At 41.0% G+C, this 144,179-nt stretch overlaps 3 protein-coding genes across 7 annotated transcripts; all 3 read left to right on the top strand.

Annotated features, from left to right (window-relative positions):
• The first annotated feature begins 27,246 nt into the window (after positions 1-27,246).
• LOC149321363 (protein SSUH2 homolog) lies at positions 27,247-66,963 on the top strand. 3 transcript variants are annotated; one of them, XM_089520300.1, is made up of 13 exons: positions 27,247-27,548; positions 36,078-36,135; positions 38,907-39,014; positions 43,776-43,854; positions 44,375-44,468; positions 47,877-47,937; positions 50,252-50,376; positions 51,630-51,692; positions 57,158-57,243; positions 61,057-61,149; positions 62,094-62,199; positions 63,490-63,597; positions 64,669-66,963. In XM_089520300.1, the coding sequence occupies exons 1-13, from the start codon at positions 27,546-27,548 to the stop codon at positions 64,819-64,821; spliced, it is 1,137 nt and encodes a 378-aa protein (XP_089376426.1). In that variant the 5' UTR covers positions 27,247-27,545; the 3' UTR covers positions 64,822-66,963. The 3 variants fall into 3 exon arrangements, with proteins under 3 accessions (XP_089376426.1, XP_089376416.1, XP_089376437.1); XM_089520290.1 differs by having other exon boundaries at positions 44,375-44,504; XM_089520311.1 differs by having other exon boundaries at positions 36,078-36,219; positions 44,375-44,504.
• A 6,874-nt stretch (positions 66,964-73,837) lies between these two features.
• LOC149321362 (protein SSUH2 homolog) lies at positions 73,838-112,013 on the top strand. 3 transcript variants are annotated; one of them, XM_089496929.1, is made up of 12 exons: positions 73,838-73,891; positions 81,151-81,229; positions 84,124-84,253; positions 85,649-85,709; positions 90,385-90,509; positions 93,307-93,369; positions 99,973-100,007; positions 100,800-100,895; positions 101,962-102,067; positions 103,709-103,810; positions 110,010-110,099; positions 110,731-112,013. In XM_089496929.1, the coding sequence occupies exons 1-12, from the start codon at positions 73,882-73,884 to the stop codon at positions 110,869-110,871; spliced, it is 1,038 nt and encodes a 345-aa protein (XP_089353055.1). In that variant the 5' UTR covers positions 73,838-73,881; the 3' UTR covers positions 110,872-112,013. The 3 variants fall into 3 exon arrangements, with proteins under 3 accessions (XP_089353055.1, XP_089353182.1, XP_089353117.1); XM_089496991.1 differs by lacking the exon at positions 73,838-73,891 and adding an exon at positions 75,761-75,991; XM_089497056.1 differs by lacking the exons at positions 110,010-110,099; positions 110,731-112,013 and adding an exon at positions 107,641-107,895.
• A 6,709-nt stretch (positions 112,014-118,722) lies between these two features.
• On the top strand, positions 118,723-121,445 carry LOC149321361 (uncharacterized). The gene is made up of 5 exons (XM_089512176.1): positions 118,723-118,759; positions 119,777-119,857; positions 119,973-120,038; positions 120,160-120,924; positions 121,441-121,445. The coding sequence occupies exons 1-5, from the start codon at positions 118,723-118,725 to the stop codon at positions 121,443-121,445; spliced, it is 954 nt and encodes a 317-aa protein (XP_089368302.1).
• The last annotated feature ends 22,734 nt before the right edge of the window (positions 121,446-144,179 follow it).

The raw sequence follows: 144,179 nt of genomic DNA, 5'->3' as shown, positions 1-144,179 counted from the left end.
GGGTGGCACATATTCAGGGGTAGCCTGTGTTGGCCATATTTGCTGTTGTGTCATCAAGTTGTTTCTGATTTATGGAAACCCTAAGGTGAACCTATCATGGGGTTTTCTTGGCAAGCTTCTTCAGAGGGGGGTTGCTATTGATGTTTTAAGGCTAAGAGTGTGTAAGTTGCACAACGTTACCCAGTGGGTTTCATGGCCAAGAAGAAATTCAAACCCTGGTCTCCAGAGGTGTAGTTCAGTGCTCAAACCCCATGCTGGCCACATAGCCAAGGACACTAACATCCCAAATCCACAGAGGGCACCTGCTGGAAAAGGCTGATCCGGTCTCAGGTGCCATACCTCACATGAACTCAGATCCACAACCAACCTAAAACCACCCACAAGCTTTCCAAGCATTTTGGTTGGCCCATTAGAGATGCCACTCTGAGCTGTTACTGTCCTTTGGGGTGGCACAGGTGACCTCAGACAGACCTTTTTGGTTGGGAAAATGATGGTGAAAAATCTCTTGTTATGAAAATAACAAAGAGGGATAATGGGGTTAGGGAAGATAAGGAAGTAAAAGGAAAGAAATGTGAAGCAAGATGTTACAAACCAAACAGGAGAAAGAGAAAGAGAGAGAGAGAGAGAGAGAGAGAGAGAGAGAGAAACCAAATGGAGATGTTAGTCAGATGCTGGAATGGAGGCCTATTGGATTGCAAAAGAGGGGTCCCTGTTGAGATGCAAATGGACTGTATATTTCCTGGACCTGGAAAATAATAATCTCCCTCTTGCCCAAGGGCCAGAAGGAGGAGGAGCCTGCCTGCCTGCCTGCCTGCAAAAGATACCCGATGCCATCTTTACTAAGGACTGACACAACATACAGGCATCTGCTGACTAACATCTCCAGTTGTGTTTTAATTCTTCTCCTCTTTGGTTTGTAACATCTTGCCTGATGAAGAAACCCATGGAGCCTCGAAAGCCTGCAACAGGCATAGTGTGCATTTCGGTTGGCCAAGAAAAGCGTCACTGATGCATTTGTGTGCAATAAAGAGTTATTTAAAAAGAGAGGGGCAAAATCTCTTGTTTAAAAAACATCCCAGCTCCAGAAAGATGGAGTTGTTGTGTTTTTTTTCTGGGGAAAGAGGAACGAGAGCAAAGCTGTGCTGCTGAGGCTCAGAACTTGGGCTCTGCCAAGCTTTTGCAAAATGGGGAAGTCCTGCTGAGGGCGGTGAGGAGGAGGAGGAGGAGGAGGAGGGAGCAGAAACGAAAGAGAAAGTATTGGGAAGAAGGAAAGAAAGTATTGCAAGCAGCACGAGGGAGCTGGCCTTTTCCCCCTTGGCAGCCGCTTTGCCTGGGCAAAGGCCTCCCCAGCAGCCATGGCTGAAGGCTGGCAGGCATTCGGGTGAGAGAGAGAGAGAGAGAGAGGCCCCTTCCTTCCTTCCTTCCTGTGTCCTCCTCCTCCTCCTCCCAAGGCCCTCTGCAACAGTTTCTTCTTTTAAAGTAGGCCTGGTAGTCTCTTGCATCGTAAAAAGGAGGGGGGGGGGGAAGGAATGTGGAAGTTCCTTGAACACTAACTGGGTTGGTTTATTTTTTTAAATCTATTTTTAAATTTTTATTTGTATTCATTAACTTCCTTTGTATGCCGCCTTTCGCCCAGAAAGGGCCCCAAGGCGGCTCACAGGTCCTACCCGCCTGGCCTTTGGTGGCTATCTAGACCCAAGTCTTGGGAGGCAGTGGGAAAGTTTCCCCCCAGCCTTTCCTCCCTTGATCTTGGAGCTGCTTTTGGTGGCTAAAGGTGGGGAAGGGAGCGGGGGGGAGAAGCTGTGGGATCCTGGCCCCTGGAGGAGAGCCTGGTGCAGCACCTCTGGGCACAGCTGGAGAAGATGGCTTTTGGGAGGGACTGCAACTCCCAGAATCTTTGGACATCTATCACTGGGGTTATAGTCCCCACCAAACCCTGGCTCTGGAGGTAAACAGGAGGACATCTTTTGGGAAACAAGGCTATTCCAGTGGCCATGTTAGAGACATAGGTGCATACTTTATGGGAACTCAAGCAAAAACTCACCTAAACCCAATATTGCCTATGCTAGAATGGTTTGAGCATTGGACTGCAACTCTGAAGACGAAGGTTTAATTCCCTACTCAGCCCCAAAACCCACTGGGTGAGCTTGGGCAAGTCACACTCTCTCAGCCTCAGGGGAAGGCTCTCCACGATCACATGGTTTATATGGGTGGGGCTTTTGCTGAGTCTCTGACTTCCCTGGGGGCACAGCTAGTAGCCAGTTGCTCTATATAATTGTTGCCCCAGTCTTTTGAGCTCAGCCTCTGTTGGCCATCAGTGTGCACTTTGTGGCATGTACAGCCATATCATAAGAATTGAATAGGAGCACTGCTAACAGACAAGGCAATAGGCAGTTTGTGTGGGTGTTTAGCAAGGGAGTTTGAAAGAGGAGACCAGATTCTGTTTCAGTGCCTACTTCAGACGACTAAGCATGAACAGCGGGAGAGCTGCTGCTGTCATCTGCAACATCTTGGTATGTTTCTCTTTTTGCCAGAGGATTGGGTAGTACCTGTACCAAGTACGAGTTGGTTGCCCCATTGGAAAGGAAGGACTAGCAACTTGAAGCCCGTTGATCCACTCTTCATTGTATTTAAGGATCATGAGGTTTCCTTGGAGAGAGTGGAGAGACTGTCCTGGATAAGCATCACACTGGAGCTGCCACTGAAGAAGAAGGTTCTCATACCGAGGATGTAGACATATGGAGGAATGTGATGCGTAGAAGTAGAAGGGCCAGTTTGGCACTACAGAATTGATCTGATATTGTCTCCCATATCAGAGATGATAAGGAATAGCAAGGAAGAGCAGCCGTGTCAGTCCTCAGAGAATGTGCATGAAATTTTGGAAGCCAATTCTTAGAGGAGGCATGTGGTGTTGGTAGGGAACTCTGTGCTGAGGGGAATCGAAGCAGTGGTTTGCAGGCTTGACAAGATGTCTTGTCAGGTGCCTCCCTGGGGCAAAAATCTGTGATGTAACAGAGAGTCTGACAAGACTTGTCAAGCCCACTATTTGTTACCTCTTCCTTTTGGTCCAGATGGGAACCAATGATTCTACAAGGCATAGCCTTCAAAATGTCTGAAGGGGTTATGAGGCTTCAGTAGGAATCTGAAGGACCTAGATCAATGGTTCCCAAACTTTGACCCTCCAGATGTTTTGGACTTTAGTTCCCAGAAGTCTTGGCTGTTGGCCAAGCTGGCTCGGACTTCTAGGAGTCTCAAACATCTGGAGCACCATAGTTTGGGAATCAATGACTTAGATGCACAGGTTGTCATCTTGCCATCCTATCAGTGGAAGGGAGCGAAGAATAGTGGAGGTGAACAACTGGCTCTGCAGATGGTGCCATTGGGAAAGGATATAAAAGGTTTCTTTGTGCTTGTTATGGCTTAATTTGTTTTGAAATTGGCAATATCACATCTAGTAAAATGGTATACGGTATTTGGACGCTGTGATGTGGGGAGGACATCAAGGCCTCCCCCTCCAACTAGGTTGACTGGGCTGAGCTTCTCATGAAATGATGAGACAAAGGAGCTTACGGCACAGGCCCTGGGGAACAGGCCCGGCGTGGAACGGAAGGAGGCGGGAAGGGAACAGAACAGGGATATCACCCATTTTACCACATGGGGGAAACGCTGTGAGAACACCGCCGATGCTGCCAGAATTTCCCAATCCATTCCCCAACTGTCCCACAGGAGGCGATTTTCAAGAACTGTTCAGAATCGTTCTTGAAAATCACCTCCTGTGGGACGGTTGGGGAACGGATTGGGGACTTCCGGCAGCATCGGTGGCGTTCTCTTGTGTGTTAAAATGGGTGATATTCCCATTCCGTTCCCTTCCTGCCCCCTTTCGTTCTGCGCCAGGCTCATTCCCCAGGGCCCATGCGATAAGCTCCTAAATTGGATCAAGACTCTTGCGCAGTTGAGTCTCCTGCACCAAAATGATCAGTCAGAAGTCTTCTGAAATAATCAAGCCCATACAGGTGTAACTAATGCTGTAATCAGTCTTGTGTTCCTTAGTTCATTTGAATTCAAGATTGGATGTATTTATATTGCTAAAGGGCTGTTTCAGAAATCTTCTTCAGTCCATATGGAGTTTTTTAATATAACAGTCTTGTTCACAGCTGTGGTTGTTGAAGGCCAACAAGTCATTTCCAACCTATGCTCATCCTAAGGCAGCCCTACTGGGTTTTCTTGGCAAGAGTTGTTTAGATGGGATTTGCTATTGCCTTCCTCTGAGGCTGAGAGAGTGTGATTTGCCCAGTGTCACCCAGTGGGTTTCTATGCCCAAGCATTTTGAATCCTGGTCTCCCAGAGTCCTAGTCCAACATTCAAACCACTACACCACAATGCCCATATTAGTCCTTTCCTGTTACTGATTCTTAACCAGACAGCTCATTAATTTATATCTCTTATTGGAAAGCATTATTTCTATTTTTTATCTTTCTTACTAGTGGATCAGCTTACCAGAATTTCGGAACTATTGACCAGATGCCTGCTCAGGGGATGTTTGGTATGCAGCCACCATTCAAAATATTTATCTTAAACATTGCAAGTGATCAGTCTTTACCTGATGTCTGCTCAGATTAAGCTTTGTAACAGTGCAGTCCTATACACACTTATTGTGAATAATCCAAAGAAACACATTTTTGTTTTTATGCTACTCCCAACCTATGCTATATCTAAGATAGCAAACACCTGTTTCCATGATATATTTAAGATCTGGCTTTTGAATTCTAGGTTAATTAGTCTGGAATAATTATTTCCCTCACCCAGTTTTTTTATGACTTTATATAACATTATATTTATGACTTGTTTATTTAAAATATTCAAGTTGTTGTGAGAGTTTCCTGAAAAACTATTGGATGAAGACATACTTAGTAATTTTAGAGAGGGACTTTCTCCTTGGTAAGTGTACAGGATTGCAGCCTCAGCAAATGTTTTAATTTGTGTACTTTTCTGATCATGTCTTCCTTTATGCCAGCAGATTTCAGACTGTAACCTTTCCCAGTGCTTCATGAAGCTGCAAATTGCAGAATTTCATAGGATGCAGCCTTGGCAGTAAAAGTGGAATCATAGTTCTGTAACTGTGTAGTGTGAATGGGCTCCAAAAATTGATAAAACGTGTGTGACTGATAGTGACAGCATAAATAGTTTCATTTGGAGAATTGTGTCTTATCAAGCTGTATAGTATTTGAATGGAGATGAGAGAAAGCTAATGCAGCAGTTAAAATGTTCTGGTGGTATTTGGCAAAGACTGTGTTAAAACTTAATGCCAAACCATTGTTTGGCATTATAAAAATGAGCCCCAGTAAGCCTCAAGTTTGTGCCTTTTCCCTGATACTGTCAAGATAATGAGTCCAGAAGCTGTTGATAATGCTTCAGAGTTACCACAGTTCAGTGTTTTATAAGGATCTTAAATTGTGGTTACTCTTAACTAGAGTTCCAGCAAATGTATGATGGCTTCATTGATTCTTGTTTGAAATTGAGTGAAGAGTATGGTGTATTTGCTCCAAAGTATGTTTCTTCAAAAACAGAAGTGGAAGCTTCTGAACATCTCATAGCCATATTGGAGAAGGAGAAGTGTGAAGACCTGAGTCTCATGCGCATGACACTTAACCAAATACCTGAAAGAGAATTTTGTGTTTGGTGGCATTTATGTTCAGTCTCACCTGCTGTCTTTGTGCTTTGTTTAAAATTTCTCCTGCTGTTCTGTTAAACAAAATGGGTAAGCAAACTGATATTATTGTATGGATTCTGATTTCCTTTAACACCAAGATAAAATTAAAGAACTCCTCACACTACAGAGCATCCACAACCATATATTCTAAGAACAGCTTTTCCCCTCAACCCATTTTTGTTTTACAGGTGGGAAACATTTCCCTCCCCCACCTGATTTGGTTCCTGTTCATGGAAATCAACCATATCCACCACAGATAAACTGGAAGTAAGTGTTGCAAATAATTGACCCTTTTCACCAGTATTTATAAGCTCTCTTAGGTTTGCCCATTTAGTATCTCCATCCAGCAGCAGAGAAGACCTCGGGGGGGGGGGGGTGTTGTTGTTGTTGTTGTTGTTGTTGTTGTTGTTGTTGTCTGTCATGATCCCATCTTCCTGACCAGATACCTTATTTCGCAGTCTGCAGGATCTGAGTGTATGTATTTGAAGGTGGATGCTTAGGACAGAATAAGAGTTCTGTTGGTGCACCTTTTATCCTATTGTTCAATAGCTAGCTGGAGTGGTCTCAGGATTGTTTTTGGAGTCCTCTTGGGTTGTAGTGCTGGGGAATTTCAACATCTACACCAGGGGTAGGCAACCTTTTTGACCCGGGGGCCGGCTTGCTGTTCCTCAGACAACTGGGGGGCCGAAGCCAAAAAAATAAAATAAAATAAATAAATAAATAATATAGGACAACATTTTCAAATGTAGGACACATTTTTTTAAATGGAGGACATGCAAAAAAATTGATGCTTTTTAAAAAATGTTAATATAAATGCATGTTTCTTAGCCATGATCAAAATAGAGGACATTTGGGCATTATTCCTAGACAGATGACAGAAATGTACTTTCCTTTTGGTCAACCCCCCTCCCCCATTCCAAACAGCACATTTGGGCATTGAACATGGCTTTACTTAACATGGCCTCTTGCATATTTCAGAGGCTTACTGCATAACCAAACTCTTTGGGTTTCACACTGAACATGAGTTCACATGGCTATGCATATTTGACATCTAAAGCTGGTTTAACAAGAAGTGATTTGCCCTCGGTTTCATGTGTCTTGCACCAACTATACTTCTCAGAAGTGTGTACTTGGTCAAGGGACTTTGGTTTTTCTTCACTGCGCATGAGTTTGTAAAAATCAGAGCAACTTGCATTGGCCGTGCCTCAGAAGCTGGCTGATATCAATATCACCATCATCACCACCACCATCATTGTCACAACAAGGCAGCATTATAAGGACAAAAAACACACAGAAAGACAATTTGGAAAGTCACACTCTCTCGGCTTCAGAAAGTGTGGGCCCATATCACAAAAGCTGACTGATATCAATAAATAAGGGGTAAATATATAAATAAGGGGAAAATGTACATGGGAATACAGTTGCATCCAGGGGGGAAATGGGCATGGGAATACAGTTGCATCCAGGGGGAAAATGGGCATGGGAATACAGTTGCATCCAGGGGGAAAATGGGCATGGGAATACAGTTGCATCCAGGGGGAAAATGGGCATGGGAATACAGTTGCATCCAGGGGGGAAATGGGCATGGGAATACAGTTGCATCCAGGGGGGAAATGGGCATGGGAATACAGTTGCATCCAGGGGGGAAATGGGCATGGGAATACAGTTGCATCCAGGGGGAAAATGGGCATGGGAATACAGTTGCATCCAGGGGGGAAATGGGCATGGGAATACAGTTGCACCCAGGGGGGAAATGGGCAAGGGAATACAGTTGCACCCAGGGGGAAAATGGGCATGGGAATACAGTTGCACCCAGGGGGGAAATGGGCATGGGAATACAGTTGCACCCAGGGGGGAAATGGGCATGGGAATACAGTTGCACCCAGGGGGGAAATGGGCATGGGAATACAGTTGCACCCAGGGGGGAAATGGGCATGGGAATACAGTTGCACCCAGGGGGGAAATGGGCATGGGAATACAGTTGCACCCAGGGGGGAAATGGGCATGGGAATACAGTTGCACCCAGGGGGAAAATGGGCATGGGAATATAATTAATTACATCCAGGGGAAAATGCATATTAGAAACGGCACCATTTTCCTCCTCCTCCTCCTCTTGTTGATCATTTTTGGAGCCAAAGGGAAACAGCCCTTCCTTTCCCTTCCCTCTGGGCCAGAGGTCCTCCTCCTCCTCCGCATCCTCCTGCTCTTCCCAAGTTTCACTTTCTCATTGAGGCTGGCCAATGGCAGAGTGGTGCTAGAAACAGCCCCGCCCCCGCCATTTTTCTATTGGCCAGCCCCTGCCAGGCTCCCTGAAGAGAAGGAGCTGCTCTTTGCAAGGCGTGCGCGCGCGCAAACAAGGACTTGCAGGAGGTGCCTCCGGCCGGGGGAAGGAGAACACAGAGGCAGAGGAGGAGGAGGCAGAGGAGGCTGCCGACTGGCCCAAAGGCCTTGGCGGCGGCGGCGCCTGCGGCAGGACCGTGCGGGGGCCGGATCTGGCTCCTCCCCGGGCCGGATCCGGCCCGCGGGCCGTAGGTTGCCGATGCATGATCTACACTGATACTACACTTTTGGGAGTGGGTCAGGATTTCATGTTTGCCATGATAACCATAGGTCTGTCCCAAGTCATATCTGATCCCACTCATGCTTCCAGGCACATTGGATTTTGTTTCCTGTGCTGGAGTGGAGGAACTTTCTACAGTTTCATTGTCATGAACAGATCACTACTTTAATCCAAATAAGACAGGTGCTCTTGGTCAGTCGAAAGACAGATCCTGGATCCAGCCCTGATGCTCAGGTTTCTGTGGTGGGCAGGAGTGCATTTGCACCATTGGGTATCAGCTGTGCCCATGCCTTAGTACCCCTATCTGAGCCATGGTGTTACATCTCAGTTGGCTTACGGTAATGTTCTATATGTGGAGCTGCTTTTGAAGACAGACTTTTGAAGTCTGTTCCAAAAATTCCAACCAGTTGTGGGTGCAGATAGAAGGCACCCAACTCCCTTGTTGCAGCAGCTTAACTGGCTGCCAGTTTGTTGATTTTGACCTATAATATCCTGCATATCTCAGGTTATCTGAAGGACCGCATCTTCCCATATGAGTCTGTCTGAGCTCTTAAGATCTTCAGGGGAAGCATCTCTCCACCTCCACATTTGATTGGAATGCAAGAGGGCTTTCTCCATGGCTTCCAGATTTTAGAACTCCTTCCCTAGGGGGTTAGGATGGCTCCTTCTTTGTTGTCGTTTTGATGGCAGGTGAAGACCTGTGACTGTTAATATGGGAAGGGCTTTTTGTAGTGCTGTACTGCTTTTAATCTTTGCTTTAAATGGTTTTATTTTTTTAAATTTTAATTCTATTTGTTTTCATCTCACTTTTTGTATTTTTTTTTTTAAATCTGCTTTTTGTAAGCTGCCTTGAGTCCTGGTCTGGGGAAAAGGTGGCTTATAAATAAAGGGATCGATGGATGGTTGGCCCAGAGTTACTTAATGATTTTCCTGACTCAGTAGGGACTCTGCTTTCAAATGGGCTGGCTATTCTCTATCTTGTTTTACATTTGCTTCAAATTTAGCTCTAATAAGCTGCTCACATCTGGGAGCATGAACATATTGGTAAATAGATGGAGAAAACATATAAATGCTACTTTTTTCTCTTTTAAAAAAGTACATGCTGTTGTTAACTGCCCTTGAGTCGACCTTCACTCATGGCGATCCTGTGGATGAGCTCTCTCTAAGACACCTTGTACTCCACTGTTCAGTTCCTGCAGGCTCAAATCCATGGCTAACTAGTACATATGCTCCTTATAAAATATAATTTCCTAAAGACAAGCCCCTGAAACCAAAGAAGAGTATGAAAAGCTTGCACTGTGATTTCTGCTTTATTCTGCTGTTGTTTTCTGCAGTATTCCTGCTATTTCAGAAGATGAAGCCAAAGAAGCTTTTGTTGAATATGCTGCAAGCAAGTGGTGCTACAGCGAAGCCCCAGCAAAAGAGATGTGCTTTCAGGATCTGCAGACATTCAATACCTATAGAGTAAGCAGTATATATTGTGGCAGTATATTTTGTTGTAATCCCATACAGGTATGCTTATCACACTGTGGTCTGCTGGACAGGCCCTGTGTCTCCTTCTACTGCATGAGAACATGGAAGAAGGCCTTCTCTGATGTGGCACCCCAGGTGTGGAATGTCCTCTCCTTGGTTGGTGCTAACACTGGCCTCACGAAATTAAAATATTTCATTAAAGCCTTTCGGATCTAATGATTCTGCCCAAATTTGCTTCATTTGTGCAACTACAGTGTGCAACTACTCAGTTGTTCAACTACAATGATATTGGCTTGTCATTCACAGAGTTTTATCATTAATGAGAAGTTGTGGGACATTTATGGTTTCCATATTCAAAAAATAGCATCATGTGATAATCCTTTCACAATTACGATGTTATGATGGCATTGTTACACTCTCGTTCCTTTTTTACCCCCATGATAATCTCCCAAGTCTATGTATGTATATTGCTTTAAACTATTTTAATTGGTTTTAGATTCTTAGGTTATTTAAAATGTTAAAGATATTATCTTTTTGATTATGGTTTATTATTTTTAAACCTTAGATTGTTTTAAATTGATTTTATTTGCATGCCACCCTGAGGTATTTTTTTTAGCACAGGTTATCAGCATATATTAGCAAAATATAAATAAAGTAAGAATAAAACATATATATAAATTAATGAATAAATCTTTCTTGTTTATTTCTTAAAAATGATTTCTTAGTATCGCTTGGAAACCTTCACTGAATCAAGGTCCTCTGTATGGAAAGCAGAACCTTATGATGGTAAGTGGGACACTATCAAATAACTTGTACTTTCCTCACAACTTGCTTAGCGTATGCTTGTCTCAAAAGAAGACAGTTCCTTCTCAGATATCAACCTGCCATTAGAAATTCAGTGAACAATGTAGTGCACCAATAGTAAAGGTGGTTGAGGAGAAGCAAGTGCAAAATTCAGGAAGTGGGGGAAGGAACTTGAAACATTCTAGTTACAATGTTTGCTTTATCACTGCAGAATATCATAGATGAAATATGTCACCTCACCCTTTAGCATCTCCTGAACTTTGGCACAGGAGAAAGTGGGCCTAAGCTCTTTTACCATCCTTATTCCTATTTTACCCTCCTCTGTACTACTGTTTCCACTTCAAGAGAAGTTGAATTTTTGCTAATGGGTTAAAAAAACAAGGTAGGAGGAGGGCCACTCTATACAGGATTACAGAGGCGTCAAAGATTAAAGGCCATTTTCCCAAAGCATAGTCCAGCTCATCTCCTTGCTACTTTTTTTAAAAAAAAAACTATTCTGGAGTGAACTACAATACTAATGCAAGACTAGGTTCTGGAAAACCATTATTTTAAAAATGGAAGCCACTACACCCGTTCTAAATATACTTTGTGTTGGTATCCTGATGGACACTAGGCGTACACTAGGCTTGACTGGGAACATCTCAAGAGTAGAAGAAAGTGGAGAAGGTTCTCACAGTTATGTCACTGGCTCCTAGTTGCAGACTGTGCTTTTGTGGGAATCACCTTTATTGTGCACTGGGTCACAGATTTTAATCTGCCTGTTTTAAAATAGTGTTACATTTTTAAATAAGGATTTTTTTTAGAAAATATGTTAGTAAATATTCAGTATTAAGTAGTCCAAAACAAATTATGGACAATCTGCATCTGAACTGTGATGACACATTGAATTACAGATATATGTTTGCATTTGTAAAGTATAATTGGGTTCAATCATGTTCACTGTATATGAAATCAAAAGGAAGAAATTGGAAACCGGAAAAGAAGACAGAAATTAACCTCATTATATGTCTTGATGATTTCTAATTACTTTTTCTAGGATAGTCCTACATAATGACATAATCTAATGCCAGAAAATTGTGCATCTTTCTTCTGCCTCAGGTGGACCGGTGGATTCCTTTCTACGTGGTATAGCACCTTTACCTTGGGATGTGAGAGTACAAATTCCAGCAATGTTCAAAGACAAGATTGAAAGAATTAAAGTGCCTCACACATCATCAGTAAAGGTGATGTATGAATAAATATGATGATTCACAGAGGTTCACAGGTTTTGGTTTGCCTTGGTAACCAAGTCAAAATGTGTGACTCCAAGACTCCACCTTTTTAGGGCTAACTTCGAATGGAAGGGCTGAGCTTGTTTTGATGGTAGGCTTTAGTAGCCAACTGCCAAAATGGCCAGCCCAATTTTGACACTTGCAAATAAATGTTGGTTTTCCCTATCACAATACTAAGTCTTCTGGCACAGCTGCACCTTTTTCTTTTCAGAAAAGGAAGACTGGGCTTCTTTTGCCACCACCATAACAGGCTGATGGGGCTATTGGCATAACAAGATGGCAAACTGGGTAGTAGTGTAGGATTCATGATTGTATTGTTTAGTTATAAGCCATGACCAAGCAGTGGGATTCAAAGTTCATGAAGAAATTTATCTATCAATTTCTTATTCACCAATACAAATAACATAACACAGAAACTTACATATTATTCATTGTCAAACAGTGGAAATAATACAGATTCACTAAGCATAGCAAAATGCTTTATCGAAAATTCAGATTTGTTTTCACCTAGATTCATATAAAGAATCCACCAAATAGCATAACAGTATAGATAACAACACCTTAGATATAGTTTTACAAAACACATGTCGATGCTGGGAATTCTTCTAAGAAAAGAAGGGCTAACATTGCATTTTAGTTCAGCAAATGGTATTCCTGCATCAAGCTGAGGTAATAACCTCCAAATAACTGGCTTTCTGTTTATCTGACTTGATCTATTGGTATCATCTATTGGAAAAGGGAATAAGTAGCATATCAGTGCAAATGTTGAAAGATGGTAAATGAAAATGTTGAACTCTGCTGGTATATGCAACTGAACAGCAGCAATACCAATTGCACAAACAAGGATTAATTTTATAAGGAGAATTGTACTTGGAAAGGAGCCAGTGTCCTCTTGTGTATATAACAGGGCATAATTATAGGCAATTCTGCTCCACTTAACACTCTAACATCTCCAATTCTTCAACATGACAATGAAGAGACCACCCCAGCAGGCCTTGGTAATCAGAGATGATTTCAAATATGATATTCAAAAACAAACACATTGGATGAGAAGTGTATCAAATGTTACAAATTTATCTAAATGTAACTGTATAGGGAACACCAAAACCTTTTCAGATATGTCCTTTATTAATTTTATAGTGCTTTACATGTACATAGTTAGTGCTGTTATTAGTATTACAATAATCACAAAATCTTGGTTGCTCACAGTGCTTTCCTTGAGTACAAAGCAAATACTGTTCTTTATTACTTCTTTGGCTCTGAGAGAGATTTGTAATATTCTGGGAGAAGCTTGGCCAGTCATGTACAAGGGACAGAGGCCTTTCAAACTAATCATGGTCGTAGAATTTGAGGAGTAAAGCTCGTGGACAGGGCTACAACAGGATTGAAAAGCAAAAGACAAAACATAAGAGGAAATAAACAATGTTGTTGTAGGTTAATGCTTAGGACAAGAAGTTTGCGTTCAATAGACAGAATATGGCTAAGGCAAAGGAAATGAAAACTCTGTACTCTTAAAAGCAGTAACTTGTTCTGGTGCTACTTAATGTCATATATCCAGTAAAATTACACTGGAATGAATGCAGAGAACTCTATTTTAATGTTATTCTTCCTTTTATTGAAAGGGCTGCCCAACATGTGGATCTTCAGGTAGAAGTTCTTGCCAGAAATGCCACGGCCTTGCTAGGGTAAGTAATTGTGCGCAAAGCAAAGGTCTTGCATAGTGTAGAGTTTATTGTGAGGAAAGGTCATAAAATGAGAAGATAAAGGGCAGGTCCTCTTAGAGTGGTGTGGAAAGGCAGTGCTATTTCTTATGACATTTCAGTTCTGAACTGAGGTCAATCCCTGTATTATTTCAGCAACTGTTGACTTTGATTAGAAGGACTGATGGAGAACCCCAGGGATAAAAACCAGATGCTCAAGTAAAATTTGTTGCAGTCAGTGTATGAGCCATGGGGGTGGGTTTCTATATTTTGTACCTTGACATATGTGTTCTGTTGTTCTGTCCATTCCAGAAAAAAACCACACACAAATTACAGCTATAATTGTTATACAGTTGACACATGACATGATTTTTACACTGGCATAGTGTCCTAACAGGATTCTGGCCATAAATGATAAACAAAATAAAAATTATAATGCAAACAAGCTTGTAAAATGTGGGCTAGACAAGGCAACTGTCACATGGATTTGTAATTGGTTGACTGGCCGAAGCCAAAGGGTGCTCAACAATGGCTCCTTTTCATCCTGGAGAGAAGTGACCAGTGGGGTTCCACAGGGCTCTGTCCTGGGCCCAGTGCTATTCAACATCTTTATCAATGACTTGGAGGACAAAATTGGGGGCATACTTATCAAATTTGCAGATGACACCAAATTAGGGGGAGTAGCTAATACCCCAGAGGACAGGATCAAGATTCAAAATGACCTGAACAGACTAGAAAACTGGGCCATAGCTAACAAAATGAAATCCAACACGGAGAAATATAAGGTACTGCACTTAGGGCGGAAAAACGAAAAGCACAGATATAGGATGGAGGACACCTGGCTGAATGAAACTACGTGTGAAAGGGATCTAGGAGTCCAAGTAGACCATAATGTGAACATGAGTCAACAATGCGATGCGGCAGCTAACAAGGCCAATGCAATTTTAGGCTGCATCAATAGAAGTATAGTGTCTAGATCAAGGAAAGTCGTAGTGCCACTATATTTTGCTCTGGTCAGGCCCCACCTGGAATATTGTGTCTAGCTCTGGGCACCACAATTAAAAAAGGACATTGAGAAACTGGAGCGTGTCCAAAGGAGAGTAACTAAAATGGTGAAAGGTCTGGAAGCCATGCCCTACAAGGAACGACTTAGGGAGCTGGGGATGTTTAGCCTGGAGAAGAGAAGGGTAACAGGTGATATGATAGCCCTGTTTAAATATTTGAAGGGATGTCATATTGAGGAGGGAGCAAGCTTGTTTTCTGCTGCTCCAGAGACTAGGACCCAGAGCAATGGATGCAAACTGCAGGAAAAGAGATTCCACCTCAACATTAGGAGGAACTTCCTGACTGTAAGGGCTGTTCGACAGTGGAACAAACTCCCTCGGAGTGTAGTGGAGTCTCCTTCCTTGGAGGTCTTCAAGCAGAGGCTGGATGGCCATCTGTCGGGGATGCTTTGATATGGATTTCCTGCATGGCAGGGGGTTGGACTGGATGGCCCTTGTGGTCTCTTCCAACTCTATGATTCTATAAGATTTGCTGGCTAATTTTTTAAAAAAATCATTTTTAAATTTGTAGTATGTCAGTTTTAAAAATACAGTCATCCCTTCTGATTCACGGGGATCCATTCTAGACGCCCCCCTCACAAATTAGAAAAATCACAGACATTGGGGGCCCATTGATTTCATTGGCTGTGCACTCCTGTGTGCACACCATTTTGTTCCATTGCCACTTGCCGTCCGTGAGTAATTAAGACCGCAGATCCCAAATCCATAAACAAGGAGGACAACTGTATATTTCCTTAAATATTTCAATATTGCTTGCTTTCTAGAAACGATAGGGAATGTGTCCTGGTGGAATCACGTGCGAGCAAGCTGGTTGATGCCACCATAGATTTGAGTCTCCAGGTTTATAGAACTGAATATTGCCAGCTAATGCTGAGATGCAGGAAACTCCTAGCTGCTTATGTTTAGTGGTAAAGAAGCAGTAGAAAAATGTTAACTTCTTCCAGCTCAGAGGGCATGTCCCAACAAGTGTTTATTTCTGATGATATTTGCAACTAACCCAGGCTTTTTGTCTGGGTCAAAGAACAGCTTACAGACATGCCTGGCCCCAGATATGAAAATATAGAGACCCCAAATATTGCATGGGAATGCAGAGTGTACTAACAAGCAGCGAAGAGGAGGGATGAGTGCATGAACATGAGGATCAGTGTGGGTCATGTACCTCACATTTAACTATGTTTGGCACGCTCTATGGATTGTAGCCAAAGAGTCATCCTTTGTTTACTATAAATAGGGGGCTTGACACCTGGATGCCCTGAGATCACCTGTTAACCAAGAAGAACAGAACATTATGGGTTTAGCCAACCTGTCTTTCAGACCTAGATTTTTACTGATACCATAGCTCACTGGTTCAGAGGCACATTTGCTTCTGAATCCCTTCATACTACTGCCCCTAATCAAAGACAATGCACAAAGTGGCATTTACAGTTACCATCACATGCACTTATTTTCTCTATTCTTGATCTTGATTTTTAGTGAGCAATAACTATACTTCCATGAATTTTAAGGAGGTGAATAATGGATCCCCTTCTTTGTCTTATCCTATTACTGTCTAGAAAGAAAAGTTGATCTTCATGTAATCTAATTGAATAATTGAATAATTTAATTTATTTTATTTATATACCACTATTCCAGAGATCATAGCAGTGAACAGCAGTAAGCTAATTTGCAAGTAAGCTAATAGTGGTCATATGGCAAGATAGAGAGTGGAGAAAACTATAGTAACCTTGGAATATTGCTTCATTGATCTTTTAGAGCTCCCAGCACTCAAAACTATTTCCTAGACAGTTCTAGTTAATTTCTTTTCTTTTCTTATTTAATAGCTCCTGTTTTCTCCTTAGGGTTGGGGAAAAAACCCATGAAACAGACACTAAGAAGTGAGAGGACAATCTTTTCCAGTCATAATAATATAAGTTGGGCTTGCCCTGTCTTTTGAATCAGAGGAAAGTTTAGTCCTTCCTTTCTGCTTTCTTTCCAGACTTTGAAGAAGACCCTTCCTTGAATGATAGATAGAGTGTTTACTTCATTGCTGTCAGAAACTCACATGTTCTAGAAGGTTAAAGAGAGCCAGTGTGCTGTAATGATTTGAGTATTGGAAGAGTGGTTCAACAATGCTCAAACTGGAAGACCAGGCTTTAAATCCCAATTCGGCCATGGAAATCCTCTGGGTGACCTTGAACAGGTCATACTCTCAGTCTCAGGAAGGAACTGACAAACCTGCTCTGAAAAGATCTTGCCAAAAAACAAAAAAACAAAAAACAAAAAAAAACCCTTTCTTAGGTTGGAAACGACATGAGACACACAATAAATACACACGTTACAGACACTAAGGATTGAAAAAGTGGAACCTTTTTCAATATGATCCTGAAGATTTGCTTTTACCCAATGAAAGTTTTGTTTGAAGAAATGATATTAATTTCTGGTTCTTCTGTTTAAAATTAAATCTCAACAGCAACAGTGCTGGGTATGCAGTGGAAAAGGAAACCGACTGAGTAATGATATATGCACCAGCTGTATGGGAACTGGAACTACCATGTGCGTGAGTTACTTTTGGGTTTGAATGTTGCACGGTGAGAGAATTGCCCTCACTTTGCAGTCTTACAGTGTTGGTGGTAATTTCAGAGAGTGGCTTTTCTTATTACACTTTACACTACCATACAGATACCAGAACACAATCAACACATTGTAGTCATGCATAAATTCTTCTTTTATGTAGTTACCTTATCATAGCGGCTTGGAGAGTAAGTCATAAACAAGGAAATGTATGGTTCTAATACTGCTTCAGTTTGAATTCACTGGGTTTCTGTAGGCTACAGTATATCAGAACTTTATTTACAGTCAACAAATAACAACTGACCTTCCATTACAGAATGACTTGTGACTTTTTTGAAACAAAACAAACAAAAATGTATGTTAAGGACTTTGAATGCTGTAACACAAATGAAAAATATGTTATTTTTTATTAGCATAAGTAATATCCTGCTTCTTTCTTTGCTAGTACTGAAAATTATTTTATGCATTTTAATGTTTGTTCTGTCTTTAGCATGAGGAAATTTGTGCCCAATCCACAATAATTGTTCATGTCTTATTAGGGATAGTGGTATAACTAGCTCCTTAAAATATATGTAGAACTCTCTTCAACATTTTTTGCATTTCAAAGAAATGTTTAGTTTAGTCTGCAGACTTTTTCATTGATATGCAAAGTAGATATCTCATCCCAATCAAGACAAGATTTTTGATTGAAAGATAATCCTTACAAATCCATCCATCATGGGGCATGCAGTGGAGAAACTTTCCCCATGTTAAATCTGGCCATTGCCTGTTTGACCAATCACCTATTGGTAGATTCATCTGTGTCCCTATATTCCTATATATTGTACACGCAGGGTTACTTCATAGTATCCAAGAGAGCCAGTGTAGTGGTTTCTTTAAGTATTGGACTATGACTCTGGGGACCAGGGTTCAAATTCCCTCCTGGCCATGGAAACCCACTGGGTGACCTTCAGCAAGTTGTACTCTTTCCCCTGTGATAGGATCCCCATAAATCAGGAATGACTTGAAGGCACACAGTAACAACATCTAATCCAAACGTTGGAAGGATATCTATGAAATATACCAGGATATATCTTAAAATGGGGAAGGGGATACAGAAATGTGGTAGCCCTTAGCCCAATTGTTTGTTACATTATATGTATGCATGGGAGTGATTGTGTGTCATGATATTCACCAGCAAATGACAAAAGTAGCTTTATCATGTCAGCTACTGAGCATAGTAGGAAAGACTCGTAATGGAAAGAAAGCTTCTACTTGCTTTCTGTCCCTAAATCCATGCAGTTCAGAAACCTTTCCTGTGTTAGGTCTGATCATTGCCTATTTGACCAAATACCTACAGTAGGTTTGTCTTTGTTCCTACAGGCTGCTTTCATGGAATCCAAGAGACCCAGTGTTGTGTAGTGATTTGAGCATTGAACTGTGACTCTTGAGAACAGGATCTGAATTCCCACTTGGCCATGGGACCTTTGGCAAGTCACAGTCTCCCAGCTTCAGAAGACAAACCCACTGTCAACAAATCTTGTCAAGAAAACCCCATGACAAGCTCACTTTAGGGTCATCATAAGTTGGAAATGACTCGAAGGCATATAACAACAACATAGAATCGAAGTGTTGGAGGATCATCTATGAAATATACCAGGCTATATCTTAAAATAGGGATGGGGAGAGAGAAATGTGATAGCCCAATGGCTGATATTTTATATGTATGTATGGGATTGATTGCTTGTCATGTTATCAACCAGCAGGTGGCAGAAATAGCTTGATCATCTGATACTGAGCATGGTAGGAAAGATTGGCAACTGAAAGATTCTACTTGCTATCTGTCTCTATGTCCAGCAGGTGGTACCATTACCCAACCGAAAAACTGAACAAGAAGGTAGCTTCCAAGCTAAAATCCCTCTGCGTTCTGTTTTCCCACAGCAGAAGGGTTGAGGAAGTGGAAATTTCTATCTTTCTTATATCTAAGAAACCAGAAGAAAGAGGAGATATTATTAGGCAATTATACCTCAGGCACTTGAACATGGTCTTTTTAAAAAGTCTGCTTCCTTTTCAAAGACTCTGAAATGAGAGAGGGTATCAAAGCAACAAACAATTTCCTTTTTTTTTTTTTTTGGATAGGGATGTCAGTCTCTGTCCATCTTTCCTCTGCACAGGGGCTTGCACAAAGAACTGGAGCCCAGCTTTCTTGCTTCAAAGTGAAGATAGGTTATTTATTAGTTCACGGTACTTAACTTTGCAACAGAGGGGCTCAACAGACTGCCCCAAAAGAGCAGTCTGATGCTGTCCATTTTTGCTCCTGAGGGATGCTGCAGCAGCCAAACCGTGCGGCATCCCTACACACCAAAAAAGAACCTGGAAAAAACAGGTTCTTTTAGGTGCATGCGGCCAACGCAACCAATGCGCCATTGGCGCACTGTCATGCATTGATGTGAGAGTGGTGCCACAACATCCCCACATCCCGTGGGGATGCTGTGCAGCACTTGCATCATCATGGTGGCCCCCGTGGGGACGGGAGGCCGCCATGATGGTAGCGTCCATATGGACTACAGTTTGGTAGCATGTGGTTGCTGCACGCCCCTGAAACCTAGAATTGGTGCAAGGATTTTTTTTTAATTATATACCGCTATTCCAAAGATCATAGCAGTGAACAGCAAGTAAGCTAATTAGCAAGTAAGCTAATTTGCCCCAGCAGTCTGGGTACTCATTTTAGCGACCTCGGAAGGATGCAAGCCTGAGGATGGCACTTCCCGCTCATTTGTACCAGGTCAGAGATTGGATGTGGTGAATTTTGCTTTCTTGGGTTGAAGGGTGAATGAGATGGGGTATAGCGTACTCATAGCTGAATCTGGAAGTGGACTTGGGATACAAAAAAAAAATCATGGAAGTTTAAGTCCAAAATTCCTCATTTGCTTACCCTTTAAAACTTTTTTTAATTGTTGTGTGCCTTCAAGTCATTATGTGACCCTCAGGTGAACCTATCATGGGATTTTCTTGGCAAATTGCTTCAGAAGAGGTTTACCATTGCCATCCTGTGAGGCTGAGAGAGTGTGCCTTGCCCAGAGTCACCCAGTGGGTTTACATGACTGAGCTGGGATTTGAACCCTGGTCTCCAGAGTCATGGTATAACGCTCAAGCCGCTACACCATGCTGGCTTTCCTTTAAGATATGCAGTGCAATAAAAATTAAACTAGGAAACATTTAAGAACACTACCATGCTTAGTCTTGATACTTCTGTGCCTACACCTGTTGATAAAGGTCTTTGCACACTTTCTTGTTTAATGTGTGTGTGTAAATTCAAACATACAGCCATGTTAGTGTGTAGAATTAGTATGTACAGAGATCTTGTAGTGCCTTTGAGAATAACCAAACAAAAGAAGTTGGCAGCATGAGCTTTCATAGACTTAAGTCCTCCAAATGCACCTGAGAAAGTAGACGAGTCTATGAAAGCTCATGCTGCCAACTTCTTTGTTTCAGTCTGTCTCAAATTCTCTGTAATTTCTTCAAGGAAACAATGCAGGATAGCAGGCTGTAAACTATATAAAAACACTTTGTAGATTTATTCTACTTAAATACCAGTATCCTGGTAGACATATGCAGAGACATAACATTTCCGGAAATGTTTGGAAAAATGGGGGGAAAGCAGTATGGATACTTTACAAATTGAAAGTCACTTTTGTTACTTTAGAAATATAAATATAACTCAATTTTAAACAAAATTATAAAGTTTGATATTTTAAAAGTGTGTTTTCTTCAGAAAATAATTACAAACTGACTTTACTTTTTGAAAATGTTATTATTCATTACAAATGGAACTGCAAAATCTTAAAGAGTGAAGGACTTCAGAATTATAAGGAACATATCTGGCTTTGTCAGTTTATGGGGTGTAAGCCACTAAAAACAGAAGGAATTATTAACATTAGTAAAGCAAAGAAAATTATTGTGTCTTAGTCCTCCATAATGCCAGACTGATATAAAGCATTCATTCTCATAAATAGAACTTGAGAAAAGGAAACCAGAGCCAGGAATTGCAGTGATGTGAGATGGAATACATCAGACCTGCACAACATGGTAGTAGGTAGGGGCCAAAGTTAAAAATAGGCTAAACTTCTTTGGGCCACAGATGAATTTTAATAAAATATTAATTAATTAGCAGTTAATTATTATCAACTAATAATAAATATTATTAATATTAATTTCATCTTTCTCCTCCTCCTCAGGAGAAAGCCAAGTGGTGGAGGAGCCTTGCCTGTCATCCTCTTCCTCTGCCCAAACCTTTCCTTGGGTGTAAGCCAAGTGATGAAATAGACTTGAAGGCAAGTGTTTGGCCTTCTTCCGCCTCCATCACATGGCCTTCTCAGGAAAAAGCTGTAATAAAACAACATTTTGCCTTAAATGTTTTATTGTATCATTATAGAGGAAAATATCCTATAATACATTTTTTTTTCTAGAAAAAAAGTCTCGGCAAAAAAAGTGGGGGAAAAGCCTTCAAATATTTCTACCTCCCGCCACCTGTGCTTACATATGTTTAGGGCATCATGTTGATGTTTGCTTTCCATGAAAACGTGTTCTGCTTTTTTCACAGGTGCAATGATTGTTCTGGTGTGGGAACTATAGCATGCTCTGACTGTAAAGGAAGAGGACAGGTGTTGGTGTACATTGAGTTGCAAGTTGAATGGCAAGTCTTCTTAAAATACAGTTTGATGGAAAGGAGAGACCATTTCTGAATTATGAAACAATGGTTTTGTTATGTGCAAGTATATGTGCCTGGGTCTAACATTCAACTTCTCAAGTCAGAGGATCTCCAATATCAAAAAGTAGGTTAGGGTGCATCTACACTGTAGAAATAAGGACTTTGACACCATTTTAACTGTCATGACTTGATCCTCTAGTATCCTGGGATTCACATTTTTGTGAGCATTAACACTCCTTGGTAGAGAAGGTTAAAGACATTGTTAAACTGCAAATTCAAGGATTCCATAGGATGGAGCTACAGCACTTAAAGTGGCATCTAACTGCATTATTTCTAAAGTGTAGGTGCACTCATAGTTGATCTTCAAAAACCTAGGGTTATTATTTCCTCTTGACGCTGAATATCCAAAGAGAAGTGAAGGTCTGACTGTCAGTAGCACCACAGATAGTTATGTCCCGGGCTTTTAATTTACGACAGCTCCCAAAGTGGTTTCTGTCAGTTCATGTAACATTACTAATGTTGATATCTAATATTGGTTGCAGCAGGGTGTTTCACTCAACACTGAACAGCATAAGTCTTTTGAAAATGCTTTGTTTTGATATAGTTGCTGATTTTTCATGAGAATAAGACAAGAAGTGCTCATTGCAATACATGCCTTTGTCTTCTTAGGAAGAATAACATTTTTGAATATGTGGCGGATCAGAGAACTGGGTTTCCTACTGAACTTTTCAAAGAAGTAAATGGAAAGAATTTATTTTGTGATGAACAACTGATGGTAATAAAACCCTTCCAATAAAAACAAGATAGTCAGAGGGGGAGACTGAAAAGAGCCACCCCCAATATCAATAAATATATAAATATATCTCCCTTCTCTAGATTACCAATATACTACAATGTCCCCTCCCTGCAATGCATCATAATATCTTACCTGAGCAGCCGAGGAAATTGTAGGAAATTCAAAGCACTTGTTCAGCCTAGTGCCAAAGTAGCACTACCCCAGCCTTCTCCTGTGGCTTGAGGACTTTCCACATGACTAGTGCAGTGATCTTATTTTTAGATTGCTGATAATCTTGATCTTATCTCTCTTCCTAATAATTTTAAATTTTGCTTTAAAAAGGCAGTGGACTAGGTAATCCACATAGGCAATGCTCCATATTTATGCCCCTAATTTCTATTTTATTTGTTCAGCTGTGGTGCATAGAAATGGCTGAGTTGTAAAGAACAATTCAGGGGTTGGTCATTGATTGGGCCTAACATCCTACCTCCACATTCTTGGGTTTATTTTTTATTTATATTTATTTTCAAGGATTTATATTGTGCCTTTCTTACACGATGGGATTCGCAATGGGCTTGACATTTGCAGGTTTGACTATTCAGAGTTGTATCTGCTTAGCTAGCTTGACCTCTCTCTTTCCTCCTACTCTTCTCAGTCTCTCATCCTTCCAAAAGAGCTTCAGCCAGAATTTAAACAACTTTCCAGCCCACTGATCTCCTCACCTCAGTCCAGTTCATTCCAGTCCACCTCACCTCAAATCTCTCATCCTTCCAAAAGAACCAGCCAGCTTTTACAATCCTTTCCAGCCTATAGATGTCCTCATGCCACTCCTTTTCTTCCCAAGCCACCTCCTCTCAATCTCCCATCCTTCCAAAAGAGCCAGCCAGGAGGTCAGTGGGCTGGAAGGAAGTTTAAAACCTGGCTGGCTCTTTTGGAAGGATCAGAGATTGAGAGGTGGTGGATTGGGATGAACAGGAATGGGTCAAGGAGATCTGTGGCCTGGAAAGGAGTTTTAAATGTGGCTGAGGCATCCTAGTGGTCAGGTGGGAAATGGAGTGAAGGGGTGGCGCTGTTGACAGGAGTCCGTAGCATGCATGCTTGGGCATCTAGAGGTATTGTGGGTTTTCCACTTTCACCGAGGGATCCTGTGCTCAACCCTTGCGAATGTGAAGGGGTGACTAGTGTAATTAAAAAATTGCCATTCCACTGTTATTAATTGGTCTGGGCTTCCATCTCTTTTTCTGTTTTCTAAAACCATGTATTTTCATAGGTATATCCAGTTTTAGGTTTTCCTGACAATGCCATTTGTCAAGCTTCCAAGAATGCAGTTGAGCAGCATAGAGCTCGGTTTGGATCCACAAGCCAGATACTGAGACAGGTAAGTGCAGGGGAGGTTGACTAAACTTTTGATATAAAGACTGGGTTCTGCCACAGTGCAGGGCATCCTGGGATTCATATTTTGTTCTGTGAGAAATAATAAATAAAACATAGTTAAAACATGGACATGGAGGGAATTTTCCATTGCATGCATACAACACCGGCTTTTTACAGAAAGTCATACTAGACTTTCTTCACATTCTGGTTTCTCTAGACCCTCATGCACTACATCCTCTCTGCAGTCACTAAATGCAGGGTGGAAAGAATGTATAGTGCTTACAAAGACAAGAAAACGCTTTTGAGTTACTGCCACAGCTCTGTGAAAATTGAATTTATTTCATTCTGTGTGTAAATGTTATTGAAAAGGCAAGCTTTAATTGTAACCTCTCCAAGCCTTAAAATCCAAACAGGAATTGGAGTAGTTTTGCCCTGCATACTGCAGATCAGAGTGTAAGCAAGGTTAGAATCCAGCCACATCTAAATGCTGGTGATCAAAAATAGAATATAGAGAGAGATCTAGAGGTTTATTATTTTAATTTTTTTTGTAAAGGAGAAGTAAAAGGATCAATGGATGAAAGATGCAACCACAGCTACTGAATATGTATAGCTGAAACATCTTAGGGGTGCCAGGATGACCTGAAGGCAAGCACAAGAAATGGGAGAAAGCATCCCAATCCTAGAGCCCAGAATTTCTGCCTCATGTTGCAGCATTCAGATTGGTTTGCTTTATTTGGGAATACAGGCCTGAATCATTTATTTTGTAGTCCACTAGAGTGAAAAAGGATGGTAGGTTTAAGAAACTCTGCAGTTGAACCTTACTTCATGCCGACATTAGGATTTTGTTTGCCACAGCTCCTGAGAGTAGCAGGCTAATTTAGCTGATGCAGGAGATGCTATGTGGCACCCCCAGAAATGTTTCCTAAGAGAACAGAATGACTGGTGTGTGTGTGTGTCGAGCAGCACTAGTTCCAATCATTTGTCGAATAATGCAGATGCCTCACTCTTCCTAAGAAAAGGGCCAATCTAGTCCAATGAGGGGGACATGGGATGATGCCACTGTTTTGCAGAGTGGGATTGCTGTCCCCAGCAAATAGCCTTTCCACTTCACTGTCTCTTCTCTGGACTAAGACAAAGACATTGAAATGCTCTGTATTTATTATACCTGCAAGGTGTTGTGTTGGAGCATCTTCTACTAGAACTCTGTCATCATGAGACATTCAAAGCATGGGATGCTTGCAGGATTAGAAGTCAAGCACATTGTGGGATGGAGCCGCCCGGATTCACAGTGTTTGGGCAGCATATAAATAAATCCTGTTGTTGTTGTTGTTGTTGTTGTTGTTCCAGTCCATAAAATGTTGGTCTGAAACAAAAATTAATCCAGCTTTCAATGTTTCTATAAATCAAGCTTCTCTTTTGGCACTAAGATTATCTTATTTTTGATTTTTTACAGAGGCAAACGATTGAGCTGATATTTCTCACTCGAGTAGAATATGCGTGGCGTGGGAAATCCCATTCCTACTATGTTTATGGAAATGAACACAAGGTGTATGCAGAGGATTATCCTGCAAAGTGCTGCTGTACTATCATATGATTTACACATTATTCCAAGCACAACGGAGCAAGTGTGGTTGATTATTCTGGATTCTTTCCTGCCTTCCTTTTGTAAACTTTGGCCTGGGAACACATTGGTGGCGAAACGCCGCCCCTCTTTGCTGCGTACCATTGCCGCAGCAAGCAACCAACGTGGCAACAATACACAGGCAGGAAGAAGCTGTCCAGAGCAGTTTCTTCCTTATGACACCCCTTCCTGGCACAGATGTTTGGGCACTCAGATGCCCATACGTCATGGACATCCCCCCCCCCCCCCCCGTGTGGATGGTGCTGCTCAATAATGGCGCCGCCCGCACATACTAGGGCTCAGGAGTGTGCGGTTGCTGCGCTCTCCCAAGCCCTAGTTTTGGCCACATGACGGCACTTCCCGCCTGTCTGTACTGGGCCTTTGTTTCTTTTATTTTTTAAAATTTTATTGAGTTAAAATACACAGTGAATGTACAGAAAACACTTATCTAGCAAATGTAGTAATTGATCAATTTTTTTATATAAGAAGCTTCAGGAATTTTTATTAAAAAGGAAAAAGAAAAAAAGGAAAAGGAAAAAAAGAGGGGGGAAAAACCAAAGCATACAAAACATCCACAAACAATATCTTCTATAAATTCATCTTCTTAATACCATATAGTCAACCTTCTTCAAGCTATATTCTCTTGATTTTCTTCTTCTGTTGCTTAGTCTAAAACCTCTAAGCGAATGGGCTCAAATCATTTTCTCTTACTTTAATATGTATATTTTGTTACTATTTTTATCCTATATTATATATAAAAATATAAGTAGCATTCCATACATTATCTTAAGGGAAAAGATTAGATATCTACTTATCAAAAGCTTATGCCTATTTTATACATTTTAAGCTTAATCATTAATTCCCATATAAACTTTCACTTGTCTCCACTCGTTTTCTACTTTTTCTCTTGATTTTCCATTTATAGAAGCAGTTAACATGTCCATATCCATTATTTCCCTAAATTTTAAAATCCAACCATCAATCAGTGCTATATTACTTTTTTCCCAATTTTTAGCAAAGAGGACTCTTGTAGTTGTTATTAGATAAAGTATAATCTGATTTTGTTTTTTCTCCTTGACATCGTGGATCATATTCAGCAGAAAGAATTGTAGAGTAAAAGGCAAGGTGATTTGGAGTATTTCTGTCATCTTATTGTGAATTTGAGTCCAATATTTCTGTGCTATTTTGCATGTTCACCAAACATGGAAAAGCTCTGCTTGGGGGTCTGTGCATTTCCAACATTTTGTACAGCCAAATTTATATATAGCATTTAGCTTCACAGAGGAGAGATACCAATGATAAAACATCTTTTAAAAAATGTCTTTGTAGTTTTGGCACAACATGAGCTTATTTCATTTTTTCCATGTTTGTTCCTAATGTTCCATCTGTATAGTTTGTCCAATTGCCTGCGACCGTCTTATCATGGTGTGTTTTATGAGATCCTGCTCCATGTTTCTCTCTATTAATATTTTATAATATCTTGCTATGGCCTGTTACAGATTGCCAAAATAAAGCTGCTTCGGGTCTCTTTGGAGGTATGCTGTTTAAATGATGCATGAATCCTAAGAATCTGGAAGCTGCACCAAAGCTGCACTCCAGTGCTTAGGAATGGAGTGTGGCTTTGGTGCGACCTCCGGACTCTTAGGACCCAGGCATCATTTAAATAGCATGCCTCCAAAGAGACCCAAAGCAGCTTTATTTTGGCAGTCTGTAACAGGCCTATAATTATTTTCTCTTCCTCTGAAAATCCCATGTTACCTTCATCACATTTAAATCTTTCTGTTAATTGAAAATACAGAAACCAATTGCTGTTTATATATTTTTTTCCCCAGTTCTTTTCTTTTCATACAATACTTGCTTTCTTTTTCTTTGGTCAAAATACCTCTCTATATCTAACCCAGGGTTCTTTTTCTCTAGATCTACTAAAGAATGCTTCCTGTGTAGGAACCCAGAATGGTAATGCTCTGTAGAGTTTGTTCTTAACTCTAAACCAATTTTTAGTAACACTCTTCTGATTATATCAACATTAGGAGGAGCTTCCTGACAGTAAGGGCTGTTCAACAGTGGAACACACTCCCTCGGAGTGTAGTGGAGTCTCCTTCCTTAGAGTTCTTTAAACAGGCTGGATGGCCATCTGTCGGGGATGCTTTGATTGAGAGTTCCTGCATGGCAGGGGATTGGACTAGATGGCCCTTGTGGTCCTTTCCAACTCTTATTATTATATGATTCTATGATTCTATATATGGTGGTCAAAGTCTTTATTGTCTTTTAACTTGTTGAACCATATGAATGCGTGCCATCCAAATCTAATATCACTTTCTAGATTTAATATCCTTTCATTTTTCAAGTTGATCTAGTCTTCTATCCCTTTCAGACCACAAGCTTAAGGTTAAAAGAAATTAATTGGAATGAATTATAGGAATGATGGGGGAAAAACATTAGGAAAATTTTGAAAGGACATAGACTATGATGCAGCTTGTGAAAAAGACGATGAAACTCCAGAATTACAAAGTGAAAATGTGCTGTGGCATTTTCTGCAGATATCTAGGAAAGGTTTGCTTAGTAAGTTCTTCACCTTTAACATGTCAAGCATCAACTACAGCCTGTATACAGTATTCCACTGAATATTCAACAGGTTAGGGGCCAGAGAACACTGTGAAAAAGTAGAATTCTTTAAAATTCAGAACCCACTGTTGTTGAAGTCATTTCCAACTTTATAGCAATCCCAAGCTGAAGCTATCATGGAGATTTCTGAGGCTGAGAGTGTGTGACTCGCCCAAAATCACCAGTGAATTTCATGGCTGAGCTATGGAAATCAGGCCCAAAATCAGGAATCAAATCCAGGTCTCTAAAATCATAATCCAATGCTCAAACCACTAAGCCATGTGGGCTCTGAATGTGGAGGAACCCATGTATTATATTATACTATATTATAGTTTGAATCTTCCTTAGGTGAAATGCTTGGGAGCAGAAGTGTTTTGGATTTTGAATTTTTAAATGTTTTTTGGAGTACCTGTATTTGCATATACATACATATTAATGTTTCACACACACACACACACACACACCTAGACAGAAAGTAATTTTATACAATATTTTTAATAATGTTATGCATGAAACAAAGTTTGTGTACATTGAACAAACAAAAAGCAAATGTACCATAGTCTCAGCTATCCATTGAAAGAATTTTGGGATTTGGAGTGTTTTGGATTTTTGAATTCTGGATAAGGGATACTCAACCTGTACTGTATAAGCACAAATATATGAATATGGTGCTGTATTATAAGTACACAACACCACCATAAGTGACTTCTACAGTATACAGTACACAAACTGAATGAAACCGGAGACTACAGTCAAGAAATCAGAAGACAACTAGGATTGGGAAGGGCAGCTATGAAAGAACTTGGCAAGGTCCTAAAGTGTAAAGACATAACAGAATACTAAAGTTAGCATTGTCCAAACCATTGTATTCCCCATCACCACATACGGATGTGAGATCTGGATGGTGAAAAGCGCTGATAGAAAGAAAATCAACTCATTTGTGATGTGGTGCTGGAGAAGAGTGCTGAGGACACCGTGGAAGGCCAAAAAGACAAATAAATAGATCCATAAACAGATCAAGCCCAAACTCCGTGGAATCCAGGATGACTAAATTATCATACTTTGTTTTTTTGTGGGTTTTTCGGGCCAAAATTGGCCATTGTAAAACCACTGATCAAAAAGCCCTCCCTTGACCCCCTGATACATAACAATTATCAGCCTGTCTCGCTATTGCCTTTTCTGGGGAAGGTGATCGAGAGGGCAGTTGCAATCCAGCTTCAATCGATCTTGGATGATACTGATTATCTGAACCCATTTCAAACTGGGTTTCGGGCGGGCTATGGAGTTGAGGCTGCCATGGTCGCCTTGGTCGATGATCTTCGTCTGGGCATCGACAGGGGTAGCGTGTCCCTGTTGGTGCTCTTGGACATCTCAGCGGCTTTTGATACCATTGAGCATGGTATCCTTCTGGAACGCCTGAGGGAGTTGGGAATCGGGGGCACTGCACTCCAGTGGTTCCGTTCCTACCTCTCGGGTAGATTCCAGATGGTGCAGCTGGGAGACGTGTGCTCTGATAAGAGGGCCCTGATATCTGGTGTCCCTCAAGGAGCCATTCTGTCTCCCATGCTATTTAACATTTACATGAAACCGCTGGGAGAGATCATCCGGAGACACGGGGCGCAGTGTTATCAGTACGCTGATGACACTCAAATATGTTTCTCTGTGTCTCCGACTGATGCAGTGACCAGGGATAGCCTCTCTCCTCTAGATGCCTGTCTGGACTCGGTAATGGGCTGGATGAGGGAAAACAGACTCAGTTTGAATCCAGAGAAAACGGAAGTACTTGTGATAGGCTCCCCCAGCCCGGGACTGGATGTTTGTCCACCTGTCCTGAACGGGGTCACGCTCCCCTTGAAGGACACTGTTCGCACTTTGGGGGTGCTTCTGGACTCGTCGCTCCACCTTACATCTCAGGTGGATGCGACGGTCAGGAGCACCTGTTATCAACTTCGGTTGATACGCCAGCTGCAACCCTTCCTGGGCAGGGGGGACCTTGAAACAGTGGTACATGCTCTGATAACCTCTCGTTTGGATTTCTGTAATGCACTCTACATGGGGCAATCCTTGTACCAAACTCGGAAGCTGCAATTGGTCCAGAATATGGCAGCTAGACTGGTCACTGGAGCTTCCAGGGCCAGCCATATAACACCAGTACTTAAAGATCTTCATTGGCTGCCTATCCGCTTCCGGGCCCAATACAAGGTGTTGGTTATTACCTATAAAGCCCTAAATGGCTTGGGCCCAGCGTACTTGGAGGACCGTCTCTCTCCATATAATCCATCCTGCGCTCTCAGATCGGCCGGGAAGCAACTCTTGAGAGTTCCAGACTCAAAATATGCCATAACAATGCAGAGGGCCTTCTCTATCTCGGCCCCAAAGCTCTGGAACTCGCTTCCCGGTGAGCTCTGCTCGTCCACCTCTCTTGACCAGTTCAAGAAGGAGTTAAAAACTTACCTGTTTCAACAGGCTTTTCCCCAGCCTTCCCTGATGTAGCCTCCCCTCTCTTACTGTATGTGTTGAAGTATCTCGAGCTAGCTAGATTTTGTAATTTGTAATTGCTATTGCAATTTTTAATGTAATGTATTTGTTGTTTTTATTGTGTTTTATATTGTATTGCTATGCTGTATTGGCACGTGTATGTAACCTGCCTTGATCACAGGAAAGGCGGGCTAGAAATAAATAAATAAATATATTATTATTATTATTATTATTATTATGTTCTAGAAGATTTTCTTCCTGATGTTTCGCCAGCATCTGTGGCTGGCATCTTCAGAGAATGCTTGCCTGAAAAAAGTGGGTATATACAGTGTGAGCCTGGGAATGCAGGACTGATTTGCATGTGTATTGTTCTGTGCTGATGGCAGGCCTCAGGCTGGGAGGCTAATGCAAAAGAGGATTAGTGTCTGCTAATTGGTGATCATTAGCTGCTGGGAAAGCCCCTGACTCTGAATGAAGAGCCCGGTCCAGGTCCTTCAGTTCATCTGCCAAGATACGGGGTTCACAGATGCATTTTGCCCGGTCTACCAGTGTTTTGATTGTGCTTTTTTTTTTTTTTTCCCTGGGTGATAGTTGGAGTTCTTGTGCAGTATCGGTCTGTATGTTTGGGTTTTCAGTATACGTTGGTTTGGTTTGCAGATGACTAGGACATCAAAAAATGGCAGTGTTCCTTCCTTTTTTCCATAGTGAATTGGGTGTTGTGGTGAATGTTGTTCAGATGGTTCAGGAATACAGCCAGGCCTCCTTCTCCATGGCTCCAGATGGTGAAAGTGTCATCCACATATCAGAACCAAGTTGTGGGCTTTTTCAGTGCTGTTTCCAGGGCATGCTTTTGCTAAATTTGCTTCATCTCACCAAGAAAAGGTAAAATGGTATAAGTGCATAGCATAAAACTATGGGGCTGAACAGACCACCTCTAAGGGGTGGCCTGCAGCCACTCTTTTCAGCACCGAATTGGGGCCATGACAACTACATGCTGCGGCCCTGATCTGGCCTTTCCGTGGTGCAAAAAGGAGTGGCACAGCTTTTTGGCATTCCTTTGGCGCTGCATCATGATACCACCTGCCATGTGGTGGGGAGTGTGGTGTTATGCCAGCATGGGGGTGGAATTGGGGCGTGCGTCAGGTCAGCCACGCCCCCTCTCCACCCCAATGCTGGTCTTTAGAGCTGTTCTGTCAAAACTATGTTCTCTCCACAGAAACATAGGAAAGGTCATGCTGGCTCTGACCAAAAGTCATTCTAGTCCAGCACTGTTATCACAGTGACCAGCTAGTTGCCCATATTAAGCCATACACAGGACATGAGTTCAACCACACTCTTTTCCCATGCTCTCCAATAAATAATAATAATAATAATAATAATAATAATAATAATAAATTTTTTATTTATATACCACTGTTCCTGTGCAGATCACAGCGGTTCCCAACATGAAAAGATATAACAAAAACAGTTAAACAATAACAGTTAAACAATAATAATAATATATCCCCGGCAATGTGCAAACCAACCACCCATCCCATACATCATCTAAAACCAGTTATCTTACAAAACAATTAAAAACATTAAAAACCATAACAAATAGCTGGACTGAACAGTATGCATCATCAAGGGGAGATAAAGATAACATTAATGCTCATGGGGAAAAGCCTGGCGGAATAGGAAGGTCTTCTAATTCCTCTTGAATACATCTAGGGAGGTGACAGCGCGGAGCTCATCGGGCAAGGAGTTCCAAAGCTGAGGGGCTGAGATGGAAAATGCCTTCCGAGATGAAGTGTATCTTGCTTTAGGAACTCTTAGCAAATGTTTTCTGCCCGATCTGAGAGTGTGGGGCGGACTATATGGGGAGAGGCGGTCCTCCAAGTACCCTGGGCCCAAGCCATTTAGGGCTTGGTATATTGATATACAGAGGCATATTTCCTCCATACTGGAGAGAATATATGTTGATCTTGATTAGGAGGGACTGATAGCCATCCATCTTCTTTTAAAGCAATCCAAGTTGTCTCTTGTAGAAGCAAATTCTATAGTTTAAACAAGAACGGTGTGAAGAATTACTTCCTTCCAGGTGTAGTGCATGTCCAGTAGTAGTTAATCTTCAAGAAAAAACCTTTGAAATCTGTCCGATTCCAAAGACTATGTAGAATAATTTGTCATAGCTCTAAATCCAGTAAAGACTGCTCATTCCTGTCCTTCAAATCCAATGACAATGGCACAGAGGACAAGTGTTGACTTGCCTATCTGTTACCTAGCTCTTACAAATCAGACTTCAGTACAAAGTTCTCAGTGTAGTAAAATCCTTCTAGATGTGTGCATTTTCAAAGATCACAAAGTTCAGGCCCCAGCGTAGAAAGAGAAAATCCTGTGCAACAGGAAAGTGTTTTTATCAACATGAGCAGTTGCCATAAACCTAGCATTGCAACATGCACTAATAGGGACAGAAATTCTGTCCCACACTGACAACTACACAATATAATGCAGAATCTATAATGAAAAGTTAATGAAAAAATTAACCAGTTGAAGTTAAAAGGGTAACTGTTGCTTTCCCTTTTACATATAACTGGACAGAATTAAGTTATGTAGTTTACGCTACTCTAGAAAATCTGTTTTACTACTCTGTGGGGTGGGGGGGGGGCATTCCATATTGTCTTACATGGTCTTATAACATTAAGTTTTAAAATTAATTCAGAAACATTCAACTGTTAGAGACTGGAAAATTAATATACTAACACAGATGATGGGATTTGTTTAATTTGAGGAGTTATTGTTCATCAGATTGTTGACTGAACATCAGTGTTGGGCCAGATCATGGGATTTACAGACAATAGCATGAAGGTGGTCTGATTTTTGTTACCAGTGCCTTCAAAGAGTCTCTTTCATCCTTTTAAAGTTGTCTTCCAGCCCACTTTACTCATAATTCACATATACACTTCTGGCTAAAGGATGAAGTATAAATGCTCTAATTTGTTGTATTGCATTTCTTCTAGTGTCTACCAGAGGTAGCTTATAGTATAAATTAAAAGAGAGTGCAGCTAAAATCAATCACAATGTAATTTTTAAAAAAAATAATACTACCAAAATCATCTCTGTGGATGAGACATCTACAAGACTCCCTATCTACTAGTTTTGTCAGGGTCCTGCAGGCTTAAGCCTGTGACTTAAAGAAATAGACAAGCACCTTGATTGAGTCTATCCATCTGGCATGTGGCCTTCCTCTTTCCTCTGCCTTCCCCTTTTCCTAGCATCATTGCTTTCTCACGTTGAAGTCAAAATATGATAGCCAAAGCTGCGGACAAGACTAGATAGGGACCACCAAACGCAGCGTGCAAACAAGAATCAAGGAACACGAGAGGCACTGCAGTCTGGGCCAGCCAGAAAAATCAGCAGTAGCAGAACATGCCACAAACCATCCTGGGCATAAAATACTGTTTGAAAAAACTGAAATTCTGCACCATGCCAGTCACTACCATGTCAGGATGCACAGGGAAGCCATTGAAATCCTCAAACATCTGGATAATTTCAACCGGAAAGAAGAAACCCTTAACGTGAACAAAATTTGGCTACCAGTCCTGAGCAAAATAAGGACTCAGCAAATGCAAATGGGAAACCATTCAGAGTCAGAGGCTTTCCCAGCAGATAATGATCACCAGTTAGCAGACATTAATCCTCTTTTGCATTAGCCTCCCAGCCTGAGGCCAGCCATCAACACAGAACAACACACATGCAAATCACTCCTGCATTCCCAGGTTCACACAGTATATATACACCCAATTTTTCCAGGCAAGCATTCTCTGAAGATGCCAGCCACAGTTGCTGATGAAACGTCAGAAAGAAACTCTGCTTGAACATGGCCACATAGCCTGAAAAACCCACAAAAAAACTATTAGCTTCTGTCATTCATTACTGTTGATTACATTTAAATCTAATTTGGGAACATATAAACATCTATGTGGGATATTATGTCATGACAAAGAAATAATAAAGAATGCTACTTATTCCATAGTTCTGTACATTTATCTTCTGTGAGAAGCAACAAAATAAGATACTCCTCAAAAGAGACTTAAAAAGCCACACATTTTATCAGATAATAGTATTTCTTTAAAATGTGACAAATCCCATAATGCTTGAATAACATTCTTCAAGGACAGTGGAGTACTTCCATTAAAGTCTGATTATCAAAGCAAAATCTCATAAACCTCTGCAATCTTTGCTTCCTTTGGTTTGAAGCTGATGCTAAGTGTGTACTGGGATGCATTTCTCCTAGTTTCTTCTTCATAATTGTTAACTGGAGTCGTCATACATTAATGAATAATATGTAAAAAGAGCGGTTTGGACTTGAGAGAATTATTATAGATCTTGATGTGGATTTTACCCTAGTGATAAAGACATGATATGGGACAGTTCAAAGTTTATTTTGGGTGTAGAGCATAGAATTCTGCATTGAGTTTAGCAGCATGCTGTGTTTCAAACTTTCATGTAACCAAGGAAGTACACTTGGAATGAGTAACAAACTTCAGCATTATCTGCTTTGTCAATATTGTTGCAAAGGTCAATACTAAATATGGTTATAAAACCATGTGTGTTTATTATGGAGCCTTAGAAAAGCTATTTTTTGGACCACAGTTCCCAGAATCCTTAAGCCAGCATGGCCACGTGGTACACTAGTTGATGGTACTCTGGAAGCTGTAGTCCAAAAACAACTTAAAGCTCTGGTTTATTATGTTGGGTGTGCCTGATCAGTTGGCTGAAGTTGCACAAATTACTGAACTCTCTTGATTCCAAATCACAGAGCTGGGAAATGAATTTCAGAAAGGAATGAGAGTAGTGTTGGCAAGCTATTTCAAGTGGATTTTTCAAACAGTCATGATGGAATGGAGTTAAGCAATCTGGTAACTTTCTGCTTGTATTGACATTGTTTTCTTTCTCACTGGAAATACAATAAGATTTTCTGTGGTGCTACATGAAGGGAGAAGGTAACAGCACACAACTGCTGTTAGGTTGTATGCCAGATTTGCAGCACATATATGGGTCTTTGATATCCTATGTCTTTCTTGGATTTGTGCTGTGGCTGCAGCACATCGCACCCATACCAAGATGCTTTAGCATATTTCTTTTCATCTCCAAAATTGTTGAGGAGGAGTCGTGGAAGTGCTGAGTCCTACCAAGACAAAAAGTTTATTTCGGTTTTAGAAGCAAACAGAACAACATAAGCTGGTGAGCCTGTTCCAATGTCTTTGTGAGAACATATAAAACTATGTTTTACTAAAAAGAAAATCAGACCTCCAGGCTTTAAGATTGATGGACAACTGAAATTTTCATTTATGTATGTCTGCTGTTCACTTCTGCACCTGCTGTGTATATCTGTCTCTCTCTTTCTGTTTCTCTTACCAGAATACCACCTCTCCTGAATTAATGAACTTTCATCAGACACCTGCTCAAGGGACATTTGGTATGCAAATAGATTCATAATTGGCAATGATTACCCCATCATTTTATCCCTAAGATTGTAAATGAGAAAGCTGCTTTATACACGGTAGGTGTACTCAGAGAAGTTTACCATAGCTGCATCCGTTTATACAGCTTGAAGTTTATTATGTTAATTATGCATATTTACTCAAAAGTAAATCCTACTGTGATTACTGTGGTTTATTCCTCATAGAATGGAAGGTTTACATCTAAGGGGTTTTGTGGCTGTTTAAATATCAAGCAGCTTTACTAATGAGAAACAATTTGTTTTGGTACTTAATACTTGGGAATTAATTCACTACTATTTTCACATAACTGCCCTATGAGAGTGAATTAATTCACAGAAACCCAGCACAGCTTGCAGCTTACATAAAAACCACAAATGTAAAATTACAAATAATAGCTAAAATAGCTAAAACTATCTAGGGCCTAAATACTCTAAAGGCACCAGATCTTGTCTGATTTTGGAAGCTCAGCAGGGTCAGGATTTTGGAAGCTAAGCAGAGTTAGTACTTGGATGGGAGACCAACAACAAATACCAGGTGCTGTAGGCAATATTTCAGAGGAAGGAACTGGCAAAACTGTAGGGCCACTGTAGGTCTACAGGTGACTCAAAGGCACATACACACACGCTTGCACTGTTCCCCCCTCCCCCAGCGTGGTATGGTTGAGTATGGTGTGGTTGAGCATTGGACTATGCTCTGGAGACCAGGGTTTGAATTCCTGCTCAGCCATGGAAACACATTGGGTGACTTTTAGGCAAACCACACTCTCTCAGCCTCAGAGGAAGGCAATGGGAAACTGCTTTGGAACAACTCTTGTGAAGAAAACCCAGTATGGGTTTGCCTTAGAATCACCACAAATCAGAAATGACTTGAAGGCACACAACAACAAAACAATAAATTACAATAAAATACAATAAAATTCCTTATACAAACAAGCAGCACAAAACAAAACAAAAAATACCCACAGAACAAAAAACTAGATATATGGCATGGTACAGACCGCCATAAAGCGGTGTACTTGTACCGATACTAGGGTTAGGGAGCACGCACTAACCACACACTCTTTATCCCTAAGTATGTGTGGATGGCGCTGTTATGTGGTGCCATCCACATGGGGCACGTGACCATGACATCATGCACATGCTGCATCCAAACAACGGTGTGTGTGTGTGACATCTCCGCGCTGCCCCAGGCCGCTTAAGGGGGCCTGGCTGCGGCGAGGGAAGGAGCTCCAAAACTGAGCTCCTTTTTGCCATGCGCATCGTTCCTGCAGCAATCAAACGGCCGTGGGAACATTGCCAAGGAGAATGAGGCTGGGCTGCCCCTTTCTCCCATGGCTGTGGCTCCTGGGGTATCTGGGGGCATGCAGCCCCAAGGACACCCCTTTTCTGGACCACAGAGAAGCGGCATTTTGCCGCTTCTCTGTGACCCAGAAAAACTCTGGATTGGGGTTGCAGGTGAGGCTGCTCTGGCCCCAATCCAGCAAAAAAAGGGACGGGTCCAGGATGCCCCTTTGGGGCAGTCTGTACTGCACCTATATAACCCTTTATATATCTAGTTTAATTGTTGTAAGCCACTTTGATTGTTTTAACAAAATGTGGGATATAAATAAAAGTTTTATTTTATTATTATTTTATTTAGTTCCATTTGTAAAGAAAGAAGAAACAGCCACAGGAGACTTATAAGAGTCTCATATCTAATGCATTTATAAGTTCTCTATTGAAATAAAATACAGAGATTTCCATTGTTTGATGAGATTTCCTTGTGAAACAATTGGCACATAAAATATTAAATATACAAATGTAGAATTATACCATTTTCTGAAACCAACATGGTCTTCCTTTTTGTCAATAGCATGCACATGGATAGGCTAGACTGAAGGTGGCAGGGTTCTGGACCACCAGCAGCCAGGGCTTCCAGAAGCCATCTGCCTAACCCCTGGTCCCTGTCATGGCAGGAGGAAGAGGAGAAAACAAGGAATAAGGAAGCAGCATGAAAGAGAAGGACTGCACAACTGCTGCCTTCCCCTCTGTCTCCTCCATCCATGGCAGAGATGCTGCGACATGTGTATGTCTGTGCATGTGCAAATGCATGCATATACGCACAAACATATGTTCAAGGAGTGGGGCCTACCAGAGGTGGCTGTAATGGCAGCTTTTTTAAAATAAGAAGCAGCAGCAGTGATAGCACATGGAGGAACAGGTGGAGGTGGAGGTTTCATTTTTCCCTTGGGTTATGAGCTCCTAAGGTCTGTTGGTCATCAACAGCAGGAGGCCAGTCTACATCTGGGGTGCTTTCATAATATTGTATTATAGTGCTATGATTCCACTATAATTGTCATGACAGCATCCAAAGGAATCCTGGAATTAGAATTCTAGAGAAGAGTGCTAGACATTTCAGCCAGTGATTTTCTCTAGTCCCTCAGTTAAAGACAAGATGCTGCATTGCATAAGAGGGTGTAAAGATGGAATCATACTGCTATACTTTTGTACTGTAAAGGGGTCCCTGGTTTCCCTTTGTTGCATATGATTGGATGAATATGAATCTACATTGGATTTAATGCACAACTACATTGGGTGCATAAAATGATTGTCCCTGTTAGATAGTGAAATAAATCAAATTCTTGGCTTCCAATTTATATCATTTAGATTCTAAAGAGAATTATTCCTATGTAGGTTTTGATGCTCCATATCATTTATATGATGCCTAAGTTACAACATTATTTATTTAATAATCTCTTATGTCATAGGTGTCATCGCTCCTAAGGACATGGCTGAAATCTTAGACCCTTCTCATCCATCAGTATATGAAGTAGACTATGTTGCTGGCTATGAAGGCATAACGTTTCTAGATGTAGGCAAGTAGTATAGTATACAAGAGATTCATCTGATGGATTGGACTTCATTCATAAAATCTTATGCCATAGTAAAACAAGATCCTTAGAAGTGTTAGGAAGACAACTTGCTCTCTCGATCCCTGTCCCTCGTGGCTAGCGGCTCAGGGAGGAGCGGTTGTAACAGCCATGTTACACCGAATAATTAATACATCACTCAGGGATGGGCAATTTCCATCCAGCTTAAAGTTGGCCATTGTAAAACCGCTGATCAAAAAGCTCTCCCTTGACCCCCTGATGCACAACAATTATCGGCCTGTCTCGCTATTGCCTTTTCTGGGGAAGGTGATCGAGAGGGCAGTTGCAATCCAGCTTCAATCAATCTTGGATGATACTGATTAACTGGACCCATTTCAAACTGGGTTTCGGGCGGACTATGGAGTTGAGACTGCCATGGTCGCCTTGGTCAATGATCTTCGTCTGGGCATCGACGGGTAGCGTGTCCCTGTTGGTGCTCTTGGACATCTCAGCGGCTTTCGATACCATTGAGCATGGTATCCTTTTGGAACGCCTGAGGGAGTTGGGAATCGGGGGCACTGCACTCCAGTGGTTCCGTTCCTACCTCTCGGGTAGATTCCAGATGGTGCAGCTGGGAGACGTGTGCTCCGATAAGAGGGCCTTGACATCCAGTGTCCCTCAAGGAGCCATTCTGTCTCCCATGCTATTTAACATTTACATGAAACCGCTGGGAGAGATCATCCGGAGACACAGGGCGTGGTGTTATCAGTATGCTGATGACACTCAAATATGTTTCTCTGTGTCTCCGACTGATGCAGTGACCAGGGATGGCATCTCTCCTCTAGATGCCTGTCTGGACTCGGTAATGGGCTGGATGAGGGAAAACAGACTCAGTTTGAATCCAGAGAAAACGGAAGTACTTGTGATAGGCTCCCCCGGCCCAGGACTGGATGTTTATCCACCTGTCCTGAACGGGGTCACGCTCCCCTTGAAGGACACTGTTCGCACTTTGGGGGTGCTTCTGGACTCGTCGCTCCACCTTACATCTCAGGTGGATGCGACGGTCAGGAGCACCTGTTATCAACTTCGGTTTATATGCCAGCTGCGACCCTTCCTGGGCAGGGGGGACCTTGAAACAGTGGTACATGCTCTGGTAACCTCTCGTTTGGATTTCTGTAATGCGCTCTACATGGGGCAATCCTTGTACCAAACTCGGAAGCTGCAATTGGTCCAGAATATGGCAGCTAGACTGGTCACTGGAGCTTCCAGGGCCAGCCATATAACACCAGTACTTAAAGATCTTCATTGACTGCCTATCCGCTTCTGGGCCCAATACAAGGTGTTGGTTATTACCTATAAAGCCCTAAATGGCTTGGGCCCAGCGTACTTGGAGAACCGTCTCTCTCCATATAATCCACCCTGCACTCTCAGATTGGCCAGGAAGCAACTCTTGAGAGTTCCAGACTCAAAATATGCCATAACAATGCAGAGGGCCTTCTCTATCTTGGCCCCAAAGCTCTGGAACTCGCTTCCCGGTGAGCTCTGCTCGGCCACCTCTCTTGACCAGTTCAAGAAGGAGTTAAAAACTTACCTGTTTCAACAGGCTTTTCCCCAGCCTTCCCCGATGTAGCCCTCCCCTCTCTTACTGTATGTGTTGAAGTATCTTGAGCTAGCTAGATTTTGTAATTTGTAATTGCTATTGCAATTTTTAATGTAATGTATTTGTTGTTTTTATTGTGTTTTATATTGTATTGCTATGCTGTATTGGCACGTGTATGTAACCCGCCTTGATCACAGGAAAGGTGGGCTAGAAATAAATATTTTATTATTATTATTATTTTATAAAACTGGTAGCCTGGTATCCTCCATCAGTTACGTAGCTATGCTGTCGTAACTATGCTCTGTCTCCCAATCTGATTCCTGAGGCCCACCTTAAAATTCAGCCAGGTATACCAAGGGACTGAGTTCTGTGGTCCTAGTGAATGAGGTGCACATCCAGCCCCCTCCTATCAGTTATCTATAGTGCCAGGAGCAGAAGCAAGGGCCCTGTCATAACTCCTCTATGCATTGTGGTTCAGTAGCAGAAAGGGGGCAGATATGGCACCCCACTAGGAAACATTTGCAAGGTCATACATCTAAACTTATGACATTGTAACTGACTAACCGGATGCCAGCCATAGTTTTTAACAAGTTATGACAGCTTGTTTGCTTTGCAGAAAAAAGTCAAAGAAATCCATCCCATCCCCACTCCACCTCAAAATATTTCAACGTTATTTCTTCTGAAGAGAGCCAGTGTGGTGTAGTGGTTTGAATGTTGAACTACAACTCTGGAGATCAGGGTTTCAGCTGTGGTGGTGCAGTGGTTAAATGCTGGTACTGTAGTTATTCACAGCCACAAGGGTGTGAGTTCGATCCCAGGTAGAGCTCCAGGGTCACTCAGCCTTGCGTCCTTCCGTAGGTCGCTAAAACGAACTCATACCTTGTTGGGGTCAATTGGCTAACACATTGTAAACTGCTTAGGGGATGCTTAAGTGCACTGATAAGTGGTATAGAAATGTACTTGCTATTGCTGTTGATTTCCTACTCAGCCATGGAAACTCACTGGGCGGCCTTGGGTGAGTCACACACTCTCAACCCCAGAAAACCTTGTGATAGGTTCATCTTAGGGTTGTCGTAAGTGAAAAACAATTTGAAAGTACACAACAACAAAGAACAGTTTCTTACGAACCAAACCAGGGGTCTATAAAAGACACTTACAAAGAATTCTCTCACTGCTTTTGCAAAAAAAAAAGGTGTGTGTGTGTGTGTGTGTGTGTGTGTGTGTGTGTGTGTGTGATATTGTGGCATGTACATTATCAAGCCATGCAGTATTTGAATAATGATGGGGCGTAGTTATAAAATAGGTAAGGTTTTGAATTAGGAAGGGTTTAGAGTTTTGAAAACAAGCCTCAGAGTCTATGGACTTGTTTGTGTTCCCTGCCCTTTTCTCATCTGGTGTGATCTGAAGGAGATTGGAATCTTCCACTACTATAGTAGCTTAACTCAGGGCTCGGAGCCACTGTTCATGCTAAATGATGGAATCTGAGAATGATAGTCTGAAAAACTAACATTTCCAAGTTGTTGAGTAACTGTACCCTAAATGCTGTCATCCAGATGTTAAAATGCAGTTATTTTTAACTATAGTTAATTGAAACAAACCAGCTTCATAACTGCTGTCTGAGGTTTGTTTCCGCAGAGCATCATGAAGAATTGTGAAGATTAACCACAGTTTCCAGAGAACACGGCGAGTTGTAGTGAATCTTAAAACCGAAGCAAAGGCTTCTGAGCTTTTTACAACTCTGCTGGGGGAAAAGAGGCACAAGGTTCATTGTGACATAATCCTTATAACTGGGATGGCCCAATACATCTTCCTGCCTGGGGCAAAAAGGGAGAAAAGGCAGTGCCCTCCATTCCATGTAGAGGTGTTGACTGGCTTGCCTCAATATTGCTTCAATATGGCAACAGATCCCTGAACCTTGCTTCAGTATTGCCGATACAATAGGGTTCTTCATCACATACAAAGGCACCAGGGGCTGCAAGACAGACAGCATGACATACATATCTATCCCCAATATAGGAGAATAAGCAGTGGGCTTGGGAGGACCAGTAGTGGTTGCTGCTGCTACTCCAAACATCTGCTGTCTGAGGAAGGAATTTGACTCTACAAATGGTAGCACTGGTTCTTATAAACCATTTATTGTTGTCGTTATTGTGTGCCTTCAAGTTGTTGCCAGTGTATGGTGACCGTAAGGCAAACCTATCAGTTTTTTCTTGGCAAAATTTGTTCAGAGGAGTGTTGCCGCTGCCTTCCCCAGAGGTTGAGAGCATGTGAATTGCCCAAGGTGACCAGTGGGTTTCATGGCTGAGTTGGGAATCTCCAGAGTTGTAGGCCAATACTCTAACCATTTAGCCTTATGTCTGAAAAAGATGGCTGTGGTCCAAAACACACTGCAGAAATAATCCAGTTTGATATGGTATTGATATTTGATAGCTGTCCCGGCTAGGGGATCTTGTGGATTGTAGATTATTGTAGCACCAGAGCTCTCTAACAGAGAATGCTAAATGTCTTACAGAACTACAGTTCCCAGGATTCCCTAGCACTGAACCAGGGCAGTAAAGCAGTCTCAAACTGGATTACTTCTGCAGTGTGTTTTGGACCTGTGTTTATTGTCCCCTGCTTTGCTCTTTGTCTAGCTCAGTGGTTCTCAGACTTTTTACCCTTGTGGTCTCCTTTCTATCTACATCCAGACCCCCCTCATTGTAATATATCAGTAAACATATTTTCTTTGTTTAGTGTGTGTATTTTTGTTCACACATTCATGTTTACTCATATTTTAACATCTTATATGAAAATAGCTTTCCTTCTCCTCCCCCTGCATGTAGAAGCTTCAGATGCTATCCTTGCCCTTCCCTTCTCTTCTCTTCCAGGACAAAAAAAGATTGGGAAGAGAACGAGGAGGAGGAGGGGATCAGGGCCTCCAAGTCTCCCCCATCCTTCAGCAAGTCTTATACACCTCTGGGGTTCCTGCACCAAAGTTTGAAACCCACTGGTCTAAATTAAAGTAGTCCTTATGCTATTCAATAAAATGAACAATGCAAGTTGATTCCCTTGATGCCAAGATACAAATGAAGTGGAACTTTTAAGTTTCATGCTTCTTATGCCACAGATCCTTCACAACCATTTAGCCTAACAATTATTTTCCTTACTGTCATCTCTTTTCTTCACAGAAAGAAAATGTTTCCTTCCTCCGCCTGATTTGTTTCTTGACTGTGGAAGCGAACCACATCCAACTCAGATGAATTGGAAGTAAAAGGGATAGTGTTATTTCAAATGCACATTCACGGTTCATTTTAGCTTTGCATTTGCTACAAACTAACTGTAGATTTATTGCTCATCTCTGGGTAGATGTAAATGAAGAGGTATTGTTAAAGAGATGAGGGTGGCAAAACAGGTACTGCTTGATATTATAATGAATATATATTCCCTGTGAGAGCCAGTGTAGAGTAGTGGTTTGAGCACTGGACAATGAATCTAGAGACTAGGGTTTCTATCATCCCTTGGCCATGGAAACCCTATGGGTAACCTTACAGAAGTAACACTTTCTCAGCCTCAGAAGGCGGCAATGGCAAACCCTCTGTGAATAAATCTTGCCAAGGAAACCCCATTACCTTAGGATCAATCTGGAAATTAATTGAAGGCTTACAACAGCAACAACAAATCTTAATACAGCATAGTTTTCTGAGGTGCCTGAGGCATTAAAGGAGTTTGAAAAGTCTGAACTGTTTCTCCACTTATTCCCACCCATGTAATTTCTTCTTTTCTGCAGTATTCCAACCATTGCAGAGGATGATGCCAAAGAAGCATTTATCCAGTACGTGGCAAGGAAACGTTGCTACAACAAAACCCCTGCCAGAGAAATGGTGATTACTGACCTACAACCATTGAATACCTATAGAGTAAGCAGTTGTGCATATTTTGTTAGTATAAAGTAGTGTTTCATATTCTGATTGTTATTCGCTTCAAGTGCCATGGGCAGTAATCTGATAGACAAATTTAAACAATACACAAATAAACAATTGTTGTTGCTATTCCTTGCCTTCAAGTTGACCCCAAATAATGGTGACCCATATACTACTGTTTATTGGCATGATTGGTTCAGAGGAGCCTTGCCACTGCTTTCCTCTGAGGCTGAGAGAATGTGACTTGCCCAAGGCTACCTGGGGATTTCCAAGGTTGAGCAAGGATTCAAATGCTGGTTGTCCTAAGCCAGTGATGGTGAACCTTTTAGAGGCCGAGTGCCCAAACTGCAACCCAAAACCCACTTATTTATTGCAAAGTGTCATGCCCCTCTGGCTTTCTAGTAACAAACTCTGGAAAACTCTATGCTGGGGCGACGGCACATGTGCCCACAGAGAGGGCTCTGAGTCCCACCTCCGGCACGCGTGCCATAGGTTCGCCATCACTGTCCTAAGCCCTACTTCAATACTGAAACCACTGCACCTCTAAATAAGAATGAATAGTATTAATCATGTCTAACTCTGTGTAATCTTACTTTGCATTCCACACCAAAGTAGCTAAATGTATAGTTGGTCTTCCACATTTGTGGCTTTGACTTTTGTGGATTTGATTATACATGGATTTGATTTATATGTTCTCTCTAGGTCCTCCCATCCAATGTTGCCAGAGGTTAGCCATACAGTTACACTGGAGGGCCTAGAGATTCTTAGAGAAAACAGTTCTCTAGGCATTTATAGATCCTCCAGCGCAATTCTATGGTCAGCTTCTGCTGCATGTTGACCATAGAGTTGTGCTGCAGGAACTAGAGATTCCTAGAAAGGTGTTCTTTCAGGTTTTTAAAAAGGGGGTTGTGTGTGTGTGTGTGTGTTTTCCACTTTCATGGGGATCCTGCACCCTTAATCCCAGTGACTGTCAAGGGCTCACAGTATTTGGAAAAAAGAAAGATTTGAACACTTTATAGATTTCTGTTGTTATGGATTCCTGGGCTATTGAATTGTTTAACTAAATGTTTAAAACACCCTCATACCTCTGCTACCACTACCAGTAACTTTTTTTGCTTGTGTTGAGTTGATTAATTTCTCAGTGCCTGGCTCTGTGATTCTTCAGAGTCAGATGCTACTGGAGAGGCAGTTTTGACCAAGAACATTGCCTGTGTTGAAACAGAGGTGAGCTTCCTGGTAATCCATATTGCCAGGCATTCTCCATTTTCCCTTCACCAAAGAATGGTTGTTTCAGCACTGAGATGACAAACAGGAATAAGAGAGGGAAGGTGAGAGTAGCCCACAGGCCACACTTTGTCTACCCTTGTTTTATAGTTTGGGGTACTAATTTTGCAACTGATACAGTTGTAGAAAGATACATATGCATGATGTAGGAGTCCATGCAGTATGCTAAAGAACTCCCCTGCATGAGGCCATAAAAAGAGAAAGAAAGGAAAAAGAAATCTAGTTATTTAATGGCTCTAAAAAGCGAACTTTACTAGCAAATGTTGTATAGGTTTTACTTTTTTGCTATCACACTGGCATACACAATTGTAGGATGCATCAAATTAGAGTATATTTATATGCATAAAACACTATCTGTTGTAAAGTGTAACAAATTTGTTTTTTTAAAAAAAAGATTGTAGGTTTCTAGTGTATTAGCTAATGTATTGTGCTATAAACAAGGAAAGCTAAATGTATAGATTTGGAATACTTAATATTGTACTCAGTCCAGCAGCACATATACTGTAATTAGCACAATGCTAAGAAGATTAGCATAGAGGCTAAAATGCAGATTTGTGGTCTGTATGGTTTGTACATGTGCATACTCTTTATAATTATCTAATCCACTGATACACAGCCCTTTTTATCCACAGATTCTGTCTCCATGGGTTCAATCATACATGGCTTGGTTTAAAAAAAAAATCCTAAAAGCATACCTAGATTTTGCCATTTTATATACAGTAAGGGGACACCATTCTACTTTGCCATTTTATGCAATGGGATCTGAGCATTTACAGATTTTGGTATGCATGAGGGGTCTTGGAACCAAACCCCAGTGGTCTGCAAGGTCCCCAATGTAATTCTATTAAGCATTGCAGATGTAGACATGTTGGCTTCCCTTTGCTGTAAAGTGTTATACATTATTAAAATGGCAGTTGGTGGCTTCCATGTCAGTGCAACATTGCTTTTACTCTGAACTTCAAAGGAGTTGTGCAAAGTGTTAATGCTCAGGAGATTTTGGATTGCAGCTAAGTGTGTGCAGTAACTTAAGTATTTTGTACTGAAAATACACACACACACACACACACACACACACACACACACACACACAGAGACTGTGTGTATGTATGTGTATGTGAGAGAGTATATACTATATATATACTAATATATAGCATAGTTGTTTGGTTGGACACGTAGTATTTACTAATCCACTTGAGGAGGGTGGGTAGATTGGTTCCACTAAGTAATATGTACAGTTTTGAGTACGAATAATAAAGTTTTACAATCCAGCATTCTTCAGATAAACATCTGCCCTTGAACATTAGTCTTATAAGAGATTGCTCCTCAAAAAGACTGAATCTAAGTGATAGTGTTTAACTCAACAATCTTTTTTGTTTATAGATATTGTCCAGACTACTTCATAAAGCATGCTTGTGCTTTCCCTAATAGCATTTTTCTATTTATTGATCCACTTCTCAGGGGTCCCCACTATCTTGTATGCAACATATCTAATTGTGTGGCATTTTAAGATAAGACATTTTTTGTTTTTCTCTGAGGTGATAGTAATCCTTTTTTAAAAATCATCACTGTCCCAATCCATTGGGATAAATGCAGCATGATGCTACTGGCGACTTCATCATTTTTGCCCATGGCAACAAAAGCCATGTGTTGGATACTGCTTATTCATAGCTATTATATCACCTTCTTGTAGTGGGTCCATTTATGAGATAACATCCTCCATGGGAAACATTTTGCCCATAAGCAAACACTACCTTGATATGTCTATTTCCAAGGCCAAAAAGGCCCCATCTCAGCATTTTGGCATTTGATATATTTTATTCCTTGAAACTCATCAGTTCATTAGGGGGAGACACAGTAATTTGCTCATGATTAGGAAGTGTTACTATTGCTTACTACAAGTCCCAGAATCCCATGCAGCATACTGATTAGGGAATTCTGGGAGATGCATTGCAAGAAAGCAGTTTCCCCAGTTTCTGACAGAATCTGTACAGTCTATCTATGCAAAATTTTAATAGCTACAAACTATGGTTTTCTTATTTTTTTTCTTAATGGTTTTCCATTTAACTTTTGGAAATGATTTCTTAGTATCACTTTGAGACCTTCACTGAATCAAGATCAGCATCATGGAAATCAGAACCATACTGGGGTAAGAGCTATTGTCCTATATATGAATTTGTACTTATCCTGTAACTTCCTCCAGTGTACATTTTTCTGAGAGAACAGCACAAGGATCTTCTAGATATCAAATAACATTTAATTTTAAAAAACTGAACAATATATGAAGGTGGTATACTACACCATTATTTTACACAGTAATACAGATAGTCACAAACAGTGTTGTAATTAAAATTATATGGATTTTTGACTAAATATTCTGCACACATGATCACTAAGGGACAAAGTTGCAGTAGTAGACCTTTCTCACATCCTCTGTACTTCCCTTAATCCATCTGCTGCTCTCTGTTTCCTCTGTCCTCTTCTTTTCTCATTGGCATAGCTTCCAGGTGCACAGCCACCCCTTTCATTCAGCAAAGTTCAAATATCTCTCTGGTCTCATTTTCATATACTAAACTATACATTGACCTCATGTATAAATCGAGGGCAGGTGTGGGGGCCAAAATTATGGATTTTGATATTACCTGTGGGTAAGCCAAGAGTAAAACTTAGGGGCATTAACAAATGAGGTAAAGAATGAAGCAATGGAAACTGATGCCAAACAACTTACAAAAGTCTGAGAGGCATAACTGTTTGTACTCACCTGAAAGGCTGGAAAAGTGAGGAAGGAACTACAATAAACTGTGGCAGTGTGATGTGTTAGGGAGGTGACTGGGCACAGGCGAGGCTAAGGATATTATACACACATCTCAAGAAACAATGAAAAGGCAAAGCAAAGAAAATGGTGACAATGTTGCCAGTGATTATAGCCGTTAATTTTAATGTGATAACTTTGCTAAACCCAGAAAAACTGACAATAATACACAAATGTTATATGCAAATCTTTTAAAGCCCAATTTGTCTCAGCACTCCTTTGAAGGAAAGCTCCATAGAATCATCACTGTTGCCATTTTCTTGTCGAGGCTTTCAAAAAGGTCAGAAGTGATGCTGTGGTGAAGAGAATAGAGGGATAAGTGCTTCTTTTAGGTGCTGTGGTGACAGAGTAGGGGCCTTGACTGACTGGCACTAAACTCCAGCATCAGGGCAGAGTGGTGGTGTGGCATGCTGAGCATCCCACCGCATTGTGGGAGGTGTCACAATACTCCCTTGGTGCAGCGCATACAGGTGTTGTGCCAAAGGAGCACAGGGAAGCTGTGGTGCTGGTGGCTATGGCGCACTTTCCATGGTGAAAAAAGGAGCCACTTTTTGTGCCACAGAAAGGCCAGATTGGGACTGCGGCATGTGATTGCCACAACCCAGATCTGGCTAGTAAAGGGTCTGTACAGCCCCTAAGTTCTCAGTTTTTGTCACTCTACTCAGAGAAGGAATTGGTTCCTTATTTGATAAGAGTTAAAGTATAGTACTTACGTTGATCTGAGGATAAATTGGACCCAGACTTTTTGTGTCAATTTTGGGCTAAAATTTCTAGACTTACACATGAGTATATACACCAAACAGTGATACCTTTATTGGCCAACCAAAATGCACAATATACTTGTTGCAAGCTTTTGAAACTCCACTGTATATACACATGAATATATACAGTACACTCATCCCTCCCTATTTGTGGTTTTGATATTTGCGGATTTGATTATTCACAGATTTGATTAATATGTTCTCTCTAGGAATATCTAGGTCCTCCAGTGCACCTCTGTGGTCAACTTTAACTTAACGTTGCACTGAAAGACCTAGAGATTTCTAGAGAGAATACTCTCCTAGGCATTTGTAGCTCCTCCAGCGCAGTTCTGTGGTCAGTGTCTGTCGGACATTGACAATAGAGTTGCACTAGAGGACCTAGAGATTCCAAGAGAGGTGCTGGAATCTGGGCTTAGCCTTGCCTGGGAGGGCACCGATGCTGACACCATCTTCATCTCCCGCTTCCTCCTTGGGGGATTCAAGAATCTCCACATGGGATGACCGGGCAGGAGCCCCAGGGTCTGGGCACCCATCCGGAATTGCTCCCCCACAGATACTAAAGTCCTGTATCTTATTTTGTTTTAGAATTCATTAACTTCATTCCAAATGCAGTGTCCATAGTTTAAAAACCTCTTGAAATCTGTTTTTCACTTATTCCTGAAATTCATTTTTTAAAGTTAATTTAATCATGTTAATATTTTAAATTGTGTAACATGTTCTAGTGGTTTTTGTAAGCCACACTGATAACTTTGATATTGGTTGAGGTATACTACTACTACTACTACTACTACTACTAATAAATTCATAGTTTGATCATTGCTAATTAGTTTCTCTTATAGCATTTTACTTGTGGTTAGAAAGTATTCCATCTCTGCTTTCTTTTTCCTCAGGTGAGGTGATAGATTCTCCTCAGAATGGTGCAGCTCCTTTGCCTTGGACTATAAGAGTAGATGTCCCTGACATGTTCAAAAACAAGACTGTGGCAATCAAAGTACCTCACACATCATCTGTAACGGTACAGACTGAATGCAGATGTATGAATAGATATTTTTTTAAAGAGGAAAGGAAATTTGGACTGACCCTGGTAGCCAAGGAAACACTTAGGTTCAACTAGAAATGAGGAAATCTATCACTTTGACTTCCCTTCCATCTTTTTTTTTTTTTTAAATTAATCTGAAGTTCTTTCTTTCCTGGATCTGAAAAAAACATTTTTGTCAAACTCTTCAAAAACAAAGTAGCTAAAACAAACTCTACCCCCCCCCCCCACATACTAAATTCAAATGGTGCAAATGTTTGCAGCATGAAAAGGATACCTGACTAGTTATGTCCTATAAACCCTATATAGCCTGGGCTTAGGTATTGAAGTACTTTAGCTCCATTTATCAGCCCATATGAGCTCCAGGACTTCTGGAGAGGTCCTTCTCTCTGTCCCATCACCTTCCCAGGCTTGTTTGGTGGGAAGAAGAGACAGAGTCTTCTTGGTGGCTGCTCCCAGGCTTCGTAACTCCCTGCCTTCCATCAGAAAATCAAAACAATGTTATGCTGCCAGAATTTTAGAAACAGGGTGTTTCTAATGCTGTGTGGTGATTTTAAGGTTTGTCTATACTCTTTTAATAAATGGTAAAGTTTTTTTAACATTTAATGTTTTAATTTTATACATTCTTTAATACACACTTTTAAAATAACTCTTATATTTTAATAATTATTTTTAGAGTTTTTAATTTGTTTTGTTTTTAAATATGTTCTTAGCCACGTTAAGTCCCATTACTGGGGAAAAGGTGTGATATAAATGAATAAATGAATGTATTCAATGTAGCTTATATTATTTGATATATTTGCTATTTTATATTATTCTCTTTGCCATTGTTGCTCTTGTTCATATTGCAAAATTTTTATTGGTTTTGAATTCTTCTGTTATATATATTGTTTTGTTACTTTTCAAGTAGATATACAGTAGATAAAGAGTATATTACCTTTTGTTTTTGGCTTTTCAATTCGACTGTTTCAACAAAGCTTTGGAGAGGGAAGGGGAGGGGGCAGGAAAGGAAAAGAAGTCAGTATCCTTTTTTTTGGATGCAGCTGACTTGTTATATGTCTGGAATTGAGGGATCTGAAGATAGGGCAGCCAGAATGTAGATATAACCCATGAAATGGAAGATCTGTACACTTAATTGTTACTTGCTCTGAGTTGTTTATCTCTTGTCAAACAAGGCCTGGATCAAATCAGGTAGCTCCATTTTTAATTTTCTTTCTTTCTTTGATTTGAAGGGATGCCCAGTGTGCCAATGTTCAGGTAGAAAAACATGCACCTTGTGTTGGGGCCAGAAAACAGTAAGTATCGGCTTACACAAGTGGATGTTTTACATAGTGAATGCAAATAATTTATTTGCATATTTATGATGAAGAGGAAATGTGAGTCTCTCCCCATGGATCAAGGCAGGGAACAAGTGAGATTGCAGTCAGTCCCAATATTATTCCAAAATGTCTTGTAAACTTCATTAGTAGAACAGTTATGAAGCCCCAGAGGTAGAAACTAGAATTTTAAACTTTGATACAGTGATATATTTTAGAGGTAGGGGTATCTATTCGCCACCCTCACACATTGCTGTTTTACAACATGTATATTCTATTTTTGCCTGTTCCTGGATGCTTGCAGCAGATTGCAGTTAAAATATCTGTACTGCAATGCATTGTAATTAAAATAAAAATTATCATACCCTCAAAAAATCATAAAATCAAACCAAGAATCCACCCACAAGCCAGTCAAAAATTCTTGATTAATTAATTCATGAACCATCAGATTCCATCAATTTAGGAAAAATAAACTCTCTTGATATTTATGGCTTGCATCTTGTTTGTTAGTGACAAGACTGCAATCTGTACTTACATTATCATAACATCTGGGGATTCACATTTACAGTTGTGAACGACCAAATATGACCCTCCAAATCTAGCTTTGCTGCCTAGAAGCTCTGCAGCTAAAGTGTTTCTGAAATAGCAATAGCAAGTGCATTTCTATACCACTTATCAGTGAACTAGCACTCCCTAAGTGGTTTACAATGTGTAAGCTAATTTCCCCCAACAAGCTGGGTACTCATTTTACCAACTTATGAAAGGATGGAAGGCTGAGTGGATCTTGGAGCCCTCCCTTAGGACTGAATTTACTATGTTGTGGCTGCAGTACCAGCATTTAACCACTGTGTTACCAGGGCTCCTTATGCTGGAGTTGCTGGAGAGCAGCGTACTGGTAAAAGGCATCTGAAGCACTCTCCTGATCATGGATCACCTTGGCACATGCAGTTGGCAGGACCTCAGAGTATGTCTCCACTTGCCTGCTCTTCAGGCCACCCAAGACTAGGAGAGCACTGCAGGTGTAATTTCCCAGTACTCCATTTGTAGTGCCTTGGAAAGTGTTTGGCTGGGGTGCTGCCAGACTGCAAAGAGAGATTTGAGGAGGTGGCATTGTCAGAACTAACTATGACTTTGATGGAACTCCATTTGTTGTAGCTATGTGGACCATGAAGGATTTTGGCCATTATGTTTCCAAAATATAAAAAGAAAGGGAAGACTGTGAGCCTTTCACACTAAACAGTTATAGCACTATAATTCCAGTGTATTGACTGTGGAAACAACCCATGAAATCCTGGGATTTGAAATTAAGGGATGGGCATTTAGAATTCTTGGCCAGAGTTATCCTCTGGTGCCTCATTAAAGTACAAACACCAGGATTCTGCAGGGTGCAGCTGTGGCAGTCAAAGTGGAATCCTAGCACTTCAGCTATATAGTGTGAAAGGAAGCCATATTATAGATTATGCTGTATGATAACTTATTTAATTATTTTATTTTTAATAATATTGTCTATTTAACAATATTTTAATAATATTGACTGGACTTCTGTATAAGCTATATAGTATAATAATAATAATAATAATAATAATAATAATTTCTCAAGGCTCGAGGTGGGGTACAACATTTTAAAATACAAAACAATTAAAAAAGAAAACACATAAAACAACAGTTAAAATAAAATACTATAAAACAATGAAAATACACTCATACAAATACATCCTTTAACACATACAAATTAAAAAGTCATAAAAGGTATACTTAACTAAGTTAGTTCTCCCAGCCTGACTCCACCAAATCATTTCTTAGGGGTAAAGTGAAAGGCTTTCATGGCCAGCATCCATAGTTTTTTGTGGGTTTTTCAGGCTATGTGGTCATGTTTTAAAGTTTTTCCTGATGTTTCACCAGCATCTGTGGCTGGCAAAACATCAGGAAAAAACTCTTCTAGAACATGGCCACATAGCCTGAAAAAACCACAAAAAAACATTTCTTAGGGGTTGTTCTCACTAGGTGAAACCCCGCGTTCTGAATCGAATCCAAGGAGTGGCGTTCCTATTAGGATCCGATTTAAACCTAGAACGGTTCTAGAGCAACCCGCAATCGTCTCCACTACAAATCGAATTGTAGAGCGGAATAAAATTTTGATTCGAGTTTTCCTCATTTAACACGTGTTAAAAAAACACTAGGGTCTGACCTACGTTTTTCCATTGATTCGATTTAGGAACCGGAGCATTTAAATAGGAACGACAACCTTTGAAAGCGTTAGATGAATGGGAGGAGCGGAGTGCGATGGGGCTGTCCTTGGGGGAGTTGCCCTTTCTGTCCCCATCTGTCTGGCTGTCGCCATTTTTGCTTCCCTCACCCCTTTGTCCGCTGTGGTCTTTCAATAAGAGATAAAGATTATTTTTATTTTTTTTATTTTAATGGTTTACAGGCGCTTAATCTCTTCAGCGCTTTAAACACCTGAAGTCCCGGCTGCTCAAGGCTTCCCCCGGTGGATTGCAACCTCCCCTCTGTGTGGGGAGAGCCCATTTCTAACGGAGGAGAGGCAGGGAAGGGATGGCTCCTCGTGAGGAAACATTCCCTGCCCGCTTGGGCACTGATCTCGCCCAGACAGGGAAGGGAAGGCTCCTCGCGAGGAGGCATCTGATCTCGCCCAGACAGGGAAGGGAAGGCTCCTCGCGAGGAGGCATCTGATCTCGCCCAGGCAAGGAAGGGCTCTGATCAATTGGGGGGGGGGGGGATAGAGCCTTTCTCCCTCCATTTCTCAAATGGAATCTGCCTTCTCCTCCAACCCTGGAAAGAGAATCTTTGGGAAGAGTGCTCCCTCCCTGCTTTTCCAGCAGCCTCCTTCATTGATCTCTGTGCTCTCTGAAGGGATTCTCCCTGGCTGTCTTGGGAGAAAGGATGCTGCCCTCCAAAACCTATCCCATAGTTCCTCTGGAAAGAGCTTCGCTTTTTGCCAGCAGCCTCCTTCATTGATCTCTGTGCTCTCTGAAGGGATTCTCCCTGGCTGTCTTGGGAGAAAGGATGCTGCCCTCCAAAACCTATCCCATAGTTCCTCTGGAAAGAGCTTCGCTTTTTGCCAGCAGCCTCCTTCATTGATCTCTGTGCTCTCTGAAGGGATTCTCCCTGGCTGTCTTGGGAGAAAGGATGCTGCCCTCCAAAACCTATCCCATAGTTCCTCTGGAAAGAGCTTCGCTTTTTGCCAGCAGCCTCCTTCATTGATCTCTGTGCTCTCTGAAGGGATTCTCCCTGGCTGTCAATGAAATGGAAACGATGCCAAAAGATAAATCGCTTCCAAATATTCCGGATTAACGTTACGTCATTCTGACGTACTATTGATTGACAGCTCCAAATAAGGTATGGAGGAGAAGAATCGCTTTATTTAAACACCGATTTCATGCCAAGTAGGAACGCTTGCAGGTAAAAACTTCGATTTAAACAAACAGATGGGAACGATGAACAAAGCGAATCGGATAGCGGGATAAGAACAGTGTTATTTTGAATCGATTTTATTAAAAACGTTGTATTTTAAATCGTTTCAAATCTTAAGTGGGAACAACCCGTTAGGTAGTTTCCCAGTTTCTTCCTCTGTTATATAACCTACAGCACTTGGTATTCATTGGCGTCTCCCAACCAAGTACTAACCAGCTTGACCCTACATAGCTTCCAAGATCAGGTGGAATTTGGTACCTTTAGGGTATTTAGGCAGATGATTCATGATTTCTATTTACTCACAATTGTGACATTACTGCCACAATCATAATACCCCCACCCTAGCACCTACTTTACTGGGTATCAGCTGCATGGGGAGAAGGCGGTCCATTCTGGAGGAGAACAGATGAATTATATTTCTGACTGATTTTGGGGTTTTTTTTTTTGACGGGGGGGGGGGGGTCAGGAGACATTGCTTTCATACTTAACCAAGTGACTAATATAGAATTTCACACATAGATTGTTAGGTTTTTTATTTATACTTGTTTTATAATCATGCTGTAAATTCCAGGTGAAAGGCAGGATAGAAGTAAAAGAAATAAATAAGAGAGGGTTTAACTCAATATGGAATAAATAATGGAATCAGTGATAAAATGAACATGGGGACCTCCTTTAGCCTGATCAGAACTTAGAAAAGGTTTTATTATTTATTTATTACAACAAATGGAGTCATCCAACCATCATGTCTCCTTCCTTGAATGGCTAGGGAATTCTCAGAATTTTAATCGAAGAAGGTGTTTTCCCTGTAACAGAAATTTCAGGAAACTTAAATTTCTAGGATTTGCAGTGCAATAGAATTGGCAAGAGGACCTAGTAATTGAAAATCCATAAGTTTATTTCCAATTGTCGACAAAGGAAAACAATGAACTCAGTGGAATTCAAGTTCCAAAAGCTGAGACCCCGAACAAGACAAAATGGCTCTTTTTATATTATTCAAGACAAAGAAGCTTCTTCTATACACCTGATTGGCTAATTACAATTTAAACATACAGAATTCTTACAATCAGAACAGAAATACATGCATACATTAAAACTGCATCATCACTCCTTACCCCCTCCTGTAGGAATTCAGTGGCTTTCCTCCTAACCTTGCTTCTGAATGTCAACTATGTGTCCTTATCTCAGTAGTTTATGTTATGTCTTTTTACTGGTGCCAGCTTCCATCCAGGTCAAGACGCACTCCTTATTCCTTTGCTCTAGTTTTCCTAAACTCCAAGCCTTTATTTCAAAAACCATCTCTCTGGCTGACAAAGGTGACTCCATCTTTCTATAGTTTTTTATTTCAACAAGGAATATTTCCACCACATCCCAAGAGTTTTGGCTTGAGAAGAGTTTGTGTTGAGAAACCTTGGCTGACAACCTTTTGGGAAGTTATATCATCACAAACTGAATTACCAGCCAGCATGGTGTAGTGTTGGACTATGACTCTGCAGACCAGGGTTCGAATCCAGACTCAGCCATGTTAACCCACCGGCTGACTTTGGGCTAGTCACACTCTCTCAGCCTCAGAGGATGGCAATGGCTAACTCCTTTTGAAGAAACTTGCCAAGAAAACCCCATGATGTGTTCTCCTTAGGGTCGCCATAGATCTGAAATGACTTGAAGGTATACAACAACAACAAATTTGACTTGTGCTTTTGAACAACACTTGCATTATGGACTATAGACATACCTATGCCACTGGGACCATTATGCAAATAGAACCAGCAGTGTGGCCACTGTGAAATGATCCTGATATATAATGTCTCCTTTTGCACAATTCTGAACTCACATTACACAACTGGACATCTTGCTCAATGCCCCATTGTATATCCCCGGAATTCAGTAACAGCCTTGTAAATGCATCAAGTGATGTAGTGCCATCATCATAAAGTTATGCATTGTACTTTTTGATATGAACTCTCAGCCCTAGTTTACTTCTGACTCTTAAGTTTAAAATTAAATGCCAACAGGTCCCATGCCTTGTGTGTCCTCGAAGAAGATATAATCTCTTTACTAATCAGACATGCACCCTCTGTGCTGGACGTCGAATCATCAAGTATGTGAGTCAAGAAACAAAAAGATACTAGACATGTTTGCTTTTATTTGCACATTGAATTTCAATTTTTTACAATATGCAAACTTACCATATTCAACATCTGTCATGGTAACAGGCAATAGTCATTTCAAAAAAGTTACAAGAATTTTTAAGCAACAAAATCATATTGGCCTAGGGAGTATATTAAGTTCCTTTGATTCAGTGAGATCACTCTGGTTAGAATTAGACAGCAGAATTTAGAACTTTAAATCAAGTTTTTTAGCCAAAGAAATTCATGTCTTCTGAAGGAGAGAACAGAAGCCAAGATGAGGTTTGGTGGTATCATCCTTAAATGTTCCTCATATTTATAGACTGCATTTCATGATGTTGTAATAAACAGATATTTTGAATGAAATTGTTCATTCCATCTTTGTCAGGATTTATGACCAATTAAATTTTAAATGGAATGGGTATTCAATAATTTCTTCACTGGAATTGAAATTTAGAGTTTTTGACTTTTCAGTATTTAAAGCTGTGCAACATTCTGTTTTATGCTTTTATCTGTCTTTTTGGACAGCTCAGTAGCTTTCATGGGAAACTATGGGAAACAGTTTTCTGCAAAACTATAGTCCTAAATACACCGCAGAAATAATCCAGTTTGAGTCTGCTTTAACTGCCCTGGCTCATTGCAAGGGACTCCTGGGAACTGTGGTTTATTGTGGCACCAGAGCTCTCTGACAGAAGGTTACATGTCTCTCAAAACTACAGTTCCCAGAATTCCATAACATTGAGCCAGGGCAGTTAAAGCAGTCTCAAACTGGATTATTTCTGCAGTCTGTTCTGGACATGTGATGTTTTGGGGGATGCTCTGTAGCTTTCTTTAGATAGTTGTAGAGTTCCACATCATTTTTGGGAAAGAAAATATCCTGAATGTCTTGGCACTTCAGGAAGAAATAATTATCCCTTTTTTCTGACATATCTTGGGGATGGAAAGTTTTTTGAATTACCATCCCTATTTTTGAAATTAGGTTACATATGAGCTTTCTTTCTTTGTACCTGAAGCGTACATTGGCTAATTTAAGCATTAGCTACTCTGAGCTCTAAAACATTTTCACCCGTTTCTCAGTGTTCTGAAATCATAAACAAGAAATACAAACCTTACTAGAGAACCAGCCTTCTGTATACCTCATTGTAAAATGGATTGTCTTAATTTCTGAAAGACAGTGAGATAAAACAGGAGCAGAGAAAGTACAATATGACTCAGAAACACTGGCTTGAACCTTACTGGTTAACATCAAATAAAACAGGGATGTTGCATCATTTGTAGAATGGTGAGTCAGCTCATCCATAAATTCTTACTCTAGTTCAAACTAGCAATACAATTCAAGTGACTGAAGTGACCCAAACCAACTAAATCAAGAGGGCTGGGGGAAAGACAGAAATGAGAATGTATCAATGTAAATGGGTAACATTCTCCAATAGCAAAAAAGAACAGAATTGCTGGGACATTGTAAGAAAGAAGCAGGGGGCTGAAACATAGGGCATTTTTAAATATATTTAAATATTAGTCCTAGGTCTAATTCTCTGGTGAATTCTGCAACCCCAAAATATAACTAAAATGTTTCATCCTAGAATATGAAGGATCACACAAAAAGTAAACTTATACTGTATTGTTATGTATATTCATGACCAGCAAATGTTACTGTGCAAAAGAAAATCTAGAGTTAAGAAGATATATCTTGGAGGGGGGGGAATCTGCTTTCTGCTAGTTGCCTGTCTATTGTTACTTTGAGGGACTCTGCTCTACCTAGTGCTAGATGTGGAAAAGAACCTAGAAATACAACTCCTTTAAGAAAGTTATACACTGGACTCTTTCATAACGGTCCAAAACAGACTGCAAAAATAATCCAGTTTGAGACTGCATTAACTGCCCTGCCTCAGTGCAAGGGAATCAGGGAATCCTGGGAAATGTATTTTACTATGGCATCAGACCTCTCTGACAGAGAAGGCTAAATGTTTAACAAAACTACAGTTCCCAGAATTCCCTACCATTTGAGCCAGGACAGTTAAAGTGGTCTCAAACTGGATTATTTCTATAGTGTGTTTTGGACTAATGTCTAATTGTTTTTCTTCATTCATGGGAAGGGGAGCCAAGACCATTTCACTCCTATTTCTTTGATTAAGTATTTCCTTAAGGTATAAAAGCTTGAGCTTCAGTAGCTTTATCTTCATCTTCCTGAGTAGAGATTCAAACCCTGGTCTTCAGAATCAGTCCAGTATTCAAACCACTCCACCATGTTGGCTCCCAGGTACAAAGCTATTTTGGCAGATGTTGCTGGTAACCTAGCTGTGTGACAAGCAACACTTTTTAAAATTCCCACTTCTGTACAACCATTGAAAGCCCAAGAACTGTATCCACTTTTCAAGCTAGCAGCCCTATTTTGTCCCCTGTTTTCAACCTGACAGCTCTACTTTGCAGGATGCCCAAAGCTGGGCTCTTACTTGATGTGAGCAGTTTAAATTGCATAGAGATTGAGAAACTGATCATAAAATTCCATTTTCTGAAAGTTACAAAATATATATTTTACAGAGAGATACTGCTTCTGCTTGCACGCAGACCTAGTACAAATTCAAGGAAATTGAAATGTAAAACAGTGGATAAATTTCTTGTAGAATTCAGATCAAACCAGTTATGAGTGCCAGGTCTAATATGCTGCCAAAAAACAGCTGTGGTGCTTGATGCACTCTTTCCAAATAATGTTGTGTTCAGGCTTGTGGTTTGAATAATTATGCAATTTTCAAGGCTCTTGTTGTTATGTCACACCATCTGAGACCTGCATTACTGAATGATTTCTTGATTTAGAAAAAAATCCAAAACCTACAGTTGAGCAATATCTTTATCAGAAACAACTCAAAAGGCTCAAAAGAGTATGGAGATTTTAGGGTTCCCTACTTTAAATCAGGCTAGAACAAAGATATTCAAGGAGTGGGGGAAGGCTGAAAGAAAGTCTAATATTTAGTCCAAAGGCTGTGGGCAGAAAAATGGAAGAGGACATTTTTTTTCTCCCAATATGTCACATGTCCCACAGCAGGATGATTTTTATTTGTTTTGCTTTTTAAACTAGTAAGAGGCAGGGGATTCAAACACAGGGTATACAAATATGCAGGGAATGGTGCAGGGAATGGTGCAACAGAATGCCTACTGTCTAGTTCTAATACTCTTGTGAATTTTGCAACCACAAAATGGAACTAAAATGCCTCATCTCAGAGTATGAAAGTTCACTCAAAAAGAAAACTTATCTTGCTATGTTTATTTAGGAACAGCAGATGATGCTACTATGCAGCAAAAAATATAGAGATATGAAATTTTGCCAAAGGCTATGGGCATGAAGGCTGTGCAGTTCAGAACACAAGGCATGAATTGTGGATTAGTCACAGGGCAATGTCACAGTTAACATTAAGGGAAAAGGAGGTGACCCCTCATTTCTGAAAACAAAATCTGGCTGTAATTCAGAGACTCATTCTTTTGCTTTAGGAGAAACACAGGCTCCTGAATAGGCAGCAAAAAGAAATAAGAGACGAATGCTAGTCTTTATATAAGGGAAAGTTTGGATGTATTTTAGGTGGTATATTAAGTTTTTAAAAAATCATCTGAAGCCAGATTATGTTGTATTCTCCATTGCTGAGACAGCATATGTGCATGGAACTCTCAATATAAGAAGTCCATCTTCACTCTGCATTTTATAATGTTAAACAGATTTTAACAGATTTTGGGTATCGTGTGGATATTTTCTTTCCATGAAAAAATGGTCTTTTGTCACATTTTCTTCACAGCTGTGAGATATGTCATGGTCAAGGAACAACAGCATGCCGTAATTGTGGAGGAAAAGCACAGCTACTGTCATACATTGAGGTGCAAGTTGAATGGCAAGTCTTTTCAACGTACAATATAGTAGAGATATAATGTACCATAATCTAAATACAGTACAGGTTGAGTATCTCTTATCTGAAATGCTTGGAAATACACTTGGCCGTCCCAGTTCGCAGACTTGGAGTCCACAGTCTTACTCTGCCATGGACAGAAAGCGGGGACGGGCAAAATGGCATGTGTTGCTTAAGGCGCGCACCTAGCACTTCACACAGGAGCTCTCACCCATTGTAACCAAAGGGATTTGAATATTTGCAGTTTTTCTGATTTGGGGATGGTGGTGTGCCCAGAACAGATCCCCCTTGAATCTGGAGGGATGACTGTAGAAGTGTTTTGGCTTTCTGGTTTTTTTATTATTGTTATTTTGGAACACCTGTATTTCCACTTATGTGCATAATAAGATCCCTTGGCAATGAGACCCAATTCTAAAAATAAAATTCATTTTTTTCATATATACCTTATAAATATAGCCTGAATATAATTTTATACACAGTATTATAAATAAGTTTGTGCAAGTTTGTGTAAATTGAACTATCAGAAAGCAAAGGTACTACTATCTCTGCCATCCATGAAAAAAGTTTTGGGTTTTGGATTATTTTGGATTTTGGAATTCCAGATAAGGGAGACACAAGCTGTATTGAAAAGAGGCTATTTCAATGTCTGAAAAACTGTTTGTTTTTGTCTCCTAACTTTACATGCATTGTTATCTAGGTCTGATGGGCAGCATTAGAAGTCAAATGATCTGTTCTTGAGATCATTTGCCCCTTTAGGGGAAAAAATATACCCAATGTTTAGAGAAGACTAAATTGTCCAGCCAACAAAGCAATATGGAACCTTCTATGAAGCAAATGCACCTGTCTTCTGCTATTGTGGATTCTGTACTAACAGAAGTTTATATTAAAGAAATTTGAGAGATGGAAAAGTAAATATGTATCTTTTGCAGGAAGAATAATGTTTTTGAATATGCAGCAAATCAAAGATCTGGATTTCCTACTGAACTTTTTCAGGGAGTTAATGGAAATACACTGTTTGTTAATGAGCAAAATATGGTAAGGAAACATTTCCAACAAAAGCAAATTACTGTACTGGGAGGGCAAGGGGCAGGCAGGACTGAAAATGAATCAACTTTAATACTGGCAGATATATACTTTCTTGCTTCCTTCAGCTTGCTAGTGTATCCAGACTTCATCACAATTCAGTAATGGTTGAATAAATCCTGTTCTTTCTTCACCTCTGCTTATTAGAGGAACTCAGCTGTGGGCTTTTTATAAATCAATTGGTGCTTTTAAAAGATTAATTAAGAGAGAAAGGGACTGATAATACATCGCAACAATAAATAAAGTGAGGGTTTCAGCAACAGTAACCTGCAGACTTGTCAGGAAACTATATAGTGAGACTGATTTGAGTCTAGAGGAGCTCCTTTCAATACAGGAAGAGGCTTCTTGCAGTGGAGGAAGTTTTTTCAGATCTATGTCCCACTGCACCTTTACAAGTAGCACAGTGTTCCTGAAATTTAGCAGCACACAATGTCTTTTTTTAAAAGCCACTTCCTCTTTTGGACTTTGTGTGCACCTAGCATGTTGTAACTGAAAGCACACACACAAATGCACAACTGTGGCCAATGAAAGCATGTTATGAATATTTTCATAAAATATAGAAATAATTTCCCTGCAAGATAGGACACTTTCACCATGTAATAGTCCTTTTTATACATTGTCATAGCTCCACCCTAGGGAATCTTGTGATTTGTGGTTTGATGAGAGAATTCTCTGCTCTAGTTCGTGGGAGGGCATGAGAGAGAGAGAGTTCTCCATCAGTTGCATCATACATAACCACATAATTACGTAGGCATATAATGTCTCTCAGCCTGATCCCTGTAGTTTTCCATTCCCATGTATCAGGCAGCAGCTACTACAATTAATGGGGGGAGGGGGTCTGAGAAACAACTGGCTGAAGTTTCACCCCCTCTTGTGGGTGATCGCTGTTGTGATGGACAGAAACAGGTTCCCTGTCACTATCCCCCCTTGCTGTAGAGATCACTTGCACAAGAGATGGGGGTGGGATCATCAGTCCACTGCTTCCCAATTGACAGGGGATCAGACTGATCGCTCCTAGTGACTGCTGCCCTGTAAGTGGGGATTGGGGGACTTTCACATACTCCTAACGTTGTGACATAGTAGAGGTTGCAAATATGAACCAATCACGAATGCATAACCCTAGGTGAATTCCAGCCAAGCTCTCCAGCAGAGAATTCTAAAGAACATTACTACCAAACTACAAATACTTGAATGTTTCTTTCTGTTTCTGTGTCTTAAGAATGTGTATGCTCATAATTGCAGGTCTATCCAGTTTTGGGTTTTCCTGAGAGTGCCATCAATCAAGTCTCCCGTACTGCTATTGAACAACATCAAACACAATTTGCATCCACAACTCGGATATTGAGGCAGGTGAGTGCAATTGCAGAAGATTAAAATGGATTGTTTTCAACTGTCTGGAAGAGGAAGAAGCACCTATCATACACATTCACATACTGTAAAGTTTTCATTATGAACCCATCCTGAGAATTAACAACCCAGCTACATCAGTGGAAATAATATTTGCAATGTTTATTAAGATTGACAAAGCATTTTCAGCAACTTTTAAAGTATTCCAGTTTCCCTCTCCTCCTCCCACTTTTCCCCTTCATCCTTAGCTTACTTCAGTTGCTGCAGATTGAGTCTAAAGTACAAAAGTAGTTTGCACTCAAAAAGTCCAGCATTAGGGAGAGGGAGGTCAGGCAATACCAAAGTGCAGTCTCTCCTAGCTTATGTTTTCTTCCCCATTAATACCTTTTGCCATCTTGACCATTTTCTGATATTGCTGGGCCACATGTGTCCTGTTTTTCATCTATGAAATGTTGGAGGATATGAGAGTCAAGTGGGCTTACAGATTTTGTTGGACTACAAGACCCAGCAGCACAGCCAGTGGTGCAGATGCTGTAAGCTGCTGTACAACAACTTCTAGAGCTGTGATGGCAAACCCATGGCATGTGTGCCAGTTGCTCCTCGCCAGTTGAGTGAAATATTGCTGAATACTGCAATATTTATGGTGGCAGCTCTCAGTTTGTAATATCCAAACAATGTTTCTATTATATTCTGGCAAACCAGGCATTGGCTGCAGCCTCTTTAATGCCCATTCTCCAATGAAATTTTTGAAGGGGCATTTTGAGTGAGAAATGAAGGGGCTTGTATGTGTGATTGCCTATTTAAAGGTGCTTGATATGGTACAAATAAGGAGCAAATAATTTGTAGAACATGCCACTATCCCCTGGATTTGGGGAATTAGACTATGGGACCCCTAATACTTGGAGGAGAGAACTCCTGTGCCTAGTGAGGTTCAGGAGAAGAGTTACATTAAAGGAGAATGAGAAGGAAAGGTCAAGAAGCAAGAAGAATATTTGGGGCAGGAAGATGAAAGAGAAGATGTTAACTTTCAGTGGTTTTAAAATCATACTTTGTTATTTCTTTTTCTTTTTACAGAGGCAAACAATTGAGCTGGTATTTCTTTCCAGAGTCGAATATGAGTGGAATGGGAAATCCTACTCCTATTTTGTTTATGGAAATGAACACAAAGTGTATGCTGATGATTATCCTAGAAAGTGTTGCTGTAACTTTCCTATCCCAATTCCTTAACAGTACACACTTACAGGGATGGCCTTTGGAATAGTCTGAAATAAATATAGCAATATTGGAATAGCTAGCATTTTCAGAGCAATAATTTCTGTCAACATAAATTCCAGTGACTATTTTTTTTCCATTTATTATCCAAATTATGTATTTTTCCATACTTGATTATAATTATTCTGAAATATATTTTCAAAGTTTTTCATTATCAGGAATGAAAAAATCAACTATTAATAATGGTTTATTAGGTATGCATCATGCAAAAGTGTGTGTGGGGGGGAGGCCTCTGCTATTTGGAAATTTAATATATGAGGCTTTTCAGTTGCCGAGATTATTAGATTTTGAACTTGATAATAAAAGATGGGTAAGAATAGAGAACTATTTAAATAATATGGAATTTTGATCATTGTTTGAAGGAAAATTAGGAGGAAAGTTTAATAGCATAATAGAGGTCTGCTTGGGTGGTAAAGAAGATATGGGAAAATAAACTACTTTTGTTGTGTGCCTTCAAGTTGTTTCCAACTTACGGTGGCCCTAAGGCAAACCTATCATGGAGTTATATTGGCAAGTTTCATCAGAGGGTTTGCCACTGCCTTCTTCTGAGGCTGAGAGACTCTGACTTACCCAAGGTCACACAGTGGATTTCCATGGCTGAGCTGAGATTCAAATCCTGGTCTCCAGAGTCCTAATTCATTGTTCAAACTACTACAGCACTGGCTCTCATTACATGTGCAAAATTATAAATGGCATCCAATAGTATATTTTAATAGGGAAGGAGACTGGGGAATAAGCAGCATAATTGCAAAATTAAAGGATAAAGGTTATTTAGTAACAAGGCAGCTATGTGAGAATTCAGGGAGACCTTTTAAGATTGAAATGTTGTGGGATATTGTTGTGAAACAATATTGGCTTCAGCAACCTGGGATTCACAAAAAGATGTCAGGAATAAGGGTTAATGAAGAAACTGAAGATTTGATGAGAAGAAAGTTTGCAGGGGGGAAGATTGTCCCGTTATAGAATTTTGTTGGAAAGCCAGAAAATGGATTATTATGATTATGGAGAAAATATATTAAAATGAGTAGTAAACAAATCCTAGAGTGGCAAAATGAAATTATTAAGATTAAAAATACTAATGTAAGGGAGCAACAGTTACAATTAATTAATAGATGGTATAGAACACCATAGCAGCTGCCTTATATACAGTCAGCCCTTCTTATACACTGATTTTTTATACACGGATTCAAGCATACACGGTTTGATAAATTTCAAATATCAAACCTTGATTTTCAATTTTTTATAAGGGACACCATTTTGCTATGTCATATTTAATGGGACTTGAGCATACATGGATTTTGTTATACACGGGGGATCTTGGAACCAAACCCCAGCATATAACAAGGGTCCACTGTAATAAAAGATATGCTATTGAATTGTTGGTATGGATGTTGAAGTGGGAATGGAAGTAAAGGCACACACACACACACACACGGGGTGGGAATGTTTAAAACTGCAGAGATTTGGGTGGGAAATAATTAATGAAATAAATGGAATAATAGGGAAAACTTTGGAATTGAATATAGAAAAATGTATGTTTTTAAATGTAATGAATATGGGATTAGACAATTATGAAGAGTATTTGCTGAAACCAATAGTAAGGGCAGCTCATGCAGTTATAGCCTCCAGATGGAAAGATGAACAAAAATGGAAGGTAGATAGATGGCAATATTATATTTCTGAGTGTATTATATTTGATTTTATATTAGAAAGAAGAATCGGGTATATGGCTCAATTGAAATGAAATGATTGGCTAAGGAAATGGAATACGCTAGTAGAAATGGCAAAAGAAGAGAAGGGGGACAAAATTATATAAGATACAATTAGTATGATTCCCTGCATCAAAGGAAAGAGATTTTAATAATTTATAATCCTGTTCATTAGGAGGGTGGGAGTGGGAAGGAGGGAAGGGTCATAGTAGAAGGAACATGAATACATGGATTATTGACATAATTGACTAGATAGTTATGTTAGTATTAATGGTTTTTTATTACATTTGGGGTATTCCAATTTTTATATGTATGTGTATGTATAGTATCTATATTTGTATGTTAAAATAATGACTGTCAACTATCCTACCCCTCCCAAAAGAAAAGAAATAAAGAAGGAGAAGAAGAAAGAAATTAAGTGTTGCTGTAGTATCGTGTGATTTATTGATCACTTCAACTAGGATAGACAAATTCAAAGATATAGCCACGTTAGTCTGTAGAATCAGGATGTAGAGAGAGTAACTGAAAGAAAGAAATTGCCAGCATGAGCTTTCATAGACTACAGTCAACTTCTGATTAGAATTTTGAATTGTTTCCCTGCTGCTCCCCCACTGTTGTTTTTAAAAACTGATCTTTGTTCTAAGATCCAAAACACTATGGTTCAAAACACACTGCAGAAATAATCCCGTTTGAGACCGCTTTAACTGCCCTAGATCAATGCTAGGGAATGTTGGGATTTGTAGTGTTTTTGAGACATTTAGCCTTCTCTGACAGAGAGTTTTGGTGTCACAATAAACTGCAGTTCCCAGGATTCCTTAGCACTGAGCCAGGACAGTTAAAGAGGTCTCAAAGTGGATTATTTCTGCAATGTGTTTTGGACCTTAGTGCATATTGCTTAAAGATACCACCAAAGGTTGTCTCTAGGTTTCAGGTTTTGGCTTGGAAACCCCAGGGCCTCTACATGTCACTGAGTTTTTACACAACTGTTTTGTGTCTACCCAAAACTTTAGAATTTTCTCCCCTAAATAGTTTTCTGTGTTTTTTGTGTATCTTGGGGTCCTTCATGGGCTGCCAATAACTCTGCTGAAAGAGCCACCATCAATGGCTGGACTTAGTGCTCCACTCACATTACGAAAATAATCCGGGATGAATCTGGGTTGATTCCTTGTTGTTCACACATGTCCCAAACGCACTTGATGTGCTTTTTTGGGGGAGGGAGGGCTGGCAAACCCCCCACTTAACCGAGGATATTCAATATACAATATTAATTGTATATTGTAATTAATGTAATGTGGTTTTAATTTTATGTTGTTTTAATAATTTTACCGCTTTGATCACTGCGGAAAAGCAGTATAGAAATAAATATTATTATTATTATTATTATTATTATTATTATTACCAGCCCCCTGCCCTTGAGTTCTCCTGAAAGATCCGCATCATCGGCAGTGTGAATAGTCTTCTGAATCAATTCAGATTGCTCTGTATCATTGCTTCTCGTTGAAAGGAAGGAAGGTGGCTCCATTTTAAACTGGAACAATGTCATGAGTGAATAACACAGGGGTTACAATGACTCAAAGAGATTTGTGAACCCAAAACAAATAGGGAACAACAACCTTGATATGCGTCAGCACAGCAATTCGCATCTCCTTGGGATAAAAAAAGTGTGTGAATGCCCCCTAGGAAGAGATCTCGAGTGGAGAGCTTCAAGGTCCTGTCCCAGGGGCATTACTCTCCAAAATTTTAATCAATGACTTGGATGATGGGGCAAAGGGAATCCTTATCATGTCTTCAGATGAGACAAAGCTGGGATGGGTAACTAACACATGAGAAAATAGGAAAAGAATTTAAAAAGATAAACTAGAAAATTAGGAAGAAATTAATAAAATGAAGTTCAAGAGACAAATGGAAAATTCTACATTTAGGCCACAAAAACTAAAGGTACAGATATTGGATGGGGGATACATCACTCAGCAGTACTACATGCAAAAAGGCATTTAATATTATTGTTGCTCATAAGCTGAATCAAACCCAGCAGTTTGATGATGCAGAAAAGAAGGTTTTAGGATTCTTCAATGGCCCTTGAGGCCCTTTAAAACTTATTCTCTCTTTACATGGGTGATGAAGTGTAGACGTCATATAAAGAAGCATATTGGACCTAGGACTTACTCTTTAGACCCTTACCTGGCTAGAGAAACCTGTCTGAGGTGGACTCACAAAATGGTTATCAGAAATCATCCGTGCTTAAGGTTAGTTAATAATATGGTAGTTCATATTATTATTCCTAAAGGTGACAGTAGTAAAGTTCCTGTCAAAGGAGCCAGCTGAATCAATGGCTATGAACAATAATTGTTGCTCATTTCCCCTCTTTGAGGAAGATCTTGGTGTGGATGGTTTTGCCTTAATTCCAGGAAAGAAGGAAACCAGGGCCCCGTTTCCACTGGCCTAAGTATGTTGTGCCCTAGAGCAATGCCAATAAAAGTAATGTTCTGTGGACTAGTGCCAGCCCTAGAGCAATCAACTGCTGGTCTGTTGCAAACTTCCAGGAAACTATGTAAGCACAATAGTATTACAAATATAGTACTGTTCATTGGCAGATTTGGAAAAAATTCTAGTCCACCACATCAGACTGTTTCAGAAGCACTACTTCAGACAGTTGTTTGACACTTGGACATTACTCTTTTCTTCTGATAAACAATGCATTTTATATCCTAATTTGTTCAGCCTCATTTCCTAAAAACAGCCATATTTTTTTCCATACCATGGCAGTTTAAAATAAAAAGGGTTGCTGTGATGTGGCTTGGCCACGCATATCCTGGATTTCCTCTGTGAAATGTTAGGAGGTATGCAATAATTTTGTTTAAAGAATTGATTGTATTATCCTGTGTTTGAGAGTCTTGTAAACTGTCCATACATGTGAAAAAGTGCACAAAAATATTTTAAGAGGTAGATGATTTGGAGCTCTGGAATAAGTACTTTACCAATATGCTGGCAACACTTGAGTTTATTGCTCCTTGTCCCGAACATCAAGGAAACAACCTTTAAACCTACTAGATAAGGATGTGAATGAACAGAATCACAGATCTGCCCTGTTTATCAGTTGTTTTACAGGCACAATTCAAGGTACCTCTTTATTCATAGGATAATGATGCGATCATTGCAACGTCACATAATGTCATCTGATAATCTTTGCACAATTGTGTGATAGTGCTGGGAGCATTCTGCTATGCTCCCATCACTTTTGTCCATGTGAAAGTCTCCAACCTAAGGGACTGCTTGTTTCTTTCTGAACCTGCCTGGATGTTAACAATCTTCAAGAGAGGCCCTCCTGAGGATAAACCACTTTTAACAGCTATATTGCCAAGTCCCAGAGCTGCTGCTAGGGTCTCTCATATCAGAGAGGCTTTTGTTGAAGAGCCAGGCTAAATGGGCCATACAGCTACTGGAGGAGCTAACACTTGTTAATACACCTCAGAAGGGGCATGTAAACCCCCTTTCAATGGCTTCTACCAGGAAAACGCTATGATGAGCCAACCCAAAATGAAACAAGAGGTAGTGCAAGAACATGAGACGTTCAGATTGGATGGCACTGAACGAGCTACTGAAGTACAAGAAAGAACAAGTATGAGTAGTCATGACTCAACTAGACTCAAGTCAAAAAGTTGTTCAGCTGTTGATGTGCTCAGAAGTGAAAGGAAAGGTAAATAACACATACTATAAGAACAGGGAATGTGAGAAGCAAGAATCAGGGGAAGCTAGACATAGTTAGGGTTGCCATACCTCCGGACCTCGAAACCGGGAAAAATGTAGGACAAAATTTTCAAATGTAGGACACACAAAAATGTGTCCTACATTTGAAAATGTTGTCCTACATTTTCCCTCGCCGCTTGGGCTCCGCCCCCCGCCGCGATCTCAGCGAGGCCCGGGGCCCAGGCGGGGAGGGAAAGCCTCCCTGAGTGAAGGATTCCCTCCCCGCCTGGGCCCCGGGCCTCGCCGCAATCACGGCGGGGAGCGGAGGCCAAGTGGTGAGGGAAAGCCTCCGCCTTAAGGAGGCTATCACTTGCCGCCTGGGCCCCCAGCCTAACCGCGATCGCGGCGGGGAGCGGAGGCCAAGCGGCGAGGGAAAGCCTCCGCCTTAAGGAGGCTTTCACCCGCCGCCTGGGCCCCTGGCCTAACCGCGATCGTGGCGGGAAACAGAGGCCAAGCGGCGAGGGAAAGCCTCCCTCAGCTTGCCACATCCTGCCCGGGGGCGGGGGCAATCCTGGGGGCGGGGGAAAACCAGGGCAGGACTGTGCGGACCCGCCCCAAATCAGGAAAGTCCCGCCCCCAGGCGTGATATGGCAAGCCTAGACATAGTAAAACAAGAAATGGAACATAATTGCAATACTTGGGTGAGCAAACAAAAGGGGACATGAATGGGATGTTTTGAATAAGATAATTGCACAATGTTTTCTTCAGGAAATGCAAATCTAAGAAGAAAATCTAAGTTCATTCATTGCAAACACATTCCAAGCAACCTAAAAAGTGACAGTATATATGGACATCACCTGATGGTCAATATACAAATAAAATAACTACATAATTGGATGCAGTAAATGAAGAAACAAATTCTCTCTGCAAAAACTAGACTAGGAGCAGACTGTGGCACAGACCATGAACTACGAATATCAGAAAATTAGAGTAAAACTAAAGAACACTAAACCAACTAGTGTATTAAAATACAACCTGAAGAATATCCCTATAGAATTTGAAGATAATGTGAAAAATAGATTTGCACTATTAAGTCTAACTGACCAGGAGCTAGGAGAACTCTGAAGCAAGCCAGGGAGATTTTAAGGGAGAAATGCCAAAATACATTATCCATAGAGAAAGAGAAAGCCTCAATGGATGACATTGACTCTTCAAGCTGTTAAGGACAAAGAAGAAGCAAAAATAAAAAGATACAGAACCCTGAATGCAACTGTGTGCAAAGACAAGGAATACTATCATAATAATCAATGTGGAGAAATAGATGGCAACCAAAAAGGAAAAACGAGAGACCCCTTCTGCAAGATCTGAAGATTAAAATGGCAAGAAGAGGTTTGGGCACATAGTGGGAACATCAATCCAGTATTGCCTTACTGCAGAGATCTGGATCTCCTTGGGACAAAAAAGTAAGTGTGAATGCCCCCCCCCCCCAGTCATCCCTCCATATCCACAGATTTTTTTATCCATAAATTCAACCATCCACAGCTTGAAAATATATTTTTTTAAAAATTAAAAAAGCAAAGCTTGATTTTGCCATTTTATATAAGGGACAGCATTTCACTGCACCTTTGTATATAATGGGACTTCAGCATCCATGAATTTTGGTTTCCATGGGGGGGGGGGGGGCGGAATGGTGGTTCTGGAACCAAACCCTTGGAACCAAGGGCCAAACGTACAACAGTCAGGGTTGTCCATGCCATCGTATCTCCAGTTTCTATTTATAGTTGTGAAATCTGGACTGTGAAGAAAGTAGGTAGGAAGAAAACCAACTCATTTGAAACCTGGTGCTGGAAAAGAGTTCTGCAGATACCATGGACTGCCAAAAAGCCAAATAAATGAGCCGAGACAGACCGCCTGAAAATGACAGACTACCTGTAGGCGGCTGTTTTAACTCCGGAGCAATGCCGCAGCCACCAAACCGCGTGACATCCCTCCAGAATAAAAAGAACCCAGTTCTTCCGGGTTCTTTTTTTGGTGTCTGGATTACGTTGTGAGTGCACCACTGGGGAGGCGCAATGACATGCAGATGCTGTGTGTCCCTTACATCAAGATGGTGGCGCCCATGTGGACGGGATGCCACCATTAGGCTGCTGCCATTGCACACTAGGGTTCCGGACCGTGCAGTTGCTGCGTGATCTGGAACCCTAGTATCGCTGCTGCCACACTACTTTTGGCCCATCTGTCTCGGGCCAAATGAGTCCTAGAGCAAATCAAGCCTGATGACTAAAATGTGACTACTGTCCTAAGCCCTTGGGAGGAAAGATTGTTCAGCCTGGGCTGCAAAGTACTTTTGCACTTTGAACTTGGCAGGGTGAGGTGAGGGCAAAAGGGGGAAGAAGAAAGAGAAACATGGGCCCTTCCTTTTGTATGTTATTTGTGTGTTTTATCTTTTCTTTAATTTTTTTAAAAAAACATCTTTGCATGATTTTTAAATGGGTTTATAGCAGTTTAATGTGGGTATTTTAAATTGTTTTTAATTAATTTATCTTTTGTACCGGTAAACATTTTTTGATGGATTGCTCTGGAAGCCACCTTGAGTCCTGTTCTGGGAGAAAGGTGGCATCAGGGGCATCATCAGGGGGCGTGAACTGCACCAAGTGACACCCTTGGTGTGGCACCAGTGCTCCCCAAACATCTACCCTTGGGCAGAAATGGCTTGTGGCATTCACCTATGTCCCGTTAAAATGCTGAAGAGATGGGGTGAGTGGGGTGAGGATCAGTGATATAGGGGAGCTACAACTGATGAGTAATTTTAGTAGAAAAAGACATGGTTAAAGATTGTGTATGGTGTGGTCTGGGAGAAGGTCAATGGGGTGTGATGCCAACCCAAGCCCAGAGGAGGAATGGCTTCCCGGATTAGATTTTTGCAATAAAATACCATAAAAATGGCACTAGCCAAGCGACTAAGAATGGAATTATTAAAATGACATGAAATAAGTTTGTAGGGAAAAAAAAAAGAACAGAATTGTGATTTTTGAACGGAAGGAATCTTTTTCAAAATAGAGATGAGAATTTGACTCAAACATATTAACTACTTTGAAGCTTAAACCGAGGAAGTATATATATGTGTGTGTGTTGGCTGTTGAAGTTATATTTTGTTGAAGTTACTCAATGAACTGGAACATGTTTATATATGTCATGTGAATTTGGATAAGAGAACAGTGAGTATGTTCTTCTTTTTGGCTAATTAATAAAATGTAATTAGAAATACTAAAAATGGGGATCCCAATGTTTTTTTGAAATGGCCTCACTGCTCCTCTTGTGTTGGCTTCCACCTTGCCTTTTCACCCTTTTGGATCCAAGGAGGCTTTGGGTCCTCTTTGGGAGGAGGAGGAGGGTGGTTGTTGTGTGTTAGTATCCCAGAGCCGCCGCCTCTCTCTTTCTTCCTGCTTGGCTTGGGCTACGAAACTGGGAGGAAGGGCTTTGCCCGAAGCCGGAAAATCTTGGGGGAAAGGAGGAGGAAGCCAGGCAACAAGGCAGATGATAAAAACAGAGCAAGGGTTTAAGAGGAGGAGGAGGAGACTCGGTCCGGAGCCAGCCTGTTTCCCTCTCCCCGGCCGTGATGCTGCCGGGTAAGAGGAGCCCCTCCAGCTTCTGGCTCTTTTCTCTCTCTCTCTAGGGGGGCCCTCTCTGGCTGCATCCACACTGCAGAAATCATCCACCTCGACCTTAGCAGGGACTCCCTGGCAGTGAGAGCCTTTGACAGTGGCTCTCCTTCTTTGCAGGTCTTGAAGCAGAGGCTGGATGGGCCCTTTGTCAGGGGTGCTTTGCGTGTGAGTTCCTGCATGGCAGAAGGGGGTTGGGCTGGATGGCCCTGGGGTCCCTTCCAGCCCTGGGGTCCTAGGATACCGCTTTCACCGCCATGGGGGTGGGATTTCTAGTTATTAGGCGAGGCACTTCTTGGCCTTCTCTGTCAGAGAGCTCTGGTGCCAGGACAAACTACAATCCCCAGAGCCATGGTGGGTAAACTGCATCTCTTCTACAGTATGCGAGCACTATGGTTCCGCTTGAACTGCTGAGTGTGTGTGTGTGTGTGTGTGTGTCTAAGCGTGTGTTTGAGGCAACCCCCATCTGAAAGGACCGATGGATTGAATGAATGCTTTTCTTTGACTGTGCCATCTAGGCTTCCTCCAGATTCGTGGAGTAATGCCTTGCCTCTTTCACAGAACTTTGCTGTCAGGAGGGGTCCAAACAACCATCACCTCCGATTTTTAATCTTGTCGCTTTCCCCCTCCATTTCTGCTGTCATCTTTCTGACAGGAAGGGTGTGTGGCTGTGTGTTTGTACCTTCAATTGGGATATAATCTTATAGTGACCCCATCAATTTCACAGGGTTTTCTTGGCAAGGAATATTCAGAGATGATCTGGCCAGTCCTTTCCTCTGAAATATTGCCCGCAGTCCTGGCATTTCTACATCACCAGGGTTCGATTCCCAGTTCCACTGTGAGACCTAGTAGGTGACCTTGGGCAAGTCACATACTCTCAGCCTCAGAGGAAGGCCATGGCAAACCTCCTCTGAACAATTCTTGCCAAGTAAACCCCATGATAAGTTTGCCTTATGGTGACCATAAGTTGGAAAGTAAGGCCCACAGCAACAAACTGTTGGCAGTCTCCCATCCAAGTGGCAACCAAAGCTGACCCCACTTAGCTTGAAATCTGGTTTAGGGTATTTAGGCCTGGGAGCAATCTATTATGGAGAAATGATCCAATGCTGCTTTGAAATAGTGATGGTGGGAACTTGCCACTTTAGAAGTACCAGCAACTGGTGGTTACTGTGGATTACCTCCTTCTCTTGCCATTTCTCCAGTTCCGCTCTACTCTTGCTTAGGGTCGCCCAATGAAGTAAGGGGCAGGGCTCCTTCATGGTTTTGTAGAAGAAGGCATTTCTTTTCACATGAGCAACACTTGCTGAAATTCTCTCTAGCAGTGGTTCTTAAACTATTGATCTCTAGATATTTGGGGTTTCAGAGCCTATAATCTTTGAGTATTGGCCGTACTGACTAAGACTTCTGGAGTTTGAAGTCCAAAAATCTGAAGGATTAGACTGAGCTTTAAAGTTTTAAAGATGAATGCCTTTTAATTTATCAGTTTCATATATTTCATATGGGCCTGCTTGTGGATAAGATGCACTTGTCACCAAAGTAAATTATCCTTGGATTGCTAATGTAATATATGTCAGGGATGATGGGAGTTGTAGCTCTTCACCTCTGGCTCGAACTCACCACCTTGTTACGCACCAGCGCTGACCAGTTTTGGCCAGTGGTTAAAGCTTTGCTCTAAAGCAGCAGAGTTACAGAGAATAGGCTGAAGACCTTGACAAACTCTCCAAGCCTTCTCACTCTTGCTTCCACAGAAGTCTTCCCACTTCTTCAGGATCCAGCTGGCTCTTGTATCTTCACTCAAGACACCAGACAACTCAGTAGTCTTATATAAAAGATCTACTTTATTCTACTATATACAGCTCCAAAACTATCCAATACAACAATACTCCTCTACTACTACCCACAAAATACATTGGGATTCATAGCCATTATTATAGTCATTGGATAATACCACCCACTGTTGTCTGTTTCCACCCAGTGGGCGTGTACATCCACTCTCATTGGCTCTCTTGGTTCAACCCACAATTAATGATTTCATCATCTCAGCCTTGACCACTTAACAATTCTCAGGTGTGTTCAATTATCCACTTTACATTTCTGTCCTTGGCATTTAGGACTTGCTAATTGCATTACCTTTTACACCTGTGTGGCTCTTAATTGCTTCTGCTGAGTCACCCTGACTCTCACATACAAGTTTTATTTCATTCACTGTATATCCCATGTTGCTTTTTCCTTAACAATATATGAATGTGCTAGCACAGGCAGCAGGTGTGTTGAGATGCAACCATGAACACGCAGCGATCTTTGAACATTAGCTTGTATAAGGCAGGCTGTAAATGCAGAGAAAAAACCCTGTGTGGCATTGGAAATGTTTAATTTCACACCTAAAGTGAGGCTTTAAGCACAAAATATGCAGTATGACCCTTAAAAAAAAAGATACCACACTCCTGCCTATAAAGGTATAAGAAGTGGTGGCAAGTATATTTAAAAATACAAATGTTTCTGTGCTGAAGCAAACATCAAGGATGTTTCTATTGATCTAGAGTTGTGCAGTTAAGCAGTGGCTTATTAAGAATGTCCTGTAGGATCAAAATACTGAAGGTATATTTTCTGTCTGATATGCTGCCCTTCTTCCATTCTGCAATTACTAATGACTGGCTGGCTGTAAAATCATATGCAATCAGATAGTTGTTACCGTAACTTGCACAACTTCAGCTTTTCATTACTTCATGTGCCCAAGTCTTGCATAGATTCTTTCTAAACAAACTATCCTTCAGTGTTAATAAATAAAATAATAATAATAAAAGTTTTATTTTTATACCGCCCTTCTTGCAATCAGGGCAGTGTACAACACCATAAAAAACATAATACAAAGCACACACCATATAAACATTTACAATTAAAATCACATTAAAAAGCAATTCTGGCCAGCTTGCCACTGCTGTCAGAGGGGGGAAGACTAACTGGAGCCTGTGTCCGGGAATGCTATTTTGAACAAGAAGGTCTTTAATTCCTTCTTGAACTGGGCCAGGGAGGTGGCCGAACGGAGCTCTCCGGGCAGCGAATTCCAGAGGGTCGGGGCCGAGGTGGTGAAGGTCCTCCTAGATGTGGAGGCCAGTCTTGCCCCTGGGACCCTCAATAGCTGCTGCCCGGATGTTCTGAGTGTGCGGGGCGGATTATATGGGGAGAGGCGGTCCTCTAGGTATCCTGGGCCCAAGCTATTTAGGGCTTTATAGGTTATAACCAACACCTTGTATTGTGCCCGGAAATGAATAGGCAGCCAGTGCAGATCTTTAAGCACTGGTGTTATATGACTGGCCCTGGGTATGCCAGTGACCAGTCTGGCTGCCATATTCTGCACCAGTTGTAGCTTCCGGGTTTGGTACAAGGGTTGCCCCATGTAGAGTGCGTTGCAGAAGTCCAATCGAGAGGTTACCAGAACATGTACTACCGTTTCAAGGTCCCTCTGGCCCAGGTAGGGACGCAGCTGGCGAATCAGCTGAAGCTGATAACAGGTGCTCCTGACCGTCGCATCCACCTGAGATGTAAGGTGGAGTGACGAGTCAAGGAGCACCCCCAGACTGCGTACCGAGTCCTTCACGGGAAGCGTGATCCCGTTCAGGACAGGTGGAACCACCGCCATCCCCGGGCCAGGAGAACCTATCACGAGTACCTCCGTTTTCTCTGGATTCAGACTGAGTTGGTTTTCCCTCATTCAGCCCATTACCGACTCCAGACAGGCCACGAGAGGAGAGACGCCATCCTCAGTCACTGCATCAGTCGGAGACATAGAGAAGACTATTTGGGTGTCATCAGTGTACTGATAACCCCGCGCCCCATGTCTCCGGATGATCTCTCCCAGCGGTTTCATGTAAATGTTGAAAAGCATGGGAGACAAAATGGCTCCTTGAGGGACCCCAGATATAAGGGCCCTCTTATCGGAGCACACGTCTCCCAGCTGCACCATCTGGAACCTCCCAGAGAGGTAGGACCGGAACCACTGGAGCGCAGTGCCCCCGATTCCCACCTCTGCCAGGCGCTCCAGAAGGATACCATGGTCTATCGTATCAAAAGCCGCTGAGATGTCCAAGAGCACCAACAGGGACATGCTTCCCCTGTCGATGCCCAGACGGAGATCATCGACCAAGGCGACCATGGCCGTCTCAACCCCATAACCCGCCCGAAAGCCGGTTTGAAATGGGTCCAGATAATCCGTTTCTTCCAAGATCGATTGAAGCTGGATTGCAACCGCCCTCTCGATCACCTTCCCCAAAAATGGCAATAGCGAAACTGGCCGATAATTATTATGCATCAGGGGGTCGAGGGAGGGCTTTTTTAACAGCGGTTTTACAATGGCCAATTTTAAGCTGGATGGAAATTGCCCGTCCCTCAGAGATGTATTTATAATCCGGTGTAACAATGAAGTTACCACCGGTCCCCCCTGAGCCGCTAGCCATGAGGGACAGGGATCGAGGGAGCAGGTTGTCTTCCGAACGCTTCTAAGGATCTTGTCCACATCATTGGTACTAACCAACTCAAAGTGATCCAGTTTAATGGAGTCCACGGAGGCTCTGGATACCTCTACCCTAGGTTCTGCCCTAATGCCGGCATTAAGACCTTCGCTTATCCGAGAGATTTTATCCGCGAAGAAGTTGTTAAATTGGTCACAGCAGGCCTTAGAAGGTTCAAGGATCTGGTTCGGGGCAGGAGGGAGCTGAGTTAGCTCCCTGACTACCCTGAACAACTCTGCTGGACGCGACTCCGCGGACGTGACACGAGCACCATAGAACGAGTTCTTAGCTGCTCGTATCGCCTCTCCGTAGTCCTCCAAAAGGCGGTCTAGGAGACCCTTGTCGGCTAAGCGTAGGTGTCTCCGCCAGCGATGCTCTAGCTGTCGCAGAACCTGCTTCCTCGCCCGGAGATCTTCCGTATACCAGGGCTTACGTTTGGAAGCAGGCCTGAGAGGGCGCTTGGGAGCGATCCTGTGTATAGCCCTAGAGAGACCGGTATCCCAGATACCAGTCAGGGCATCAACAGAGTCGCCGTCATCTCCAACCATGTGCCCCTCTAAGGCTTCTTGGAACCTTTTGGGTTCCATCAGCCTTCGAGGGTAGACCATCCTAATTGGTCCACCACCCCCGGGGGGAATCTGGGTAGGAGCCTTGATTTTTGCCTCCACGAGGAAATGATCCGTCCATGACAGGGGGGAAATATTAGTTATTTCCGCCCACGGATTTTCCGCATCCGTACAAAAGACCAAATCCAGTGTATTACCCACAAAATGCGTTGGACCCGAGATCAGCTGGGACAGGCCCATGGCCGCCATGGTATCCATGAATTCCCGAGCCGCACCGGATGGAACATAGTTGGCCGCGAAGGGGATGTTGAAATCACCCAGGACAAGTAGCCTGGGTGTTTCCAGCATCAGCTCCGAGACCAACTGTGTCAGCTCGTTAAGGGAGTCTGTTAGCGCACGGGGTGGCCGATAGACCAACAAAATCCCTAGACTGTCCCTAGCCCTCAGGGTCAAGTAAATACACTCGATAAAGGAAGTTTGACGGATGTGGTTCCTGGTGAGAGACAAGGTGTTCTTATGTACCAAGGCAACACACACACCCCGCCCACCTAACCTGGACTGGTCCTTCACCGAAAACCCAGCAGGGAGGGCCTGCGCCCACACAGCATCCCCCTCAGGCCCAAGCCAGGTTTCGGTAATGCAAGCCAGGTCACAATTGCTATCCTCCAACAGATCGTGGATAATGTGGGTCTTGTTGTTGATAGATATGCAGCGTTTCTTGATATGCAGCATTTTATCATTAATAACTGTTTGCTGGACTTTGGTTGCGTATGATTTACAGCTAGGGATGCCATATCCCGCCTGGGGGCGGGTCCGCATGGTCCCGCCCCGGTTTGGCCCCACCCCAGGACACCCCCCCATGTGACGGACGCCAGGCAGGGAAAGGAGCCTCGCATGAGTGAGGCCCCTTCCCTGCTTGGCCTCCTCCACTGAGGGAGGCGGCCTGGCTCTGCTCCCTCTTTCCCGGCCTCTGTAAAGGCCAAGCCTCCACAGAGGCCGGGAAAGGGAGGGGGCCACCCGCGATCGCGGCGATCGTAGGCGCTCTCGTCCCTCTTTCCAGGCCTCTGTGAAGGCCAAGCCTCCACAGAGGCCGGGAAAGGGAGGGGGCCGCCCGCGATCGCAGCGATCGCGGGCGCTCTCCTCCTTCTTTCCCGGCCTCTGTGAAGGCCAAGCCTCCACAGAGGCCGGGAAAGGGAGGGGGGCCGCCCGCGATCGCGGCGATTGCGGGCGCTCTCCTCCTTCTTTCCCGGCCTCTGTGAAGGCCAAGCCTCCACAGAGGCCAGGAAAGGGAGCGGATTCCTCTTCCGCTTGGGCTCCGTGAACGGAGCCCAAGCGGAGAAGGAATCCTCGCTGAGCGGAGGGATTCTTTTCCCCTTGGGCTCCATTGGCAAAAACAGTCCAAGGGGAAAAGAATGCCTCCCTGGGGGTGGATTCCTTCTCCGCTTGGGCTCCGTGAACGGAGCCCAAGCACAGAAGGAATCCTCCCCTCAGCGAGGCTCTTTTTCAAATGTAGGACCCCAAAAACATAGGTCCTACATTTGAAAATTTTGTCCTACATTTGTCCCCGTTTGGAGGCCCTGACTAATGGCAACCCTGTTTACAGCCTACCAGTTTTTAATAATTGTTTGCTGGATTTCTGTATAAGTTGGGTCGTTCATCAGTCTTACAATAACTACTTGATCGTACAGCTGGAGTTTGTTTGTTCTGGAGTTTGTATAAATCTTGGTCTGTTATGTTCAACATTTTATATTGTTATATATTTCATTTATTCTCTTGCCAAATATATAATGTGACTTTTGGCTATGTTGTATACTATTTTTCATAATGTATGTTTTGTATGATACTCTATTTAACTCTTCATATATATTTCACTTCTCTTCTTCTATCCTATCCATCCATCACACATACTTATTTCAGCAGATGCAAAAGTGCCAGTTCTGTATATTCTATTCCTTCTTTATTTTTCTCCTGATTAAAATATTTTGTTTTGTGCTATTAAGCAAAATGAATAGGGCATGGTGACTGCAATGTGTGCTTTCTCATTTATTGTTCACAGAAAAGAGAAAAGCAAAAGATCTGTTTAGCATGTTGCTCCTTGCTCCACAGAGAAAATACACAACTGCCTTTCTCATGGTGTCTTCTTCCTTTACAGAGGGAGGACATTCCTATTCTTCACCTAATGTTATTCCTGTTTCTGAAGGTGAACCACACACAACACAGAGAAACTGGAAGTAAGATGAATAGTGTTCCTTCAAATGTGCTAATCAAAGGCCGTTCTTATTTTGCAGTTGTCTGGGATTGAAATCATGATTTATATCATTTCTTTGAAGGGCTATGTTTTACCTATTTAAATCACTAGTAATGAATATTCTGTTTGTTCCCCATTTTACAATAAACTTCGTCTTGTTTAGTGTAACTGTGATACATATTCAGATATGTAGGTTTCATTTAGAAAGAAGGTATGCATTGGGCAAATATTTTGAATTGTTTTCAGATTGATTTTCAGTTAATCAAAAATGCACTTCCTGGCATTTCTATCCAGATTATAGTTCCTTGTTCATATCTCCTCCTTTCTCCAAATTCTCAATTCACTGATTTTTTTTCTATTTTTGCCCTTCAAGAAGGCAAAGTGAATGGACAGAGTGAGAGCAAGAAAGCACATGTACTTCATATTCACCACCAACAGAATAAGACTGTTCAGATTATTTCCTATCTCGGTAAACTTCTGTTAATAAATTACTAGAATATAATTAATATAATTAAAAAGGTAAAAAAAAAATCCTTGACATGAATGTCTAGTTGTAACCAACTGTAAGGAGTGGTGCTCATCTCCTTACTAAGTCGAAGAGCCAGCGTTGTCCGAAGATGACTCTGGTGGTCATGTAGTCAGCATGACTGAGTTGTATAATTATTATTCATGATATCTTTGACCTAAGCTCTCTTTTGCTGTTTTAAGAAATTTTTGGAATTTAGTTTAAATGGAAGAAAACTTTAAATAAAAAGCCTCTTTTTATAATAATAATAATAATAATAATAATAATAATAATAATAATAGAATTTATCAGCATTGTCATTCTCACAAACTATTGATGGTATACTTTTCACCTCTAGGGAAGGTAAGTGAGCCTGACATGAGGTGAAACTTGAAAGATAGTGTTAATACTGAAACAAGGAGGGCACTGCCCCCCCAAACATGACCTTCATCCATATGTTCCTCATTTAATTTGATGTGAAGGATAAGAAGATGTGACTTGAATTATTTGCTGCAGCATACTAGGCACTGCAATGCGCCTCTGTAAGCCTTGCAGGTTGGCTAGGAGAAGGGTAAATTATGTGCTTAGCACACATTTGTATTGTGTCTGCTTCTCCTGATTTTCCAGGAGTGTGCCATTTTCCAAGGTGTGTGTGTGTGTGTGTGTGTGTGTGTGTGTGTGAGAGAGAGAGAGAGAGAGAGAGAGAGAGATAATGAACTAGAATCATAGAATCATAGAGTTGGAAGAGACCCCTAGAAGGGCCATCCAGTCCAACCCCCTGCCATGCAGGAACTCTCAATCAAAACATCCCTGACAGATGGCCATCCAGCCTCTACTTAAAGACCTCCAAAGAAGGAGACTCCACTACACTCCGAGGGAGTTTGTTCCACTGTCGAACAGCCCTTACTGTCTGGAACTTCCTCCTAATCTTGAGGTGGAATCTCTTTTCCTGCAGCTTGCATCCATTGCTCTGGGTCCTGTGTTCTGGTGCAGCAGAAAACAAGCTTGCTCCCTCCTTGATATGACATCCCTTCAAATATTTAAACAGGGCTATCATATCACCTCTTAACCTTCTTTTCTCCAAGCTAAACATCCCCTCGTTGTCCTCGTAGGACATGGTTTCCAGACCACCATTTTAGTCGCCCTCCTTTGGACATGCTCCAGTTTCTCAATGTCCTTTTTGAATTGTGGTGCCCAGAACTGGACACAATATTCCAGGTGGGGCCTGACCAGAGCAGAATATAGTGGCACTATTACTTCCCTTGATCTAGACACTATACTGTGTGTGTGTGTGTGTGTATACATATACATATATACACACATATACATATATATATGCACACACACAAACTATGGAGCAGCTGAAAGTGTAATGCTGCATGTATATGCTTACACACACATCTTTGTGTGTGTGTGTGTGTATATATATATATACACACACATACACACACATATACATATACATATACATATACACACAAACTGTGGAGCAGCCGAAAGTGTAATGCTGCATGTATATGCTTACACACACATCTTTGTGTGTGTGCGTGTGTGTGTGTGTATATACACACATACATATACATATATACACACATATACATATACATCTCCCCCCCCCCCCCCAACACAAAAGGTTTCTGCTTTTTCTCGTTCAGTGGAAAAATCGCTCCCCAGCCCCGGCGGTTGTCCTGAAAGGGGAAAGGGCCAACGGAAGGAGATGGGGGAAATTCCAGCGCAGCATCATGGGAAATTTGTAACCCGGTGGTCTTCAGGAGAACCAGTGGATTGGATGTACACACCAGCCAAAGCAGCAGAGGTTTCGCACTGGCCATCAATACGGATCCCGTGAATCCACTAATTTTGCGGACTCGCAAAACGGAGGAGCCGGCTGCCTTCAGTTCGGAACCCCGCCGTGAATACGCATTGGCCAAAGCGTATTCACGTTATATCGCATTGGTCAATACGTATTCTGAGCTCACAGGTGTGAAACACCAATGCGATATAACACAAATACACATCGACCAATGCGAACTGACCCTACTTCTGTGCCCTGTGTGGTAAGGTCCCATGATTAGGCATCATACATGGTTCATCTCATACATTTGTTACCTATTCACTTTAGATTTAGGGTTTCCTATAGTAATATTTGGCACAGTAGAGAGATTATGATGATTTCCTTTTGTTGCTTGTTTGAAATGCTTTGGCATTGGTGTTGTAGGGGAACAGTGGGTTAGAAAATTTCATATGAAGAAATACAGTATTCACTTGGCATTTTCATCTTACCTGTTGCATTCACTAATGTATGGCTTCAAGCAGTGGTTTACTGTGTCACTCCTGCTTATTTTCCTTCCCAACTCTAATCTCTTCTGCAGTGTCACCAACATTTCAGAATATGTGGCTAAAGAAGCTTTTGCTAAATACATGGAAAGCAAGTGCTGCTATAGCAAAGATCCAGCCAGAGAGATGGTGATTTGTGATTTAAAATCATTCAACACATACAGAGTAAGTGACATCATCATAGCTCCTCAGTGTTATCACATGGGAGTAGACTGATATATATATGTGTGTGTGTGTGTGTGTGTGTCTGTGTGTTGTATGTTATTATTATGGTACAGCTGCTTCACATGTGATAGTTTTTTTGTTGGGTTTTTTTTTTTTTTTTTGGTGGGGGGGGATATCATTTCTACAGTATTGGCTTTCAGTGCTGACTTTTTAACATCTTGCTACCTGAAGTGGTTTTAGCCCTATTCTGGTGAAGGGGGAAGTCCTACATCAGGAATAGCATCTGAAAGCCTCCAGCCCTTACATATACATATACATACATATCTATACCTATATATCAGTTTTTGCCCAGAAGCCATACAGAAAGCCCCCTTAACACATGAAAACATCCCCATCACCAACACTGAACCCCCATCACCCCAAATCGCAAAACTTTTCTTCTGAGTCTGCTTCAAAATGGCAACATATCTACCTTTGCCATTTTGAGAGAGGCTCAGAAAATTGAGGAATGTGGGCATTCTCTCTCTCTCTCTCTCTCTCTCTCTCTGTGTTTCTGTAGTTTATGAGCAGTTGGGGGAAAGCTAACCCCCTGCCATTGTGCAGTTTCCTATCCTTGCCCTACCTACATAGATTTCTGTTTGCATAGCTCTCCTTCGGAATGAATCTGAATGTGGTGATGGTTACCCTTCATGGCAGTGGGGCAGTGGAGTATGCCAGACCATTGTACTTAGGAAGCACAGCAGTGCTGTCAGGAGCAATCCCTTCGCATTGGCTAAATTCTTTCTTAGCATCAGTCACTGGCCTTTTAATAATGAATATAAGTTGTATCTATGAATTAACTGTTTGCCATTTATTTCTCAGTAGTTTACATTTACATTTTTCATAGATTGGTAGGGATATAGTCAGCCCTCCATATCCACGTTTTTTTTAATCCATGGATTCAAGCATCCACAGCTTGAAATATTTAAAAAATATATACATTTCAAAAAGTGAACATTGATTTTACCATTTTATTATGCCATTATATTTAATGGGACTTGAACATCCATGGATTTTGGTATCCACACTGGGTCCTGGAACCAAACCTCAGCATATACCAAGGGTCCAATGTATCGTATATATTGTAATTTACAACATCAGTATAAAAGCAATTTTTAATGTCTATAGTTAATATACCTGTATACATCTGCATGCACATGTATGTACACACACAAATACATTTTCATATTATAGCACATGATTTTCTTTTAATTCCTAGCTTTATGACAATAACCTTTTGGTGATTCTAGCAGAAGTATTGAAGATGACAGTTCACTTCATATAAACAGTTTGAAATACCCCCAGTCTCTTTTTCTGCATTGTTCTATGTTCTAATGTTTCAAAATGTTTCCCCAGTATCGTTTGGAGACTTTCAGTGAATTAAGGTCTTGCAAATGGAAGTCTGAACCTTATAAAGGTAAGTTCTGTTATGCTACTTATGAATTTGTGTTCTTCTTTAACATGATATCCAATTGAACATGATAAGCAATAATTATTTATCTGTCATTCTGTAATAATCAACCCACAACAGGAACAACACTGGAATTTCATAGGTTATGTGCTATACCATTCCATTCCATAGGTCATCTGTGGGGCCACGTTTAATCTGTGGCCTGCACTTTTTGCATTCCTGTCTTATGGTCACATTACTGTCATCCAAATTTTAATTGCCTGGTAGCAACAGCAAGTCTGAAATCTACAAAGTTTTAGTTGGGAAAGAGTGGTATTTTGCACCAGCTGATTCTAATGCAGCTGTGCATGACTACCTACAGCCTGCAAAGTAAACAACAACTGCCGCCAGAATCTCTTGCATGAACAGCAAAATGGAGAGAAAAGAGTACAGCAAATATGCCTTACCAGCTCTCCTTAACATGTTAAAAAAAAGCATGGCTCTATATGTCTGACCACCAAAATGAATATCATGGGGAAAGTGGGCGCTGGCAAAAGGAAAAGGTTATTCTTGGATTTTTGAAATAAGCTTTCATATCATCTCTACAAGGTTCATAGAATCATAGAGTTTGAAGAGACCACAAGGGCCATCCAGTCCAAACCGAGCCACGCAGGAACTCACAATCAAAGCATTCCTAAGAGATAGCCATCCAGCCTCCAAAGAAGGAGACTCCGCCACACTCTAACATAATGTGTTCCACTGTTGAACAGCTCTTACTGTCAGAATGTTCATCCTAATGTTGAGGTAGAACCTCTTTTCCTGTAGCTTGCATCCATTGTTTCATCTCCTATTCTTTGAAGCAGCAGAAGCTTGCTTCCTCCTCAATATGACATCCCTTCAAATACTTAAACAGGGCTATGATATCACCTCTTAACCATCCCTTCTGCAAGCTAAACATACCCAGTCATTCCTCATAGGGCATGGTTTCCAGACCTTTCACCATTTTAGTCACCCTCCTTTGGACACCCTCCAGCTTGTCAACAGCCTTTTTGAACTGTGGTGTCCAGAACTTGACACAATATTCCAGGTGGGGCCTGACCAAAGCAGAACAGAGTGGCACTATTACTTCCCTCAGCCTATACACTATACTTCTATCGATGCAGCCTAAAATACCATTGCCTTTTTTAGCTTTTACATCAATCATGTTCAACTTGTGGCCTACTAGGACTCCTAGATCCCTTTCCCATGTTCTATTGTCAAGCCAGGTGTCCCCCATCCTATAACTGTGCAGTTCATGTTTGTTTGTTTTTTGCCTATGTGCAGTACCTTACATTTCTCCCTGTTGAAGTTCATTTTGTTTGCTTTGGTCCAGCTTTCTAATCTATCAGCAATAGCAAATACATTTCTATACTGCTTACCAATGTACTAAGCAGTTTACAAAATGTAAGCTAATTGCCCCCAAGAAGCTGGGTACTCATTTTAGCGACCTATGGAAGGATGCCAGGCTGAGTTGACCCAGAGTCCCTGTCTGTTATTGAACTCACAACCTTGTAGTTTGTGAGTGAATGGCTACAGGGCAGGTATTTAACCACTGTGACACGAGGGCACCTATTAAGGTTGTTTTGAATTTTAATCCTCTGTGGGGTATTAGCTGCTCCTCCTAATTTGGTGTCATCAGCATGCCCTCTATTCCTTTGTCCAAGTCATCCAGGACAGAGCCCTATGGGACCCCACTGGTCACTTCTCTCCAGGATGAAGAGGAGCCATTGCTGAGTACCTTTTGGGTTCGGCCAGTCAACCAATTACAAATCCATCTAACAGTTGCATTATCTAGCCCATATTTTTCTAGCTTGTTTTGTGATGTTCAATGTGTTTTCTTCACTTATGCAAAGCTTACATGATCTGGTTGTTTCATTTCACATGTTCCTACTGTTAGCTTTGAATGACAGGTGTGCTGAAACATGTTATCCTGCTCTTCTTTTTTTTTTTTGGTATAGGAACCAGACTCCTAGATTCCTTTCCCGTGTACTGAGTTTTTTCCTGATGTTTCACCAGCAGCTGTGGCTGGCATCTTCAGCAAATACTGGCATGGAACCATGGAATTGGGAGGTTGTGATTCCTCACCAGTTTCCCTAACAAACAGAATTGGGAAACTGATGAGGAAACACAACCTCCAAACGGTCTTCAAACTGACCAAGAAAATCCAGGAAATGCTGCGCTCAGCTAAGGACAGGAGAGACCCTCTCATGGCTGCAGGAGTTTACCGCATACCATACAGCTGCGGACAAATCTATATAGGGACCACCAAATGCAGCATCCAAACACAAATCAAGGAACACGAGAGACACTGCAGATTGGGTCACCCAGAAAAATTAGCAGTAGCAGAATACATTATAAACCATGCTGGGCATAAAATTCTGTATGAAAACACTGAAAATCTGGACCATGCCAACAACTATCAGGTCAGAATGCACAGGGAAGCCCCTGAAATCCATTAAAACCTTGACAACTTCAACAGGAAAGAAGAAACTCTTAAAGTAAACAAATTTTGGCTACCAGTCCTGAAAAACACCAAAATCAAGACCCAGCAAGGGGAAATGAAAAGCACCCAGGGTGAAGGGGGTTCCCAGCAGACAATGGATCATTAATTAAATAGACACCCTGAGGCCTTGCCATTCAGTAACAGAACAATACACAGATTAACAGGTAAATCTCTTCCTTTCAACCAACAGTATATTGCCTCAGATGTTGCTGTCAAATAACCACAGTACAACATGTTGGAAGTAAGGCCACAACTTTATTTGCAAACAATTGGTAGGGTTGGCATAAAGCATAAGGTCAGGATCTGTGCAATCAAACCATCCAATGTAGTCTGATTATCCAAACCGGGCACCCACCTGGTGCTTGGGATGACCTAGGGGCTAAGGAACACAACTGGACCGCAAACCTTGTCTTGCGTTCGCCAATTCACAAAGCCTCTAGTCACTGGGAGGCACTCCTGCGTTCTGGCCCCCGCAATGGCCAAACGCCTGCCCTATTCGCCCCCGGGTACCTATTGACTCCCAAACCAGAGCTCCATAGCCCTGGTACCACAACGTGCAGATCCTGGCCTATGCTGCCGCCAAGTTGTGACTAAAAACCACCTAACAACAGTGATGGGTGGGCGAGAAAAGCACCAAGACTTGCTCCCTTCACAGCTTGGCTCCGCTCGGCTCGAAGCCAAGCAACCGACTGAGGGAAAGGGCCAGCAACACGGCCTTATATAGGCCTAGGCCCCTCCCTCCCTGCGTGCTGTGCAGGGCCCCGCCTCCAAGGCCCCGCCCACCAATGGGCAGCCTTGGAGGACCGGAAGCCCCGCACCAACGAAACCGTCTCCCAGAGCGTCGCGGAGCGGAAGTGCCGCCCCTTCCGCCCCCTCGCACCAATAGGGAGCCGGGCAAGCCCCAGAGCACTCTGGGGCTTGTAGTCCAGCCGCGTCTAGCGGCAAAATGGTCTGCCCGGTGAGGCGGGTGACCATTGCTATACCCCACTCTCTTCCATGCCAGTATTCTCTGAAGATGCCAGCCACAGCTGCTGGTGAAACGTCAGGAAAAAACTCTTCTAGAACATGGCCTCATAGCACCTCCCCCCCAAAAAAGCCCATTTAAAAACTATGGATGCTGGCCATGAAAGCCTTCATCATCACAAATATAGATCTCTTTGTAGATTTATGATTTAACATAATTTACCTTTTTTTAAAAAAAGAACTCCAGTTAGATAGTGGATGAGAAGGAAGGAGAGGTTGGGAGATGGCTTGGTAAAAAGGAGTTTCTTGGTCAGAGGTTTTGTTAACTGATGAATGCCTGTATTTAAAATTCCTAGTGACCAATACAAATTTAATAATATTTCCCTGTTTGAGGATGTGCATGTATGTGTTTGGTGAGGAAAGAAGGGGATGGAGACTGGATAATTAATATATACTGCTGTTATTATGGCCCCTGGATAATTTTTACCTTTTTACCTTTATAATTAGTCATACTGAATGAGTTCAAATCAGCACACAAATACACCTGTATCTAAGCTATGTTTGCTTGTAGCTTTCTAGATACTGATATAGAATTATAAAATAATAGAAGCATAGACTTGGAAGGGGCTTTATGGGCATCAGGTCCAAGCCTTTACTTACAGAAGGATCTTGAGCTAAAGCATCCTCAGAAGGTAGCTGTCCAAACTCTTTTTGAAGACATTCAGAGGAGACTCCACCACTTCTCTAAGCAATTGATTCCATTGCTCTCACTGTCAAGAAGTTCCTTCTAATGTTCAATGAAAATTTGCCCTCTTGTAATTTTAAACCATTAGTCCCACCTTCTTATACAGACCTAGTTTTACCTTCTGACACAGCAAAGATCAAGCCTGTACCCTCCTTTTTCTGGCAGCCTGTGAAGTATTTAAATAGTGCAAATATCCCCCCCCCCCCCAAAAAAAAAAAAATCCTAAAATGTGAAAAATATTCCAACACTAGGCTATTTTAAATCCTGTTTTTCTTATCCTTTTGCAGAAAAAAATTACAAGTATTCTTTATATCCTTACTAAGATTATAAAAACAATGTGCTTTATTTCTGAATGCGGTGATTGCTAATGAGTACAGAAAAGAGCTTTTTAGCTGAATGTGTACTGTATAAGATAAAAGATAAAAGCTCAAGCTGTTTTTCCTTACTCTCAGGTCAATCTGTCAACCTCAGTCTGTGCACCGAAGCTCCTTACCCTTGGGATGTCCCAGTTGAGGTTTCCCCCATGTTTAAAGACCAGAAGACAAAAGTCAAGGTGCCTTGTACATCATCAGTAGAGGTAATGTGCAAACATGGTGTGTGTGCGTATGCATGTGTGGGGGGAGGCGGCAATGTGGTGATCTGTGTAGGTGAAAAATAGTGATGATTCGAAAGAGTAAATTTGGATTAACTTTAAGAAGAGGATGTTAGTATCTTAAGAGAGTCAGTAGCTCCATGGTTTTAAAGAGTGGTTTCCCCCCTTTCTCCCTTAACACCAGAAACAAAATAACAATGAAAAGGACTTCAGTAGTGGCATCCCATAGACTTTGAAAATTAGAACTACAAAAAAGAAGAAAGAAGAGAGGCAAAATACAGACACATTGACAGGAAAGAATTTGAAAGAATAAACTATTTACAAAAAAGGAGGGAAATTAATATTTAAATATATCAAGTAATTATGGTTGTTAATCTCAGCTAGGGTGCACATGCTAAATCAATGGACAGGAAATAATTTGAAAGACAATAAGCTTTAAAAAAATAATATAAAAGAAATCTATATTGAAATGTATGAGGTAGTTATGGTTATTAATCTCAGCTAAAGTGCACACACTATAATAATATAATAAATAAAATTTTTATTTATATACCACCCTTCCATCAGATCAGGGCGGTTTACAGCGGTTAAAATACAATAATGAACAATTAAAAACATAGCACAATTACAAAAAAAATAAAGACAAAAGGCCCCAGGATTAGCCAGTCCCATTGCCAGTGCGGCGGAGGAGGGCCTATAGGACCTTATTCAGGGAATGCGATCCGGAACAGGAAGGTCTTTAGGTCCCGTCTGAATTGGGCCAGGGAGGTAGCTGAGCGGAGCTCTATGGGCAGCGTGATCCAAAGGGCCGGGGCGGCGATGGAAAAGGTCCTCCTGGTAGTGGAGACCAATCTCGCCCCGGGAACCCTAAGTAATTGCTGCCCAGATGTTCTGAGGGTGCGGGGCGGAGTGTATGGGGAGAGGCGGTCCTTCAGGTATCCTGGGCCCAAGCCATTTAGGGCTTTATAGGTCATTACCAACACCTTATATTGCGCCCGGAAGCAGATGGGCAGCCAATGGAGATCTTTTAATACCGGTGTTATGTGGCTGGCCCTGGACGTGCCAGTGACCAGCCTGGCTGCCATATTCTGCACCATTTGAAGCTTCCGGGTTTGGTATAAGGGTTGCCCCATGTAGAGTACATTGCAGAAATCCAGTCTCGAGGTTACCAGGGCGTGTACCACAGTTTCAAGGTCCCTCTGGGCCAGGTATGGACGCAGCTGGCGAATAAGCAGAAGCTGATAACAGGTGCTCTTGACCGTCGCATTCACCTGAGCAGTCAGGCGAAGGGACGAGTCAAGAAGCACCCCCAGACTGCGCACGGAGTCCTTCACAGGGAGCGTGACCCCGTTCAGGACAGGTGGAACCACCGCCATTCCTGGACCAGGGGAACCTATCACGAGTACCTCCGTTTTCTCTGGATTCAGCTTGAGTTGGTTTTCCCTCATCCAGCCCATTACTGACTCCAGACAGGCCACGAGAGGAGAGACGCCATCCTCAGTCACTGCATCAGTCGGAGACATAGAGAATATTATTTGGGTGTCATCAGCGTACTGATAACCCCGCGCCCCATGTCTCCGGATGATCTCTCCCAGCGGTTTCATGTAAATGTTAAATAGCATGGGAGACAGAATGGCTCCTTGAGGGACCCCAGTTTTAAGGGCCCTCTCGTCGGAGCACACGTCTCCCAGCTGCACCATCTGGGACCTCCCGGAGAGGTAGGACCGGAACCACTGGAGCGCAGTGCCCCCGATTCCCACCTCTGCCAGGCGCCCCAGAAGGATACCATGGTCTATGGTATCGAAAGCCGCTGAGATGTCCAAGAGCACCAAGAGGGACACGCTCCCCGTCGATGCCCAGACGGAGATCATCGACCAAGGCAACCATGGCCGTCTCAACCCCGTAACCCGCCCGAAAGCCAGTTTGAAATGGGTCCAGATAATCCGTTTCATCCAAGACCCCCTGAAGCTGGATTGCAACCGCCCTCTCGATCACCTTCCCCAAAAATGGCAGCAGTGATACTGGCCGATAATTATTATACACCAGGGGGTCGAGGGAGGGCTTTTTCAATAAAGGTTTTACTATGGCCAATTTGAGATCGGATGGAAATTGCCCTTCCCTCAGAGATGTATTAATAATCCGGCGCAACAATAAAGTTACAGCCGGACCCCCCTGGGCTGCTAGCCACGAGGGACAGGGATCGAGAGAGCAGGTTGTCTTCCGAACACTTCCGAGGATCTTGTCCACATCATCGGTACTTACCAACTCAAACCGATCCAGTTTAATAAAGTCCATGGAGGCCCTGGATACCTCTACTCTAGGTTCTGCCTGAATGTCGGCGTTAAGACCTTCGCTTATCCGAGAAGTTTTATCCGCGAAGAAGTTATTAAATTGGTCACAGCAGGCCTTAGAAGGTTCAAGGATCTGGTTCAGGGCAGGAGGGAGCTGAGTTATCTCCCTGACTACCCTGAACAACTCTGCTGGACGCGACTCCGCGGACGCGATACGAGCACCATAGATCAATGAGAATTTGCTAAGACAGCATTTGCATAGATTGTGTTGATTCAGTGGGTATATTCTAAATCAAATTTAGGCCATTCACTTTTATATTAAACAATACTATAACTATCCTCTTATATATCCCCTTATAAATATACATTCTATATTCATAAGCATAGTGGTGGTGTTATTCTAGGTGTTGTGAAGAGTCATGCATCTTGTCTTGGAAATCCATATAAAAGCAGATTAATTGGTTTCAATGCAGTATTTCCTTTTATTTAAGGTCTGTGGACGTTGCAGAGGTCAAGGTATAAATACCTGCAGCAGCTGTAACGGAACTGGGTTGGTAAGTAGCGGTAAATTAGGTATGGATGTAATTTCACTAATTTCATTGGGTAGGGATGTAATTTCACCAATGCAATTTCACTTCACTAATTTATTTCTTGAAGGAAACAACAATTTTAGCCATTTTCATCCCTTCATGACAAAGATAGTGAAATGATTTCTTCACAGATCAGTCAAAATACATTATTTATTCTGCACAACATCCATACATGAATGTTCTATGAAGCTGCTTCTGCACAGAAAATATCTCATTTCTAATCAGGCTATATAAATAGCCATAGACTTGGTCTTGCATTTCTATAGGTATTCATATAGTTTGATTATAAAGGTCTTTCCTGGGCAACAGTTGACTCCATGCATCTGTGGAAATAGAGTAAGTATATTAAAGCTTATGCCGCAGTGTCTTTCACTCAGTTAGTCTCAAATACTGATATTGATACTCCACACTGATATTCCAGACTAGCATGGCCATTTCTTTGACTAGCATAAGAATGTTAGACTTGGTACAGAGAGTTGAAAGTTCAGCTTCTTGCTTGGTGACAAAATTTACAGGATGGTCTTGAACCAGTCACAATTTCAGAAAAACTTGAAATAGCTAAATGTTTCCCATATCTTGGATCAAACATTGATCAGAACAGGGACTGCAGTCAAGAAATCAGAAGAAGATTAGGAATGGGAAGGGCAGCTATGAAAGAACAAGACAAAATCCCAAAGTGTAAAGATATACATTGTATTCCCCATTACCATGTACGGATGTGAGAGCTGGACAGTGAAGAAAGCAGTTAGGAAGAAAATTAATTCATTTGAGATGTGGTGCTGGAGAAAAATGCTGAGGATACTGTGGATGGCTAAAAGACAAACCATTTGTCCTAGAACAAATCAAGCCTGAAGTCTCCCTTGGAGGTCAAGATGACTAAGTTGAGGCTGTCATACAAGGACGTAGCCAGGATTTTGGGAAGGGGGGGGGGTCAAGACTAAGTGCCACCATTTTGAGAGGCTAAGACCCCCCCCCCCCAAGACACAAAAAGAGGGTCGAGCGTTTACCCTCGACACCTTGATGGCACCACTTTAACTTCCGTTATGGCTTCGTGCAATGGAATCTTGGGAACTGTAGTTGAGTCATCTGTCAGGTGCCACAATAAACTACAAATCCCAGCATTTCACAACATGGAGCCAAGGGCAGTTAAAGTGGCATCAAACTGGATTATTTTTTTCAGTGCAGATGCAAACTGAGTCCTTCCTCTGAAGGTGTTTACATCAGATAAATTCAGCTCGATAAAGCAAAGTGCAGCTGCTCGAGCAATGAGCGGCAGCCACTCTATTCATGCTCAGAGACACGCTGCTCATGCTTTGAGACACTGTATACCTACCTACCTACCTACCTACCATAATTTTTAATTCCAAGCCATTATAGGTTCCTTTCTTTTTATATTAAACAAACCCCTTTAAGAGAATCCTATTTTGGGAGAAAGGCAGGGTATAAAATCAATCAATAAAAAATTATAGTGCAATAGTCCATCAGTGCATGGCTTACATTATAAGACTTTATACCTTTATACATTTAAAAACTATTAAAATCACAGTAGGCTCAGAGTGCTACAGAATCATGGAATCATAGAGTTAGAAGAGACCCCTAGAAGGGCCATCCAGTCCACCCCCATTCTGCCATGCAGGAACTCCCAGTCAAAGCTGTCAGGGATGATGGGAGTTGTAGCTCTTTACCTCTGGCTCTAACTCACCACCTTGTTATGCAGCGGAGCTGGTCAGCTTTGATCAGTGGTTAGTGCTTTTCTTCCAAAGCAGCAGAGTTTCAGAGAATAGGCTGAAGACCCTGACAAACTCTCCAAGCCTTCTCACTCTTCTTCCTCAAAAGTCTCCAAACTTCTCCAGGATCCTGCTGGCTCTTGTATCTTCACTCAAGACACCAGACAACTCAGTAGTCTTATATAAAAGATCTACTTTATTCTACTATATACAAATACTAATGCCCTCACAATCTCCAATATCTCCAAACTACTCCAACTACCCACAAAATACATTGGCAAACATAGCAATTATTATAGCCATTGTCAAACACCACCCACTAGTCAGTTTCCACCCAGTGGGTGTGTACATTCATTTTGATTGGCTCACATAGTTCAACCCATACTTAAGAATTTCATCATTTCACCTTGTACACTTAATGAATCTCAGGTGTTTCCAATTGATCACTCTATAATTCTGTCCTTGACATTCAAGTCTTCTAAATTACATTAGCTTTTTCACCTGTGTGGCTTCTTAATTGCTCTTGCTTAGTCACTGTGACTTTCACATACATGTTTTATTTCTTCTACTGTATGTCCCATGTTGCATTTTCCTTAACAAAAGCATCCTCAACAAATTATGTAATGGAGGTGTCCATCTACATTGTAGAAAGATATACTATAGATTAATGCTATGGAAAATCACCACCTTGAGTCTGTATATTGGGAGAAAGGCGGGATATAAGAAAATAACAACAACAATAATATCTGGGTATTGTAGTTTTGTGAGACATTTAGCCTTCTTTGTCAGAGAGCTCTGGTGGCACAACATACTACAAATCGCAGGATTTTCCATAGCATTAAAGCAGTGTCGAACTGGATTATTTCTGCAGTGTGCAGCCTTATTAAACTGCAGTTCCCATCAGTCTGTGGTGCTGCTGGATGATGGGGCCTGCAGTCTAGCATTGCCTGGAGGAGGGCCATAGGACTCCACAGCCACGATTCATCATCTTAGATTGATTCCATATATTAATTAATTAATCATAAAAACATAGAGTTAGAAGAGACCCCACGAAGGGCCATCCAGTCCAACCCCATTCTGCCATGCAGGAACTCTCCATCAAAGCCTCCCCATTGACATGCTGAAAAAGGGCCAGCTAACTGTATTTTATTCTATTTGTCTGTTAAAAAAGAGAAAAAACAAGGCTGGAAGGAAGCCTCTTGCCTTTTTGCATCACAGACCCACCTCTTTTTTGTTGTTGCAAAAATCCAGAAATGACTGTTTTTGAAAACATGAGTCCATTCTCAGGAGAAATGTCCAGAGTAGAGTCTGAGTCTCCTTTCTCTGGACTTCCAAAACCCCAAACTGACCCTGGGAGCATCTGGTCTGACCCCCAACTCAAGGAAACTTGGAAATCCTGAAGGTTTAGATCAATTACTGAATTATTGAATTATACAAGGCATAGTGGTCTCAGGGTTTTGCTGAAGCTCAGTATGCAGAAGCATAACATTATTTTAAAAATATTGTGCATTAAATTACCTTCAGTCTATGTCTATGAGATGCATATGAAACATACATGGATCCCATCTCCCAGTATATCCCATTAGACATACTGTATATAAATATACCAAAATCTGAAAAACTCCAAAATCCAAAATACATCTAATCCTCAGCATTTTGGGTAAGGGATATTATTATTATTATTATTATTATTATTATTATTATTATTATTCTATATTGTACATGGATATAACAGCTAAAAGTTAGAAGTCACCTTTTCTTTCTTTTATATTTCCTTTTAGAAGCTTCCTTCCTTCCTTTTTTCTTTCTTCCTTTCTCCCCTTCCTCTTCCTCCCTTTCTTTTCCTTCTTTTCTTCAGTTCTCCCTCCCTCTTATTCTTCCTTCCTTTTTTCCCTTCCTTGCCTTCTTCTTCCTTCTTCTGCAAAAGCACAAGGGAGGAAGGGGGAGGAGGAGGAGGAGTGGAAGCCGGACTCTGAAGGAAACGAAAGCGAAAGGAGTCACAGGGACTCTCTCTCTCTGAGCTTGCAACTGGCGTTCAAGCTCCTCCCTCCCCCCTCCATTAAAGCCACGGAGCAGAGGGAAAAGGGGAACTTTTGTTTTGTCTTTCCTCTGTTCCCTCGCCGTGGTTTTAATGGAGGGGAGGGGGGAGGAAGGAGCTTGAACGCCCCCAGGGCCTGATAGGGGGGGTTCCGACCCCCCCCCCCCCCGGCTACGTCCTTGTGTCATACTTTGGGCACATCATGAGAAGGCATGACTCATTAGAAAAGATAATGATGCTGGGGAAAGTGGAGGAAAGTAGAAAGAAAGGAAGACCACATGCCAAATGGATAGATTCAATCAGGGAGACCAGAGGCCTGAACCTACAGGACTTGAGCAGAGCAGCCCAGGATGGGAGGCTTGGAGACATCTCATTCACAGGGTTGCCATGAGTTGAGGTTGACTCATAGGCAACAACAAAATTATGATGCATGAGAAGAGAAGAACCAAAAACACTGCTGGTGCAGTGCAGATAGTGATGCTGGGTGTGTTTAATGACACGTCCACATGTTTTTTTCCCCAGTCAGGTTATATTTTTGTTTGTTTGTTCTCTTACTGGTGGTGAGAACTTACCTATCAGTGAGAATACTGATAGAAGCCCTGCAGATAACATACTGTTATCTGATTTATAGGATAAAATGGAGAATAAAGTGAAAGCAAATAGCAGGAATTGCAGGGGAAAGAAAGCTATGGCTTGCTTTAGATATACAGATTAAGTATTTTATTTAACTAGAAAAAAATTGAGTTTAACTTTCTTTGTTGTCTTCTGAGTAAATGAGACAAACAGCTCAACTGTGCCAGGGTGTCTTTACTGTTAATTAAAGACCACAACTTTTAATTAAAGACCACAATTAAGGCAATGATCAGTGTTTGTAATTTATTTGTGTGTGTGTGTGTGTGTGTGCGCGCGCGCGCTTCAGTTCCCTCTCATTACAGTGATTGCACCCTTCCTTCCAATAATATATATAGTAATCGGCCAACTGAAGCAGCACTTCATAGGTCTGAAATGAGCTACAGTCCACATATGAGGGTGGCTCTCTCCTGAGGCAGGATGATGAGATTGCCACAGACAGCAGGATGCCAGGACTAAAGAACTGCATGGTTCCATTTCTACTAACAGGGTCCTGCCACTACTTCTTCAATTCACTTCTCAGCCCACCCTGCTTCTCCTTGTTGTGTCCACCTGCTATTCCTCTGTCTCCTGGTCTCCCATCTCCTGGTTGCTCATGTGATTCTGCTTCTCCTATTCCTCCTTGCTTCTGTGCTTGTTGCCATTCCATTACTCCCTGGCCCTTCATCACTTGCCATGTTTGCCTACTGCCGTTGCTATCTTGTACATGCAGCCATGAGCAACAGTTTATCAGGCTGTCTCTATACGTTCTAATTGTCTTGTTCATGATTTCTGCTTTGGATTGGAGAAGTGGGATGTCTTATCAGTTTCAAAAGTACTAGTTTCCTCTTTTCCTTTGAGACTTGTTCTTTGTAAGAGCCCTTCCAGAAGATGCATATATTGGCATTTTAATGCTTTCCATATGGAAACTTGTATGAAGAACTAAAGCAAATGACACAGGCGTGGGTCACATCGCACCCCACAGGGGTGCATCCTATTCAAAATAATGGGGTTTGAGCACGCATGGGATTTGCCTTACATGGGGGGGGGGGTTCTGGAACGTATCCCCCACGTAAGGCGAGGGCACACTATATATTGTGGCACCAGGGCTCTGACAGAGAAGACTAAATGTCTCACAAAACTACAATTCCCAGAATTCCCTTGCATTGGGCCAGTGCAGTTAAAGCAGTCTAAAACTGGATTATTTCTGCATTGTGTTGTGGACCTGAGGCAAAGCCCCATCTGATATGTTCCTATGCTTTTCAAACCAAGTGCATACTTAAACATTAGTTTAACCTTATTTATTCTGATTATGCTTACTTCTCCTTCTTGCTTTGGAGATTATCACACTGCCCTTTCCTGTCCTTTCCTCTCGAGCTAGGCATGGGATGTAAACTTTTAAACATTGATTTTATTGCATGCCTCCGTGCTGAGGCAGGAGCCATCCCTTACTCAATCATGGCATCCCATACCTGATCTGGACTTCTCCTTTACCTTTTGAAAGAACAGGATTTTCCTGGTTTTTGCAAGGTGCAGGAGAAGTCCAGACTAGTTACAGGATGCCACAATCGGGTAAGGGATGCCTCCTGCCTAGACATGGAGGTGTGTGATAAAATCCGCATTTAAAAGTTTACATCCTGCACCTAGCTCAGGAGGAAAGGATGTGAAGGGGCAGTGCGATAATCACCTTTCTTTCCTCTTCCACTCTAATGAGTCCAATCTTTATTGTTATTTTCCCAAAGCCTTTAGACTGAGTCTGTGTTTTCTATTTTTTATCCAAAGCTTAGTAATGTTTAGTGATGAACTGTGAAATACATGTGGTCAGATATCAACTAACATCCAAAGCTTCCCATATGAGATGCTTGTTTCCATCTGTAAAGAGATTTAAATTAGCTGGTTCTGGGTTCAGAACTACAGTATACAGTTGGCCCTCCATACCCACAGATTTTTTTTATCCATGGATTTTAGCATCCACAGCTTGAACCTATTAAAAAAATATAAATTCCAAAAAGGAAATCATTATTGGGCCATTTTATATAAGGGAAACCATTTTACTATCCAGTGTATTTAATGGGACTTGAACATCCAAGGATTTTGGTATCCACGGGTGGTCATGGAACTAAATCCCAGTGGAAAACAAGGGCCAATTGTATTTCATTATCTGATTTATTTCCCATCTAACCTTTTTCTCAGGTAACCAGTTTGACGGGAGATCATCAAACGTCTACGTATGTACCCCTTACTCCACATTTCATCTAACACAATTTGTTTTTTGGAAGACCAGTTGTTTTTATAATATAAGCAATTTGTTGGGAGATTTTTATTATGGTCCTTTTAGTCAACTCCAGCTGATGGTGACCCCATCATGGAGTTTTCGTGGCAAGATTTATTTTGGGGTGGTTTCCCATTGACTTCCTTTAAGACTGGGAGAGGGTCAGCCAGTAGATTTCCATTGTTGAGTGATGATTCAAACCCTGAATCAAATACTGGATTTATAATCCAACATCATTCCACTACACCACACTGGGTTTTTGAGGGATTTAGGTACTACCTATGTATAAGTTTAATTGTATTTTTTCTCACAATCACCCAGTTGGATCTCAGTGGCATCCTTCACCACATAGCTATTTTTCCATCTATAAAATAATTCTATTAATATAGTTTCTGTATATAAATGTCAAGCCTTCAAATTACCATTCTGTGCTTCATAAATATATGGAGTCCATTTCCCTTTGAAGGGATAGTTACACTATCTTAAAATTTCTCCTCAAAGTTCTGGTGCTTTTACACTACTTATTAATTAATGATAAAGACTAACACTTAGCAGGTTAAATATTTTAATTTGAGGAAATGTCTTCTACATTTGTTGTTTAGTAGTCAATTTACTTCCACAAAAAAGATCTTCAAATCTTGATGCCCCTGTGCCTTTCAAGCCTCTATCTATCTATCTATCTATCTATCTATCTATCTATCTATCTATCTATCTATCATCTAATCTTTCTATCTCACATATCTTCCAGGTCATGTTCTTTTTGTGGTGGTTCAGGAGAGGAACGATGCTCCAAGTGCTCAGGAAAAGGAAAGTTGCTGACTTACCTTCAGCTAAAAGTAAAATGGTAAGTCACACCAAAAAGCCAGCTGAGTGGTATGGAAACAAAGGGTCACCCCTGAAAGTCTGAAAATATTAATAATACTAGCTTTGTTGCTAGTATATCTGCTTGGATTTGATCTACAGCATTACTGCATATTTTTTTCCTTTATTGGTGGTAGGGGAAGTGGCTCAGCTGAACTTTGAAGATATTCGAAGGAAAGCCCCTTTGAGCTTAATTGAGTGAAAGAGGTTTTAGCATAGGTTTTCGTAGACTTGGTCTACTTCCTCAAATGCTGAGGAACTTCTTTTGCTCACATGCCCTGTACACACCGGCCGTTAAGGCTGGCATGAGGGCAGAGTCAGGGTGTAGTGTCCTCATGATGCATGCCTGACTCTGCCCCGAGGGCACCCTGATGCTGCATGCTGCTCCATACGGTGCACAGCATCATGGTGCTCCTCCAGCGCTGTGTCCATATGACATAGCACTGAAGGAGCACCATAATAGCCTCGGCAACGTGGCTATGGTGCCCTTTCAAGAGCACAAAAAGAAACCCCTGTTTGTAGCTCCTTTTTGTACCCTTCAAAGGCCGGATCAGGGCTGCAGCATGAGGTTGCCTTGGTCCTAATCTGACTGGAATGTACAGCCCCTTAGTCTCAAAGGTGATACAAGATCCCTTTGCATGCTGACATTCCATACTAACAGGGCTATGTCTCTAATCTCTGAAGAAGTATGATTAAGACCTTGTGGCACTCACATAAGACACCGGTGTGCTTGACAATATCACCACTGGTTCCTCTAGAAATATGCTTAATGCAGGAAAGAATATAATTCTGTACACATTGCCAGTTTTTGGATTTAATGATATATGTTCAAATTTTATTGGATAATAGATATTTCATACAACTGCAGCATAGATGTGATCACATTGGAGGCTGAAAGAGGCTGGATTGCATAAGGAAAATGCAACTAACCTAGAAATTTTTGTTAGAAATGAACAATTAGAATAGGTGTGCCTGGTTTGAGACAGTCATGTTGGTTTGCTGTGAAAATAAGCCATAGCACATATAATATCTATCTTTTTCCTTCATAGGAAGAACCATATTTTTGAATATGTGATGGATCATGGCTTCGGGTTTCCTATAAAGCGTTTCAAAAAATGTCATGGACAAAACATTTTATTTGATGAGCAACATATGGTAATTTTAATAAAAATGACAGATTCTGCAGTTTGTGAATGAAACTGAGCTAATTTGAACATGGATGAAATACTTGTTTTTCTTATATCAGAAGTGTACTTCTCAAGGGAGAACAATATTATCTTCATTTGTTTTCCTTTTTAGCCCTGCATGGTAGAGTAGGCAGTTCTCTTCTATTCACAGCCCCACAACCCCTCAATTTTCGTTCACTGATTCCCCCCCCCCTCTTTTTCCATTCAGATAAGGAAACCCTCACAATAGTTTTGCTCAATTGTCCTGAATTTTTAAAATATTGAGTACAGTAGATGATGATGACCAGCACCAATAATGATCATAATAATATGAAGTAGATAGCAGCAGTAATGAATAATCAAAAGCAAGTAGACACTTCCATCAGCCACACTTGAGGGCTATCATTCAGTTGGTAATGGCTGTCACTCAGTAGGTAATGGCACCACTCTTTGACAAGTAGTTCTGGGCTAAAGGTTTCCAGTTTTCAGGACCTGGGCTCTCTTTTCCAATTCTCAGGCTAAAAGGAAGGAATCTCAGGGTGAGATAAATGCCTTGAAAAGTGTGTTCACACTTGCACTCACTCCTTGTTCTCTTTGTTGCAGATTGCTTTGGAATGTCTGTGGTAGACTCTCTAGGGGGTCCACCTGGCCTGCTCCCCCACCTTTTCCTTCTCTAATATCACTATGGACCATTCCTATATCTCCTGGCCTCACAACCCTATCTGGGTCTGTAAATTTTTTTTATAGCATTCTCTGTTTCATAGAATCATAGAGTTGGAAGAGACCGCAAGGGCCATCCAGTCCAACCCCCTGCCATGCAGGAACTCTCAATCAAAGCTTCCCCGACAGGTGGCCATCCAGCCTCTGTTTAAAGACCTCCAGGGAAGGAGACTCCACTACACTCCGAGGGAGTTTGTTCCACTGTTGAACAGCCCTTACTGTCAGGAAGTTCCTCTGAATGTTGAGTTGGAATCTCTTTTCCTGTAGCTTGCATCCATTGTTCCGGGTCCTGTTCTCTGGAGCAGCAGAAAACAAGCTTGCTCCCTCCTCAATAGGACAGCCTTCCATTTTGTGTTTTAGCCACACAATAATAATAATAATAATAATAATAATAATAATAATAATAAAAAAGTGCCTGAGGTGTTCATTCCTTTCTTTCTGACTGTGCCATTTCACTAACTGAATATCAAGCCATTGAAGATTATTAGATACTGCCCTACAAAAATCCAGTATGTTTATAGAATATGGTAATTCATCCCTTAAAAAAAATCACTTTTTTCATGGATGTAAAAACAGTAAGTTTTCTGAATTTTTCAATATTTATGCTACTATAGATACTGTAGCTAACATTATCAGATTCACTAAACTTTCTATAGAACTTGGTTTTGCAAGTTGGAACAATGTCCTTACTCTTCCACTTGGTAGTTTTCCATTTTTCTAGAGCCAAATAATGCTCCTGTTTCTTAACTTGACCTAAGCATCATTTGCTTCCTCCCTATTTGACACATATCTTTGGGTCTATGGCTACTGCTTGCATAGTGTAGATACATAATTATAAACCCCTCTCCCACATTCATTAGTCTGGGATTCATTTTTGTATTTATATCTCTCAATGCTGATATTTTCTTAGGTATCTCCAGTGGTGGATTTCCCGGAAAATACCATAAAAAAAGTCTCTCAGACAGCTGTTCAACAACACCAGGCTGAATTTATAACTCCTATACAAGGGCAGGTGAGTACAGCAAAGACTACATCTCTGCATCCCATTAATTGTCAGTGAAGTTCCTCCCCATTTTTGGTTTGGAGTTCTAAGTTCAAGTGAGTCATGCCTTCTCCTGATGTGACTAAAGTACAATAGCATCAGTTTCATCATCTTGGTTTCCAGGGGAGTGGTGGTTTAATCTATTCAAGGATCCATTTCTTTGTCTTTCTTGCTGTCCACAGTATCTTCAGCACTCTTTTCCAGCACCACATCTCAAATGAATTAATTTTTTCCCCTTTCCGCTTTTTTCACAGTCCAGCTGTCATATATGTACATGGTTATGGAGAATGTAAAAAAGAAATTAATGTCAAAATGACATTAATGCTTGAAGAGGTGGAGGGCAGTAGAAAGAGAGGAAAATCACACACCAAATGGCTAGACTCAATTAGTGAGGTCATGGGATTGAATCTACCGGACCTAAGCAGAGCAGTGGAGGATAGGGAGGCTTGGAGATGCCTCATCATGCACAGGGTTGCCATGAGTCAGAGTGAATTCAAGGGCAGTTAACAACAACAAACTAAGTTCACCATACTTAACCCAACAGATGCAAGAGCAACTTTCTTTCAATTTTTATGTACCTACCTATGGGTACTGACTGGTCTCTGTGTTTTGTGGATCAGTCATGGTTTGTATCTACATAGTGCAGCCGTATTTACCAGCCTGGCTTTCATAAGCCTCAGTTTCTGTTCCTTTTCCTTTTTTGTAAAGCAAGGGTGCAGAAACGTATGGCTCACAGCCCTTCCCTTTGTGACCCCCTTCCAGCATTAGGGACACCATAATACTACCAGAAATTAGGGGGGTACCATAATACTAGCAGAAAATCTCCAATACAAATATAAACAATAATGGGGACAGAGGGCAACCTTGTCTCGTTCCCCGTTTTATTTCGAATTCTTCAGATTTACTGTTGTTTATTATTAATTTCGCCCTTTGTTCTTTATACATTACCTGAATCCATTCCTGGAATTGTGCCCCAACCTCCAGCTTTTCCAACATAGTGAATAACGTTGTCCAACTAATGTTGTCGAAGGCTTTCTCGAGGTCCATGAATATCAATGCTAGCTCCTTTTCACTATGTTTTTCATAATATTCAATAGAATTCAAAATAGTACGTATGTTATCTTTTAAATGTCTCTTTGGCAGAAATCCAGCTTGATCTTCATGAATCCATTCTTAGAGTACTTTTTTAAACCTTTCTGACAGGATTGTGGTGAACAGCTTGTAGTCCGTGTTCAGTAAGGATATCGGTCTGTAATTTTGGACATCTTTAGGGTCTCTATTTTCTTTCAACAGAAGAGTGATGTTTGCTTGTTGCCAGGTCATGGGATATTTTTGTTTTCCAATTGCATTCATTGTGGCCTTAAGTGGGAGCAATAATTGATCTTCAAAATTTTGGTAGTATTCAATGGGAAATCCGTCTGGTCCAGGAGATTTCCTTTTTTTCCCCTTTTTGATGGCTTCTGTAATTTCAGCCGTAGTTATTGGACTATTTAATAAACTTCTTTGTTGAGGAGTAAATATTTTCAGATTTGCTTTCTTTAAATATTCTATAATTTCATCTTTGGAAGTTGTACTGTCACTCTATAATGAGGTGTAGAAATCTTGAAACTCTTTTTTTATCTTTTTTGGATCAGTAGTAATTAGTTTCTCTTTCGTCATTATTTCTGATATTATATTTCTTTCTCTTTGTTTTTTTAATCTATATGAAAGCCATCGACCTGGCTTGTTAGCCTGCTCAAAATGCGTCTGTTTCAAATATCTCAATTTGTTTTGTAATTCCTCACTCTCTTCCAAATCTATTTGCTTTTTAAGAGTTTTAATTTCTTTAAGCCTAATCCTATCTGCTAGGTTTTTGCTTAACTCTTTTTCTTTTTGGTGTAACATAGTATACAGTGTATTTAATTTCTCTCTTTTCTTCCTTTTGGCAATACAGTTTTGTTGAATGAAAAAACCTCTCATATAAGCTTTAGAAGCTTCCCACACCGTTGTTACATCAATGTCCTCTTTCATGTTTTCTTCAAAGAATATTTTTAGGGCTTCTTTCCCTCTAAACTTTATCTCTTCTTTTTGAAGTAGTATTAAATTAAGTCTCCAAGAATAGTCCGCTTGCTGTGTTTTAATTTCAATAACAATAGGACTGTGATCTGATATGGTCCTGGGTTCATAGTTCATCTTCACGACATCCTTACATATCAAACTGGTAGCAAACATCATATCAATTCTGGAGAGGGATTTATGCCTCTCTGAAAAGTATGTGTAATCTTTGGAGTTTTGATATTTATATCTCCAAATGTCATGGAGTGCTTGCTCTTCAATCATATTAGCGAAAGATTTAGGTAACTTTCCTTGTGTCTTCTTGATCTTTTTCTGAGACTTCCTATCAATTTCTGGGTCTACCACCCCATTCCAGTCTCCCATAACAATGGTCTTTTCATAATTAAATCTGCTCATTTCCTTATTTATTTTATTATAGAACTGTTCTTTTTTATCCAACTTTCGGGATTCAGAACAGCAAAAAAAGTAAAATATCTAGGAATAACGATAACCAATAGGAATACAGATTTATTCCATAATAATTATGAGGAAATGTGGAGGAACATCAAACAAGACCTTGTCAAATGGGGGAATATTCAGTTATCTCTTTTGGGGAAGATTGCAGTTATTCAAATGAATGTGCTTCCAAAAATTTTGTTTAAATTTCAAACTATTCCGATCTTGCATTCTTTTAAACCTTTGGATATGTGGCAAAACGATATAATGAAATTTGTCTGGAATAAAAAGAAGGCCAGAATCGGAAAGAAAATAATGTGTGATGAGAAAAGTAGGGGGGGCCTGGGACTCCCAAATTTGAAAATCTATTATTTTGCATCTATATTGCTGTGGTTAATAGAATGGATCCTCTTAGAAAACGAGTATATATTGAATTTAGAAGGAGATGGATTAAGATTTGGGTTTCATGGGTACCTATTTTACAACAAAGATAAAATCCATAGAGAATGTAAAAACCATATTATAATCAGATCACTGTTGAAGGTGTGGGACAAATTAAAATTGAGACTATGTAATCAAATCGCTCACAGTTGTTCTCCACACGAAGCCTTTTTTGGGAGGGAAGGTATACCCAAGCAAAAATGGCTAAGATACGCAGATTTAATTAACGTAACACAAGACTCAATAGAATTCAAAACAATGGAAGAGTTACAAAGTTTAGACATCTCATGCCACTGGTACTTGTATATGCAACTAAAAGCAAGATGGAAAGTTGATAAACTACAACCAGGCATATGTAATAAGAGAAATGAATGGGAGGAGATAATGGGGAAAGGAAAGAAAAATGCTATCGCCAGATTTTATAAAATGATTCTGAGCTGGGATACGGAGGAGGAGGTGATCAGACATAGTATGATCTTATGGGCACAGAATGTGGGTTACAACATAGCATATAAAAAATGGGAGAATATTTGGACCAAAGGTCTTAAATATACTAGCAATCAGAATTTAAAGGAGAACATATATAAAATGACATATAGATGGCATCTCTCTCCACAAAGAATCTCCTTGATGTTCAAAGGCAGCAAACCAGAGTGTTGGAAATGCTCTAAAGTAACAGGATCTTACTACCATGTATGGTGGACGTGCAGGGTGGCAAAACAATATTGGCTAAAGGTGCATAATATTATAACTAGAGAACTAAATACTCAAATCTCTTTTCTTCCTGAAACATATTTGTTGGGTATGATCGATTCAGAATTGCAGAAACAACATGGTAAATTAATTTTTTATCTTCTTACCTGTGCTAGAATTTCATTTGCCACATTTTGGAAATCTGATCAGACGCCATCCATGGAAAAGTGGATAATGAAAGTATTTGAAATGGCAGAAATGGATAAGATGACTTGTTGGATGAGGGAAAAAAGTGAAGAATCCATTAAAAAAGAATGGGAACCCTTTTACAAATTTATAGAAAGAAAATGGAAAAATACCGTGGTTTTGAGTTAATTATGTAATATGACACTTAGTAAGTGGTGAGATATAGTAATGTGATATTTTCAGAAATCAGAATTCAATTTGAATTTGTATCTCCAAAATATGAATGTATATAGAACAATGAAATTGAATTTAAGTTCCTCAAAATTAGGTTGTAGTTCGCCTACATAGTCCTCTATGTTTGAAGTAGTTTTATAAGGTAAAAATGGCTTACAAATAATAAGACAAAAAAAAAAAAAAATCTACTCCGGAAAACTGGATTATAAAATTTGGGTACTTTGTGTAGAAAAACAATTAAGTATTAAATCAAGTATAGGCTCTTAACATCTCTGGTAATATGTCCATATAGTTTTACTCGCCTAAGGGAAACTTCAGGGTAGAAGATTGTTCAAAAATCTAAGTTTCATTGATATTATGGGTCAACTCTAGTTAAGACTTTGCCTGAAAATGTCAAAAATTTACATGATAAGAAATCTAGGGGTGAAAATTGGATTGAACAAACGGAGTATTTTGTGAGGGAAACATTTGAACTACATGCAAGATAAAAACAATGGAAAATTGATACATTGTACAGAGATCCAGACAGTCGGAAGGCGTAGTATATGTTAAATGTATTTTATTAATGTTAAATGTATGAAGATGGAGAGGAGTGAGGTATATACTGTCTAGGTAAATGTATATTTAATGTGAAAGTATTGTAAAATGTACGTGGCTCTTTTGTGCTGCTGTTTTTGTTCATTTGTTTGTTTTTGTCCCTTGTATGTGTTTAAAACTTTGAAAACAATAAAATAAAAAAATAAAAAAAAAAGAAAATCTCACAGACCTGGAACAACTACAGTAGTCCCTTCCCTGATGCGGGGGATCAGTTTCGGAAACCCCCCCCCCCCCAAATAAGGGAAATTCTGCTTAAGCTCAAGCCCCAATTAAAGCCAATGGGGCTTGTGCTTGCAGCGGTGTGGTGGTGTGCATGCGCCACAGCCGCATGGGCCATTACTCTTTCCAGCACATGGCACCATTTCTTCTGGCATAGCTTCCAGCGTATGTTGGAAGCTACATAAGGCACGCTCGCTACTTCCTACTAAGGAAGATCAAAGAAGAAAGTGCAAAGGCAGGCTTACTGTTGAACATAAAGAAAACAAAAATAATGACCACAGAGAACTAACACACATTCAAACTAGACAATGAGGAAATAGTAATAGTCTCATATCTGGGATCAAACATTGGGAACTGCAGCCAGAAAATCAGAAGAAGATTAAGAATGGGGAGAGTGGCTAGGAAAGAGCTAGAAAAGATCCTAAATTGCAAAGGCATACAACTCAGCATAAAAGCCAGAATCATACAATTGTATTCCCTATTAACATGTTTGGATGTAAGAGCTGGACAGTCAAAAAAGAAAACAGAAGGACAGACAACTCATTTGAGATGTGGTGCTGGAGAAGAGTGCTGAGGATTCAATGGACAGCCAAAAGGACAAACAAATGGGTCCTTGAGCAGATCAAGCTAGAAATCTCCCAGGAAGACAAGATGACAAAACTTAGGCTGGCATACTTTGGACACATCATGAGAAGACATGAATTGTTGGGAAAAAAATAATGGTGGGAAAGGTAGAGGGAAGTAGAAAGAGAGGAAGGCCACATCCTAGATGGATAGACTTTATTAAAGAGACTACAAATATGAGTTTGCAGGAGCTGGGCAGAGCAGTAGAGAACAGGGGGGCCTGGAGATGTCTCATCAGCAGGGTCGCCATGGGTCGAGACTGATGCAAAGGCAGTTAACAACAACAACAAGAACAACAACAGTGCTTCTAGGACCCCACCTATTTCTCCTCATAGCCCATTTGATCAACTGAATGTCATGGGAAAAATATTGTTCTTTGGCATCTGAATTCATTTTATTCCTGATGCTAGTAGCAGCTCAATTTGAGAAGCAGCAAGATCAATAGAAATCAGTGGGATTTGGGCAAGACTTTTGCTTCCACTGTTCTTCAGAGACCCTCTTCCCCCCATCCATATGTGATAAGGTACGTGTAGGGTAGAACATGAGGAAACTGTGCTTTTTTTGGTGGGGGGAAAGACTTGGGTGTGGGTGTGCATGCATAAACACAGCTGCATAGCCAACACTGAATGTGGTCCTCAGGGCAGAAGAGATTGTGCACCCCATCCTAAATTGTATATTTCCACAGGTGCATTCTCCTGATCATGGAATTGCCACCTGGAATGCTATTTCACATCCTCGTGTTAAGTTTCCACCCACAATGAGCATTCGGAAGCAGGTGAGTTATGTATTTTTTGTTACATACGAGGGAAGTATATGCTATTGTTTAAGTATTAGAATATGGACTCTGGAGACCAGGGTTCAAATCCGTGCTCGAGCATAAAAACCCATTGTGTGACTTTGGGCAAGTTACATTCTCTCAGTCTTAGAGGACAGCAGTGGTAAACCCCCTCTGAAGAAATATGCCCCCTCCTAAAAAAAAACATGATAGGTTTGCCTTACAGTTGCAATAAGTCAGAAATGATTTGAAGGCACACAACAACAGCAACAGTAAATATTTTATTAGGTCCAGAAGCCCCACTGAATTCAGTAACACTAACTTGGAAGAAAATTGCTAAATTCAATTTATTATTATTTTTTTAAAAAATTGAAATTGCTTCTGCAATATGTCTGCCTCTGACTCAGAGCAGTAGTAGATCTGGAACCAGACCTAGATTTGATTGATTTTGTAAATCATGTTTTTGTAAATAGTACAATTTTAATAGGGTTTTTTGTGGGTTTTTCGGCTATGTGACTATGTTCTAGAAGAGTTTATTCCTGATGTTTCACCAGCATCTGTGGCTGACATCTTCAGGGAAAGTACAATTTTAATCTTTAAGAGTATATTCTCTTTCTCTCCCCCATTACAGAAACAAATAGTCGAGTTGCTCTACCTTACCAGGGTGGAATATGAATGGCATGGGAAGCCCTATTCCTACTATGTTTATGGAAATGAAAACAAGGTGTATGCAGAGTATTATCCTAAAAAGTGTTGCTGCACTGTCATGTGATTTATGGACCTTCCAACGAATCTCTCATGGTTAGAATATTTAGATGACTGTATTTCCCTCTTCAGTTGTTTATGAGAACTATGTATGGAGGATACTGTCATTCTCAAAAGAAAATAGTGGATTATTGTATTTGCCTGGCAGACAAAGGAAATCTCATGCTTACATATTGCAGAACAAGGTTGGCTTTTCTTAGAATAATATAAAAACTCGAGAGAAAGATGGGAAAGCATTCTCTTTTATAATTCCTGATTTTATTGGCTGAATTGATGTAACTGAAACATTTCTTCCTAGATTAAAGAGACAGTGCACCATAGCTTCAGAACTAGATTATATATGCAGATGTTCTGTTTGTTTATTTTTTTTGTCTGGGGTGGAATGGGGAGGAAAGTGAGGAGACTGGAAGTCTTTTCATTTTAATAATAATAATAATAATAATAATAATAATAATAATAATAATTTTTATTTCTATCTTCCTGCCTCTCCCGATGGATTGAAGCGGGATCACAGCAAGGATAAAATTACAATTACAATATTGCAGCATTAGTTACTGCACAATTAAAAACCACATCTAAAAGAATAAAAAACATAAGAAGATAAAAAACCCTAAAAACCTAAAAAACATTAACATCAATCAATCACGGGGTCAGCTGGTCTTGTTCCATGCTAGTGGTCTTCATAGGAGGTCAGGAGGATAAGCGTGGCGAAAGAGCTCTGTCTTTACTGCCTTCTTGAAGGTTTCTAAGGATGTAACAAGGCGGGTCTCCTCTGTACTTGCCTTGTTACATCCTTATGTACGTAATATTCTGTTTGATATAAAATATTCTAATGGAATGCACTTTTGGATGTAACAGTGATAAAAATATAAAGTAATAGACTGTGTGTGTGTATGTGTGTGTGTATCCCTTTTGAGTCAAGCACTTAAGATTCCGTTTTGGGGAACTTCCTAGTAATATTAAGAACAAGAACACAGGCACTCCTCTTACCATTCTATTAATTATGCATTATCTACCATTTTAAATTTTTTTTTCTAGTTTACATGTAAATACAAAATTTGTATACAACTTTTGTACACATTTAATTTATGCCTTTTCTATCACTGCTAACCTATATGCATATTTTGGACTAAACCCCAACTTCTATAAATCTTGAGATGCTGGTTCTCTTTTACATCAGGTATTATGTCTTAGTCTTTTCCTGCTAGTTAAGTTGAGGGGAAACTTTTTATTTTTGATGTGATTGATATTTTGTATTTTTGGACAAGTATGATAATATATATTTGCTGGTTGGGTGTTTTTTTATTTGTCTAGGTAAAATTGTAACCAGCATTTAAAGAGCAATGTGATCTGAGCCTGTACTGCATCCAAGATACGATGAATAAATTTACAAAAAAGATAATTGATGTGATTCTTTTTACTAGCGTCCTGGGTTTCTGAGTATCTTTCCTGGATCACTGAGTACATGAAAGCAAAACATGGCCGCCGCAAAGAAGCTGGTGTACTCTGTGACCCTAGGCATGAAACAGAGTTGGGCTAAACTATTGAGATAGCTTCTTTGCATTATATTGTTTCTATAAAAAGAAAAGTATTATGTTTGTAAGCCCATCTATCATATCACACACACACACACTCTCTCTCATGAAATCCACCCTAGTTGGAAATTACCCTATTGTTGATTTCATAAAATACACAGAGCTCTGTGTAAAAGGAAGCTATCCTGTTTGGTTTTACGTTGAAGCAAATTTTAATCCAACTGCACAGGTCTCTCTACAGACTGGATAGTTTCTATGAATTTCATGGATTTCTAAAGACTTTGACTTTTGCACAAAACGCTTACGGTAGAAATGAATGGACAAATTACACTAAAGATTGCAAGCCTATGCAGAAACCTAGGAATAAGCTCCATTGAGCTAGATGGGACTTTCTTTTGATTAAGTGTGCATACGAATTCACTGTAAGGGACCTATATGGGGGTGTGTGTTAAGGGCAGCTATGCAGACAGCTTTAGACACAAAGCAAAATTCAGGAAATTGATTAGGATTTGGCTGCAACACCATTAAAACATACAAAATTGTTTGAGAATGACAGGGATGATTCAGAAGTTTCCTTAATTTTTTAATTTAGAATTGTTATTGACTTAGAGGCAAACACACCTATATGACAGCAATTAGAAAAAAACCCTCAGAAGCCCACTAATTAGTAACAGTCTTCTGTGGATTCTTAGGCAATATATATATATATATATATATATATATATATATATATATGTGTGTGTGTGTTTCTGACAATCACTACTTTCTCAAATGCTTTGTTTAATTTAGGGCATGTATCTGTGATCATCAAATTTAATAAAACCTTTTTCTGTTATAAGGAGATTATGGGTGATTTGCTATTGTGAGTTTCTTAGGTAAGTGCTACTCAAAGTGGTGGACAGATGATGGTCCTTAAGCCATTGGCTCAAAGGAGAATTTCCAGGAAAGAAACAATTGTAGCCAGTGGGCATAATCCTGGTGCCATTCCCTGGTCCCAAGCATCAGATAACCTGAGGAGCAATGCTTAGGTTGTGTATTGCCATCTCGTGGCAGAAAGGAAGTATGAAACATACTCCCTCTCCTGCTGCCAGCATAGGACCTGACAAAATAAAAATATGAAACAAAAGCTAGCTGGGTTTTTTAGCTTATTGAGTTTACTTTACTGTTGAACTGCAGGGTTTATCCATTGTTTGACGAGTTCAGGGAACTCTTATAGTAGGAGTAACATCAACCTAATGTTAAACTTTTCTTTGCTCTTGAAAAATAATAAACAGTACTAAAATTTTATAATTAAAGACATAGGCTTGTTATTCAGGATCCACATGCAAAAGGATCTTGTAGCATCTTTGACACTAACCAAGTTAAAGAAAGAAGTTGGTAGCATAAACGTTTGTAGACTGAGACCCAAAACACTGCAGAAGTTATCCAGTTTGAGGCTGCTTTAACTGCACTGGCTCAATGTTAGGGAATTCCAGGAACTGTAGTTTTCTGAGACATTTAGCCTTATCTGTCAGAGAGCTCTGGTGCCACAATAAACTATAATTCCCAGGACTCCCTAGCACTGAGCCAGGGCAATTTAAGTGACCTCAAACTGGATTATTCCTGCAGTGTGCTTTGGGGCAGTTTCCTTCATCAGATGCATGGAGAGAAGTCTTTATAGACAGACAATTATGTGCATGAATGAGCAGGCGTGAGAGAATAGTAAAAGAAATGCAAAACTGGTGGGCATGGTGATGAAGTGACCAATCAGTTTTTTTTAAAAAATACTTTATATATGCAAATAAAATACATGTACAATCTTCTGTGTCCTTTGTCTTTTTGAACATTATGCATTTCTCTTCTTCATGCTTTATAGTTTTAACTATGCTAATTGGGGGGGGGGATTAATTAATTAATTAATTAATTAATTGATATGTCACCTTTCTCCCAAACTGGACTAAAGGTGGCTTAAAAGCAACAACAAAACAGTACAGATTTAAAACACAATTAAACCATATTAATATGACAAATAAAACATGTAAATCTTTTAAAAACCTCTCAGTTAAAAATATGAAATCACAAGAAAACCCTATGATAGGGTCTTAGGGTCGCTATAAGTCAAAAATGACTTGGAGGCTCACAACAACAACAACAAGATGCCTCCCTAGGTGCAATTATGTATTAAAAGCCTGCTTGAAAAGAACAGGTTTTGCTTGCCAATGAAAGGAGAGCAGAGAGGGGGCCAGTCTAGCCTCCTGTGGAAGGGAGTTCCAAAAGCCACAGAGAAGGCTCTCTCTCATGTCCTCACCAAATGAGCCTGTGATGACTGAGAGAGCCTAGGAGTCTAGTAAATTTATATGGAGAGATAAAGGAGATTATCGCACTGCGTTCTGAGAACGTTCTCATCACGTGATGAGAACGGAACGCATTTGAGTATACCGCACGTATGTGTTCCAATCGGGTTCTCAGAATGCTTAAATGTGTTCCAAATGTGTTCCAGGAGGGTACAGATATGAATGTGTTCCCAGAGAGCTGAAACGTGATGAGAACGTTCCAACAGAAGTGTGTGCGATATTCTTATGTGTTCTCAAATCCGTTCTCGCATTCCTCCGTCTCCTGATTGGCTGAAAGAATGCCCTTCCCTTTTAGTCCTCCAAAGTCCTAGAGCGTACTAATTTTTTCTTTGCTCTCCCATGTATGACGTGCCCCCGTCTTTGACAAAAGGATTTTATCCTATTCTCTGCATACACACACGTGTGTGAGGTTTTTTTTCTGTGCACGGGTACAAAAAAGCAGAAATGGAGACATTACATAGACATAATGCATAGCACTAACTATCACAGGTTGCATGTTTGCAAACTGTTACCGAGTCGCAAAAGCAGAGGATACAAGTGTCTCCGGAATTGTCACAGAGTGACTTCTGTCGCCAGCATATTGCAATGTGTCTAGACATATTTATCTCTGGAGTTGTGTAAGTGACCCATCTCTGTTGTGTGTAGGCACAATACACCATGATATCCGGGGGCTGGGGTTTAAAGGACATCTGGGGTCCGCGGATGCAGAGAGACCAAGGGCTGCACAAGGAAAAGGGGGGAAATTTTCTGAGCGGGGGGGGGGGGAACCTGGAGGTTTCTCAGTTTTTTGTCTTTTTAAAACCTCTGTCTGTCGGGCTCTGAGGATTTGGGGCTGGCCTCCCTGCGTGCTTATGACAGATTGGGCTTTTTCCAGCTCGGCTTTGGGGCTTCTCCTCCCCTTGCAGATGATTGACAGAGGAAAGGGAGGCATTTAGGGGCAAATTTAGACTGGGGGTTGGTTGTTCGGGGTCACATGTACGGAGGCAAGGAGACTATTGGATGGCCGGGTTTTGGGTATTGAAGCCATGGAGGCCATAATGGATGAGGGGTGCTGGAATGCTGGGAAATATATGCAAATTAGCTTTAAATTTTGGACAAAACGAGCTCATAACAGCAAAAGGAGCGGGTTGTGGGCAGCAGGACAAACGGTATAGGATCGACCATATAGAAAGAGATGTCATAGAGCAAGGAACGGCGATACTCGCCATGACACGAAAGACAGTGGAAATGTGTGGGGTCTATGGTGCTCTTGATGCCAAATTGCTCAGTCGTGGCTCCTGTCATGGGAGCTCGACATGCCGCTGTATGCTGTTATCCTTGTGGGTGACACAGAAAAGAAAGGAGTCGCCTGCAGCGGGCAGAATTCTGGAGCAGCATTAAAGCATCTCATGAGATGCCTTAATGGGCTGCCAGAAGACCGCTGGCCAATATGACCCTGTTCTGATACTGTGTGACCTACAAGGATAACAGTATATTTCGGCCTGCACAAAAAGAGGGGGGGAACTTCCCCGCCTCACATTCTGGTAAAAGAAAAGAAATAGAAAAAAAATCCCTTCCCTCCCCAGTGTCCCCTGAAGGTCTCTTCCATTTTGGGAGAAAGGGTGGGGGCCATGTAGAAATACATGCAAGGCAGAGTTTCACACACTATAGACATCCATGGAGGGTGTACCGGGGATTGGCAGCATGCTGGCTAATATGCAAATGGATCTTGTTCTTTGAAAAGCATGAGCAGCCCAAAGAAGAGTGTTAACTAAGCCAAAATTACATCTGAGGAAGTGGGTTTATGTGTAATGTTGACCATGGTTTTCATTGCTGGCTGGTAACATTATTTTCAAAGAAATGTTCTCCCTCCAGCATGTTAAAAAAGGGATCATTTCAGGATTTCAGGAATTATGTTCTTTTTCATCTGTAATCAGTTATGCATTTGAGAAATTATTTCATATTCAGAATTTAACTAATATTAGAATTTGTTTATAGTACTGCACAATTTGCCACTCAAAACTTACCATTGCTGATGGATCATTAAGCAACCATGTATATCAATACTCTCTGCCTGAATATTATTATTATTATTACTGTTAAGCTTTATTTGCCAAGTGCTGAAAGTTTACACAGCAATGTATTGCCATTGCTTTTAATTGGGATGATTTTTCTTTTGTAGAACATTTCTACTTGCATGTACAAAATAACATGTATGGCCACTGTACCATGCATTTTGGATTGTTTGAATGAAGACACTTCTTGGTCACAAAGTACATGTAAAGGCTGTCAAACAGAAGCGGTATGATGTGGGCTAACTTTACAGGGGCCTACTGGTAATATGTCATACCAGCATCTACCTTGACTGTTTGGAATGCTAGCTTTTCACAGCTAAGCGAATTTGATATCTGGATAAAGGTTGTTATGTTACCTCTATCTTTATGAAACTATGTACCTTTGATGCTCTTGGCAGTGTGTATTTCCTGTACTTGGTGGCATGGTATTCAAGAAATTATCAATCTGCAAGTCTGAACAGGTATTTTTATATAGAAGTAAAGGACACTACTGTTAAGCATGGCAACAGATGTGAGTTATTAATTACAAACTGCATTTATTACACTGCGCCGCAATACAACAAAACAATCTTCTCAATCTGTAATAACAAACAAATGATTACCCAGAAATTGGGGAATCATACTTGTTAAAAATAAAGTCTGGTTCCCTTGGAACAACATATATGTACCATATCCAACTTTGGATGCAAGTCAAAAAAAGGTTTTATAAAAAAGACAGAAATACCCTTTTAAAAAAAAGGACAATCAAAACTTCGTTATCATCGATCGATGCATGTTATTGGACATCTAAATAACAGCCATCTTATTTTAACAGTACAGTACTGTGTCCAACCTCTAAACTTGTATTCAATAACAATGCAGTAATAAAAACATGTGTGAATACATTTAAGTGGTGGATGTTTTCTGCAGATGCAATTCAATTATATTCTCGATTTTCTTTAATCTTCCATTCATTTTCTGTAGTACTCCCACAATTTTCCTATTGATATTTTCCTGGGTTTTCAAGGAAGATTGCACTGTACAGACAAAAGATATATACAAAAAGCTTTTAATAAGACAGTTTATTGCAATGTATTCTCTGTTTAACACAGTATGTTCGTATATTTCTTTTTATTTACTGTCTTGAAAGTAAAGTTTTCGTGATATTCAGTTCTCCGGTATATAGATGTATGTCATTAATATAAACCTTAATCCTTATATGACCACCACTCATTTTTGAAAAAGACAATGCATATTTATTTAAATTCACCTGACTGTTGAAGTTCAGTTATGTAGCTGGGTACAAGAGTTTGGGGTTCTGGCAAGATGTCTCTTGCCGAAAGGATTCCCGATGGTCCCGACTGGATTCCACTACAGCAAGGTTCATCTATAGTATCTGCATGTTGATCCATATAAAAAAATTAAAGAGATAACTAGATCAGAAATTGTGCACTGATCATAGTAAGAATACTCTAGGAAAACTGCAGGTCGATAATACAACTAAAAATGTAGGACATTACAATTTCTCCATCTTTTTGCAGTTAGAAAAAGTAAGAAAACAGAGTGGCAATGCTGTTGTCTAATAAATTTATCCTCCATATGTACACCCATCTATCCCTTCCTATGTTGGAAAAGTATGGCGACCTCAGGGCTGGTAGTCCATTTTAGTGTTGTTTTCTTTTGGAAACTGATAAGGGAAGTAGCCTAATATGATATTGATATAGTGACTGTCTTTAGCAACTGTTCCTTATGGCTACAACACTGGAGGAATTCCATGGTATACTATGCAACAATGAGCCTTTACTTGTAAAGCTACAAACTTACCCGAGGGATTTTTTTCCTGGGAGCCATGGTTCCCCGCCATAAGCCACAGCTCTTTCATTAGGGGGAAAAAGGGTGGTTGTTTTTCTTTGGGGGGTGATGGCCCAAAACTATTCAGACTGTCCAAAAATGTATAATGCGTCATTTTGAACTTCATGAATACCTCTTCGACGGTGCGGTTGTAGCCATGCATTTTTAATTGCGCTGCTACCTCTCTATGCACAGGAAGAATTGGTATAGAACGGGACCTCATGAGCGTCTTTAATTTTCCGCTCCCCCTAACACATCTCAGGAGCAGATCAATCTCCTTATTGACCCATTTGGAACCCTTACTACGCGCCATCATTGCTTCCCAATAACTTCGGCCACTCCGAAATGTCCAGCGGGAAGAGGGATTTGCAACGTCATCACTGTGCAGGGATTCTTGGCGCCAAAACTAGACTTGCGCCCTCTAGTGCTTTTACTGCAGTGCCGGGAGTTTGGGAGTGCAGAGAGCCAGCATCAGCAGCTAAGTGCTAACGCAGAAGTTTATTTCACAACCTCTATAATTAAATTGCAGACAGTATTATTTTATACTTTCTGTAATTAGGAAAGCCATGGATAGCCATGCAGTGACCGAAAGCAGTGCCTCCGCACAAGCAAGGGGGAGGGTGTGGAGTGCCAATGAAGTTTTGGCCTTATTGGAGATATGGAAAGAACAAAAATTGCAGACCAAATTAAAAAAGAATTACAGAAATTTGGATAAATTTAAAGTTGTATCTGATGAAATGGCAAAGAGGAACCATGTCAGATCTGCCGAGGAATGCAGAAGCAAATCCAAAAAATTGAGATTTGAGTACAGAAAGGTTGTGAAACACAATCAGAGAAGTGGAAGCAACCCTATTACATGTCCCTTTTATAGGGAACTAGAGGAAATTTTTCATGGGGATGTTAGCATCACCCCTAATAGGTTATCCCGAAGTCTTGATTTTGAAAGGGAGGGTGAAACCACAAATGTGACTCAAGAAACCGCATCCACCTCCATGGCTAACACAGGCGAAGGAAGCACCCAAGAAACAACTACCAGACAAGACAGTGATGAAGGCAAGTTGCCCATCTGTAATGCCTGAAGATTTCTGCTATGTGCGTGACAACATTATTTTGTTAAAATAACTAAGGCTTTACTCTTTTTTTCCCCTTGAATTTTTCAGATTCTGATGACACTTGTCTCGATGACACAGTCATTACGATACCTTTCACAATTTTGGAAAGTGGACCTACGCAAATAGCAGGTAGTCATATATAAATTTCAGTCAATTTCTGGATCTCTGTTTTCTTCATAAATATTGTGAACCTGTATATGTGTTCAAAAGAAATAACGTTGGTGTTTAATGCTCCACTTTGAAGGTGCGACTGGAGAACAATTGGGTGACTTGGAAAGACGTGCAGATGATACAAGCGGTACAAGCAATGGTAGGTAGCATCTGCTTTTCTAAGAAAATTCCTTGTCTACAACCCTTTACATGATGCTACCATAAGAAATAAATTTCCTTCCTGTGGGCTTAATCTATTTTCACTAATTTTTAAATTTCAGTACGTAACGATCCAGAGGACGAACCACCCAATGTATTGCTGTCTCCTGGAACAAGACTGCGTTCGAACAGGAACAGGAATCGTCGCGCCAGAAGAGGAGAACATATTGCGCGCAGTATAATGCAGAGTGCAAGTCGAGAGGCCCAACTTACCCGGAGAACACAGGAACGGTTCATGGAAATTGTACACGACAGCATGAAAGACTGTAGGAGGACAGAAATGGAACTTGTAAATATTATGAAGGAAGATGTAAGGAGAAGTGCACAGGACAGACAGAGAATGTTGCAGTACATGGAGACCATGACTGAACTGTACCGGAGGAAAGTAGATCATGAATGTTCACTTCCAACGGGGCAACATGATACTATCGCCCAAGGAACTATGCACACATCATTCAGGGCATCTCCGTGTGATATTCCTCCTTCAACACCAGGCCCAGCTGTCTTTACAGATTTCCAGGAGCAACCATCCACATCGTATTTTGGTGGGAAACGTCAAGGGAACAATTCCCCTGAACTCTTTGATGAACTTCCTCCTGCTTATGCTCCTGATGGTTGTCCTGTCACTCCTAGTAGTGAAATTAGACATGATGATGACAACACAGTAGAGAACATCAACAGGGATGTTCAGAATGTTGTTGCAGTCACTGTTCCCCCAGAAAATGAAGGCTGTATTGGAACCGTGCAATGTGTGAACAATGCAGGAACATCTTCCTTGCAAGGCGCAGTTACACCTGTTCCAAAACAAGATAAACCATGCAGTTCTTGTACTGGGAGGATAATCAAGAAAAAAAAAAATATTTTCCCCATAAGGGAAACATATAGGGAAAAGGTTCTGTTTTGAAACCTCAGATATGTTTCAGCATTCTATGTTTACCCTGTTACGTGCCCTTTGTGACCGATAAAGAGGGACTTAAACCATTTCTCCTTGAACCACATTAAAATTTCATTTTCATGTTAAGGAAAACTTTTGTATGTCACCATGTGCATATGGATATGTTCTCACCTAATGTATATACAGTGTATATAAATGCATGCTTTGTTGACATAATGGAAAACAAGCCACCAGACGGTTTTTTTCCAAAAGAAAAAGGATATTTAATCGTGTTTTAAAATGTTAAGTTATATTGTTGATAAAATACAGCTGTGTTCTCAGAAATTGGTCTACCGTCCTTAATATACCTAAACATTTCCACAACAATAGCAACATTATTCAGCAATGGTTTCTAGAACAGCCTTCCTTTTGGTTTTCAAGTTTGGTATTATCCTTAATGTCTTCACAGTGTAACATTGCAATGGTAGAAAACATGATGTATTAATATAAATGTAATATAAACAAGCCATTTTTACACCATTGTTTTCCTATATTCCCAAAAAATGATATTTGAAACATCAATATAGCAATTGTATAACACTTCAAAATAGATTTCCAAAATTTGGGTAAACAATGAAACTAATCTATAACAGTCGGGTATTTATACCCCACAATAATATAAACACCACTAGCAGAACCTGATTGGAAAAAAAAAGTTAAAAGAAAAAAGAATCTAAACAACCGTGATTCAACATTGCCGTCTGGTAAAGTTATTCACATGTTGTACATGACATGTTGTCAAACACATGTATATCAACATTTATAGATTGATACAAAGGTAAACCAAGAAGAAACGTTTTGATCAGATCAATGCTGTTGCCATAACTGAGGTGATGTTATGAAACATCAAATAATGTCAGTTTCAGGTGTTAACGACCCAAAATAATGTTAGTTACTGCAGATCTAACAGTTTGACCCTCTTTTTTGTGATTTGTAGAGTGTCCTCTGATGTTATTCGCTAAAGCGGGGAGGACAATTTTCGCAGGTGGCTCTACATCGGGATCAAGCACTTCTCCCCTCGTCTCACAAATATTGTGCAGTATGGCACATGCTGTGACAACAGAGATAAAATTTTCCTCTTTCACAGTTAGTCTACCAGACAGACACCCCCACCTAGATTTCAATCGCGAAAAAGACCTCTCCACCACGCATCTTGCCTTGCAATGGGCGGTGTTATAAGCAAGTTTGTCAGGTGTTAATTCTCCACGATATGGTGTCATGAGCCATTTCCTGATTGGGTAGGCACCATCCCCTATAATCAGTGGTGGAATGGCTACATCGTGGACATGAAGGGTGGGATTTCCGGGCACAAAACAGCCTTCATCCATCACTTGACAGATAGCGGAATTGGTAAATATGTGGCTGTCATGTGATCTCCCACAATTCCCTACTTCTATGTCAATGAACCTCCCACTGTGATCTGTAGTTGCTTGCAGAACAATTGAAAATCCCTGCTTGCGGTTGATGTATTCCTCTCTGCGTCCTAGCGGTGGGCAAACAGAAATATGAGTGCCATCAATAGCTCCTATGCAGTGTGGGAATCCGAGTCTCTGAAATCCATCCATAATCTGAAAAAAGGCAAAGGTATAATAAATTTGGGATATCAAAAAGGTGGGTTAACATATTTCATATCAGATGATGCATTATTATTATTATTTTTTGGTATATGAAACTGGGATCAAAGAGACAAAAGCATAAAAAGGACAATAGAAATTATTATGGTTTATATATATATCTAGAACACACTGAAGGGGAATCCAGATGTTACTTGTTCACATATCAACTCTTACAAATATATCAAGATACATTTTTTCAGAATTGCAAACCACAACAGCACAGCTGGATAAGAGAGAAGCCAGCAGCAGAGATGCACCTCCGAAGTGCATGCTCCAAGCCCAGGACCACCCCCCCCCAGCACAGCTGGATAACAGAGAAGCCAGCAGCAGAGATGCACCTTTTAAATCCATGCCCCAAGCCCAGGACCATTAACCCACCCCCATAATTGCAAAGGTAATTGAAAGCCTTTCTTTTTTTCCCACACAAGGAAAAGGCAGGATGTAAACATATCTTAATGGTATTACATAAGCAAAACCTATATATCTTTAGATATGCATTAATGCATTTGCACCCAGAAGTCTTAGGTTTAAAAGTAATATTGATACACACCGTGTGGTAGTTTCCAAGCTGGATAGTTTTCCTCAGCAGCAGCTTCTCCATGGCAAGGCACACCTTGATGGCGATTTCTGCAGCTGTGGATGCTCCAACCTCAAAACGGGAAGCCACCTTCCTATACATCAGAGGGCTTGAGAGCCACCAAATAGTCAGGGCCACTCTCTTCTCCACCGGGATGGGACTCCGGAATACAGACTCCCCACGCTCCAGCTCTGGTCTCAAGATGCTGGCCAGATCAAAAAGGGTTTCTTTAGACATGCGGAAGTTAGAAACCCACATGTCGTTATCCCATCGCTGGAGGACTTCGTCACTCCACCAGTTGGTCCGCTCCCGGGGTTGCTGCCACCAACGTGGGATGCGAGGCCAGGTCGCCATCCATGCCAGACAACTGGATATATCTAGATTGCCGCTGGCAGCCATAACTGCAATCTTACTCAGAGCAGCCCTCCGGCGCGAAATGAGGACAAGTGATTTAGCAATGCGACTCGTTCTTCTCCTTCTTCGCTCTTCTTCTTTCTCTACCATGCTCACAAGATCAAAAAATGCTTTCTCCGACGCCATCTTTACACCCCACAAGGAAGTCACCGGACGACTTCCGGTTAAAAACAACCACCGAGTGGCGACGTCATTGGTACACCGCCCACAAGATCTAATACGCATGCGCTATAGCAAACCGTTCTGAGAACGGTTTCAAGAAAAAGGAATCGCAGTGCGGTAAACTGCCGTTCTGATCACGTTCTCATCACGTTTTGATTGCTAATGCGGTAATATCCGTTCCAGGAACGTTCTCATCACGTGATGATATGGAACGTTCTCAGAACGCAGTGCGATAATCTCTACGGTCTTTCAAATAGTCTGGACGCAAGTCATATGCATAGGTCAATACCAGCACTCTGAATTGTGCCCGGAAATGAATTGGTAGCATGTGAAACTGTTTTAACAAGGCAGTTACACACTTGCTATAACTAACCCCAGTCAGCATTCCGGTCACAGCATTCAGTTTATTCTGGATATATATATATATACACACACACACACACACACACACACACACATGGACACATATATACATAGACAAATATATACATACACATTCAGAAATGCACACACATACCTACAGCAAATTAGGTTGTATATATTTCCCCATATATATATATATATATATATATATATATATATTCATACCTATGTGTACATACATACATACATACACTCACACCCATACCCACACTCTCTCTCACACACACACGGACCCCAACAGATCCAGGGAATAAGTAGGGGTGTGTGTGTGTGTGTTTATAAATATATAAATATCTCTATCTATCTATCTATCTATCTATCTATCTATCTATCTATCTATCTATACACGCACACACAGAGAACATGTAGTAACAAAATTATAGACATACATATGCATACATATATATATGCAAACCCACAGAGCACATGAAACTACATATATATGCATATGTGTGTGTGTATACTGACACGCAAACAGCCAACATGTACATATATATGTGCGCATATATAAATACATACAAACACACTCACACACAGAGCATATGTACTTCTATGTGTGTGTATAATTTTCATATGTGCGTATACACACACACTCTTACACACAGACACTCACACACCTAGAGCTAATGTAATAATATATATCTCCATATATATATGTGTGTGTGTGTGTATATATACACACAAACACACAGTCACACAGACCCACACAGATCCAGGGAATATGTAGCTCTGTGTGTGTGTTTTATATATATATGCACACAAACACACACAGAGAAAATTTAGTTACAATATTATATACATACATATACATGCCAAGGCACGCACAGAGCATGTGAAATCATACATGTGCGCATACACACACACACACACACACAAACACACACACACACACACACAGAGCATATGCTATTTTATTGGTGTATCTACCAATGTATCAATATATATATATATATATATATATATACACACACCGCACAAATGCAACTATTTGTGTGCATATATACCCACACACCCACACACAGAGCATATGTAATAATATGTGTGTGTGTGTGTGTGTGTGTGTGTGTATACACACACACACACCTAGAGCAAAACATATATATATTTCCATGCCTATGTTCATATACATACACATACACACACACATGCAGAACCGAGCATTGCTAATTTGTTGCAAGGGAAGGTAATTGTTACATTAAAACCAAGCAGGAATGTAGAGAGGAAACAGTAACGGGCACATTGTATTGCATTGTTATCGCATGAGCTTGCTCTCCAGCTGTTTACCGGGCTGTCATGCCAGGCACAAAAAACAGAAAAAGGACGTGACCTCCCTTTTCACCCCGGAAGCGTTTAAGGTCGCAACCCATGCAGGGCACCACTGAGCATGTGCGAGACGGCCGATACGAATCGGCCAATCCGCATGTTAAGGTCTGGTTTGGTAAAACATTCTGCACTGAATGCACTTCGCGCGAATGCGGATTGGGCAATTCGAATCCTGCCAATGCGGAAGGACTCCCAGGTATGAAAGTACATTCGCGTTAGCACGTGAATTCGAATCGCCCAGTATGCAAAAGCCCCAGTTCCGCATGGCAGAGACCCTGTCTGATAAACGCCTATGTAAGAATGGGGAAAATGTGATGGATCAGTTCCTGCACTCATTTTAAGTGCAGGCCTGGTTCTATCTTGTACTTCACCATTTGATGGTACTGGCTTGCCACCTAGTGGCAACAGCATAATATTCCTCTCCTCTCCATCAGTAGGAGCACTGCCAACAAAAAATGAAACAAAATGTTAATGTTTTACATATTAGAAGGGTTTTCATAGTTTGTTATAATAAAAACATGATTTTTTAAAACCTCATGTGAGTGGTGGAAAAAGTGTTTTGTAAGATTTTTGGCTGTTCAAGCTGAACTGGGGGGAGAGTTAGTTATAGGAGGAACTTTTATCCAGCTTCTGTGCCAGGGAACAGAAACAGTTTACTCCTCCAGATGTTGTGAAATACCTATCCCATACCAAATTGCTATTAGTCGCCATGGCTGAGGCTTACCAGGTCATAAGGAGTGCCCTCTTTTCAATACCTAGATTAATTTTGCAACTCTGTTTACACTGTGATTTTAATGGAATGGCTGAACACTCCGCGTTTTCCTCCACTTTTTAAATATAACCACTGCCACCTCTGCCCCAGTTTGAAGTCCAAGGGGACTTAGAGAAGTTAAAACAAACACAGCTGAAATTTCACATCACATAAATGTTAAAACTGCAATTAAACTATGAACAACATTAAAAACAGTTTAAAACATGAGTGTAAAACAGACAACAACAATAGAGCACATTATGCAAGGCCCTTTACCTTTGGGAAATTGGTCTTTAAAGGCCAATCAAGACAAAGAAGTCTGTCTTTTAGTCCCTATTAAAAGGCAGACTGATATAAGAAGCAGAGGAGTGGTAGAGTGGTTTGAGTGTTGGACAAGACTCTGGAGACCAGGATTCAGTTCCCAGCTTAGCCATGACCCCCACTGGGTGACATTAGGAAAGCCACATGCTCTCAGCCTCAAGGGAAGGCAATGGCAAACCTCCTCTGGACAAATCTTGCCAAGAAAACCCCATGATAGGTCCCCCTTAGGGTTGCCATAAGTCGGGAATGACTTTAAGGCACACAGCAGCAACAACAACAAATCACAAACCTTTTAGATGACAACTATCCAGAATCACTTCTCCAGGGTCTTACAAACTCAGTCATCAGCACTCTGCTTCTATGATATCAGCTGTAGAAACTTCAGTATAAAGTTAGATGCTCTTTCAGAAAAAATCATATGTTTTTATTTGTTCTGAGTAGTTCTTTTTTATATACTTTTCTGTGCACCAGTGGCACTTTTTAGACTTCTGGAATAGCCTACCTGAACATTTAATCAGCTGACCTAAACACCCAACCGCTGCCCACCAGTCTTTATAAAACCCTAGCAACGCTAGAACTGGCTCCACAGTATGTCTCTGTGGTTTGAGAAGGCTGCCTGAGTCCTTGTTCACTCTTGAGTTTTGACTACACTTGTGTTTAGCCTCTCTTGATTCTTGTTTTCTGCTATAGAACTCAACACATGCCTGATGAGAACCACACAGCTGCTGCTGGCCCATGTGGAATGGCAGCCATATCTCCTAGGTCAAGGATGATTGCATGGCCTTCCAGATTTTGTTGGGCTTCAGCTCCCAGAACTCTTCACCAATTGGCTATGCAAACTAGGGCTGTTGGGAATGGCAATTCAACATCTGTTTGTTATATGAATTTGAAATTTTTTGGTGCTTGAAAAATATTTTTAAAAAGTATAAATTAGAAATAGCAAACTTTGATTTTCCATTTTATATAAGGGACTCCATTTTACTATGTCATTTGCCTCAGATGCTGCTGCCGAATAACCACAGGAGACCGTGCTGGAGAAAAGGCCACAACTTTATTAAGCAAACCATTGGTAGGGTTGGCACAAAGCATGAGGTCAGGATCTGCGAAATCAAACAACCCCACGTTTGTCTGATTAACCACAACCTGGCACCCACCAGGCATTGGGATGACCTAGGGGCTAAGGAACACCGTATGACCGCATCTCTGCCATGCGTTCACATATTTGCTAAGCCCCTAGTCACCGGGAGGCGCTCTCGCGTTATGGCCCCCGCAATGGCCATACGCTTGCCCTATTCGCCCCCGGGTCCCGACTGACTCCCAAACCAGAGCTCCGTAGCCCTGGTACCACACCGTGCAGATCCTGGCCTATGCTGCCGCCCCAAAGTTGTGACAAAAAACCCAAACCCAAGCGGTGGGTGGGTGGGAGAAGGCTCAGCTCCTCTTCCCTTCCTGCTTGGCTCCTAACCAACCGGAGCCAAGCGGCGACTGAGGGCCGGGGCTGGCAGCACGGCCTATATAGGCCTAAGCCCCGCCCTCAGTACCACCTGACCAGGAGACTCCTCCTCCAGGGCAGCTGAACCAATCATCTGCCCTGGAGGACCAGAACTCCCGGTCACTGAGCCCAGCTCCCAGAGCGTCGCAGGGCAGAAGGGCCTCCCTTTCGCCCCGCGCACCAATAGGGAGCTGGGGCAAGCCCCAGAGCACTCTGGGGCTTGTAGTCGTTCGCTGCGTCTAGCGGCAAAGCGGTCAGCCTGCCAAGTCGGGCAACCGCTTTTATATTTAATGGGCCTTCAGCATCTATAGATTTTGTTATCCATGAGGGATAATAGAACCAAACCCCAGAGCATAACAAGGACTCATTATACTTTGGCTTCACTTTAACTGCCTTGGCTGCATCCTATGCATCCTGGGATTTGTAGTCTGGTGGAGTACCAGAGCTCTCTGGCTGAGTCTTACTGAGCATTCTAGATGTTCCTCCTTAAACTCCAAACCATAGGACTCCATAAGATATTGTCATGGGCTGCAACCATACTGCAGAAATAACCTAGTCTGACACCACTTTAACTGCCATGGGCCAGTGCTATGGAGTTGTAGTTTTGTGAGGCATTTAGTTTTGTCTATCAGAGCATGCTGGTGCCAAAACAAACCACAATTCCCAAGACTTCATAGCATTTAGCCATGGCAGTTAAAGCGGTGTCAAACTGGGTTATTTCTGCAATGCCGATGCAGCCATGGTAGTTAAAGTGGAATCAAAGTGCTTTATTTGTGTACTAAGAAAAGACCCCTAGTTTTTGGTTTGTAATTAATGTTTTAATTTGTTTATAATAAACTATTATTTGTTATACGTATATAGTTTTTCATTGTATGTATGCATGTTCAAAAATGCTTGGAAAATTTAGGGGAATGCTGCTGTTTAAAAAACTTTATTCAAAACAATAAAGATTGATGCCTGTCCTTCTTAGCAAGTCATCCAGGGAGGAGATGCAATTAGATTTCAGTTAAATATATTATTAATGCAACTCTCAAGGAGGGAAATTTTCCATCTTCTTCAAAACAAGCGGTGGTATGCCCTCTTCTAAAATAGCCCTCTTTGGACTTAAACAACTATAGACTAATATAAACTCTCATCCTTTTCTAGGCAAGGGGATTGAGAGGACAGTTGCTCCCCAATTCCAGGCAGCCTTGGATGACACAAGTTATCTAGACTCATTTCAAACTGGCTTCAGAACAAGACATGGAGTTGAGACTGCTGTGGCTGCCTTAGTGGATGATGTTTGCCTGGGCATTGACAGAGATGTGTGGCCCTTCTGGTACTTTTGGATCTCAACAGCATTTGATACCATCAACCATTATATCCTTCAGGAATGCCAAACGGGTCTGGGAATCAAGGGTAAGGTGTTCAGCCCATGTTTCCAGTTTTATCTCTCAAGTAGTTCTCAGATGGTGGTGCTTGGAGACATGTACTTCTCAAAAAATGAGCTGTTATATGACATACCAGAAGGTGTCATTCTATCCCCAGTGCTGGTCAACATGAAACTGCTGGGAGAGATCATCCAGAGGCATAGGGTGAGGTGCTATCAGTGCTATGATGAAACCCAGATATATTTTTTCCATGACTTCAAAAACAACCTCAGCTAAGGATAGTGTGCCTCCTCCTCTGTAAGCCTGGAGAAGCTGATGGGTTGGATGAGGAAGAAACAAAATGAAGTTGAATACAGACAAGATGAAGGTGCTAACTTTCAAGGGTTCTAACTTGGGTATGGAGGTATATCATCAGTCCTAGGTGGGGGTATACTCCCCTGAAAGACTTCATTTATACCCTGGGTGTGCTGGGTCTGTCATTCAAATGACAGTTCTGATAGATGTGATGTCCAGGAGTGCTTCCTATGAGCTCTGGCTGTTACGCCAGCTGCACCCCTTCCTACAGCAAGAGGACCTACAAATTGTAGTTCGTGTGCTAGTAACCTCAAGGCTGGACTTTTGTAATGTACTGTACATTGGGCTACCTCTGTACTAAGTTCAGAAACTTCAGCTATTTCAAAACATGGCAGCCAGATTGATTACTGGGGCATCTAAGCGTGATCACATTACACCAATATTAAAATCACTCCACTGGTTGACAATTTCTGGACACAGTACAAAGTGCTGCTTATTACCTTTAACGTCCTACATGGTTTGGCTCCTGGTTACCTATGAGATTACCTCCTCACATATAATACACCCCATACATTTTACTTCAGTCATCCAGGACTAGGTTGACAGCTGTCACACAGAGGACATTTTCTTCAGCAGCCCCTAGACCAGCCAGAGGAGATTCAACAGCTGAGTACACTTTTTGAGTTTAAAACACTATTAAAATCAATCTCATCTGGGAGACCTATCCCGATGAGTTTTAAATTATGAATTTTAAGCTATAGACTGATTGTTAACATTTATTGGTCTTGTATGTACATTCTTTGAAACTGCGGTTATGTGTTTTAACTGGCTTATGTGTTTTTAACTGGTGTATTTTAATCCGTTGCTTTTCTTCATTTTGATCCATGGGGAGAGATGAATAAGAAATAATAAAATTATTGTTATTGTCATTATTATTGTTGTTCTTATCGAGAAAATTTGCTGTTCTCGTGATCAAATATTATACTATCCAATATCCTGATTTGCCAGGAACAGCCCTAATACTCTGTTGTCCCAGAACTTCAGCTTCTTAAAAAATTTCCCAGTTTCCCTCTTTTCCCACTTCAACTGCTTTGTCTTCTGTTTTCTTCAACTGTTGCACATTGAGTTCAAAGTACAAAGGTATTTGTATTCAATTAACTCAGCAAGAGAGACAGAAGAGGAAGGGATAAACTTTTGCCCTTCCCAGTAGACTCCGGCAAAAACAAAAGGCTGCAACCTCTTATAGTTTGTATGTTCTTCTTCACTAATAAGCTTTACCATCTTTACAACACTCTGATGTAGTTTGGGTACATGTGTCCCAGTTTTCAGCTTTGAAATATGAGCTACATCTAAGAAGCAGTAACATAATTGTTTTAAATATTAGTGGAAAAATCCTAACTAAATGTTGTTGTTGTGAGCCTTCAAGTCATTTCCAACTTATGGCGACCCTAAGGTGAACATATCACAGGGTTTTCTTGGCAGGTTTTTTCAGGGGGGGGGGGGTTATCATCCACATCATCTGAGGCTGAGAGACTGTGACTTGTCTGAGGTCAGCCAATGGGTTTCCATGGCTGAGCCAGGATTCAAACTCTGATCTCCAGAGTTTGAATCTCAAACCACTACACCACACATGCTCATAAAACAGAACAAATAGAAACATATGCTTTACCGGAAGAGTTTTTAACTTTATACTGAAATTTCTAGGGCTGATGTTCCAGTAAGAATGAGGAACTTTTGTTACACAATCAACATCCTGCTTAAAGAATGCTGCAGCTTTAAAAAAAAAGAAGCAGAAGGAAAAACACCCTCCAGAGAAAAGAAAACTCACAGCACTGCAGCCCAGTCAAGTTCGTAATCGTAACTAAATTTGGCCAGCTTCTTCAAAACATACCAGCTTCCTTTGTCAGAGAGGCCTTCTGGGAACTTCTCATCCCACCACTGAGTGAATATTAACGGCAATGGAGAAAGATCTGCTTATTGGGTGAGTTGTGATTTGAAATTGTTTTACTTAAAAAAAGAAGACATTAAGCATTACAGTGACAGTAGTGCTCCCAGGTTAAAAAAAATGGGGGACTCATATGTCTCCACATATTTTCACAAGACTTTTAAAATACAGACTTTAAGGTACTTTGGATTGCAGTGTTTCCATTAGACTCCCTAACCAGATCTCTCCCACTCTCAGATGCCAGATGTAAAGAAGGACAGTCATGAGCTGTATAACATTGTTTTGCTGTTGTATAAGAAAGCATCTGTTATGTTTTCTGCATGTATTGTTCTGCTTTTGGCATCACATCTTTTCATTATTCACAAAAGTCTAAGTCCTGGACAGGGTAGGTCTTTCTTGTTCTCAAAAAGGGGAGGGGAGGGAGATAGATTTATGAATGTTATTAAAAGCTATATATTTTTATAGGATTACCACGAGCATTTAAACTATTATATTCAGCTTCAGAATATGCTTTCCAGACTTTCTTTTTAAAGTAAGGGTAGGTTTATTATCTTAAAACATTAGCTTGAAAACACACACATCAGCAGAAGTGGTAAAGTAGCTTCTAAACTGTACTATACTAGACAAAGACCAGCATTATCATTAGACTTGCTACAGTAGCCATCTCAGGAGGCAGATGCTATGGGGTGGAAGGGTCGAAAGATATTGTATGCTGTATCATCAGTCCTGTGGCCCATAAAGCTACTTTGCTGTCCTTAGGTATAAGGGAGAATAACAGTATAGAAATGTTATTTTTTAAGATTCCAGTTCCAAGAATCCTTCAACTTTAATGGCCAGTTAGCACACAGAATGAATAGGTCTAGGAAATATAGTCCAAAAGGTAACTTTTTCAGGCTTTGTGCAAAACTATATTTTCTCCAGTGTTTACAAAATATAATAAAAATAATAATAAAAATCAGTGTTCACTTTGTCTTTCTTTGAAGCATCAAAATATCTTAGGCTGCCCTGCTTTAGAATGCAGTTTGGTGGATATTTAGGTTGAAATGTCTTATACCTATACATAGAGAATGAGATCTTAAGCAGAACGGCTCTATCCCAATGGAAGTTGGGTGGCTCCCAATATCATTGGGAGCAGTGAATCTGCTCTAGGATTTAGGTCAAAAAACACACTGCAGAAAAATCCACACTGAAACCACTTTAACTGACCTGGTGCAATGCTAGGGAATTCTGAGAACTATAGTTTTGTGAGACATTTAGCCTTCTCTGTCAGAGAGCTCTGGTGCCACAATAAACTACAGTCCCTGTATTCCCTAGCACTGAGCCAGGGAAGTTAAAACAGTCTCAAACTGGATTATTTCTGCAGTGTGTTTTGGACCTTACTCCAGACTTTAAAGGAGCTATCCAAAGTGCTGAAACCCATTTCCCAAACTTGCTCAACCAACATTTCCCCATCATACATCATCCAAATAGGTTCCAGTAAATTTTGTTTAGCCATCTTTCCATCATACCCATGTTCATTCTGAAAGGAATCAACTTTCATCCCAATATATACATAAACACCTGCAGCTGTGTGCTCCCTCACTTGTGTTCTCAAACAGCCCAATCCAGCAACAACATTTCCCTATATGCTGTGTGAAAGAGTTCATCTGAAGGTCTGAAGATATGCCAAACGGTCCTTGACAAACCTAGAAAAAAAGCTGATTGTATTTTTAAGGAATAGTCACCTTCCTTACCACTAGTGTACACAGTCTGCATGCAGGAAGTCTCACTTTTAAATTTTAGGTACAGCTGGAAAAGACTTCTGTATCACATCCTTGGAGAGCTGCTGCCAATCCATGTAGTGATAACATTGAGCTAGGCAGAGCAATGGTGTGAATCACTAGAAAGCAGTTATTATTATTATTTCTACCCCACCTCTCCAATAAGATCATAGATTCAAAGACTCATAGATTCATAGAGCTAGAAGAGACCTCTTAAGGGCCACCCCCCCCCCCCAGATGACCATCTAGCCTCTTTTTTAAAGACTTCCAAAGAAGGAGAGTCTACCATCCTCTGAGAAAGCATGTTCCATCATTAAATAGATCTGTCAGAAAGTTCTTCCTAATGTTGAAGTTGAATCTCTATTCCTGTAGTTTGAATCCATTCTCTGTGTCTTGGGAGATTATCACACAGGGATACGAAACAGGAGAAAAAAGGAATGCTCCCATCATGATTGCATGATTGTGAGAAGATTTTTACACTACATCACGCTCAGCCCATACTTCTCCCATTAACAACCTGGAATGCTCCTGTAACTTCTTATTCATGTATTCTTGCCAATAGAACTTCATTCACAGTATCACAAAGATGCAGAAGTGAATAATGCTTCATTTGTGCTATTGCAGAGGAATCTGGAACCTTCTCAATCTTTTTACCTTGCTGGAACCCTTGAAATAATTGTCAGGTCTTAGGGAACTCTTGCATAAAATTATTATATTAACAGCCCCCCCCCCCAATTATAAAAAATTATGTCTTACAGAACTCCTAAAGACCTCTCATGGAATACTAGGGTTCTGGAGAACACTGCGTGAGAAACGCTGGTCTATACAAAAGCCTGTACAGTCTAGCCTCATGGACTATACAGGTCCCGAGAAGCCCAAAAGCAGGATGTGAAGGGAATTATACCCTCCATCTTATGTTCCCTAGCATCTGGGATTCAGAGGGATATTGCCTGTGGACCTGACTCTAGCACATGTCCTTCATTACATACTTTTACCTTTGTCCTTTATAAAGGTCCTCTCTGGGCATGAGTTCAGACAATGCATCTAAAGAAGTAGACTAAGGAAGTCTTGAAAAGCTTATGTAACAATGTCTTTCACACAATCCCTTTGCATCGAACTCATTGTCCATTTGACAGTTCCCTTGTTAAAGCTCTCTGAATTTATGGTTATTACCATATCTTGTGATCACATATTTTATGAATTAATTGTGCAAAGAAGTACTCTTAATTTCCCGTAGATAATTTTACTGAATCACTCTGGATTGTGTTATGAATAGAGTGTGAAATTCATTCTCTCTAATTTATTATTTTGTCCATTGTTAATGCATGATTATAATTAAGCACTGGCACTTACCAGTCAGTATTGGCAATGCTAGTCAATAGTAAGACTGTTTCCAGCCTCTTCTTTCAGCAGTGAGTGTACTGAGGCTTCAAACATGCTACAGTAACAAAAACTTTGTGTGTATGTGTGTGATAGATAGACAGACAGACAGACAGACAGAGATATGATTCAAAGCTCTGCCCCGTGCTCATGTGAATATCGTCTATGCTAGAAACAGCCATATTTGCTGGTACAAGTGGGGGCGAATTTCATGACATTTTGCAGAATTCACCCAAATTTGCAAGCTTTTTAACAATTGGGAAAGGCTTAAAGTTTAAAAAGTCTCAACAGAAAAAAAGTGAAAACCATGTATTTTCTGAACTCCTACTTTCAGCCACTCCGTCTTCTTCTCTACTTCGTTATGTGAAAAGGTTATAGTCATATGTTTGGCATAAGGAAGGTCACATGTAGTCTTGTGTCTGCTTTGTCTTTCTCTGCTGAGCACAGTAATCTTTCTGGTCAATAGAGCTGAACATAAAAATAAGAAGTAAGCCCTGAAGTTTGATAAAAACTATTTTGTTTTGCCTCTACTCCTCATCTGTAATATTGTAACAACAATTCTCAGCACAGAAAGCTATGAAAAGAATGAGTTAGGGCAGGTTTAAATGATCTAGTATCCGTGAAAATGTGTTTCATTATATTTTATTTTCCTCCTAGAACCATACTTCTTTCTTTCTTCTTCCATTTTTGTCTCCATTGCTACAACTCTGTGAGGTAGGATTGATTTCTACCTATCTGCTAAACTGGCCCGAAGTTACCCTGGGAGTGTCATGGCTGAGCTAGGAGTTGAACTCAGGCTGCATCCACACCAGTAAAACAATCCACATTCAGTGCACAATATTCTGCCTAGATTTCTATCCATTTATGCCACACTGACTCATAAAAATCCACTCAAATTATATAGCTAGCCACACATTTCCCACCTGCATTTAAACCGGTAAAAAAGGGTGTTTCCTCCCCTGCACTTCCTCCTTCCAAGCATGGATAAAGCTATTATCCAATAGCCCTTTTTGTCTTTCTGTCAGTCTTACCACCCACTCTTATTGGATGGCTCCTCCATACAATCCCCATGACCTCTTAAAGGGAACTTTAAATGTCTCCAGACACAGGCAGTGACAAGAGAGCTTATTGCATTCACTTTTCAGCCTGATCTGATCATGGGATGGAATCAGGCTGGAATGTGGGGAAATGGGTTTTATTGCACATAAAATTGCTGCTGCGCCGCTGCCTGAACATCATTTGTCCCTGAGCTGTGCTCTGCTGGCCAATTTTGGTAGTATGGAAAACTTCCATTCTACCAAAATCACTGGGAGAAGCATGGCTGGGAGACGGGTGATGGTCGGGTGACAGCACAGCAGCAATTTCATGTGCAATAAAACCCGGTTCTCCTCCATTCTCGCCCAATCCTGTCCCATGCCCGAATTGGGCTGAAAATGCACATGTGATAAGCTCCAGGGAGAAGGAGGAATGAAAAAAAATAAAATCTTTCTTCCCTCACTTCTCTTTCCACTGTGAATCCTTAACCAATCCCCTCTGCTCTCCACCCCACCCTTCCAAGTGCTTCTGATGGCCATGAAGCAGGAAAACAACCAGTGGACTTTGATGTGATATGGAAATAAACTTTTGATTTGAAATGTGAATAAAGTTCATATATATATATATATATATATATATATATGCTTTCTGTCAGCTTGATTTATTAACATATGCACACGCATGCACACGGATCAAGTGTGAAAGGGCAAAAAGTGGCAAAATGCTTACCAGATGGAGGACACCACTCATCAATCTGTCCTGCCTCCTACTACCCCACCTCCTTAATTCTACACTGATCCAGCAAGACAGGCGTTGCAAAAAATTAGGAAATAAAAACGTTTTCCCTAGAAACTGGAGTAAAAAAGTGAGTTTTCTAAACCACATTAAAGCCTAAAATAAATACTTTCAGGTGAAAACAGCACTAGATTTCACGTGGCTACAGATTTTCCCCTGAGTGTGAATCCAGCCTCAGATCTTCCTAGCCAAATCCCAGCATTCTAACCACTATTTTACAGATGCTCAATATAACAGAAATATTTGTGTTTGCTATCCTCTGTTCTTCTTCTGATGTGCCAAGAGCCCTGTACTGACAGCTAAACTAAGGAGAATCTACCGAGCTTAAACTGCAATCTCCCCAACTCCTCCTACAGACATGTTTTCCTCAATACATCTAGCAGTAATGGGGAACATGTGGTTCTCCAGATGTTATTGAATTAACAGCTTGCATTAACCATCATAATTGACTGGCTAATGTTGAAGAGAGAGGCAGTCCAAGGACATCTGAAGGGATAAATGTCCCCAGCCTTTTGCATATCATCTCTTTTGGGGCACCAGTTCACACACTTGGAGCCTACATTTTAGGGTGCATGTGAACAGATCTCTCAGCAAATGCTGCATTCACTCAAACCCATCCCACTGTCACAGTTTGGCAGGGACACCCTGATTAATCCTTTCTTGTCCCAGTTTTTATAGTTGCTGTTAAAATGTCTCTCTTCCACCCACTATCCCCCTTTGTCCTCAGCTTATTTCCAGTAGTTCGAATCTTGCCCTTCTCAGTAGGCACAGGGGAAAAGCATACTGCTGCAGTCTCTCCCAGCTTGTGTGTTCTTTCTCATTAGTAACTTTTGTCATCTGGACCATATTATGATGTTGCTTGGCTACATGTGTCCCAGTATTTGCTTGTGAAAGCTGGAGGATATGGCATCTGGTAAGAATAGATGAGAGGGCCTTCTCAGTAGCTGCTCAAAGACTATGGAAGTCTCTTCCACAGAGATGTAGGCTGCCTTCCTCCTTTTGCTGGCAATCTAAGATGTTTTGGTTATGACAGGCTATAGGCTGTTAACTGACTGGTATGTGATGTACTTTTATTCCCATTATTTTTAAATGCCTTTAAACTGTTTTAAATGTGTGCTGTTTTGTAGGATAGCTTCTCTCATATGTTAATCTTTTATTACATTATTTTAAGCTTGTTTGCAGTTTGGGAGTACTCCTGGACTCAACTTTGAACCTGGAGGTCCAGGTCTTTGTAGTGACTAGGAGTGTTTTTGCACATTTAAAGCTTGTGTGCCAACTGCGCCTGTTCCTTGAAACACTGGGTCTGGCTATGGTGGTACATTCCTTGGTTACATCTCATTTGGACTACTGTAATGTGCTCTACTTGGGTCTGCCTTTGAAGAATGTTTGGAAATTTCAGCTGGTCCAAAGAATTGCAGCCAGGTGGTTAACTGGGACAGGATATAGATATCACACAAAGCCCTTGTTGAAACAGCTCCACTAGCTGCCAGTTTATTCCCAGGCACAATTCAAAGTACTGGTTGTGACCTATAAAGCCTGAGATGGCAGGCTATTTGGCAGACTGTATCCCCTGTGTGAGCCAGCTTGGGCTCTGAGCTCCTCAAGCATGGTTGGTGGGGACACAAGAGAGGGCCTTTTCTGTGGCTGCCCCAGACTCTGGGATGCTTCCCAGGGATGCTGTAATGGCCCCCTCTTTGTTGTCCTTCCACTAGCAGGCTAAGATCTTGTTCAGACAGGCATTTAAAACTTAAACGTTTTTAAAGAATAGGCTGTGTGTTGTATTCTTCTAAATGTATTTTAAACACTTTTATCTTTTCAACTATAGTTTATTTTTATATGCAATCTGTTTAAAGATTATAATAATTTAATTCTGCTGTAGTGTAACACTTTTCTATGTTTTTAATTGTACTGTTTTAATGTAAGCCGCTCTGGGTCCCAGGTTTGGGAGAAGGGTGAGATAATAATAATAATAATAATAATAATAATAATAATAATAATAGCTTTACATTCTTAAAAAAAATCTAAACTGTGATCCACCTTGAGTCTCATCTTGGAAGAAAGGTGAGATAATAAACAAACAAACAAACAAACAAACAAATGGTGATGTTGCAAGTGGGATAATGGGGAAATTGCAGTCTCCCCTTTCCTTTTCCCCTTTGTGGCCATCTTCACAAATGAAGGAAATAAGGCAATTGTTTGTGTGTGTGCTTGTTTTAAGTGTGGAAAATCCCATTTCTCCTTATCTTCACATCTGAGACATACAACTCAGACAGTCACAGGACAGGAATATCCCAAAGCACATTGTCTGACTGCTCAACTCATACTTTGATGGCCTCACCTTTTGGCCTCAGTGAGCAGCAAACTGACACATGGAATCATCATGAACAGTCAAACTCTCTTTCAAAAAAAGTTCCATGACATTCTTTGTTTGCTTTCTTCCAACCAGAGATAAAAGCATCACAAACTACAGAAGCGATGATCTTCTCTCCCCAAGGATTGCACAAGGTATGACAACACAGTATTTTAAACAGCCTCAGGCTGTGATAAGATCTTAAAATTGTTTTCAAATAAAATTAGCCAGAGGGTCAGAGAATTCACAGTCTGCTTGGTTGGTTGTCTCCCAGTGAAGAACTAGAATAGAAACAATAGTAGGTTGTCATTACGTACACATTGACTTCAATGCAACAAGAGCTGGACTTCATTATGCTTAGTGCATATTTGACAAGTTCAAGTTGATGAGACCTTTCCTGGGTGAAGGAATAGAGGAATGAAAATATAAAAAAACATAAAGGACACAATAATGTATTAATGATAAGAACAGAAGCCAGTTAATTATAACTTTTAAAACAAGGGTGGGCAACTGTGGAGGACTAGGGGGCCACATTAACCCTCTGGGAGAGCTTGGAGAGCTGCACCCCCACTGCACTTGCTCCTGCAAAAACTCAAACAATCTTTTTGCCCCCCAAACACCCTGTAGGTCGCATGGGATGTGTTTTGGGACTTTGTTTGATTCCCAGGGGGCATTTTGAGGCAAATAAAATTGTTTTTGAAAAATTTCATAAAATTTCATTTTGACCCCTGAGAAGTCAGAAGTGGCTCTGAAAACAGTGAAGATGCTTTGCACACCCACCAGAAATCAATGGGGAGGTATTTAAGACCAACAACTTTTTAAAAAAGATTTTTTTTCTTTTTCTTTTACCTTTGGGGGTTCCCTAGGAACCACAATAATGACACTTGGGGGCCTCATGTGGCCCGTGGGCTGCACTTTGCCCATCCCTATTTTAAAATACTATTTAGTTAAACATTTGTTTAAAATCTCACTTAGGATGCAACTTTATAATCTTGGATTAACAGTTGCATAAATTGAGTTCAATGTATAATACTTAGGGCCCGAGACAGATGGGTAAGAAGTGGCGTGCCGGTGACAATTCTAGGGTTCGGGAGGATGTACCAACTGCACGTTCACAAACCCTAGTCCGTATGGATGCTGCCATCATGGTGTCCTCCCGTTCCCCAGGGGCTGCCATGATGACGCATGATGATGCAAGCATGGCGTTGTGTCTGTACGTCAGGGTGCCACGCTTGTATCATTGACGTGCCACAGTGTCCAGGGAGCCCACATGGTTTGGCTGCTGCATGCTCTCTCGGGAGCTAAAATGGGCAGCTCCAGCCCACCCTTTTGGGGTGATCTGTCAAGCCCCTTTGTTTCCTAAGAAATGAGAAGAATAGCAAAACAGAATGAGATACACACATTGGATCTCATGGGTGATCTCTGTGTACACACACACACACACACACACACACACACACACACACACACACAGAGAGCTACTTTCTTATGTGGTGATCATCCTGGTGTGATTTTCATTTGTTCAAACTCACCACAAATAGAACTAAACTGGACTGAACTTTATTTTTTTATAGATCCAAGCCTTTGGTTTTTTTTCATATTTGAGCCTCATTTGTTTCAGGGTAACTGTGGAAGTGTGAAACAAAACCAGTGGGGGAGGAAAGCATGAAAGGATAGACATTTGTATAACAAAGTTGTATAAATTTAATAGAAATAAGACCACTCTGCAACCCTGTTTATCCTGAATTACTTGTGTTACAATACCAATAGGCCCAGCCCTGCTTTTCCTGCATTATTATGATGCAATCCTTGTATGACTCAAAGAAACCCAAATTGAAGCTGATAAGAGGCATAAAAGTAAATGTTTATTTGGACCTTTGGTTTAATTTAACATTTTTCAATTGAACTTCAGGCTTTTCTAAAACCAACGTGTTCCTTCTTAATCATATTTTCATAATCCCAGAACTGCAGATCATGAATGGGGACATACACTGCAACAAGAAGCTACATGCAGAAGACCCATGGGCTATAATTATCTAGGTCAGAAGGGCTGGCACTATAATGCTCGATGATCATCTTGAAGGAAAAAAATACTGGCTAAATTTATGTGTGTGAATCATTTGACTAGAATTAATTTGGAGTCCATCAGTCTAGATCTAATTTGTAATGCTCAGGAAGAATGACATCTTCTCTGATTGATCTTCACTAGTCATAAGGGTAAAATCAAGTCCTTAATTTCAGCTTTGGAAACAGGTGGTAGCTTGATTGGGAGTGCAAATTAGTGAGATGAACGAGAGGAGGTAGTTTTCTGTGTTTCTATGTCCTTGAATAGTCTCCATAGATTTGCTAAAATAGAGATCCCTTCTCAAGCCATTGCTGGGACCCCTTGAAAAACCATCCTAACAAAGTCGCCTCTAGAATTCAGGTTCATTTCTCAACTTTCCCAATGATTGGACTGGATTTCCCATATATTTATATAAAATTTGGTTTGAGTGCTGCCCTATGACTCTGGAGACCAGAATTCAAGTCTCCACTTAAGCATAAAAACCTATTGGGTGACCTTGGGCAAGTCACAGTCTCTCAGCCTCAGAGGATGACAATGGCAAACTCCTTCTGCAGAACTTTGCCAAGAAAACCCTATGCCAGATAATCAGATATTATTTAGAGACACACAAACAACAACAACAACAAACATCTCAATAAAAAGTCATGATGGGTTGGAAAGGTTTGATTAGAGCAGCATTTTTACAAATATTTGCACTCCCAATCAAATCTACTAAAAAGTAGGGATACTTTCCTTTAATGTAGTTGCAACTACAAATTCCTGAGTTCAAACGTAAAAAGTTCTATAAAACTGAAAGTGGATGTTTTTAGTCTCTTCCTCCCTCCCCACATAAATGGGATGTGTTAAAAAAGGCACATTCTCCAAATGAAAAGCCGTGGTTTCCCACCATTTTTGAACCTAGACAGCATGTACATGTGAATACCCTTCCTCTTCAAGTAGGGGTTCAAATTAGTAGGACCCCGTCTTGTGGGTTTCAATTATCTTAAAGAATGATATCTTCAGAATGAGAATGACAACTTTTTGTCCGGTGTGACAGAGCAAAATTGTTTTATGCACAAATTCTTGGTTACATCCAACCCATCTGTCATACATAAGCATCAGAAAGCCACACACAGAGTTATGTATTTATTCCTATTGCTCAGCCACATCCTCCAATGCAAGAACAATGTGAGTTGTGAAATGCCACATACTTCATTGGTTCCCCTTCAGAAAGTTCCTCTAACACATTCCTGTGATTCAAGCGCTTTACCTCACAGTGCTGCTAACGGGAGGTGGAGTTACGTTCCAATATTTACTCATCCTCTAACCTACAAAAATCACTTTGGTTGTAGCAACAACAGACCGACTTACTGAGTGACATTGTCTGAGCTTATACATTAGACTCCTTTGCAAACGGAGTATTTCAGGAATCTTCCATACACAGTAGAGAGTATTCAGGAAGCAGCTGGAACTTAACAGGCATGCCAGGTATGTGAGAAGAGTGCTTAAATCCAAACATCTTCTTTTCTTTATGACTTGTTTAAAACTTAATTCAGCAGCTCCAGCTAATGTGAGAGAGCTACATTTCATTTGTTCTGGGGTGTTGCTGGCAAGTGCTCACAAAAGTGAAAGGCACAAAACAGATCATGACCCATTCTTCCATTGTGCATAAAAAATGCCAAACACCAATCCAAGCGAGCTGTTAATAATCACACAGCGTTTTTTCTAGCAATAAGGACTGGTGTAAAATTCTTAAAGAAATGCTTTGTTTTTGAATGGGTGAGCTAACTGATGCACTAGAGGATCTGATATAAAAGAAATGAGCATCCATTCTATAACACAGTCCAGATTGTGTAAATAAGTACAATGTCCTCTTGCTTTTATTCTTCTCTGTTGTGGTTTTTGAACTTTACAGAACCTGGAAACAAAGCTGCTACAGCTGTATTTCTCCCTGAATTAAAACAAAAGAAACTGCTTATATCTTGAATCTGTACTGAACTTGATGATGGCTTATAAAAAGAGACTTTAATTCAGACAAAATGGAGATACTCCTAGTTGGGAAAGAGACAGCCTCTGCTCTAGGGACTGATTCTGTTTTGGATGCTGCAGTACTTCTGGTGCATAAACAAACTGCTTTGCATTTGGGAGTGTTCTTGTGATCAGCTTTGCACTTGCATGCCCAGATTGTGATCACAGAGACCTTTGTCCAATTTACGCTGGTAGCATCACCTGTATGTGCTCTAGATGAATTCATAGGACTACCTTTAAAGAGTTTTCATTTGGTTCAGAATCCAGAATGCATCTCTCTAATGGCCTTTTGCTTTTAACTCATTTATTGTGACATACTTTTGCAATCCCAGGCCAAATTGGTTATTCCTGGAAGGCTGTGAATTGTCTCCACCTTTTGCCCTTGTTCATTTTTGACCCTTATATGTTCACATTATCTTTTTAACTGTTGTTAAATTACCTTTTTAGAGAGTATCGATATGGACCCTAAATACACTGAAGGCACTAGATCCTCTCTGGTCTTGGAAGATATGCAAGGTCAGTCCTGGTTAGTACCAGGAAGGGAGGCTACCAGGGATGTACCAGATACTGTAGGTTATTATTCAAAGGAAGTCATTGGCAAATGGCTTTTGAATACTCTTTACAAGAGAAAACCCTATGAAATCCATAGGTTGTCATTAAGTTAATGTGTGATGAATTCTTTAAGTATTTATATATAAGAAAAGGATTTCAAAAGATGAATGGTATTGAGATTTTTGTTTGCAGTAAAACAATGATCTTTGATAAGATCAAAAATCTTTAAGTTTGATACAGGCTGGTCAACAGAGAGTTTAATGTGCTCTTCCAGGTCCCAGAGACATTTCTGCAGAGTTGGGGAAAGAAAAAATCTTTTGGATTACACATTTTAGAATCTCCAGGCAGTATGGGCCAGTGTGCTTGTGGCAGGCTGTGTTCTTGTGAGTGTTCTAGAGTTGAGGTCCAAAAGATAAATGGGGGATACAGCTGGGAAAAAGGGGATGGCGAGACGCCACCCCTTTTTGACCCAGACAGAGGCCGCAGCAACCAAACGGCATGGCCTCTGGGAGCCCT

Source organism: Sceloporus occidentalis, unplaced genomic scaffold (genome assembly GCF_023333645.1).
Source record: "Sceloporus occidentalis isolate IW3139 unplaced genomic scaffold, rSceOcc1.0.p SCAF_1, whole genome shotgun sequence".
Classification (NCBI taxonomy): Eukaryota; Metazoa; Chordata; class Lepidosauria; order Squamata; family Phrynosomatidae; genus Sceloporus; species Sceloporus occidentalis.
This window is presented reverse-complemented; position numbering and strand designations above follow the sequence as displayed.

Coding starts and splice junctions, on each gene's coding strand:
- LOC149321361 (XM_089512176.1), top strand. CDS start 118,723: ATGCGTCATTTTGAACTTCATGAATACCTCTTCGACG. Junction 118,760..119,776: donor TCATGAATACCTCTTCGACG/GTGCGGTTGTAG, acceptor TGAATTTTTCAG/ATTCTGATGACACTTGTCTC. Junction 120,039..120,159: donor TACAAGCGGTACAAGCAATG/GTAGGTAGCATC, acceptor TTTAAATTTCAG/TACGTAACGATCCAGAGGAC.
- LOC149321363 (XM_089520290.1), top strand. Junction 47,938..50,251: donor GAAATCAGAACCATACTGGG/GTAAGAGCTATT, acceptor CTTTTTCCTCAG/GTGAGGTGATAGATTCTCCT. Junction 62,200..63,489: donor TTGTTAATGAGCAAAATATG/GTAAGGAAACAT, acceptor TCATAATTGCAG/GTCTATCCAGTTTTGGGTTT.
- LOC149321362 (XM_089496929.1), top strand. Junction 85,710..90,384: donor GAAGTCTGAACCTTATAAAG/GTAAGTTCTGTT, acceptor CCTTACTCTCAG/GTCAATCTGTCAACCTCAGT. Junction 103,811..110,009: donor TAACTCCTATACAAGGGCAG/GTGAGTACAGCA, acceptor ATATTTCCACAG/GTGCATTCTCCTGATCATGG.